Here is a 141399-nt window from a genome sequence, read left to right as displayed (position 1 = left end):
ATTCCCCGGAGGCCCTCTAATACCGGATGGGGGCTCCATCCGGTACTAGAGGTCACCCTCTAGTACCGGTTGGAGCTTCCACCCGGTAATAAAGGATTCCCCATCCGGTACTAGAGGGGCTCCCTATTTTTTTCCCACGCACCCATCTCCTCCTATTTTTTCCACGCTCCGCCCATGCCTTAGATTTTTTTTACTCCACCCTTGCCTTATCTCCTTCTCCGTCCGTGCCTTATCACCTTCTTCCTTCCACTGCTTCTCTCCTCCACTGCTTCACTTCTTCTCCACTTCTTCTCCTCCACTGCTTCTCTCCTCTATCTTCTTCTTCCTTCTCCTTCCACTGCCTCCCCTCCCCCCCCCCTCCGTGAACCCCTCACCGGCAGTGAGGAGCAGCGGCGGGGCGAGGTGAGCGGTGGCGGCGACGGCCGACGGTGGGCGGAGCGGGGCGGCGAAGGAGGAGAGGCGGTGGTGGTGGCGGAGGAGGGATGCTGGTGGCGGAGGAGGGGCACGGCGGGGGTGGAGGGGGTAGGGGAGGAGGGGCGGCAGGGGAGGAGGGGCTGGCAGGGGCCGGCAGGGGTGGAGGGGCTGGCGGGGGCCGCTGGCGGGGCGGCGGGGGTGGGGGGATTTTCTTTCTTTTTTTAATTTTTTAACACCCTCTAGTACTAGTTATTTCAACCGGTACTAGAGGGGGACCCCCCTCTAGTACCGGATGGCTAGTACCGGTTGTGCAGTTGCACAACCGGTACTAGAGGGGGGTTGGGAAGCGGTACTAGAGGTGATTTTTCTAGTAGTGGGATATGCATCGGAGACATGAAGGGGCAGCCATCGACACAAACGGATAAGAAATAGGAGCAATGGGAAAAGGAGCAGTTAAAGGACATCTAACAGCTACATCATTATATTTTACAACATCGTAAATATAAGTTGTTTTAGGGCTCCATCAGCAAAACTTTTTAATTTTATTACAACACATAAAGGAATCGGCGGCTCACGGTGTAATGTTTACATGGCAAGCAACCTTCTCTATTTTTAATATCATATTTTCTTATAGACCATGTTAAAATAAACTCGTACTGCAGCAATTAAACTCAATAAGGGGTATATATTTATAACTCAATTATTTATAGCAGTAAACTCCAAAGAGAAAAGATCTCAAGCGGGAGACTAAGATTTCTGCTACTTCATCTTCTTTTCATATGTTTTTGGGAGAAAAATTTCTTCCTTGGCCAAATATCACATGGCTACTGTCAATTTTGGTCTTTCCATTTTATCACGGGCGACCAAATTGCAAGACAAGGGCCTGAACATAGTGGTCCTTTCATGAACTTGAAACTCTCGTGTTCCACTGATCAAATAAAAGATGTTGCATCCACTTAAAAAATAAAACATGTTGCAGATTGGTCCAGTTTTGTTCTCTCATGCTCCAAAGCAAATTCACAGATAGATCACGCGAGCTCGGTTCAGAAACTTAGAAAAACAAAAGTTGAGCTCTGTCTCTCTATCTCTCCCTCTCTAGTCCAAGGCGTCCAGTCATGCATGGTCTATGCTTTGACCGATGCTAAAAAAAGATTCTCTTTGTCAGTAACTGAATCCTTTTAAATACTGTAGATAGCAAGATGCTATTTGTGAGATAAGTAACTGTCTAACTGACCCAAGAAATCGCAAAAGAAAATAACTGATTCAAAGATCAAGTCAGTCATACCTAGAAGGATTTCATACAATGGATGTATTTCTTGTGGACCAACCTAGTGTTCTGCATGCATAAAGAAAACTGCGATGGTATATCGTATACGTATGGGCACATTTGTTATGGACTGCTTATGAACAGATAAGGAGAGGCCAGGTAATGATTTGTAAACGATTAGTAAAAATGTGTTTGGTATATATATGCACCACTTCTCTTATGAAGAGGACTAGGGCTTACGACAACAAAATCACAATAATGCGCTACTACAGGCCTAAACGCAGAAAAAAACACCTAATGAGTATAAAATCCCCACACCGTCGTCCATTCTCATCATGTAAGCAGCAACTAGTATCATTTTCAACCAAAGGATTACATTCAACAATATGAGAGATACAAGGCATTGCATGGATTCAAGGATCAGACTCACGAAGTAAACTGATTCAAGAGTTCATCCCCGGATATACACGCACAGGCTTGACTCACTAAAAAGACTAGCTAGAGACTTAGATTGGTGGTTTTTCTTGATGACAAGCAAGTAGATAACTCAAACTTATTATCAAATCAACCACATGAACAATTGAAACTCGGGCATCAACTATCACCGAGGTGGGCCATATCACCAACATTATTTCCTGGACCGTAATCCCCATGACTTTCTCCTGAAGAAGAAGACCCTAAGAAGTTCCTGTAGGGACAATCATAAGTTTGTTGATGCAGACCAGAAGGACCAGCCATGTCACGCTCAACAGTAACAAGGCCTCCATAATCACCATGGTCTCCCAAGTAAAGATTCAGCCCATACAGGCTAATATCATAGTATGGCTCGTTAGAAGGAATAGGGGAAGGCCACTGGTGATTGGCAAATGGGTGACCAGCAGTAAAGTCTTGAGTGCTTGAATGGTTTTCAGGATGCTCCACCATGTAATGCTCGGCCTCAATAGGCAATGGAGTTGGTGGTTGTTGCGATGATGATGGAGGAGGAAATTCATTATAGAATGTAATCTGCGTGGATGGCGAAGGTGGTGGTGGTAGCGCAGGCATCAAAGAAGATTGTATGAATGGTAGCGAGATGTTACCGTTGATGTGCATCTCCAGGGTATTGTAGTTGTGTGGATAGGTTTCAGTAGACGATAGCGTCATTTGTGCCTGTGGTTGCACCGCCGAAGCATGCTGTGGCATCTGACTATGTTGGAACAGTGGCATTGATATTGGCTGTGCTTGTGCTGATGGTAGCATGGAAGGATTGAGAAGAGAGGACCGCGACCTTGATGATTGTGGAAGAGACCATGATGATTTTGGAAGCTGCAAGGATGGTTGTATGGGAGTCCACGGCAAACGTCTTGGTGGCATCTGGATCTGTGAAGAAGGTGATGACGAAGAGGACGGCCGCCCGAGGAATGGATCTCTTGACCCACCAACCTCCAGCTGATAGCTAGGTTGTTGTGGGCGGATGAGTCGATCATCAATCTCCTGCTCAATCTGTGAGAGGTCATGCACAAGCTCATTGAGCTCCTCAACACTAAGATCTTCTATCTTGCCATAGGCAAGCTTAGCCTTCCCTAAGGTTTCTTGGACCTCCTTGGCTCGTGCAATAGTCTCCTTGGTCCTCTTGTCCTCCATGAACTTCTCTTTCTCCACCTTGAATACCTCGTTCTGCAAAATGGTGATTTCGGACTTTTGCTCCTTGTTGACGAATGGATCCATTGGTGCCTTCCCTGAGAGGAAAGAATCAATAATAGGGCCAGCCGATGGGGTGCCGAAAGAGGACATCTTTCCGCTCTCGGACTCTAGCGCAATAGCAACTCGCGCGCCAGTGAGGGTGGATAGGTCAGCGGCGGTTTTGTAAAGCCCGGCACGCCGCTTGAAGAATGTGATGCTACGGCTATTATTATTTTGGATGTAGCTAATTCCGGATCTCCTTGGCCTAGTCATTCTAATGTGGAGAATTCAAAGCTACTACTATTGGTGTGTGAGTAAGAAATGATTTCGTTGTTTTTGAGAGGAAATGTGTTCTGATGTGAATGATCCGAGGAAGAGTCCTATATATAGATGAAAAAGGGCTGTCAGTGAGACAGTTTTCCAAAAATTCTAGTGTATATGAAAATGTTTTTGTAAGAAAAGGTATATTACCAAACGTCACTTAGGAATATCACCGACAGAAGGGGTCCTTGTTTTGCATGGATAAGGTGAGACCCATTTGTCAGTAACAATAAGGAAAGTATAAATTAAGTTTAGATAGATATCACTTCCTCATCTATTTTTATACATTATTTAAATATTATTTATTTTCAAAACGAAAACTGCGCATTTATTTCGGCTTAAAATGTCATATTACACTTTAGGCAGGCATTAATTAAAAAATCCTTTGGTAACCGCTTGAAATCATCCTGCCAATATACATATGTTCATTGTAAGTCGACTATTTAATGCTAATCAAAGATAGCTACGTATGATGCCTATGCATTCTACTACCAGTACAGGATAACCGGGTTTTGACCAAAAGGTGTTTCTTTGCTATATTTTTGTGTGTATATTTGTGTAGTTATTAATGCCATGCAATCGAACAAACTCTTGGTTTAGTGCACGATAATATAGTAAAAGTTCTACCTACAGGATAAACATGTTCCTTGTCTTGCTATGTGAGAGTATCCTAACCCTAGGGAGTATTAACGAGCAATGTGATCCAGCAAAATAGTGTTGAATACAAATTTTGCTGTTATAATTGAAATGTCATTGAAACTTCCCCTCAGGGGCAATCCTTTTCAAATATGGAAAAATATTTTCAAATTTTATTACCATCTCAATGCAAGATGATGCTCCAAAAAATAAACTAAAGGCCTGCCTTAAATGATGGAAATGGTGAACGTAAAACTCAATCGGCTGAAGGCCATTCCTGAATCTACTGAAAGCATCAATCATTATGTAGAATTTTTGGTATTAAATTTAGAAGTGATGGTGGAATATAACAAAACAGTGATATACCAGGAGTGTGGTGTAAACAATCAGTGCTGCTAGCACCAAAATTTCCTACGGGGCGGTCTGTCGCAACATGCAAAATTCAAACTGCAACATTGCCGTTTACCTTTTTCAACATCGTCCAAAATATATGATAGATGAAAATAAAAGCTCCGTGTCATCTGATCTCAGGAGATCCTAAGAAAATCAAATACCCACTGCAACAAATGTAGATGTTTCATGCAATCTCTCTCCTTTTTCTATAAGAACCAGAACTTTGCAAATCAGCTACTGAAACATATATCCTAGAACACATTATGCGACATGGAAAAAGACTAACACAACAATTAAAACAAATTCTTGCAAAGGAGGATGAGAATAATGCAATATCTCTATTTATTCAAAAACAAAGATAGCAACACCAGAAAATAGCTGTTGCAACAACCGGTAGACTGAAACTGAAGGGGGGGGAGGGGGGGGATAGATCTTGCTACATCAGAAAAACCAGATTGGAACATAAAAGAGAAGTCACAATATCTCGTCTGGGATCCTCCTTGTATGGTACCAGCTGAAAACATTGAGGAAGAGCTAATCAAAGAATCATAGCACACCAGTCATCTATCAATTTCTATCTTGCCTGCACACCCATGTTATGTGCGACAGAGGCCGAGGATAAGAGGAGTAGTCTCGTGCACCTTGCACAACCAGAACCTCTAAGAGCCACATCGCCTAGGTTGCCTTTGCGTTGCGTAGGCATCCTCAAGATCCCGGCGGACATGGAGAGTGACCCGAGAACAGCCTCTAGGCCGCCCTTGGTCAAGTATTTGGTCTCGAGCAGCTTCAGATCGGCGATCTGGTCAATTATGCGTAGCTCATGCTGCGGTATGCATCGAGGACGGCCTCTTGGGTGCCCTTGGTCGCCACACATGGCATCATCAAAGCGAGCCTCTGCTTGTCGTGCATCTGAGAGGCGCTCACCATCAGTGGGGAGAGAGGGAGAGGGAGAGAGAGAGAGGGAGAGGGAGAGGGAGAGAGAGAGGAGAGGAGGGGGGGGGGGGGGGGGGGGGGGAGGAGATCAGTAATGTAAAGTAAGAAGGATGTCGAGGAGAGCCATGCATGCGTCCATCCAGAGCCTGCGAGGTGATATTCTGACGGCATTGTTGGACGCCCACACAGGCATTACCGTCAAACAGTCATTCACCTAGCGTAATTTCTACGTAGACCATCTAACCCACAAATTGCCTTCCAAAGGAAGATGGCATTTGTTTGTTCCAGAAGCAAACACTGGAAATATCTCTCCAAGATAGACCGGATCAGGCCATCTTCTTAAACCCATGGATCCGTGTGCAAAATATTTTTTAGCTAGGTAGAGTTCGTGCTATTTTTCTGATTCTAGTCTACTGGATGCATGGTATTGTGATGATCTTTCTATTCCCCTGATCAGTCTACGAAAAATATTTTGTCTTCTGCATATTGCACAAAACAAAGTGGGAATCATAGATACAAAGATGCGACCAGCTTGAGACAACACTTCAGGTACCAAGTCATGCATATTTGTTTTTTTCCTTTCGATAAGGCAAATTTTGTTAAATTCAAGGTTTTTACATCGAACAAATTCCTTGAACTATTTTCCCGGCTTCTACATTACCAGGATGCACACAGCCAAAAGAAAGAAAGAAAAAATGCATAATCAGGGAGCTAATGGCTGTCAATCCGTAGACTAGACCGCCATCCATGTGCCTGGGTAAAAAACTCCTTGGCCACCTGAGCCAAGTGCTGCGATGCCACTGCAAGGAAGCCCTGTGAAGCTGGTTTTTGTAGCATAATCCACGAATGAAGCCAATGGATAACTGAGAAGATAACCTGCAAAGGAGAAGGATTAAGTTTTCTTTCAAAGACACAATCATTGCTGCAAAGCCATAACGACCAACAAGTGGCAGCCGCTCCTAGCAGGACTAGTGGTTTCATTTCTTTGCTTATACCTCATAACCAATTCCCAAACATATGTGATATGCTATGAGGCTGCGGAAGACCTGAAGCTGCATGTGTGATGGACCATATTGTGCGTGCAAAATGACAATCAAAAAACAAATGCTGAATCGTTTCATCATTGGCACAGAAGCAACACTTCTTGTTGCCTTGCCAATTACGCTTAGCTAAGTTGTCTTTTGTCAACACCAACCCCCTTCCTAAGTACCACAAAAAAATCCTAACCTTTAGGGGGGGCTTTTATTTTTCATAAAAGTTTGTTCAGGTTGGGGACATCTTCATGTATCATGGCTAGATAGTAAGATTTCACTGATAATTGTCCAATAGGGTGTATGTTCCAGTGAAATTCACCTTGCTCTTGGCTCAGCACTATATTAGCAATATATGGATATAGATTATTCCATGCTGCTAACTTATTGCCTATGAGATCCCTACGCCACGAGATATTGATGGGTGAGGAGCTTAAAACTTCTGCTATAGTATGTTGTTTGTGTCGAGCTATGTTATATAGATAAGGATACTGCTCACGCAAAGTCATGCATATTTTGTAGTGTCAATTGATTTTCTGTGATGGATGTTTCTGCAGCTACCGTTTGAATCCATGAGAAATATGTCCCTGAACCCATTCTTTCATCATGATGTAGGCAGCAGCTTTCACTTTCAATCAAACGATTGCATTTCTTCAATAATATATGAAAGATACAAAGCACTTCATGGATGAAAGGACCAGAGCCATGAAATAATCTTCAAGAGCTCTCGGTCCTCGATATATCCATACATGCAGATGACGCTAATAAACACACTAGACATAGACTACTGATGGTCCAGACCACCTTTTTTTCAAACGACAAGCAGCTAGTAACAAAATCTTCTTTGATCATCCACAGGACAATTGAAATTACTGCATCAAATATATATCACTGAGGTAGATGATCTTGGATTTCTTGATAAACACGTGAGAGCCCGCGTAACAGCTCATTGAGCTTCTCGACACTAAGGTCATCTATATTTCCATAGATAAGCTTAGCCACCTTTGAGCTTTCTTGAATCTCCTTGGAACGTGCCATAGACTCCCACATCCTCCTATCCTGCACATCCTTCAGGTTCTTTAGCTGGATTAGCTCATTTTGTAGAGAAATGATTTTGGCCTTTTGTGCCTCATCATTAGGGATTGGATCTTCCGGTGTATTCCCTGAAAGGAAAGAATCAATAATGGGATCTGCAGATGGAGTGCCGAAAGCGAACACTTTTCCACTTTCACACTCTAGTGCAACAGCAATTTTTGCGCCAGTGAGGATGGATGGTTCAGCTGCGGTTTTGAATAGTCCATTACGCTGCTTGTGGAATGTAACGGTACTCTCACTATCGCTCTTAAGATAGTTGATACTGGTTCTCCTTGGCCTCCTAGGCATTCTCAGATGGAGAATTTAAAGGAACTACTACTACAAATTAAGCTATGGGGGATTGAATGATATTTTATTTGGGAGGCGTTGTGTTTTGATGAGAAGGAGCTTGAGAAGCGTCCTATATATAGGAGAAATGGAGCAAGTGGGGTCATTTTCTAGTGATTCAATATATTAAAGAGTCTTTTCAAAAAAGTATAATACTATGTCACTTTTGTTTTCCAATGTCATGTCACTGACACTGAAGTCCTTGTGTTTCCTCAACAAGGTGGGGGCCCATTTGTCAGTAGCTGTTAGGTAATTGTACAATTAAGTTCTGCGTGGATGTTCCTTTATGCTTCTTGCATGCCAAGTATTAATATAGCGTGTATATAATGTTGCCTAAGGCTAATCCCAGTGGGGGTTTCATAGAGGTTTCATGCACATTAAATACGGTGACACATTAGCATATGTGATGACATGGCATGGTAGTTATGAAGTGAGAGAGGGAAGGAGTTTCATCAGGATGAAACTGTGTATACACTGTTTCCAAGACTATGAAACCTATTGAAACTTGCATTGGGGGCTATAGAGTTTCATTTCATCTAACCATATCCAATCACATGCCTCACAATTAAATGTTATGGGCATCCTATGAAATCGTGAAATGAAATTGTGCACTGGGACTCCCCGTTTCATTCATGAGAATACACCTCATGGGATGATGTGGTATCCTTGGAAACAGTGCAATGAAACCTTGCACTGGGACTAGCCTAACATGACATGTTGCAGTTTAGTACAATGCTTATGTTAAAGCTCTTTTGATCTATGGTTAACCGTATCCTGCCTTATATAAGCATTTCATGTGAGTCGTGTATTTAATGCTAATTAAACACAGACATAAATTATGTCTATGTGCTGTAGTAGTATTGAACTATATTGATTGGAAATAAATTTTCTCCTATTCTAATTAAGCTGAACCATTGCTGTATATTATATCTAAATTTTGAAAATATCAATTAGCATTGTGCCAATTTGATTGTGTTTCCACAAATTTCATGTTGACCAGGAAGAACTAATGCGCGGCCTGAAGTGGAAACACAATCAACAACATTGCATTGTTTCGTACGCAAAATTGGTGATGTGATACTGTGTTACACACTCAACATGTTTCACATGGATTGGGTTTAACTGAGCCTACAACTCATCTATGTGTGGCATGGATCCATTAAAATCACCAGAGAAGAATGGTGCGGTGACAAGAAATATCCAAGGAGGAGAAGAGGAGCCCTTGATTTGAGCACCCCATCTACCAATCCACCAACTAGCTTCACTCTATAGCTAGATCTACCATGTGGAGGAGGTCAGCATAGGCTAGGCATAGCATATAGTTGCAGTTGGAGATGTACCTACAGCAGCAGAAGTTTGGAAATGAACACCACCAAGGCTATATTGGTGGATCTCAAAGAGATCTAGGCCTTTGACACTACCGCTTAAAAGTGGGTGTGGAGGTCTTAGTACAAGAAACGGAAGTAGGGACCGGTGCGGATTTGGAGAGACCTTGATGCATGAGGAGAGAGAAAGGGGGGAGGGGGAAGGATGAGAGAGAGATGGTTGGGTGTAGCTGTATAAGCATAAAAGGCCCGCTATTCCTAACGTTTTTTTCCTTAGAGTGAATAAGTTACACTTTTAATAGCAAACTACTATTAAATTTCTTAAACCAAATTTCCACTTTTTAGACCATTTAAGGAAATTCTCAAAAAAAACTTAATTGTGTCCCATAATAAACATGTTTTCCCACACTTTTTCTGCACACGGGATCCAGGACGGGATTGGGGGCTAGGGTGTAGTTGGGGATCATCCTATGGTGACCCGACTCACGGTGCTCTTCGTCAAATCCGAAACATGTTGACGCTCATGGTGGTAGCAGCTTTTAGTGCTAGCCAATGGTAACGCCGCCTACAGTGGTGTGCTAGCCCTGGCTTGGAGGTTGATGCCTGTGTGCCTGGGGTCCATCTAAATCTTGCGGGGTTGGCTAGCGGTCGGTTCTACTGTTGGGCACCTTCGGCCACTCGGTCTCACTGTGCCCTTGTTGTTGCAACCTAGTGAAGACGGCGAGGAGAATACGGGAGAGCCAAAGATCCACTTGCATGTGGGGAAGGACCATCGGCTATCTGCGGAGTTACATGTCCAGGAGCTTGGCCCTTGCGCGAGCATTCCCTCGCGAGGGGGCTCCAATGAGGACTAGGGGAAACGAGAGCTTTCCGATATCTCAGTAAAAATTCATCGAGCCAGGAGTTTGCATTCTCTACCCTATTTACCTTCCGTATTACTCATTGCACTTTGCATTCCATGTTTACCTTTTCTAGAATTGCTATATGTAGTTTGTAGGATTGGAACCTAGGATGCAAAATACTTTTGCAACAGAGATAGCAACACATGGAAAAAAAATCTAGTGCACATCTAGATAGAAATTGGAATAGATTTTTATATGTGCTTGGAATCTTAGAACATCTAATTCACCCATCCCCTCCTAGAATGTCACGGTCCTTTCACACCCCACAAATCTCCCACTGTCGATATCCTTCAACATTTTCTTACACATGATTCAACAATGTACGAGCCATGTTACTTTGGGCTAGCACTGCACGAAGTTGGGTCGTTCGTGGTTGTGTCTAGGCAAAGGCTTTAGTTCCATATTCATACCATGTATGGTCAAGCTCCCCTACCGGACAATCTAGGCCCAAAGCGGCCCATGGCACGAGAAGGCCGGGCTGGGCCAGCACGGCAGGGCCAAGCTCCACCTTTATTCACCAGTGTCCTACTATTTACCAACCCAACTATCTACTCTCTGTCAAAATACTACTACGCTGGTATGGAGCACCGCCCACCTCACCGGAGGAAGGGACGTCGAATGAGGAAGCGACTCGGCGGGCTGCCAGACCTCCTCCACGCGGGTGAGCCATGGCACCGGCAACACTCATCAACCCACCCATCATCGGCTAGGCCGCGAAAAGCTACAAAGATCGATGGAGAAGATGCACGACAACATCCCTAGATCGACTTGGCTGGCATTGACATAGCAGTAGGTTGACGCCGGTTGTGGCGGAATGGCTTCCTTGATGGCGTAGCCGACATGAATGAGAACCATGGAGACCATCATGCCATCCAACTCGAGCAAATTCACGCAAGATCGAGACCCTCCTCAAGTCAAATGCCCTTTTTGTGTGCCAACAATAAAAGCCCAGTTCTAATCACAGTATCTGATACATCTTAAAATCATCATAAATTTTTTTAATGCATTCTAACAGGTCCGCGCAGCGCTGGGACTTGAAGAGCAGTGTGACATTATTATAGTCGACGAGCGAGCCAGTGGAGTACATCAGCGTGTCGATCAGTTCAGTGGCTGGGTTTTGTTGCGGACGTTGTAGACCCACAGGAGGAGACCCCACCAGTTGCGTTCATCTGCGGTGTAGGAGTGGTTCACTATGCCAGTGCCGATGGAGGTGCGTTGGGAAAGAAGCTGGCCCGCCTGGCCTTCAGATCCGGGGAACATGGCCCAGTTGGTGGATGCTAACCAGTTCGTCCGCCACCTCCTGTGCCCCTGCTGGTGAGGGCAAGGCCGCTGATGCAAGTCTCCTGCAAGCTATCAATACTACCGCTGCTCCAGCGCGACCTCTCATGAAGCTATCGGATGACAGAGGTGGGGAAGAGACATCGTGTTTGACTTTTCCAATCGAGGCCATCTTCTTGTTTTCTATTCTGTTCGAGTTCCAATTGAACTTTGGTTCGATGATTTTGTGTGGGTTGCGGTACAAGTAGGACTTGGAATGATTTGTTCATCTGACGCGGAATCGGGTTCGTCTGTCAGCGGGGTTGCATGTCTAGACCCACAATGCAGTGCCAGAGGAGGGCGACGTACCAAAGTTTAGTAGTTTTTTTAAAACATTATAATGACAGTTAACAAACACTTACCGTACTTTTATATTAGGTAAAGATTACCGGGCTGCAGAGAGAGATCGGCACAAAAAGAAAAGGCTTGTGGAACTGCAAGACAAAAATCCTGGCCCATTCCATAGGGCCCAAACAAACAAAAGAAGCCCACATCAGATGAGAGGGCCGATGGCGCGGGCTCCTTGCACGGGCTGCAAGTTTACTCTACTGCATTTCTCTGTGCGGCGGACTGATTCAGTCAGACACATTAGGAGTCAGCAGGCCATGCACCTTTTTTTTTTTTTACGGGTAGCCATGCTCCTTTGGAGATGGGCCATCCAGTACAGCCACCGTTCAGTAAAAATAATGTTCTGCGCATCTAAAAAAAAGTTTTGTGGCCCAGTTGCTGGCTGCGAATGCATGCTCTCCTGGATTCACGTGACAGTGAGAGCGATTGGGATGGGACTAGAACGAGGAACACGAGACAATGTTCTTGGAACCGAAGCAAGCGCGAGAAACGCTTTTCCCAGGTAACCTGGATCATGTCCTGGACATTGTCACCTCACCTCCATGCTTCCCCGGCCAGCAAAGCGAAGCAAAGTTTTCTTTCACCCCAAAGCTAGCTAGTACTACTCTGATTCTCTGAACATTTGATTGGCTCAATGCAATTTTCCATGCACTTTTTTTTTGATGTGAGTATTGCTTTAATTGGATGTGATTCACTAGGAGGTAAAAAGAACATTTTTTGTGGAACAAAATTTAAATGTTAAACGAACATTTATTTTGGGATAGAGGGAGTATTCAATTATAAGCAGGCAGGCAGACAAACGAATGCTAAACGATTAGCTCGAGCTAACACAAGATGGTGGTATATAGCATCGGTCGTGTTGTTCGATTAGTGCAGACGTGCATTGTTGTTACTGAAAACAAGATCCGAGTCGCTAATAATATAGTACGTCTACTCAGCAAGCACACTGCATTCATCCTGGATATATTCGTTGCGTGCATAAAGTTATGATGAATCATCTATCTATCTCTGTGAAAAAAAACTATTGATTCTCGTCGCCCCATCACCATCAGATTTGTGCAGATTTATTATGTTAGTCGCGCTACTTGTACATTAATCCGGAGTAATTTAGTCCTGCAGCCGGCAGATACAGATACGATGAACATGACAGGAGGACCGTTTCTTGCCACTCTGTCCAAACTGGCTAGCTTGCTGATGGAACAAAAAAATCCCATATTAGTAGTTGATCGAATGTTCTGTGTGGTTCAGGTAATTTGGTTTCAGATGCCAGCGGCAGCCGATCCGTCACCCTCTTCCCACCGACAAAGGACGCCCTCTTGCAGCCCTTAATTCACTCTTGTAAACTGGAATCTACCCCCAGTGTAAAAATATAGATTAAGATGTATGGATTACTCCCTTCGTTCTGAATCATTATCCGATTTAATTTTCTTCTAAATCAAACTACTGGCCGACTCTATTACAATCTATTCCTTCCTGTGCAATGATTTTTTTTTTGGGCAAAATCAGCACCTGAATTTTAGCACGAAGCCAATACATATATGGTTTAATGGGATTCATTTCTATCTAAAAAGCTATATACATTGACAAGGCAAAACAAATAGACACTGATAACATCTATGCCTGTTTATGTATGCATGACACATTCCAGCCGAGAGCGCGCGTCGGATGCTCCGATTTCCAAAATGTGCATATTGTCCGGCGCTGCGTTTCCCCAACTGCAACCTGCAGGCAGAGCTAGACGAACCGTGCATGTACCACCATCGTCTCTGTGCTGCTCGATCTGAATGGTGCCCCTAAACAATAGTTTGTTTGTTGGATCATGGATGTCACGTGCATATGTGGATAGATGGCTTTTTATGTTGACTCTAAGCACGTGTACCATGCAGGTAGGGTCATCATTTTTCACCGGGTTTGGGGTGGGGGAAGGGGCCCATAGCCCTGCCTCCATCGAGCCTAGCTCAACCGATTAAGGATTTAGAGTGGAAGGTGTGGTTGTGCATCTAACCATCTAGATTTAAATTCCTTCTAGCTCGAATTTAGATGTATATTTTCTTCTACTTAATGGAAAATTCACCGCCTAATTCCTCCTAGGTGGATCTTGTTTTTTTTCCTTGTTCGACGCGACTAAGACACACCGTAACCATTTTCTTGTTAATCGCCTATTTTCCTTTTTTTCCATGTATGCATTTGAACTCTCTTCCTTCCTTCCTTTTGATCGCCATCATATCTGAGCAGAACATGGTAAGATGCAATGCACGCATACGCCGGCCGGGAAAGACCGGCCTCTGTTGCCATGCATTCTCAGGTTGTGTTGTGCAACAACAGCAACCAGCTTATTAGTTAGTTGGTCTGACCAGTTGACACAAATGTATGGAGCAAACAAAACAATGCATACTCTTGTTGGATCACCACCTGCACGTCTCGGCAGTTGGGGCTTTGTATGGTGATTAGATGTGTGCAGTGGACTACAGCCCAGCTAAATGTTGGCCCCGCGCTCGTTGACTTGCCATCCATCTCACACCAAATACGTATATCTTTTTCTACAATGATCACAGGTCAATCCATTTTTTTCCCCTAGTACACTGCTGGTATTGTTGTTGTGCAGGAATGAGCGAGCACGCATGTCGTTACTGGTACGCATTTTCCGGATACAAGAGCCATGGTTCGAGCATCAGAATTAAAAGTCGGTGGCCCTGGCAAGGGCAACAGCTTTTTATTGATGGTCAAAATTGGCACAAACCTGAATTTGCGTCAACAGGTTTCAAAATAAACTTGGTCTTGTTTAGTTGCCTAAAATTTGGAGGTGCAAAATTACTGTTACAGCACTGTAGCACATTGTAGTGTTTCGTTTGTATTTGTGAATTATTATCCAAATATTGACTAATTAGGCTCAAAAAATTCGTCTCGCAAAGTACAACAAAACTGTGCAATTAGTTTTTGATTTCGTCTACTACTCCATGCATGTACCGCAAGTTTGATGTGATGGGGAATCTTCTTTTTGCATAGTATCAAAGTGGCGAGTTTCGAGGAACTAAACATTTGCCTTGTACGCAAGCACCCTTCGTGGCTACGTACTGGCGCTAGTAATAAACTAATGGTAAACTTGGAGCTGTTCGCTTGTCGCTGCCAGCATGGCTCGGTCAAAGCCTACACCGTTCGCATCTGGGTTGGTGACTGCCTCTCACTGACTGACTGACTGACTGACCCACTGAGTGACGAGGGACTAATAATTGATTAAAACTCCAAAGCTAATCTCCTGATCGCATCCATTTGTAACCTAGCTTTGCTGTCCATACACGCACGGTGATAAAGTATTGCTACCGACGAAAGCATGGAACGCAAGTTGGCATAGAAATTACAAACGGCAGCCTGCAGCCGAGGCAGAGGCACGGACGCTTCACCTGTAGACGGCAGAGCAGCTATACATAAAAAAAAAACTAGAACTGTAAATCTCTCTTTATGTTTTTTCGCAGAGATTCCGCAGTGCAGACAAGAACGACAGGTATGGGTCGTCCGAGCAGCGACACGAACGCAGCAAGGAGAAACCAAACCCACTGTCAGCAGCAGCAGATCAAGACAAACCCTGCTGGTAGTCCTAGCTAATCTTTGGGTGTGATGGGAAGGCGATGACGACGGAGCAAAAAGTAGACGGCAGCAGCAATCGCTGTGCCCTGCCCGGCCGGCCGGCCAGCGGTCATTAGCGCCATGATTAGTGCCAGCCGGGAACAGGACATGCGGGGAGCAAAAGCTCGAGATTAGCTTTGGTTCAACAGCTAGCTTAGCTTAGCTTGAGGGCCCAAAAATGCAACCAACAAAAAGCAAAAGCTACAACGACGCACAGTGCGCCTCTTTAAGCTCACTCAAAGTTGCTGTCTGATTTACATCCTCTTTTTTTGAGCTGCAGTTTTTGAGTTTTTTAAAAGAACTATTGCTATCTTCTAGAAGATGTGTCTAGCTTTCGGAGCTCAAAAAAACTACGAAAAACTTATAAAGTCGAGCTTTTCAACTTTTATATAAACTCAACTTTTCTGATCTTCCAGTTTTTCGGAAGCTATACGAGAAGATCGCTATTTATTTAAACTTCTAACTTTTCATGCTAAGAAACTGTCAGAAATCTGAAACAAACAGAGCTAGTTAGCTAGGACCCTTGTCAACAAGCAAAGATTCAAATCGACAGATCATCACGAGCAACTAGCAAAGTCCCAGTCGTCCTACTTGTGGTCGTGTCGCCTGTCCGCGCCTGCTTTGTTTGTTTTTCTTAAAAAAAACAGAAAATGGAAACGAATTCCATTAATCATGCGCTCCAGGCAAATCGGTGGACACCAACAAAGCTAGAGAAACTCTCTTAACCTCCTGTCATTATTCACCGTATTCAGCAGCCGCCAGCACAGTTTTAACCTCCTGTCATTTCAAAAGGAGATGGTCTAATATTCGTCAAACCTCGTGCACATTGGCCACGGAGTATTTAGGTTCACTCCATTTCTTGCAATGTTTGAGTTTGACGTCACCTGCAAAGCATTATTATGGGCCACACGTCGGACAAATATTTTAATTTTGTTTTGTACATTAGACTCCTCATCTTACAAGCTCCAATCAAAACAACTTCCTTCGCACGAGGATGCATCACATCAGTTATTTTGGTGATCCCTTATCTTTGTGCCTAGAACATGCATGAGGCCAGCGGCGGCAAGCGGGGCCCAAGCTGATCCGCCCGTCCTACAACAAGAAAAGAAGATGGAATGGAGCCCCCTATGCTTAGCTGGACTGCCGGTAGACTTAAAAAAAAAGGTTTTGAATTCGAAATGGACGGCCCTCGTCTCTCTCATCACCACCGCCAACAAACAGTCGCTGGCCCGCCACGGCCGCTCGCCCGTTCATCCGTGACAGCCTGTTCGCAGCTGTACTCCAACCCCAACGAACCCAGTATTTTTTTTTTCGTTTCTATTTTCCCCTTCAAAGCTTGAAAAATCACACTCGTAGTCGTAGCTTAGGTGGCTTCCAGGCGGGCCCTACGCGCCCTTGGACGGACCCACAGTTCATGGAGCATGGGCAGCACATTCCTAGTCCGCTCGTAAATTCGTGACCCCCGCCTCCCGATTATTCTCCTCCAACAAAACTAATTTCATTATTTTTTGTATAAAAAAGAAAACAGATCATTGCGTAGTATATTCGCCGGCGCATGTGACACGAGCGTGGTGTTCACGGCGGGCCGGCGGCATCCGGCAGCTCACCTCAGCTGGGAATCGCCCCCATCATTGCGCCCGTGCGACCTCTCCTGTTCTCTTCTCTTCGGGGGTGATTGGATGCCTGTATCCGGCCTCATCCAGGCTCACCGCATCTAGCTTGGCTGTGATTGGATGCAGGTCAAATCCTCCGCACGGCCACAAATCCGCTGTCTTCATTGACCTATTATTTAACTGCCCAAGCCGTAACCGCAGCATGCAGCAGCGGCGAAAATTTCCCTCGGCTCCCCGAAGACGCAGACCAAGCAACGCTATACCGGTTATTTTCGCTCGACAAAAACTGGGACCGTTAGAAAACTAACATTCACTGTCACCGCGCCTCGCCCGGGCCACTCCAGCTGCCACTGACAGCGGGACGGCGACGCGGGCCAAAGATCGCGGCGTGGGCCCCACCCCCGCGCCGTAATCATGAACGAGCTCGGGCTCACCGACACCGTGGGGCCCCGCTTCCCCCCCCCCCCCCCCCCGCTGCCCTGTCCTTTTCCTCCCTTTCTCACCACCAACAAGCAATCGGATGCCCGCCCGTACGGGCACGCACGGCTCGGCACGACCCGATCTCGCCTCCCCGGCCTTTTCACCGCGGGCTCGGCAAAAAGGGGCGCGCGGTAAAAAAATCGCCTTGCCGTCGCCGTCAAGTGAGCGCGAACGCAGGCAAGGAGGAAAAGCGGCCACAGCGGGGACCCCACGGCACCCCCACCGCAAAAGCGCACCTCGTTGCCGCGCAACTGGACTGGACTCAGGCCTTAGTTGTCAAAATCGGAATTGTCAAAATTACTGTGCGGCACTGTAGCATACTGTAACGTTTCGTTTGTATTTGTGAATTATTGTTCAAATATTGACTAATTAGGCTCAAAAGATTCGTCTCGCAAAGTACAACAAAACTGTGCAATTAGTTTTTAATTTCATCTACATTTCGTACTCCATACATATACCACAAGTTTAATATGATGGGGAATCTTCTTTTTGCATAGTGTCAAAGTTGGGAGTTGGGGTGAAGTAAACAAGGGCTCACTTCACTCGGGCCGCGTGCTCTCTCTCCTCTCCTGATCCGGTGCGGCCGCGGGGCGCTCGCGTCTCACGCCAGCGGTCAGGCCGCCTCCGCGCCCCCGCACGCCTCCCCGTACGCCACCACCTTATCCGGACTCACCGTCTCAACAGCGACTCCACGACACTGACAGGCGGACTCGGATGACCAGGTCCCTGGTCCGGGCCCACGTGTCTGCGAGGATGGCGGCCCGGCACGGGAGCTGGAGAGGCTGGAATAGGAGGAGGCCCCGCGCACAGCTCACCGGGAGGGAGGGATCCAGGCTGGCCACGCCCGGCGCATGGCGGGGCCCCGCCAGTCTTATACCCTATGATCCCTCGTCACCACTCCTTCCTTCCCATCGCCGGAATCGAAAACCACCTCCCCTTTTCCCCTTCCCTTCCTCTCCAATCCATCCGCCATTGCTTCCATTCCATCGATCCGCATTGCGTCGCTTCAATCCGTGGAGGAGGGGGAACTAGGAAGGCGTTGCGAGTGAGCTGAGGCCTGAGGATTGGCAGCCGCCCCGCCGGCGATGGACCCGTGCCCGTTCGTGCGGGTGCTGGTCGGCAACCTGGCGGTCAAGATGCCGGCGGCGGCCCCGCGCGGCGGGGGCACCGGCGGTTCCAGCTCCGGCGCCGGGGTGCACCCGACAACCGCGCCCTGCTACTGCCGGATCCGCCTCAACAAGCTCCCCTACCAGACGGCCTCGGCCCCGCTGCTGCCGCCCGCCGAGGAGGGGCCCGCGTCCTGCACGGGCGCATTCGCCGCGGCCTTCCACGTCTCCAAGGCCGACCTCGACCGTGCCGCCGCGAAGCCCGCGCTCTTCGGGGCGCGCCGCACCGCGCGGCTCAAGGTGGCGGTGTACGCGGGGAGGAGGGGGTCCACGTGCGGGGTCAGCTCGGGGAGATTGCTAGGGAAGGTGGTGGTGCCGCTCGACCTCAGGGCCGCTGCCGCCAAGCCCGTCGTGTTCCATAGCGGGTGGGTCGCCATCGGGAAGCGCCGCGCAGGCCGCAAGCCGGCGGCGGCGGGGGCGGCATTCGGCGGCGCTGCTGCCGGCCACGCGCAGCTGAACCTGACCGTGCGCGCGGAACCCGACCCGAGGTTCGTGTTCGAGTTCGACGGCGAGCCGGAGTGCAGCCCACAGGTGCTCCAGGTGCAGGGCCGGATGAGGCAGCCCATGTTCACCTGCAAATTCTCCTGCCGCAGCAACAGCGACCTCCGCTCAAGGTGACCACTCTTTCTCCTGTCTCCTCATTGCATTCAAGCAAATGCGGCCGATTCCTGATGGAAGAATCGATGGAATCCAATACATGCAGGTCGGTGCAGTCTGATCCGGGGAACGGCGGGCGCAACTGGCTGGCCAAGTTCGGGTCGGAGCGGGAGCGCGCGGGGAAGGAGCGAAAGGGGTGGTCGGTGACGGTGCACGACCTGTCGGGCTCGCCGGTGGCGCTGGCCTCGATGGTGACTCCCTTCGTCGCCTCCCCCGGGACCGACCGCGTGAGCCGCTCCAACCCGGGCGGCTGGCTCATCCTCCGCCCCGTCGACGGGACCTGGACGCCGTGGGGCCGCCTCGAGTGCTGGCGCGAGCGCGGCGGTGCCGGCGCAGGCGGCGACTCCCTCGGCTACCGCTTCGAGCTCGTCCCGGACCACACCAACTCCGGCGTGGGCGTGTGCGTGGCCGAGTCCGGCGTCCCGGCCTCCAAGGGCGGGCGGTTCGCCATCGACCTGACGGCGGCGCAGCCGTTCGGCCGGAGCGGGTCCCCCGGCTGCAGCCCCCGCGGCAGCGGCGACTTCGGGCACGGGCTCTGGCCGTTCGGGAGCTTCCGAGGGTTCGTGATGTCGGCTGCCGTGCAGGGGGAGGGACGGTGCAGCAAGCCCACGGTGGAGGTGGGCGTGGCCCACGTCGGGTGCGCCGAGGACGCCGCCGCGTTCGTGGCGCTGGCGGCCGCCGTCGACCTGAGCATGGACGCGTGCCGGCTCTTCTCGTGCAAGCTCCGTAGGGAGCTGTCGGCGTCCCGCGCCGAGCTGCTGCGGTGAGCTGGGAATGGTGGTGGCATTGCCGGAATTGGAAGGAACTGTACAGCAGCAGCAGTGGTAGTGTTGTGGAGAGGATGGTTGCGATGGGAAGGGGACTGAGGGAGATGAGGGGTGGTTCGTTTGTGATCTCGCCTGGTCGCGAAAGTTTTGGTGCGCCGATCGGGTGAGCTTTGTTCTTGTGTTTTTGGTCGCGGAGCGGAGGTGATCACTTCTCGTGATTCTTGGATCGTTTTTGTGATTTGAGAGTAGAGGTGTTGTTGTTGTTGGTCTTCTAGGTGCTTTTTAAAGTCTAGAAGCAATCAAATTGAAGCAGTAGCAGTAGAGGGAGTAACGAGCGAAGCTGTGTCGGTGTTTATGCGCTATGAATTTTGAACGCTTGTGCTGCTACCGAAGTGGTAGCAAGATGTGTTTGTGTGTGGAATGGAAACAAGACTTTGTCATCAGTTTCTTCTTCTTTACCTTTTTTGTTTGCATTCAATGCTGTTCAAGTTCATCGCCTTGTTCAGTGGTGGTTTTGGACTTTTGGTTTGGGGAAATTTGAGGCTTTGAGCTTGCAGTGCAAAGGCATGGGGAATGCAGGTCGGAGGATCCGAGGATGGAACTGAGGAAGGGGACGGCAGGTCGTCCGAGCCAAAGGGTGCAGGGGCCCAAAGCCACATGGGTTGTCCGCGGGTTGCTAGGGAGTGCGTATCGCGTGGGCCCTGGAGTGCCAGCGAGTGGGCTTCCGGAAGCGTGCACCGTGCAGCTGCAGTTCGCTCGCTTGTGTCCGGAAGTGGTTGTTGGGATTGGGCCACATGGGTATTTTTGGATGGATGGAACCTCCCTGGCTTCCGCTGTCCGCCTGCACGCCGCTGCCGTCGCGGTGCTCCGGGTAGCTGGGCATTCCTTTTTCTGGCTACCGAACCGAGGAAGGATTAGGGAGTGCTGCACACACAACTGCCAGTGCAAAGGATCCAATGCCATCTCCCATCTTCCAAAAAAACAAGAAAAAAGAAAAGGAAAGAAAGAAAAACAGCGTTCGCAAGGGGAGATCGATTCAAACATCTTCCATTGGTAGATTTTGGTGCCAGGCCAGACTGGATGGAACGTGCTGCGTTTGCCCGGCCGATGCGTGCTGCGGTTGGTTGCCATCCAAAGGACACGAGAACAATGGTAGGTACCAACTGCATCAGAATTTTACCCTCCGTGCGGTGCTGTAGAAGCAGCAACGTCGAATAATAATCTCACTCGCATCAGTGATCACTCTGCTTTCCCAGCTGTTAGCTGATGAACGAGGTGCTTGCTGCTTTGTTGGCTTTGGTTTACGGGAAAAAAAAGGGGTTGCTTCTATGATCTCATTCGTCGTCGCGTAAGTGTACACGTGAACAATTCTTATTGAATGCAGGGCGCCGCCTGTCTTGGGCCCTGGGCACAGCGTCTAGGCCCCTGGGCTCTTGCACCAATCTTATCCTGCCTACGTGGGCTCCTCAATCCATACTTACTGCTCTCCAAAATTTGTTCGTCTCTTTCGGTTAAAATACCCCATTGGACGTGGAAAACAAAATGAAAATACCACATTGGCCGTGGAAGTAGGTTCAGCAACTTTCAAATATTCATGTGCACCAACGCCCATCACACCGCGCGGAACGTGTGGTCAGCAATCTTTCAATTGCAAACTCAACGGATTATTGAGAATTTCAAGCACGCTACATGATGTGCTTAGCTTTTTCTTTTTTTATAAAGGGAATGCCAGTACAAGTTTTGGTTTCCTGCATATGGCTGCATGCAAATTGAGAGGATGATTGGCGGCACAGAGTGGTGGAAGAAGGAACGGTCCATGTCGTGCATGCCTGGATATGCATGGAAATTGGAAAGGATAGGATGTTCATCAGGGGACTCAACGACGACGACCCGGCCCTCCGGCAACGCGAGGAAGACTTGGATGGGGGCCGGCCGGCCTGTCGCGGCGGCCCTTAGAGCATCTGCAGTCCTGGTCCTAGCTCTCCTAGTCCTAGTCCTAGCTCTCGTGCCTTTCCTTCGCAACAACTGCTGCTACAACCAGTACCAAGCGCATGCGTACACCGAGACCACGAAGGAGAGAGACCGGGAACGGGAGGACAGCCTCCTCCAGCTGTAGGAAGCAGCAGGTTCCAAATCAGTTGCGAGATGTCTTGCCCTGCCAGGCTGCCACCTTGGCCGGTTGGCCACTGCTCTGCGGCGGACCCGGCCGGTCCATGAATAATTCCAAGTGCAGACGACGACGACGACGAACCAAGTCGGGAGTAATGCTGCGCGCGCGCGCATCCCGTGTGTACTGTGTACATGTCTGAACGAGCGTTTACTCGGCGATCGATCGACTGCCGGACCCCACTCATTATTTGCGCGCAGGCGCTGGCGCAGTGTGGACCAGCGTCAACGACCTGCGTAGTATATGCACACACCGCAGTATATACGGAAGCACAACGTACTCTGGGTGCACCGAATGGGCCCACAGCGTGCCCAGGTCCTGCCTGCGGTCTTGTACTGGGCCGGTTATGGCGTCTGCAACCTACAGGATGGATGGCCCACTGCCCTCGAAAATTTGTTGGTCTCTTTTTGATACCACATCGACTGTGGAAGTAGGATTAGCGACTTCTAAATATCCATGGGCAACAACGTCATCACGCCACGTGTAACGTGTGGCTAGCAATCTTTCAAATTCAAACTCATCGGATTATTGAGACGCCAAGCACGCTACATGATGTGCTAAGCTTTTTTTTTTTTGGTGGGGGGTGGGGGGGGGGGGGGGGCTTGTTTTGCCCCTATTTAGCCTCTCTTTTATTTTGTTTTGCCCTATTTTTGACGTTATATGGTCGGTTCTTTTTTCCACGTTCCCATTCATCGGTATGTTTTTCAGTCTATGACTTGAATCAAGTAGGTAGGTTTTATCGCAAGGTTTTTAACCAGCTGAGTTTTATCGCAAGATTTTTATCTTCATTTTAGTACAAGTGCAATGGTAGACATAATGCCCAGAGAGCACCTATTGCTGCACACCTATTATTGCCTCGGAGGAGATGACCTTGTGCCAGAGTCAAAAGGTCCTATGGACCTAGGACGAAGTGGGCCTCACACGGCCCAAATACGTCGTAATTTACGACTTGACGAATTTGACGGGCCTATATATAATGAGCCTCGTCAAGTCGCTATTGGACTATCCATTCTTTCTTCCATCCGTATGTGCGGGCTCCGTCAATTCCTTTCCTTTGAGTATCATTCTTGCGAACGGCACCCCCACCCAAGGAACATATTCGACGTGATTGTTTATCAAGCTAACCAACCCTCGTTCAGAGATCTCGTATAAATCCTAGTACCTAGCTTGTGTGGAACGCATGGGGGAATTAAGAAAGAAACAAAAAAGCTCTAACTACAAAAAATTAGCATCTCACACCTCTGCTCTTTGGCATGTATGAATTCAAACGGAACCATTTGGATATTTAGAATTAATCCCTGTGCTTTCTACAACGCAAATGATGTAAACAGTTTAGAAGGAAGTTCTCCGAGCAATGATGGATCCAGTCTTATTTAACACACCACTATATTAGTAATTAACAACTCGATCAGGTTTAGGTTATTAGGCGACCAAGTGATCCATGACTAGGAGTGTTAAAAAGTTAAATAAAACTTTAATCTCTGATAATGCACGATCGATTTACTTTGAGTGTCACTGACGTTCAGGGAATCACCAGTTACATTACCTTGTCGAGGCCGTACTGCTGTAAATCACATGACGCATTAGTGAGTTAATGGATGTGTAGTCTCAAGCAAGGAACATATTCGATCTGAGCCCTCGATCGATCAGGACTAATATAATCATTCTTCAAAGGTCTAAACCAGCTAATAGGCGCGAGCAAAGCATAATTAAAGCCTACTGCGTGGAACGCATGGAGGAATTCGGAAACATATAAAAAAAGAAACATATGCCTGCTAGCTTTTCACGTACTATATATGATCAATGTCGCTTTAGTTCTTCATCCGGACACGACCTTTTGTAATGATAAAGAGTTGTTAGTCGGAGCGGTCCGTTATTTTGTCCCTTTCTTATTCTGTTGTTTTCTTGTAAATAATAGTACCATTTTCCTGTCCAGTTCCAACATTACTAGACATGAAAATGCAATACCGGGAATTCCGCTTTTAGTACCGGTTACGAACCTTCCTTTAGTACCGATCGTAAAACCGGTATTGCTATATCGGTACTAAAGGAAAGGTTGGTAACACCAACAGGTACTAACTTGTTTTGGAAAAAAAAATAAAGTCTCGCGTCGTGCGGTGTGGTACTAAAAGGCCTCCGGAGGGTCACAAATTTGGACCTGGTAGTAGTACCAGATCAAAATGTGACCGGTACGATGAAAGGTTGTTCTTAGGTACATTTTGAAAGATTTGGAAATACAAATTTCTATGGCAATTGCACTACAGGATAAAAAAATATTGTGAAGGCTAAACTGTAAAGAGTGAAGAAGTTGGTCCGAGTGCGGAGCAAGGCCAGAGGGTACAATGCGTATCATATTGGGTAAAGGGTGGTTGATGGGGATCGGATGAGGGTACAATGCGTATCAATACATGTGCTCGCCAGTCGATGTCAACGCATTTGGAGGGTTGTCTGTTGATAGGTTTGGACGGCTTACGGGCGTGATTAATTAGCACGATGCCGGACAGCAGCAGGCAGGTGACATAAAATTTGTGACTACGAAATTTCAAGGGACTGGGGTGGCTGCTGTCCACAGACATGTAAGGAAAATATGCATGTCAAATGCGCGTGGCTACCAAATTTCAAGAGTATATTGAGACAGATCTGGAGCAAGAGGTATGTGTATATAGGAGTATCTAACAAGGATATACTGTACAGAGATTCTAAGAGAGACTGAGTTGTTGGCACAAGCTAATGCTTTGTTTTCCTAATCCCTAGTAAAACCCCATTTATGCTTCCGCACATAATTGAGACCGACACATTTGCGCTTTGATGATTCGCGTACTTTTTTTTTGTTTGGGAAGAATTATTGGCATATGGATGACAAGGTTGCTTTGTTTATCTGATCAGCATACCTGGAAGGCATAGAAGTAAGCTAAACCTTAAAGGAATTGGATCATTTATGATCTTATTCGATAGAAGAAGTTTTGACCTATCTAATGAGTACAAATATGACAAAATCCTATTAGATATTACTCTATCTAAATAGGGCATGGAACAGGAAAGAGGCGATACTCCCTCCTATGGAAAAATATCTGTCATTTAGATTTGTAAACACGATTAAGAAAATGGATCAAATTCCCTGCTGTCCTTTCAGTAAGTAATCAGATCTGTGGCGGATCTTAACTCCACTCCCTACTGGTTTTCAAGCCGGTGGTATTCAAATGACATGGACACTTGCAAGTATTCATGTTGGCCATGCAGACGGTATGGATGTGATTAAAACAGGAGGGAAAAAATGACAAAAATAGGAAAAAAGTTCTAGGCGAAGATGCCATCAATAAGGTACCCACAAGGTTGTGCATAACAACTCAAAAGTCACTTGTGTCTTTCCATGAAATACGTGCTCATGAGTTTTTTTACTATTCTTTGAAAAGATGGACTATACATTAAAAAGCGTGGTAGTATTGCAATAATCCGTTAACCTGTGTGATTAGCCGCGGTGAGCAGGGCCGTGTCAAAAAACTAACAGCCTAATCTCGTTAGTTGTCACTAGCACACATACCCGTGCGTTGCAACGGTCACGAAACTGCAGCAGATTCGATAGTGTTTTCAGGCTACGGTTGTGCTTCTCGGTTGTTTCACCATCTACATTTATGAATGAGTACGACCTAAAGATTTTGCTTGATAAAAATGAAGAAATCTCTTCTCATAGCTCTTAGTAGTGATATTGGGACCGTAAGATATCTTTCCATCGTAAAATGTAACACCTGGAATTTTGCTTATTTTTGGATGTATTCTGTTTTGCACATGGAGAAGGTGCTTACCGTAGCGAAGCATACCTAATTAACCTCTCAAAAAAGCACTTCGCCCCAAGTTAACATTGTCAGATACCTACAGAATCACATTACACGTCAATACATCGCTTCCAAAAGGAAATTTTTTTGAAATAAAAGGATAGTCAACCGTATGTAGCTTACTTTGCTTTTCACCAGAGCAGGTAATAAAAAAAAGCCTGCCTAATGCCAGGCAGCTGCAAGGGAGTTACGGTCTCACACTCGTTGAGTTGTGCAGTTCCGTCGATAACCAACAACTCTAGAAGATTTGACTTTTTGGACTTCTTGAGCAATTGGCCAATACCAAAAGCAAATCTGTCCGTCAGCACACCATACAACCTGAAAGAGCTGGAAACTGTGCAGAGAATGCATTTCGTTCTCTGCAGAAAATACAATTGATTTTGCCTCGCGCTGCAATAATTCAAAGTTTTTGTAAAGATACGTCAACTCTCGCACATACAGGATCTGGCCAGCTTGGACTTGGATTTATTGCATGCATTACCACGTGACACCCGGGGCTCGTTCGAGGTCTTCAACCCTTCCTCCTCCGCCGTCGACCCACCCTCCACGTTCCGCCCGACCGCCGCCGCCAAGTCCACCTGCTCGCTCATCTAGGAAGTAGCTGGCGGCACCGACTATGTCGGCAAGCTGACTCAACAGGCGGATGAGTGGGAACTCGTGCAGATCAACCAGCAGACTGGTCGGCCGCACGGCGTGTCCGCACGCTCCTCTGGCGGTGGGCAACAAACGCCCTGCGCGCCTGAATAGGCAAGGCCCTCGGGCTGCAAGCATAAAAAATTCAAGACATGAAGCAAATGGTGAGAGATTGGAGTCGATCATGGGATTTTTGTGACGATTTCCTTGGCAGAAGTTGCAGCGAGAGGGGCCTAAACATATCCTTGAAGGACGCCGGTCACGCCTGGGCGTGACGGTGTGTTAATCTCGGAGACGACGGCGGCGTAGCCGACCTTGAGGCGCATCGTGGCGTCGACCCACACGTCGTTGGCGAACCGCACTTTGGGGTCCTCCATCGTCGCCAGAGCTATCGGAGAGGACACCTCGCACATATCCAATTCCAAACCGATCTCTCTGATGGCTCCTTGCCGCCTGGGCCTCACGTCACGTACGAGCTCACATATTTGACTGCAGTGCAAACGTGTAGGATCGAGTCAGTCGAGTTCCTTCTCCTGCCCGGACGAAAGCTCACTCCAGGCCGGTACGGACCAAAATTTTGCCAGGATGACAACGGACAAAGAACGGACGCGTTGCGACTTGCGTGCGAGAGGGATGGACTGCGGGCTTGGGGGGCTGTTCGCAAAATTACCACGACTCTGGAGGATTGAAAGCAACATCCTCTCTTTAATATTAGGTATAGATATAGATTTGTTCTCATTTCTTTATTTTGTCCTTCTCTCCTCTTTCTATTTTCTCTTTTTTTTCACCATTTTTTTCATCAATACTTATCCGTTCTTCTACTGCTTCCTTACCTTATCCACACGACCACACACGCCATCCTGCTTCAAAGTTCAATCAACCACGCCAACGCGAGGCCGTTCTCCTCTGCCCCTGCTGCATCCCTTCTTCCGTCCCTGCTCCTGCAGCCTCGTCTCTGCTAACACCGGGGCGCTGCTTGCCTGCTGCCGCTGCTTGCTTGCTTGTTCCCCGCTGCTGCACCCCCATCCACGCGAACATTAGCTGTCAGGCGAGGGTGAGGCTGGGCCGCCGTGCTAGGCGCTCGCGACCACGTCGGGCTGCGAGGCCGTGCCGGCGCTTGCCGGAGCTGGGGGCTGCGCCCGGGCCAGCCGGCGGTGCTCCTCCAGCTGCACGCCGCCATGCTGACGGTAAGAAAGGGGACGGTGAGGATGGGATGCATGTGGCATTTTTGCTGTAAATAAATTACGCGAACTCGAGGGTAAATCAATATTGTTTCACGCTAGTTTGATGCTGGGCAAGCTGCGGGGAGCTGGTTTTTCCAGCTCCTCCACCGCGGTTCATTTGCGCGACCGGCTCCACGAGGGCTTCGACCTCGAAGCCGTTTTGTTTATTGGCGTTTGACAGGGCTCCTGCAGAAGCCAGTGCCGGAGCTGTTTGAAGAGCCCTGCCAAAGAGGCCTTTAGTACTTTTAGATCCAAAGAAACAGGATGGGGATCATCTCCAATAGGACAGCTCTTTTTTTTTCTCTTTATGCATAGGCCTCACAGCCTCCGTAGCGCTGCGGTTTTGCTTGGGAATGTGTTTAGAGTCCATCCTAGCTGTGACCCTTTGTGGTCGATATTATTATTTGGCCCTAGGCTTTAATTACATGAGTGCTTTATTTGGCTTGTTGCAGCTTCATGAGTACTGCTTCTCGTTGAGGAACATTGATCATATTAGTGATGCAAATGCCACGTTGATATTATTGTCCAACCGCACTAAGGACTTGTGGAAGAGCCCTAGGGGAACGGTGATCCGAATTGAGGTACTCGTAGTAGTGGTTGTCTTCCTGCAGTTATTCCTTATCGCCTGCGGGTCCCGTCGACGTCGGAGCAGAAACTTCTTCATCCAGAAAGGTGTATTCGGTGCATACACCTTGTCCTCCTCCCTGGTATCCTACACACTAGGTTCAATGCAGTCTTCGGCCATAAAGAGCGGCATGTACTCATTGTGGGCAGTATCCCTGTCCATCCTCTTTGGTTGTGCTGACTCTATCACAGCTTATAGTCTCACCGACAACAGCCAGGTCATGAGACAGTTTTTCCAGTATCTTCTCGGGTGCGCATACGTGGGCATGATTGCGAGAACTACACTGGATGGCGGGTCATTTTTCAGAGTGTTCCCGTTTTGTTATCTGATATCCGTCTCTTCCATTTATTTTATACAAAGATTAGCTGCACGTCGAATGGCAAGCAAATCATGGTTCTTGAATAAAATGGTTGCTGACTACATGTATCAGGAGCACACCATGAGCAGAGGAGCTTACGATCCAGCCACCATGACAGGTTACCATTACCTCGTGGAGTGCAGGCTGTACAGCACATATATTGGTCGTGCATATATTGGTGATGGAAAGTACGTAACACATTTTAGAAGTGACCCTTCTGATCCAGATATCATTGACCTAGACAAGGTGTGGCGAAACGATGATCTAAGCCCTGATCTTAAGGATGCATGCCTTTCCTTCTCCCTTTTCCATCTGTTACGGAGACGTTTCTTCGGGTTTGAGTGCGGTGAATCATCGCAGCCCAAGACACGTGATCTTGTCTTCAAGGGGCTGCTCGCCAAGAAGAAGAAGGAGAATGACGATGGAGGGGCCAGCGCCGCAATCGACTATGACTGGATTTTCAAGGTGATTGAGATTGAGCTGGCTTTTATGTATGACTTCTTCTTCACCAAGTATGCTGCCATTTATTATGGAAGTTTTATGATGCGATATGTGCTGCCACTTGTCTCAGGGACCTTAACGGTTGTAACAGCCTTCCAGACGGCTCGAGGCCTGCTGCGGCCGCCTCCTAATAAAGGGATGGAGGGGTCTGTCATCGTGGACACCACAGCAGCTGATATTGATCTCACCGTAGCTATACTTGTGTGCATCTCTTTCCTTCAAGTGGTGCAGGTGATGTACTACTGGACGACCATTTGGGGCAGGGTATCTTTTGCTTTCCAGCGCATCAAAAGGAAAGGCTGCTGCATGGGGCTTAAAGATTTTCTTGTCAAAATTGGTCTGTGGGTGTCATCCTGCCGCTGGCACCACCACGAGCAAAAGCTCGGGCAGTATTCGTTGCTTGAATCACTGAGCAACTTCTCCAGTCAATCCAAGCTTACCAAGTTCCTGGTCATTCTCCAGCATGTATTTCTACTTTGGCTTTCAGTGCTGGAAGGTTTTAGCCGAGTCATACCAAATCACGTACGGAGCGTCGTCCGGAAGCCTGGTGAACCTGCAGAGTTGCTTGCAGCAGTAAAGAAGGCACTTGTCCAGTCCCTTGAACGCACCCATCGCCATGGTAATAAGCTGACAAACGGGGCGTTATCACTGTCGTCCAGCGGGGCATATGAGCTATTGTGGGCTTGCAGCCTCAAGCTTCGCCAAGGCCTCGAGTTCGGCTCGGTGTCCTTGCAGCAGAAGGAGAACCAGGTGTGTGTTATTCTGGCCTGGCACATCGCAACATGCTACTGCGACAGGGAATTTTCAGCATCAGGTAGTGCCATCACCAATGAGCATTATGAGGTCGCCACAAGACTGTCCAAATACTGTGCATACTTGGTGGCTTTTGCACCAAAGCTTCTCCCGGGTCACCACTACGATACATGGCATGCTTTTATGCTGGTTGCAAAAGAAGCATTGAAGCAGCAGCAGTCACAAGAAGCTGGGGATGAGGAGACGATTTACCGCAAGGGCCTAAGGCTGGGGGAGCAGCTCAAGAATATGCAGGCTGACCATTGCTGGGAGGTGCTGGCGGGATTTTGGGCAGAGATGCTGCTCTACCTCGCGCCATCAAACAATGTGAAGGAGCACGTCGAGTGCCTGGCAAAAGGAGGGGAGTTTATAACGCACTTGTGGGCATTGCTCACCCACGCTGGCATCCTGGACAGGGGTCAAAACGACGTCGCCGACATAGAAAATAATGGAGGAAATCAACCAGCATCGCGTCCAACGTAAGTCTCTCTCTCTCTCTCAACATATGTTCCAAATAGTATTATATAGGCTTCGGTGCTCCAATCAATGGAATTGTCTTAGCTAATGATGATCTTATTTTTCAGCAACAGGGATGGTCCTTCAACAGGAAAGTCTTGTGCGGATTGTGGAACGAGCTCGCGATGAGATCATAGTGATCATAATAGTGAGTATTGTTGCTATCATTAAATTGCTCTGTGTCAGTCATTGAAAAAATAATAGATACTGAAATATAAGCGCTACTCAATGTCAAAAATGGGTCCAACCCATCTTCACCTTAGTCATAATTCATAATAATTTACTTTTGAACTTGCAGATTCTAGGAAAGCTCTGTTATTCTCATCAAAGGAAACTTTCAGCAAGCCCTGATCACTTATGCTGATATTGACCTGCCACTTGTTCACTTTTTTAATTGTTCAAGATATATAATTGTTGTCCTGGTGTGCTTTAGTGACTTCTTATTACTGCAAGTCTAATTGGAAGGATGCTGGTGTTGTTGACATCTACCATTGAGGCCTTGGCCATCTATTTCTCACAGTGCTTGCCGCTGTACTATATATCATTATTGGTTCTTTTCATGTATTCATCAACTTGTTTCAGACAAAATACCCCTGGTCGTGTGTATTACCGCACTTTGTATCATTTGTTCTCTGCTTGATGAATGATAAACAACTCTCATATGCGTGCTTCTTTTAACCCGGATGCCTCGCCCTGCAACCGTGTCTCTTTCCCGGCTAGCACCCAGCTCACTCTCACACCATGATGCTCCTACGAGGCATAGTCGTCCTCGTGGAGGGTCATTTTAAATTGCGTATTCCTATCACTGTTTGGAATGCATCTTCTCGTGCGTCATCGTCTGATTTTCTGATGCAGGCAGGGTTGCTTCTTCCTTGGCCAGTTGCGACCAGGAAAAATTATTGGACGGCCATTTGCACAGATGGATGGAGCTAATAATTAGTTAAGCACAAGCACTCCAGAGTCCAGGGCCTGGTGGTGGTGCTCATCTCCACTTGATGGATCCGCGCCCGATTCGACGGTATGCTTCTGTTCAAGGTATGCTTTATGCTTGTCACTTTGTCAGCTGTCTATCACTCCCTTTGCTTAGTCGATTTGGTCAAGATTGTCCTCGGCAATCTTTTGTCTGTTGTCACATAGTATTATGTAGTTCAGAATATATGGCATCGCTCATAGTCAAATCTATTTTTTCCCCTTGCGTATTTAGTTCAGGATCTCATAATTCTTTATTAATTAAGGCTGACTAGTCCACCAACCCGTGCTCCCGCACGGGCTAATATTATTAGAAATTATTGTATTTGAAAATTATTTAGAAATTAAACTCCTAGCTAATAATCAAAATTGTTTACCTAGTACTCTCTTATTTTTTCAATACTTCAACATAATACTTATATAGATATGTACCTATCTTTGTCTTGATTGATTTTGATTAATAATTACTCTATACACTTTTTCATCCATATTCATACTTTTTCCATTTTGTATCGCACCTCCAATCCTCCATACATTATGTTTAGCATACAAATCAATATTTTTCATCGATTGCTCACATACATGTATAAATGGTCTAAATGGTGGGATTCATCATGTGTATATACTTTAACTTAGTATTTTTATATTAACAATGACATAAATAGGTAATTTAGAATCATATATTAATTTACTTTTGGACGTATGATGCACATGTTTACTTTATTAGGTTATTTTTAATAACGACGTACGTGGGTAACATAGATAAAATTTTAGAATGACATTTTAAGTTATGCTTTATAATGATTTATAATGATAAGTATTAGTAAATTGGATGAAGATTACAGGGTTACTTTAGATTATTTTTTATAATAGCTAAGCTCGGTAATTTAGATATAGGTTTATAGCTCATTTTTTAATATTTACACAATGATAGTGGTGGGTAATTTTTTAGAAAATATAATAGATCAATGGCTATGATTATTAGAGTTTACAGGATTGGTGTTTGATGTTTTTAATTTTTATGAGAATTTATCTCTTTTTTCTAGCTTGTCTCATGGGAACTAATGGGGAGCCTCCAATGGAAAAAAAATAAGACTACATTGCTACAAAACTATTACCATAAGCTACCTCTCGTTTGTTAAATATTCGAACATAATACTTATATAGATATATACTTAATATCTTCATCCAATTGTGATAGATTTTAGTTTGTAATTACTCTATAATATTTTCATCCATATTTATAATCTTTAACTTTTCACTTTACATCGCAGGTATGCGCTTGAATTTGTTTAATGAACCCTAAGTTTGAGAAACAATTTTAACGTAGAAATCTATATTTACATCACTTTAGATCTTTATAAATGGTGACACACATCATGCGTATAGACCTTAATTATTATATCATATACCAATAGTGCAAGATATAGATGATTTAGAATCATATATTGTTGTATATTTTTAATTAAGGTTATTTGATTCAAACGTAGGGTTATCTTATGTTATTTTTAATATAGCATGTGTGGGTAAGATAGATGCAAATTTAAAATGTTACTTTAAGTTTTTTAAGTAACAGTGGTGGGCAATTCAGTTGCAAATTAGGGGGTTATTTTAAATATTGTTTATAATGGTATAAGTGGGTAATTGTGATGAAGATTAGGGGTTGCTTTAGTTTATTTTATATAATGGTATAGGTGGGTACTTTATATATAGATTTAGGGGGTTACTTTAGGCTAGTTTTGTAATGGCATAGGTGGGTAATTTTTTAGAAAATGTAATAGATCCAATGGCTATGATGATTTGAATCTATCGATTGATGGTCGGATGTTTTGCTTTTTTATGAGAATTTCTAGGATTTCTCTCTTTTTCTAGAGTGTCCACCTAGGAATCCTAGGTGGCTTTACCTGGAGGCTTCAAAAGGAGCCTCCAATTAGTAATAGTAAGATTCTACAAAAATTTCCTGGTATCTTCACGATGCCCGCCCAAGTTTTGTTTTTTTAGTATTTTATATGGTTCCTTCCCCATCCAAAAAGTCCACTCCCTATCTTCTTACACGCTTTACGCGGATCGATGTCAAGATGAACTCTAACAACATAGTATATATTCCAGAAAGTCAAATTGGTTTGGATTGAGTGATTGGCAGACAACTCCATCAAAAGCATGCAGATATATTCGAGCCCTCTCCAAGTTACGAAGCACATCGGGACAAAGGAATAGAGAACAACGCAACCTCGTGAACGATAAGCCATCGCACGCATTACTTGCAAAGCCGTTCAGCATACAACCATTAACACAAGGAGGCATTATTTCCCAGCAGGCCGCCGGATTGCATAACTACTGTAAGTGGAAATCTCTCTTCCTACTTACCATAAGGGCAGTCCTAATGGGAGAAACCAACCTAGTTTCCATAGTCTAGGATATTGTATCAAGAAATCATCCTTCACAATGCAACTTTTTTATGTAGAGTCTAAATAAAAATCCAACCAATCATTCTCCCATCTAGTACCAGATCCTCTGTGCATCATGTAAAGGAGCTCGAGTGATGGGTAGCAGCGGTGCAAGCGCAAAGGATCCTGCAGTAATTAAGAAGAAACTACTTGGGTCTCCCCAATGCTGAATCACTGGTTTCTTGGCTCATTGGTGCACGTGAGGACTTGGTTTCCTCTCTAAGAAATGGTTTCTCTCTCTCTCCATAATAAATCTACTGCCACATCAGCAAATTGCTTAGTTGGCATGATAATTAAGAGGGATAGAAACTATCATCAATGTCCCATTGGGACTGCCCTAATACAATCACCAAGCAACTGTCGTCTTGTTACATTTCAATCGTTTAGTTCCTTTATAAAGGAAATCAAGCTTTTAATTTCGCCTAGTACATGTCCCTTGGAGCATAAGTTACTTCTTTGTGGGTTTAATTTGTGCCAACATCTTGTTCTTTTGTTGAGGTTTGGCAGTCGGCTAGCTTATGGCTGGGGAGAATTCCACCACCTTCTGCTCCGATGCTTCACTCCAGCAATGCTCCTCGAGCATTAGGTGCTCACATGAATCCTGGGCAGCCTTCCGTAAGACCATGGGAGGGACCTTGTGGCGGGTGAACATGCTGGTGCTCATCGATGCTATCTTGGCTGGAGTTATAGTTGGGATAGGCGCCTATTGCCAGCGCTACCGCCACCACCCCTTCACGCGGTTCATCTATCTTGGAGCCAGTACCTTGTTATTGCCGATTACATCGTACGTCTTGTCTAGCATTAGCACCAACAGATTACATCAACAGTTATGAGTTTGGAACCTTGGCTGCGACATGCCGTGGAGGTTTTCATTATTTTACAGCCGTATCATGGGCCTTTCTCATTCAGATAATCACTATCAATACTAGCGTAGTAGTCGCTGTTGGCGATAGAGAGGGTAGGAACAAAGGTCCCCCTGTCCAACTCCTTGTTCAAGGTGTTTGGACCCTATACCTCGGCGTCACTGCCATGGGTCCGATTACGACCAATATCTGGCCCCTTTACCTTGAATTAATGCCTTTTGCTATTGTTTGTGCTAAAATCGTCTTAAAATATTATGCATTTGAGAAGGCCCGGAAATCGTTGGCATTTGGGCGTAATCCTCGTGCTGTCTCTTTGTACATGGAGCGGTTACAACTGCAAGAAACAAGGCAACCCGGTGAAGCATCGGTAGGTGAGGATGTGCCTCCTCCACTCTTGGTTATTGGAGAAGAGGGTATACCGGAGCAGCCTCCTGGGTATTTAGACTTTGACAATAGCATTGGCTTAGTGACCGTTGACATGGTTTGGCAAATGGACAAAGATCGTGCTGACCTGTGCTTGTCATTTGGATTTTTCAAATTGTTGAGATGTCGATTTGCGAGGTATGAGCGTGCCAATGTTACATCTATGGGGGCCCTCAACTATTTCTGGAGCTTGCTCAAAGATGGCGGCCATGAAAAGGTGTTTCGGGTAATTGCAGATGAGCTTTCTTTCGTTCAAGATTATTACTACTCATCACTTCCAGTCTCCTATTCGAAGCATTGGTTGCCCATCTTGAGTGTCAGTATCTCACTCTTAAGCATAACTTACTGCATGTTGGCTACAAGATTTATCATGATGGGGCTCCTATCAAATTGGAAGACCAAGTATAACCATCAGCTACGTTGTCATTTCTGGTGTAATGATAAGTTCTTGGTAAGCGATAGGCAGGATAAAAATTTTGGATTCTTCGTCTTTGATGACATTCCTTTATTTTTGCTTCTGGCATTGGTTGTGATAGCGGAGGCGAAGTACATAGTGTCCTACGTTTGCTCTAACTGGACCAAAGTAGCTCTCATCTGCCACCATATAAACCATGCCTCTTTGCAGCCTTCTCTCCACGTGCAAAATTGGTTTGGCCTTCTGCTGAATTGCAAATGGGGGCTGATGAAGCATTGGGACGAAAAGATGGGCCAGAGCTCAATAATTGTCCTTCACCCAAGAACAACCCTGCTTGTTCTCTTAGACGTCTCCTCCGTCTCCCGGACCTAGATAGGAGTGTGAAGATACCAGAAGCAGTGAAGGCCCGCATCATCAGTGCTCTGAGAGGCAGCTACAATAGGCACCAATTAAGCAATGGCACAGAGTCTCTACGCCTGAGCCGAATAGATGGAAGGTTCCTCTGGGCCTGCAGCAGCAATGGCACATCTGAAACCATACTTACATGGCACATTGCTACATGCCTCCTTGAGGTTAGGCCCCCATGCCAACATGGTCAAGAAGGTTCTCCTTCTGATTTGAATGACAAGATTATTGCTACTCACCTGTCAAAGTACTGTGCATACCTAATGGCCTGGTCTCCAGATCTGCTTCCAGATGATGATGAATGGAGCAAGAGCCTGTATGATACTGTCAAGAAGGACGCTAAGCGTGCCCTCGCGGGCCGTACTGCAGAAGGATTATCATTAACACCAGTGGCCGAGTATGAGCAGGTGGCCCAGTTATTACTAAGTGTGAATTCGAAGTATGATGTTCTCAAGAATGGAGTCAGGCTTGGAAAGCAACTACTGGCCGATGGTGAGGATACGGCTTGGAAGGTGCTTGCTGAATTCTGGTCAGGGATGGTCCTGTACATTGCTCCCTCAGACAATGTTAGAGGTCATTTGAAGGCCACCGCACGGGGTGGAGAGCTGATAACGCTCCTCTGGGCGTTGCTCACCCATGCTGGGATATCGAGTTGGCCCGACGATGCCGGCGACGCTGCGACTGCTGATGCTCGTTCTGCTCGATAGATTGGTTTCCATGTTGGTTTGCAGATGCTTTTGCTATCGTCTCCCGCCATCTTTTGGATTCTTGAATCTTAATCTGTCGTGTTAATTGCTTCACTTCTTCTCAATATCCCCGTCTGATCGAGTTTGCCACTTTTCTATGGGTGGACAGGGACTTTGTGGGTTTACCCCTTCACTATGTAGCTGAGGAGCATTGTTCAAGTATAATGTGATGTCTACCTAGCAATTGTCAGACTCATCAACTGTATTGGAACTTGTTATAGTGGGCACGTTCTGAGTCTCTGAGCATTGTGTTTGATTGTTGTTAATTGTGACATCCAGTGCTAACTGCAGCTTAATCTTAGATGACTAAGACTGCTGCCCATCGGCAGCAGTTAATCTTCAGCCGTATTCACATGTGTTGCCGAATCCCTCCGGATTGAATCAGGATACATTTGGCGCTAATCATAGCTCATTCTCCATCTCTCCAGATCAGGTGCATGCAAAGCGTAAAGGTAAAGCTACTGCGTGGAAAGCATGGGGGCCAAGAGCTAGCCACAGAGGAGAAACAACCACATGTTGCAAAGAAGAAAAGGGAATTAAGAAACACTTTTTTATGAATCACAGTACAAACGAAGACACTCAAAAACACTTAAAGCGCATTCACCCCTATGAATACACAGAAGCAATCAACCTTACCCCTATGAGCACCTCCAAGAGACTGAGCCGATAGATCTTAAGATCGATGAAGTCATCAGATGCGCTTCGCTATTGATGGGCACGTCGAGCCTACCACTGAAAGAATAACGCCAATTAATTCATCGAACAAATCTAGGAAAAATGTGAAAACCCATACCGAGTCGAGAACTCGAAATTGGGTGGACAGGCTCCACCACAAGGAAACTTACCAACTTAACTCCGCTCAGTTCACAGGGAATTTAGAACTTAGTGTTACACAGATACCCAAATAAAGTAATTTCCCTGTTGAGCGAAAAGGCCACATTTTCCAGTCAAACTATTGAAATATCGACTGTCAATAAGTTTCAAGATATTTAATTTGAAAATATAAAAATCATATGGGTTGGTTTGTCTTGAATTAATTTTTTCATAATCTCATTTATCTATATGATATTATACCTATATTATAATAGAAAATAGTGGTCAATGTAAACCACAAAAAATGGAAACTCAACAGTGACAATTATTTTTATCGGATGAGTATATATAGAGAAGAGAAATTTGCTCTATTGACACTTAAACATGTGGTTTCGCAATTTTGACACTCCAAATACTGTGTTGCTTGATTTTATGACATTCTAATCTTATCACACACACTCATTTTCTTTTTTGCTGTTTAGGCTACCTAAAACGTTGATCTTGCCCCTAAGCTATATGACAACATTACATAATACAAATAAGTTTGCGGCCACCTAACTGGCATGATGCCACAAGATATTTTTTAGCATAAATATCTCTACATTAGACACATCCATAGGTGGCATAGTTCACACACTTCTCAACCACCGATTGTATAACTCACATATAATTCATAACTAAACCTTCATTACATTTGGACCAAAATAAGTTCACACGATGGCTTGATAACTAAACCTTCATCACATTTGTACCAAAATAAGTTCACTCGATGGGCCGGGATTCAGGAAGAAAGAGAGAATGAGAGAGGCAAGGGTGCTGTAGTCTTTTGATAAAAAAGAAAAGTAAAAAAACAAAAGAAAATATATTAGAAAGGGAGAATGTCAGGAAATCAAGCAACACAATGTTTGGAGTGTCAAAATTATGAATCTATTATATTGGAGTGTCAAAATTGCGAATTCACATGTTTCAAGAGCCAATAGAGCAAATTTCTCTATAGAGAGTAGAGCAAGCACAATTGTGAGGGCACGAAAAAAAAAAGTGTAGACAACAAGGAAAAAAAAGGAATAGCCAAGTTGAATAAACGAAAAGTAGAAAGGATGAAAATGACCTTTACTTGAGATAATCAAGCATAGGAGAACCTGTCTTATTAGTTATAATGCCTATCTTCTATAGGGAGGTGAACTGAACTGACACATTGTATGAATATAATTTTGTCCTAACTAACCGCTACATTCCTTGCATATTTGAGGGATCTATAGTCATAGTAAATTTTTGTACAAGTTTACATTGTTTTACATTCTCTAGGACATTCACCATTTTTCCATATCATTGTAGTAGAGAAGTCTTTGGATTTGACCTTTTGGAATTCATCGCTACTCGTAGATTTGTAAGGATCCTTAGATTGTGATACTCCTTCGAAATCTTCACTTGTGTGGTTTTCAACCGAGACCCTCGCCTGAGCTAAGCACCATCCAAGATTTTTATTTGAGACATCTGCTCTCGTCACCCTTCTCCAAGGCTTTTTGCCTGTGGCCTTTGTCAGAGATCTTCGCTTGCTCACCTAGAGACCTAGCCCCACTGCATATGCGACAGACGAAGATGTTTTCACTAGAAGGCCCACGGGATCATGTTGAAGAACAAAACCCAGACATCTCATTTTGCTTATGACAGTGTTTCACTAGAATTGAAAGGGCAATGCTTTCCAAAAAAAATGACAACACATGATTTGTCATTAAGACTAAACACAATAAAGGGTTTTCTATTGTGACTGTTTGACTCTACACAATAAAGCATTTCACAAGCCCTAAAAAATAAAATATAATGTTGCAAGGATGCAAGAAAGAAAGACTAGAAACGGTGCTATGGTTGAAAAGACAAAGCTATTGAGAGATTTGAATTATGAAAGAAAGAGAAAAGCCTACGTGCTTCACATATTTTAATTGATAAAAACAATGTAAAGATATTTCTTAGTTGGAATTAATCAAGTCATATTTACATATGAAAAGATGATGTAAAGATTAGTCCAATTTATTTATAAATATTTAAGTGCAATTTTAAGCAAATTAAACATTTGATTTTAAAAGCAGCATGTAAAAGCATCTAAGCGTATAACTTTATGAGTCGGGTTGAACTAACCAAATATAATTAAAAATACATTTATATTCATATTAGTCAAATTAACATTTAATTATGAAAACCTGAGATATAACTTATGTAGCTTTTATTTAGAAAACAAATTGAATAAGCATTAATCAAATTGAGTTTAATTGATGAAAAGCCGAGGTATATCTCTAATTAGCTTTTAATTGGATGAGTTATTTAGATAAACATTAATCAAATTAACATTTAGTATGAAAACATGGGGTTAACTCTAATCAGATTTTAATTAGAAAAGCAAGTATATAAGTACTGAATCATATTAATATTTTGAACAAATTACAAAATAGATAATATGATCAACATTGCTTCTAGTGTGTAATTTTTTTTGAACAAACCGCACAAGATAGTGTGTGTTTCATTGGTATAGCAGAAAAAATACAAGACTACAGCCCTGGGAGACTACATGCAGGAAAAAGAAAAGGAAAAAATAAAAAAGGGTTGCTTGGTTGGATTGGGACGTCAACGCGGGTGACCACTCAACTCAAACCACCCCACCCGGCCGGTTGGATTGGGACTTCAATGCGGCCTCACCACTCCACTTGTTGCGGTAGCAGAACCGGAGTCTTTATAACATTCGTGGCACCCACCAACATTCTTCCTCATGTAGTCACCGAAACCTCCATGTGTGGTCCTGTGTCGACAGAGAACCTGAAGGAAGCAGACTGCACCCCACTGAGAAGACCACCGCCATGCGGGACCCTCTGCGGAAGTGCCGCTGCAGACACCACACTCCACCTAACAGAGTGATACCACCGAATCTGGACCTCTCGCAGGCTGCCTCGCAGTCGCCACCACGATAACACAACACGCGGGGGCCTCACCACATCTGCCATTGGACTCCATCTCGCTCTTATCGCCTCGAAGAAAACACCGCATGCAGGGGCCTCGCCACGCCCGCCTCGGTACTCCACGTCACGGATCCGTTTCTTTTATCGCTGTTAGTGTGGTGAGCAATATTACCCCACTCCCCAGATCTCCATCAAATAGCTGAGCCGCCACCGTAGGTCGGCCTCCCTCGTTGCTTCACCCACGCACATAGCCTTCGCCGCCACGTTAGCGAGCCAAGTCTGTCGCTTGCGCCGTCTTCCGACGATGTACCGCACCGGATGGTTCAGCTAAGCTGAGGAACACGCCGTGGTCCGCTGCAAACCTAGTCATCCCACGATGCTGTTGCCGCAAGCGCCATCCTCCGACGCAGTCCCACGCCGCACTAACTATTGCCAAGCAACGCTAGCCATCGCGGTCCACTGCAAGCAGCCAAATCTGACAACCATGCGACAACCCCTGGTCACCACCAGAACTGCGATTGCCACCACGTGAGCTCGGCAGCCCCTATCCAACTTGCCACATGGTGGGATTGCCACCACTAACTGTTGCCGCCCATGACCAATGGATCCGCGATGCAAAGCCGAGTTGGGTCTTTAGAGACGACGCCTCCAAGAAGGGCACGACACCAATGGCACCGCCGTCGCTTGTCCAGGATCTGGACATGGTTTTCACCCAGAGGAACCCCATGTAGCAAGGTTGTAGCTCCAACATGATGCTCTCAATGGGGAAAACGACGCCCGAGGGCGCAGTCGTCATCTCCACTAGCACGAAGGCCGGCGAGGGCTTTCGCCCGAAGCATCCCAATCCCTCGCTGCACGCTCCCAGCTCGGCACTCTCAGACCATAGCCATGACCGCTTAGACGGGGCAGCGCCGCCACCGCGCCTCCACTCACCATGCCGCCATACCTCCACCTCTGTTTTTGTCGCCATCCTCCACCGCTGCCCACGCGCAGCGCCCTTTACCGCCTGCACCCCCCTGCCGATGCCGCGCGTCCGCTTGCCGTTCGACCGCCACATGGCTTGCAGCGCGCTCCTCCTGGCCGCGCGCACTTCCCGACCGCCGCGCTCTCTCCCGGCCACTGCGCGCTCTCCCGGCCGCCGCGCTTCTCTCCCGGCCGGCGCTCCTCCGTTGCCCATGCCGGCTGCCCGACCTTCATCCACGCGCGATCGCCACTCACCGAGAGTCCGCCAGCAGCCAACATCTCCGCCACTTCACATGCGCACGGGCCGCACCGCCACCTCAGCCTCTGTTGCTGCGGGACGAAGGCCACACCGGCGAGCTCTCTCAGGAGTCTCGGGCGGCCACGCTTGCCCAGATCCACCTGAGAAAAGGGGAAGGAGCCCTGCCGCCACCCTCCTCGCGAGCCGCACGGGCTTCCGGTAGCCCACTCGGGCGGCTGCGCGACGAGAAGAGGCGTCGGGGAGGGGCGGCGGTGACGGCGGGTCCTGGGTAGCCCGAGTCGCCTACGTGGGGGCGACGCAAGCGCTCTTAGCAATGTACCATTACCTATGGGAAGACCGCACAAGGTGGGCATTCTAATGTGTAATTTAAGTTGATATGAATCTAAAGCAACGAGAACGAGGTTAAACAGAGGTAAAACGTGGAATCTATGAGATAAACAAGCTGCAGGGGGCTAAACGTGATTAACCCAATACAACAGACAGTGGTCGCAAAAGGGACAAAAGACAGGGTTAGATCTGATAAAATGCTCGGGTTGGGCTGGGTTGCAAGGATCCAAAAGATATAGGAGGTTTTATGCAACTTAACCAAGACACAAAGAAAAGGATAAATAATTACATATTTGGCCAGGGGCCTATTGCAATCATTGGGCCATCTTCTTCCTATGGCCTGCGGCGGCTCTGGCCGGCCGGCTTGCCGGCGCTCCGGCATGCTGGGGACCAAGGCGAGGAGGGGAAACGAGAGAGGAGATCTTGGGGATCCTCCTGGTGTTCCACCGGCTGCTGGGATGAGTGGAGATGGCCGGACGGCGGTGAAGACGGTGACGGTGGTGCTGGCGGCCGGCTCGGGCTTCGCGCGGGCGGCGACTCCTCCGGCGCAGGGACATGGATGGTGACCGGCGAAGGAGCTTCGTCTCGGCGACGCAAACCTCCTGGTGACGGCGGCTTCGTCCGGCGACGTCCTGACGCGGCGAATTGATATGCCAAGCCCGGCGGCGGCGCTCGGCTCGGGCTTCCCTAGTTGGCGGCGCTCCGGCGATGGATGGTGGACGACGGGTGGCGGCGAGTGCACCTCCTGGTGTCGCGAAGCTCGCGGTTGTGGCGGCGACGTCCAGCAGTCGAGGGAGGAGGCGGAAACGAGCGGCCGGCGGCCGGCGGCGATGCTCTGCCCTGACAGCTCTTGCGGGCGGCGACGCACGACGCAAGGAGAGCGAAGCGAGGAGGCGGACGGCAGCAGCGGGGGCTCGGGCGTTGCTTTTACAGGCGCGCGGAACCGCGCCTACCTTGGCGCGCACGCCGAGGAAAAATCAGCGGCGGCGGCGCAGGCATATGGCCGCGCGAGAGCTGCAGAGCAGCTGGGCCGCGTCGGGCCTTGCGGGCTCGGCCCGAAAGGAATGCGGAGCCCACCTGCAGGGAGAGGAAAGGAGGTGGAGTCGGGTAGGGTTAGAGTCTGACGGTTTGGGTCGGGTTTTCTTGGATCGGGCCCGATAAGAATTTAGGGTTTTATCATTTTCCGGAATATAATTTCCAGTGCGAAAACAAATCCAGAAATTCCTAGATAATGTTTTCAAAGCATGAAAAATATACAGAAAATCCAAAAAATTGCACGAAAATTCCTAGAGAGATTGGGACACTAGGAGTCCAAATAAAATACTTGTAACTCGTGAAAAAAAAATTTAGAGACTTCTAATAAATAGATTTAGCTCTAGGAAAATGAGAATAAATTCCCAAAAAACTGAAAATTCTCTGATCGTCGACTCAACACATTTTAAAATCTTTTCGCACTCAAGAAACACCAAGGTGCATTGGCATAAATACAACACACACATAATAGCCTTGTTTAATTTTAAATAACAACCAATTATTTTCATATACTAAATTTTCTGTCAAGAAAATAAATGTTGAAAAATTTTAAAATTATAAGAAAATTATGATTCAATTATTCTTTTTAATCACATCCTAAAATTTTTAGATTTCAGGATGTGACACTTATCCATATCGCCATGATCAATACTTACACGGTCGTAGCCGGTGATGATAGGGAAGGTCGGAATGCAGGCCTCCCTCAGGAGCTACTTGTTCAGGGAGGCTGGACATTTTACCTTGCTGTCAGCAGCAGCATTGTCGAAAAACAACAAAGAGGCCGTGTCGATGCCGGTTTTGGGGCCATTCAATATGCACCCTTTGCTCTCATATGTGCCAAAATAATCTTCAAATACTACGCATTAGAAAAGGCACAACGATCTATTGCATTCGGACGCAATCCTCGTCTTATTTTTGGGTACATGCAGCAGCTACGGGTGCATGAAGCAAGCCAGCAACCATCGGATCCATGCCCCCCTCCGCTTCTGGTCATGGGAGAAGAGGCAAGACATGTCGAGAAGCAGCCGCACGGGTATGCGATTTCCAGTACAAATGGCCTGCTGGTGACCATCGATAGAGTCTAGCGATACGAGGACAGCGTGCTCCTAACGTCAGGGGCACAAGTAAAAGAAATATGCTTGTCATTTGCACTGTTTAAATTTGCAAGGTATAAGGTATCCAAGGTTGGCACAATGGGGACCCTCAGCTTTTTGTGGAGCTTGTTCCTCAAGGATGGCGAAAACGTCAGGATATTTCAGTTGGTCGCAGACGAACTTTCTTTCCTTGATGATTACTACTACTCATCCCTCCCAATCTCCTTTTCAAAGAGGTGGCTGCCAATCTTAAGTATCTCTATCTCACTCTCAAGCATATCTTACTGCATGGTAACTGTATCAGTTATCCTAGAGTGGGCTCTTTATACGAAAGACACATATGGTTACTTTATTGGTCAGATGTACTGTTTGTACTGGTGCAGCGACACACACCTGAGGAGCGCTGAAGGTTACAATTTTTTTTGGATTTCCGCTCATTGATGTGTTGGCAGCATGTTTGCTTATTGCGTTGGTCATGATCTCTGAGGTGAGGGATTTAGCTTCCTACCCTGTGCTCTAACTGGACCAAAGTAGCCCTCTTCTGTCTCGCTTTGTAAACCGTACAACTTGGCAGCATTCTTTTTGGATGCGGAAATGGGTTGGAATTATGTTAAGATGCAGGTGCAAACTGATGAAGCACTGGGACGGAAAAATTGGCCAGTGCTCTGTCCTGGTGCTTCGCCCAAGAACAACTCCGTTTGTTCCTCTTATGAGTCTCCTTCACTTTCAAGAAAGGAAGAAGCAGGTCAAAGTACCAGAGGCTGTGAAGGTTTGCATCATCCGTGCACTGAGAAGCAGCAGAAATAATGGAGGCCTAAGCCATGGCACATCGTCTCCGCGCCAGAGCCAAGCTGGCGAAAGCCTCCTCTGGGCCTGCAACGGCAAAGGTACATCTGATACCATACTTGTATGGCACATCGCCACATGCATCTTCGAGGTGTGGTACCCGTATCAACAAGCAGGTCGCAAGCAAGGTTCTCCATCGAATCTTGATTCTGACCATAAGATCACTGACTCACCTATCACGGTATTGTGCCTACCTGATGACATGGTTGCCTGAGCTGCTCCCTGATGACGACGCATGGAGCAAGGACTTGTACGAGGCCGTCAAGAAGGACGCCGATCGGGTCCTAGCCGGTCGTGTTGCGGTGGGGTCTTCATCGACGCCGGAAGCCGAATGACAGAAGCTGGTGGAATTGCTGGGTGAAGGCTCGAAGCATGAGGTGCTCAAGAATGGTGTCAAGCTCGGAAAGCAACTAGCGGAGTTGGCGGAAGGCGTAAAGGAGACATGGAAGTTGCTGGCTGGCTCCTGGTCGGAGATGATCCTGTACGTCGCGCCATCGGATAATCTGAAAGGACACTCGGATGCCATTGCCCGGGGCGGCGAGTTGATCACGCTCCTATGGACATTGCTCTTCCATGCTGGAATCTTTAGCAGGCCGGATGAAGCCGATGGCGCTGCTGCTGCTTCTGCTGGGGTTTAATGGGGGTCTGCTACTGCTACCATAGCAGCGTGAACAGTTCTTCAAGCATTCTTTGTGGCTGGTATTCTTGATATAATATCGGACTATCCGTCCTCCTTTGTGGTTTTTGCATGTACTTGTTTTTGGATATATAACATATTGGATTCTTTTTTTAGACCTTGGAGTCCATTTGAGATGTCACTTGTTTTCAATAATGATACTTATTGGACAACTGTATCTTGCAAAGTTTGAATATGATACTACGTTTCAAGCCTATCCAGGGCTTGTTTGTTTGACCTGCAGTTTTTGAGTTTTTTTTTGAAAAGCTGCTGCTGGCTTTTTGGTTCTGAAAAGCTAATACTAACTTTTAGTAGATGTGTTTAACTTTCTGGATTTAAAAAACTATGAAAAGCTTTTCAGCTTCCCATATAAACTCAGCTTTTCTGAGCTTCTGGCTTTTCGGAAGCTGCATGGTAAGTTTGCTGTTTGTTTGAGCTGTTGCGCTATTCTGCCGTGAAGTCGGAACTGTACTGCATCACAAGCAAGCCTCCTCACGCACGGTGAGTACTTTGATGAGGTGCTTGACGTCTACAATAAGGAAAGTTTGGTCCAGCGCTGCTGGATGTTTACTTCGACTTTTTCCTGGGATAGTGGCCTTCCCCTTGCAATGTTTTGCGACAAGTATGGACATTTTCCATTGATAGTTTTGGCACACTAACCAGCGCCAAAAGCCACCACCGAACTGATAAAGAAAAAGAAAAGGGAGCACGTACCGCACGGAGAACTTTTGGCCGGCCCAACGTCACTAGCTAGGTGATGCTTATCGATCGTTATGGTAAATCAAGCGTGGATGCATAAATCAGGACCAGAGTTATATTAATGGTCATGGTCCTTCAAAGATCTAAAGCAGTCGCAAGCTTCCAAAGCATAAATCCAGGAGGCCTAAAGCAATCGAAAGTTTTCTCATCGCTTTCTACACACATGGTTTACGTAGTGACATAAATTAGCCATATGTTTATAATAATAATGACAAAAATAGGTAAATTAGCTTCATGATATTTTTATAATAAAGATGCAGGTAATTTAGACACAGATTTAGAGACATTACTTTAGATTATGTTTTATAATAGCATTGGTTGGTAATTTAGATGAAACTTAGAGAGTTATTTTATGTTATTTCTCATAACGATAGAGAGTGAGTAATTTAGATATAGATAGAGTGTGTTATTTTAGATTTTTTAATAAGGGTAAGGTGGGTAATTATCTTTTTAGAAAAACATAACACATCAAATGGTTATTATTCTTAATGATCATTGGAGTCTCCCGAATTAGTATCTAGATGTTCTGATTTTTTAAACAACTTTTAGGATTTATCTTTTTTTCTTCTAACACATCTCATGATGATTAATATAGCTACTACAAAAGAAGTTTAAGCTAATAATAATAAGATAGCATTAGAGGTATGAATCTGTCTAAGATAAAAACTTATCTTCCACGGTTCTTAGTTGTTGCCGTTGCTACGGCAGGGCATCCTGTGAGACAAAATGGAACCATTCGGTTCCTCAGGTCTTCAAAATTCTGATTATCTGAAACTAGGAACTGATCCGTTCCGGAAAAGTATCAAGACCGAGGAATTCGTTCTCGGTAGTTTCGGTAGGAAAAGTATCAGAAACCAACTGCAAAAATCGCCCTCACCAGATCAGCCATGTGTCGCCGCGCCGCTATGCTCCTTCTCGACGCACAGGAGCATGGCATCGATGGCCGTGGTAATGTGCCATCCGCGCCTACACTGGAATAAAATTAACCGGCGTGACAATCATCTTCTACACATAATTAAGAAGGATACAGAGCATGTACTTACTTGGTACGAACAGTCAAAGTAGACCGCGACATTATCAAGAAAAGAAGACTGCTAGATTCTTTGTACAGATACACAGGCAAAGTGCAGACAAGGAATAAAGAAGCCCACGCATCTCCAACCTGAGCTGGTATGCGTGTGGGCAAAGGGCAATTGCAATGCGCTGCAGATTGGTGCATGATTACTTGTGCATATGGCCTCTGATCTGCACAAGACTTTGAGCTATACATTGGTGAGGCCATTCCATGCACAGCTCAATCAACCACATTACGGTAACTCCCTTGGCTATTAATTTACTTTATCTATCTAAATCGAATTCATATGTACGCAACCGATCGAATTTGATGTTAAATGTTGATTCATTAATTTGCTGCACCAGCCAGATTCCAATTTTCATCAGTTTTTACTTAATTGCTACTACTTGTAACGAGTTTGTAATTTGGCAAACAACTAGGCCATGCATGGATCCACCAAGTCCTACCAGGATCTGCTCCAATGCTGCATTGCAGGAGCAGACGCGCTGCCCCAGCGTTGCCGTGGCAGCCTTCTACGACGCCATGGGACGGCAGATATGGTTGGGGAACACGCTGCTGCTCGTGAGCGCTGCCATAACCGGAGTCATGGTTGGGATAGGCGGCTACGGCCGGCGCTACCGCCACCACCGTTTCACCCGGTTCATCTTCCTCGGAGCCAACACACTGTTCTTGCCCATCATCTCCTATGTCGTTTCCACCCTCGGCGACAACTCCAATGATTATGTCCATTTACATAAGGACAGCACCACGACTTTGTCGGCGTTGTGCGATTCGGTATTCCACCCCTGCATGATCATAACATGGGCATTCCTTGTTCAGATCGCGGCGATCAATACGACCTCTGTGGTCGCCATTGATAGTAGAGAAGGTAGTAAACTTCGGCCTCCTCCAGAGCTACTTCTCAGGGGGATCTGGATCTTTTACCTCAGTGTCAGCATCACAAAAAATCGGTTTTTTCATGGACTCTTCCGGTTTTCACCTAATGACAATCATGGACCGCTCACACTCATCTGTTCAAAGATTATGTTCACGCCCTTTGCTCTTTTATGTGCCAAAATTTGGCTCAAATGCTATTCTTTCGAAAAGGCCCGGAAATCCTTTGCACTTGGACGCAATCCTAGTCTTGTTTTTGGGTACATGCAACAGCTACAACAACAAGAAAGAAGCCAGTATGGTGGACCAGTGGCAGGTGAGGATTCAGTTCCTCCTCCTCTCTTGGTTATGGGAGAAGATAGTAGGAAAGTGGAGAAGCAACCTTGGGGGCATGTGTTCAGCGACTCATGGGCACCGCCTATTGACAGCATTGGCTTGGTGACCCTTGACACAGTTTGGCAGTTGGACAAGATGCTTCCGACTTCAACGCCAAGACCAAAAGACTTATGCCTGTCTTTTGCATTGTTCAAGCTGCTGAGGTGTCGATTTGCGAGGTATGATCTCACTAATGTTGGCTCTAGGGGGCTCAAATTTTACTGGAACTTGCTGTTGAAGGATGGTGAACATGACAGGGTGTTCAGGATTGTTGCAGATGAGCTTTCCTTCCTTAATGATTACTACTATTCATCACTCGCAGTATCCTACGCAAAGTGTTGGCTACCTGTCTTGAGCATCCTTATCTCACTCTTGAGCATAGGTTACTGCATCGTGGCAGGTTACTTCATTGTTGTCTTTGGAGCTCAGGTGCACAAGCAAGGCCGCAGTCAAATCTATTGTGAGTTCTGGTGCAACAAACTACAGGCGGTAAGCGAATGGCGGCATAAAAGATTTGGGAGCTTGTACTTTGATGTGGTACCGGAATTTGTCCTTCTTGTTTTGGTTCTAATCGCTGAGGTGAGGGAGGTGTCTTCCTACATCTGCTCCAACTGGACCAAAGTAGCCCTCATATGCGAGTGTGTAAAATCTGCCACTTTGCAACATCCATTGGGAATGCAGAAATGGATTGTTAGCCTTCTGATGCAGTGCAGATGGAAGATAATAAATCATTGGGATGAAAAAATAGGCATGTGCTCAGTACTGGTGCTTCCCCCAACTTCAAGGACAACCCTGCTTGGTCTCATTAGACGTCTCTTCCATTTGCCAGATGAGAAGAGAAAGGTCAAGTTGCCAGCAGCAGTGAAGGTTTGCATTATGGATGTGCTACAAAGCGCTGCCAGAAGCAATGGGTTCCATCTAGGCAATGGCAAGACATCTCTGCTCCGGAGCCAAGTTGGCAAAAGCTTCCTTTGGGCCTGCAACAGCAAGGGTACATCTGATATCATACTTACATGGCACATCGCCACATCCATCCTTGAGGTGAGGCACCCTTATTCTTCGCCGGTTTCAAATCAACACAAGATTGCTGCCACTCACCTGTCACGGTACTGCGCGTACCTTATGACCTGGTCCCCGGATCTTCTTCCTGACGAGGTTGCATGGAGCAAGGGCCTGTATGAGGATGTCAAGAGGGATGCCGTGCGTGTCATCGCCGGCCGCTCGATGGCAGGGCGGCCACTGACACCCGAAGCTGAGTACCAGGATCTGGTGAAATTGCTAAGTGAAGGTTCAAACCATTTGGTGTTGAAGAATGGCGTGTGGCTCGGAAAGCAGTTTGCGGAGTTGGCTGAGGGGGAGGAAACGGCATGGGCAATCCTGGCCGGTTTTTGGGCAGAGATGATTCTATACGTGGCGCCATCGGACAATCTGAAAGGGCATAAGAAGGCCATCGCCCGTGGTGGAGAGTTGATTACTCTCCTCTGGGCATTGCTGTTTCACGCTGGGATCGTTAGTAGGCCAGGTGAAACCGGCGGAGCTGCTACAGCTGGTTTTGTATAATAATAATCTGTGGCTGCTAGTGAGCAAAGTTAGCAAGAATGCTTCACGATTGGTCTTCTTGATGTAGTATATGTCCTTGTGTTTGGATTCTCAGTAGTTGTGTTTGTGTGTGTAACTTGTTCTAGGCACTACGCAAAAAAAGATTTGTAGGAGAACTACAAATTGATTTGTACATAAATCTTTTTGTATGGCCTGTTCATGCCCAGCTCTTTATGTTTAGATGAAGAAGAGAAGCACATCGGACTAGTTCAGGCTGGATTAGAAACTGAAATGTGCATACGAAAATGATGAAGATGAATATAAGATGAAAATTAAAGTGCCTCTAGATGAAGGCAGCGGAAGAATGATAATAATAAAGACAGAAAAAGATAAAATAATAAGAGAGTTAAATAGAACAATGACCCAACTGAGTTCATTACTAGGCCCACAGAGTACATTGGTGAGCCTCTAGCTCCTTGCAGGGTGATTGATAGTGGGCTGTCATGGGCCGATGAGAAGAAGAACAGAAAACAGAGGACAGTCGCATGTTTTTTGCTCTGGTAGTATATTATGCCCAAAAAAATCAACCTGTGAGGTTGTCACTGTGTCACGTGTGGATTATGTGCCATGAATGGCGAATCCTCCAAGTCCCATCCGCGCTGCACGCCGCCGGCCATCGTCACTCCACTCGCCGGAGCCCACCACTCACCGTCTTCCAGCTCCAGCTCCAGTAATGAGCATCAAGCTTTGGTCCTGCATCGTTTTGGAAGTAACAATAATTGTTTCGAACCTTCAATGATCAGGACACGGCCCTACAGATGTGGTCGCACGCGACGCGCCTGCTTGCAGTTGGCGCCGGCGGGATCCATCCATCGGCCGGGCCGGTCCAGCCGGCGCCATAGGCATGGCCAGGGACAGGGAGCACAGTAACTCCGCAGCCATGGCCAGGGAGGACGAGTACGTCCAGCTGGGGCATGAGAGTGAGAGCACACCACACACACACCATCCAGATGCTAGCTTAGCTAGCTGATGATGCTCACATGCATGGAGACAGGCACAGACCAACAGCATCTGCCGGCCGAGCTACCGTCCATGGCGCCGGTCAAGCCTTTTCCAGTGGTCCGGCCGGCCGCCTCGTCACCGTCCATCGCCCAGCAGAAAGCTCCAATCATGTATACCACGATCCTTTTCTCTCTTTCTGGGTATCTACTTTTCAGCTAAAAAGAAAAGGAGAAACTTTCAGTAGTGCTAACGCGAGCGTTCTCTCACCGTGTCGGTGTGGAATCCATCAGCAATTCAGGCTCCAAGCACATGTGCTTCTCCGTGCACACGCCCACACCTCAACCCGTGCTGGGCCCATGGCATTGGCCGGCAATCTACTCCAGTCTCACTTAGTGTTACTGTTACCACATTTCAATTCAAATAACTAGTCCATCAACCCGTGCTCTCACACGGGCTAATATTTTTAGAAGCTATTGTATTTAAAAATTATTTAGAAATCAAACTCCTAGATAATAATCAAAATTGTTTATCTACTACTCTCTTATTTTTCAATACTTCAACATAATACTTATATAGATATGTACCTATCTTTGTCCAGTTGTGATTGATTTTTAATTAATAATTACTCAATGCACTTTTTCATCCATATTCATATTTTTTTCCATTTTGTATTACACCTCCAATCCTGCATACATTATGTTTAGCATACAAATCAATATTTTTCATCGATTCCTCACATACATGTATAAATGGTCTAAATGGTGGCACTCATCATGTGTATATACTTTAAATTAGTATTTTTATATTAACAATGACATAAATAGGTAATTTATAATCATATATTAATTTACTTTTTGACATTTCTGTATGATGCACATGAAGATAATTAGATTAAGATTTAGGTGTTTACTTTAGGTTATTTTTAACAACGACATACGTGGATAACATAGATAAATTTTAGAATGACATTTTAAGTTATGTTTTATAATGATGTGTATTAGTAAATTGAAGGTTATGGGGTTACTTTATTTTTTATGATAGATGAGCTCGGTAATTGAAATATAGGTTTTGAGCTCATTTTTGAATATTTTCACAATAATAGTGGCGGATAACTTTTTAGAAAATATAATAGATCAATGTCTATGATTATTAGAGTCTACAGGATTGGTGTTTGATGTTTTTAATTTTTATGAGAATTTGTCTCTTTTTTCTAGCTTGTCTCGTGGGAACTGATGCAGAGCCTCTAATGGAAAAAAATAAGAGCTTAAAAACATTTACCATAAACTAGCTCTCATTTGTTAAATATTCGAACACAATGCTTATGTAGATATATATTTAATATCTTCATCCAATTGTGATAGATTTTAGTTAGTAATTACTCTATAATATTTTCATCCACATTTATAATCTTTAACTTTTCACTTTGCATCGCAAGTATGCGCTTGAATTTGTTTAATGAACCTTAAGTTTGAGATATAATTTTAGCATAGAAATTTATATTCTCATCATTTTATATCCTTATAAATGGTGACACACCTCATGCGTATGGACCTTAATTATTATATTGTATTCTAATAGTGCAAGATATAGACGATTTAGAATCATATATTGCTATATATTTTAATTAAGGTTATTTGATTCAAATGTAGAGTTACCTCATGTTATTTTTAATAATGGCATGTGTGGGTAATATAGGTGCAAATTTAAGGGGTTACTTTAAGTGTGGTAGGGCAATTCAGTTGCAAATTAGGGGGTTATTTTAAATATTGTTTATAATGGCATAAGTGGGTAATTTTGATGAATATTAGGGGGTTACTTTAGTTTATTTTATATAATGGCTAGGTAATTTATATATAAATTTAGGGGGTTATGTTAGGCTATTTTCATAATGGCATAGGTAGGTAATTTTTTTTAAAACATAATAGATCCAATGGCTATGATAATTTGAATCTATCGATTGATGGTCGGATGTTTTGCTTTTTTGTGAGAATTTCTAGAATTTCTCTCTTTTTCTAGAGTGCCCACCTAGGAATCCTATGTGGCTTCACTTGGAGGCTTCAAAAGGAGCCTCCAATTAGTAATAGATTACCAAACTCCCTTCAGTCTTCAAAATAATTGTCATTTCAGACATGCAGCCACGAAGACACTATTTTGATCATAGATCAATATCATTAAAAATTCAATGTAAAGCAAATGCCTAATATTTTGGTACTGCTATTGAAGACATATCTTATTTTTAGGAAAGAAAAAAAATGTATTTGGCCTATACAGGAGTACACAACACTGTTTTTATTACAACAGGTTTTCAGTTATCAACTGCTTCAAAATAAAACAAAGCTGAAGATGCATCTTCTAGCCATATACCATTTTCAAAAGTTTAGCTTGAAATATCCAGAGAGATACTGATGGTCAAACAAAAATATGCTGAATACAAGTATTCGAAAACATCACTTATTTGAAGATCATGGATGGCTATGTGCATCTGACAACAATGCAGAGGCCGAAAGATTGCTTGTGTTGTTATCTTATAAAACTTTCAATAACAATACTACCATCAGGGATATTTGATTTTAACACTGCTTGAACAGAAATAGGCTGTACGCGGTTGCTCTGTAGCAATGGCAGCCACCTAACAATCTGGCGCATACCAGCTACCAAAGATGGACGCATGATTTCTCTGAGCTACCTCGCACAGGCAAAAGAGCAGAGAGCAGGTGTTTGTTTGCCCCTGTCCCCACGCACAGTGTAGACGACTGCAGACCAGTGACTTCAATGCGCTCAACAAGATTAATCGCCTCCACCTCCGATTCAGGACCAAATCGAGCGCATTCAATGCCAAACTGACAAAACCTGCTGCAAGCTTACCTTAATTAAGTGCTCAATTAACTATACAACAAATTTCATTTGATTGATTTGATTTGATTTGCAGCTCCAAATAATCTGAATCTTCCCCACATCATCAACCTCACTGGAACAAAATTTAAGGGAGCAATTGCTGTTGGGGAATGAACCAAAGGAAACCAGAAGAGAAGAGGAGGATGAACATGAGGGAAGAAAGAAGTGGTTTTTTACATTTTTCTGCACAGCAACGGCGAGTAGTGTGCATCATGCTTTGGGATGTGTTGTTCTTCATCATCTTCATGGATCCAGGATGGTGCCTCCACACCTGCATTTCCAGCTGAGCGGCTTGTAGTTGGTGATGCCGTCCACCCTGTAGGTGAACATGGCGGCGCTGATGGCGGCGTTGGTGGTGGCGGCGGCCTTCTTCTGAAGATGATGGTGATCCTGCGGCACGATGGGCACCTGCACCGCCTCACAGTGGCCGCAGGACATGCACACCCTCTCGCACCTCGGCGGCCTCGATCCGATCAGAGCCCTCCTCCCTTTCGTCATCTCGCCTCTCATCCCTGCGGCTTCTTGCCCCTGACATGGATGCATAACCAAAATCAGCAAACTCTTGCAAGCGACACGGGCATAGATGATCAAGTAATGTGAAATCAATGTCGTCAGCTTGTCGATGGGATTACCTTGCTGGCGCCAATCTCTAGTAGCCTCATCGGCACCCTCCCTGCAATGGCAAAAGGTAGTTGGGTAAGAATCAAGCTTCCAAGCAATATGATGTCACAAGAACAGTGGATGAAAGGAAAATCTTACTGGCATCTGAGTGTGCTACCTCCATGGACGAGGTGAGGAGGAGGAGGATGGAGAAGAAGAGAGGCCGTAGGGGCGTGTGAGCGCTGCAGCATTGCAAGGAATGGACCATCTAGCTTCTGTGTGTGCTTGAGTAAAGCTCTTGCTGCTTAGAGACAGGTGATAGTGTGAGTGTGGATTAGGGAACGAGATTAATGCAGAATTATAGGTTGGGTGGCTGAGCTAGCTGAGGAGGGAGGGAGGAGGAAGAAGAGGGGGAGAGCTAAATAGGATAGGATATTTGCAATTGGGAGAGAAGAGCTAGGAGACGAGATCAGATGGGGGGTGGTGGGCTAAGCTTTGGCGAGCCTTTCCAGGTGACCGCTGCGTTTCACAGTAATCATGTGCAGTGACTGCCGCCGCCTGACTGGTGAGTGGGTGAGTGAGAGTGAGTGAGTGAGCCTACTCAACTGCATTCGCGCGTGTCCGGATGCGCGCGTGTGCGTGCCCGTACGTGGGGGACCGCCTGCGCCTGCATGAGGGAGCACAGGGTAATTAACATTTAACCAGTGCGTGCAAGTGTGGCTCAAGTGTTTACTCGAACTAACGGAGGCAGCCATGAGCTGAACAAGTAGGTAACATAACTCCAATTATCACTGTGGAATCCGAAAGTTTCTTAGTTAGCTGCAAATTCATGTAGACTGATTCTAATGGCAACAGCTTATATATATAACTACAGCAGCTCAAATTAAAAGGAAGTGAACCTAGCTTTTCTTTTTTCTCTTTTTTTTTCAAAGCACACGTCCACTCAACCCTACACCTATTTGTTTTAAAAAAAAACCATATGCCTATAATAAGTACCTTTAAGAGATAGAGCCAGTAGGTTTTGAGATTGACAAAATCATACTAAAATAATAGACGCAGTTGTAAATCTAGAAAATACGAGCATCCGTGCTGAGTTGAGGGGTTGAGACTAGCTTAACGATTATCGATTATCGTGGGAGATGTGGTAAATTCTAACTACCTGTGTTCTAGTCTAATCCTCTTTAAATTAAATTTGGGTGCATATTTCTCTAGTTAATGAGAAAACTTTCCCGTTTTTTTGGACGTGGCGTTAAAAAGAAGCATCAACCTTTAACCCTGATTCTTTTTTTCTCTGGTAAAGGTAGTGGTACCTTTGCAAGCTAGGCATGAATTTAGTGTTTTTTCATGTAATATTAAATAATAAAGGTCACTTAACTATTACACATAGGTATTTTACCTCCTCTCTCACACTTTAATTCTGAACCATTAGATGTCCATCAACATTCCAATTGATGGTTCTCCTTTCTTAGTTCCTCTGGATTTTTGCCTCCATTATTCATCTTAATTCCTCTCGCGGAACCCACACTGCTGTTGCCCCAAGCAATGCGCCCTTGCTCCTATGACAACACTGAGCCAGTAGGGGGACTGGCGGGGCCATGCCCCCCTCCTCACGGTCAAGCTTTAACTCTATATCCTAGTGTTTTGTTCATGATTAACTTGGTTGCCCCCCCTAATCCTCCAATCCTAGCTTCGTCCCTGCCCTTCTTCCATGGTACCTAGCACCTTCGCCACTAGATTTTAACCGCTTTCCTTTCACCATGATAACCCGTCTGCAGGTTGGTGTTGCCCCAATGGCAACTAGCACCCCCTTTTTGTTTTCTCCACCAACACCTTCCAGCACTAGCTAGGTCAATTTTATTCAATGAGTCCTCCTTCCATGTTCTAGGATCCTCTGTAGTTGGAACCCCAAACCCTCGTTCTTAACATTGCCAGATTTGCAGAAATTACTGAGGGTTTTGAGTAGGTGGGCAACGGCAATGTGTTATTAGTATCTCTTTTGCACTAATAGTTGACGGTGATTAAGCCTAGCCAGAGCTTTTGCTGAGCATAAACGTGGAAATCACAGTCGAACATTTGCCGACCAGCCAACACCGACGAGATAACGGCACTTGATTGAAACCCTGTGAAGTGTACATGTGATTGAATTGTTGAAGTGCACTAGAGTGAGGAGGATTCTCCCCGGAAAGCCGACAAGCGGCGCGGCCCAGCTGCTCGGTACGTGCTCACTCAGCTCCTATTACATTACACGTCTGCAGGTCTGTACACGGTACGCACGTACTGCAGTGAGCAGCACAGCACATGCGTGCTTTCTCCCTCCCCTTGGTCAGGGCCTCAGGGGTTCATTTCATTTCAGCAGGCTGCAGGCCCATGAGGGGACTGCAGAATCAGACATGCCTCTATTCCAAAAAGAAAAAAGACATGCCTTTGTCCGAAGACATTTGCATTCCAGTCCATTTTTATGGCTGTGGATTTTTATAGCCACCCGCCCTGTTAGGACTCAACCGCTACAAGGAAATCACGAGTGACGGTCACAGGGACCTGAATGCGTACGGTCTCCTAGGTACTGTATCTGAGATGGCCGGCGGCCTGCTTTTAGGTCGATCGGTTGGCCGTAGCTCACGGAGCGTGGTTGAGCGCCGCGCCTGCATGGCTGCATCTATCTGGGGCTGGGGCTCTGGGCATGCCGTCGTGTCTCTGTCCGGTGGGCGCGGCCTGCGCACATCTGGGGCTCCAAGCATTCATTCACCCATGCATAGATGCATGCCGGTAGCAGCGCTGTGCTGTGCTGTGACCACCACGAACCAGCAGAGTTTGTTTGCCCATGCATGACAGCATGCAGGGGACCTCCCATCGATCGACCAGAAATATGCATGAAGCTAAGGCTATACCACAAACGAAAAATCACACATACATCACACACACAAAAATAAGGGGAAAGCTATGTCACACCTAAATATTTTTCATCTCCTCCACACCCGAATTTTTCTTGCACAGCTTTCTCCTTCTTCTTTAAATCTGGCGAGCTCCCCTAAACATTTTACGGTTCAAGGTTCGGGAGAGCTCCCCTGAACATTTTACGGTTCAAGGTTCGGGAGGAACTATGTCACGTGGAATTAGAGGAACCTCCGGGTTGGGTGGTTCGAGATGGTGGTGGATCCCCAGTTAGGTTGTGGAGGCGGCGGGGTATCCAGATTCAATATGTTAGTGTCGGCGGTGGTGGACGGCGGTGGGGCCGTTGAGATTCAATCTGTTATTGACGGCGATAGTGGACGGTGGCGGGTGTCGAGATTCAATCTGTTAGCGTCGACGGCGGTGGATGGCGCCTCTGGAGTCAGGGTAGGAGGAGAGGCTGTGGGGTGGAGTTCCCGCGATTGCGGTGGCACTCGCGACTCGCGAATGGATTGGGTCACGCGTGGGGAAGGAGATGAGGGGGTTAGGAAGTCAACTGTCCGTTTGTGGTTAAAAAGTTCGAGTGCTGAAAGTCCTCCAATACTCTAGTAATACGTAGATAGCCCCAAAATCAATTAGGAGACGTACGATCCACAACAAATTACCAATGCGCGGCTAATTTGGAACAGCTAGCGAGCTTCCGTGACTGTGCGGTAGCGAGGTCAACGACTCGATCTGAGAAAAAGAAAAGGTGAATGCACGCTGGTGACACCTTACTGTACCTGCCGGCTACTAGCCTAGTGCGATCAAGACCACGATTGATGAATTGAATGGACGGGCAAGGGCAGGGCGTACGTGTGGTCGTCCGTGTGCAGCCTTACTGAGCCTGCCTCTGCAGTCTGCACGTGACCCGCTAGCTACCTCCCTCGACATGCAGATGCATGCAGGTCGTCGGCTCGGCGAGCGAGGACATCGAGTGGCGACTCTGCTCGCCGGCCGGCGACTTGGCCGGAGGAGATGTTTTGCGCTGAAGCACGTCCGCCGTTGCGGCACGCAGCAGGCCAGCCAGCCACCGGCCGCTCTGAACAGGTATCAGCTGATCCATCGGCTCCGCTGTTTGCGCGGGCGAGGTGCGGGTCTCAGCAGGCAGTGACTGAGTTTACTCAGTGAAATGCTACTGTCCTAGCTGACAGGTTCTGCGGACATCCTTCACACGATTTGACCGTGTAACATATATAATTCCTTTTGCAAACATGCACGATTCCTCTGAGCTTACGACTAGTTCGTTACAGCCCAAGGCAACCAGCTCAATGCATGGCGTTGACCATTTGGATTCAACGGTCGCCGCCTTTGCCCTGGGGCGATGCACCACCGGAATTCTGTTTCCCTCTTCGGTATACAGGAAACGTTGACTGATCAAAGGTTAAGCGCTTCGTCGTTTCTTGCGCAGCTACATGGCATGAAAATTTTCAGCTAAATTCGTCTAAACAGCAAACATTCCCTTTTCCCATTTGACCATGGAATAAAATCCCGGTCTTTTTTCCGAAGATAATTCAACACTTAGCTGAGGCCATAACATGAACATGATGAGAAACAAAAAGAAAAAGAGAGGCACCATGGTTTCGATGAGACATTATTAAGCACAAATCATGTTGCTAAACCTCCACTTTTGGTTGGCGAACAACTAGGTCTCCGTCATTTCAATCACGCGACGTACAGCATGAAGTTGACTTTTAAGCTCCTCATCACTTCCTTGTGGCAATAATGCCCAATAAAGATTTAGCTTGTGTGATTCGACCACCAAAATTATAGTATCATGAAAGATGATTACCCGAATAATTAGGCTGACTCCGCGACGATCAATCATTTTTTATTTTCCTCTATGCAATAGCCGCCACGTTGAATAATTGAATTAGACAATGTCAAAATCAAAAGGTCAGCAGCTTCGTGTTCTCTGATTTCAAAAGGACTGAACTCATTCATGAGAAAGCTTCAACATATATACAACTACAAGCAAGTCCATGCAAGCAACACCATTTGCATACGACTCACGAATTTATCTTCTTGATTCTTAACCGTAAACTGACCGTAAACGCAAACGTGTGCTGCCTGCTGTCTGTATGTATATATACTACGCCCCATAACTGTTTGCAGCTTGCAGTACTGTTGCAGACGTGCAACACAAATTTTCTCACTGAACTTCCATTCATTCTACGTCCTCACAATGTCTGGCATCAACGGTATACCCATACCCTTGAAGCTCATCTTCTTCCTTTGTCTCAACTTCGCCACTACTCTCACTGCCGGTGATGACCACCACCAGTTCATCTATTCGGGCTTTGCCGGCTCAGACATCATCGTCAATGGCTTGGCCGAGGTCACGCCGAATGGCCTCCTCCACCTGACCAACGGCACAGCCCAGTTGAAAGGCCATGCTTTCCACCCAACTCCATTGAACTTCCATGAGCCTCTCAACGGCACGGTGCAGTCCTTCTCCGCCGCTTTCGTGTTCGCCATCCGCTCCATCGCCCCAGGCGTGAGCGCGCACGGCCTCACCTTCTTCATCTCCCCCACCAAGAACATGTCCAGCGCCTTCTCCAACCAGTTCCTCGGCCTCCTCAGCAAGCAGAAGAACGGCAACTCGAGCAACCATATCTTTGCCGTTGAGCTCGACACCGTCCTGAGCAGCGACATGCTGGACGTCGACGACAACCATGTCGGCATCGACATCAACGATCTCCGCTCCGTGAAGTCCCACTACGCTGGCTACTATGATGACATGAGTGGTAACTTCCATAACCTAACCCTAGCATCCTTTGAGGCGATGCAAGTTTGGGTGGACTATGATGGAGGGAGAAAACAGATCAGTGTGACCTTGGCTCCTCTTCAAATGGCCAAACCCATGAAGCCTCTGCTGTCAATTAACTATGACCTCTCAAGAGTTCTCAAGGACAAATCATATGTTGGCTTCTCAGCTTCAACTGGCATTCTTGACTCGCATCACTACGTGCTTGGCTGGAGTTTTGGTTTGAACAAACCAGCCCCCGTCATTAACATTAGCAAGCTGCCAAAGTTGCCGCGCATAGGCCCTAAGCCTCGCTCCAAGCTCTTGGAAATCATCTTGCCGGTAGCTTCTTCAACCTTCATCCTTGCTCTGGTTACTGTCATATTTCTAGTGATACGCAGAAAAATAAGGTATGCTGAACTACGTGAAGATTGGGAAGTCGAGTTTGGGCCTCACCGGTTCTCGTACAAGGATTTGTTCCATGCGACAGAAGGGTTCAAGAACAAGCATTTACTTGGCATAGGAGGCTTTGGGAGGGTGTACAAGGGAGTGCTTCGGAAGTCTAAGTCCGAGGTTGCGGTCAAGAGGGTGTCGCATGAGTCGAGGCAGGGCATGAAGGAGTTCATCGCTGAGGTTGTTAGCATGGGCCGTCTACGCCACAAGAACATTGTGCAACTACTCGGTTACTGTCGACGCAAAGGAGAGCTTCTTTTGGTCTATGACTATATGCCGAATGGTAGCCTAGATAAATACTTGCATGGCAATACCATACAAACTTTGGATTGGGCTCAGAGGTTCCGCATCATCCAAGGTGTTGCATCCGGCTTACTCTACCTCCATGAAGACTGGGAGCAAGTTGTCATCCACCGAGATATCAAGGCAAGCAACGTGCTTCTCGATGGCGAGATGAACGGGCGGTTAGGCGATTTTGGCCTTGCAAGATTGTATGATCATGGCACTGACCCACAGACCACTCATGTGGTTGGCACCATGGGGTACATAGCACCCGAGCTGACGCGCATGGGTAGAGCATCCACTCTCACCGATGTCTTTGCCTTTGGTGTGTTTCTTCTCGAGGTCACTTGCGGAAGGAGACCCATTACACAACAGGATGGGCAAGACGTCCCCTTCATGCTGGTAGATTGGGTGCTTGAGCATTGGCAGAAAGGGTCACTCCCCAATGTTGTGGACACGAGGCTTCTGAACAACTACAACGTCGATGAGGCATGCCTAGCTCTGAAGCTAGGGTTGCTATGCTCGCATCCGTTGCCCAATGCAAGGCCCAACATGCGACAAGTCGTGCAGTACCTTGATGGAAATGCAATATTTCCGGAGCAGATACTGACGGAGATAACACGCAATGGAGGGGTCGAAATGGGTGCCAATTATGTGGTGTCGCCATCACCGCCATCGTCGACAAGTTTCGGCACAATCACTGTTGATCTCTCAGGAGGAAGATGAGCTCACGGCCCATTAGTCCATTACAGGGTGCAGGAACGGCCTAACATGCATTTTTTTGTTGCCCACTTTGTTAGGAATTCAATACGGGGTACTTGTTTACTTACTATATGATAAAAATTCAGACCCAACGTATAGATGTTCAAAGTTCATATTTAAGGGGGAAATGCAGATTTGAATCTGAATGGAAACATAAAGCCATTATTGATTGTATCCAATCATCGCCTTATTGGTCAGTTGGAGCGGGGACAGCACATCTCATACCAGTGTAGGAAGAGCCTTATTATTGTTGTTTAAGATATTTGATTTCAGCAGCACACTGCGTATATATTCCAAGTATAACATTATTGTACGTTGAGGCTTTGAGCTGTGCACTTCCAAGCCATACACAGCAGAATTTATTCTCCAATTATCACCCCTGTGCTTGACTGTATGCAAGTGTTTGATCTGAATGGTTCAAGGGGTATGCAGCTCAAGACATCGAACCCTAAATCCTAGGGATAAGTCAAAACAAGACAACTCTAAATGCTTCCGGTGAAGAAATCAAACTTTGACAGGATTATTCTTCATATAAACTCAAAGCTCATCATCCAATGCGTCTTCCAACTCTAATTATGATACAGGATTATTCTCAGGAGGAAGATGAACTCACGGCCCATTATGAGATGCAGGTACGGCCCAACATGCATTTTTCGTGTTGCCCAGTTTGCCCGTTGGGATCCAAACGTACTTGCCAGTTGACTCTTGTTTCACAAAAATTCAGAACCAATGTATAAATGTTCACGTTCATATTTACTTGGAAAATTTAGATTAGAATATGGCTGGAAAGGAAGAAAACTATTGTATCCAATCATCAGTTGGGTCTTCATGTACATGTGCCTGAACTAAAAGGCAGTTAGAGCAGGGTTTTTTTGTGCAGGACTACAATGTTCAGAAGATCGATGTCCTTGTCAACACATTGTCTGTGACGACGTTATCTGGTCTCAGTCTGCATTCATGACATTTGGCTGCTGTTGCCAAAAGGTATCCTGAATGCTAGGGAATCTACGTTCTTTCAAAGAAAACTGCTCAGGAATCTGCAACAGTATTTAGCTCTCCAGGGAATAGTATAATCTGCCCCTCCCTAGTGTCTGTTCACGAGATCATGCAAGAGGCATGAGCCACAAAAGCCAAATAGCAGCCCAATTCTTTAAAACCCTTTGAACAAAGACGTTCAAGGGTTCTCAAATCAAACAAAAAATAGTAAAAAAAACTTCAGTAAATGAAGGTGCTTATTTCTTATGAGAAAATCTAGTTGTCTCAATCAGTACTTGGAAGTTCCGCAGCACACCCTAGGACAAACTCCAAGTCTCTTACATTGTCTGGACCTGTGCTCTTCCAATAGTCACCCCTGCCTGAATTGTTGGTCTGAATTGTTCAAAGGATAGCTCAAAGACGTACAACATAAGTTAATAATAAGACAACGCTTACGTCGCTTATGGACAGCTGCTGGCTGGAGAAATAAAAGTTAGACAGGGGACGGATTATGCTTCATGTATGCTCAAAGGTTATCATCCACAGAGGTCGTATTCAATTTTGGATTGCCGTGTGGTTATCAACAGAAGTGTGTGAAGAACGGCATGCGCAAGACTTTAGTTCTGTGGCCAAGGAACATTCACGACTTTATATCTAAATTGACAGCCCATATGAAACCAAAACTGCAACTATGCAAGCCGTGCAGGTCATACATCCTATTCAGCTCCTATGCACTTCCACAGATTGTGGCCCTTCTCGGTTCCCAGTCACCTTGGTGTTTGGCATTATCGGTGTCATAAATCTTAATGTCAATCTGGCCTTTCGTTCCCTTGGTTGTACGAAATACTGATGCGACAGATATTACTGCAGAAATAAATCAACACAATTAGACACTGGATGAAAACAGAACACTACTATTAATTTACAAAACTTTTTATAGAACAGAGCATAATTGGACAGGCAAGGTTTCATGCAACTAAGTGCAATATCCAAAGATCAACTGAAAATTCTTTTGAGCAAGGTTTAAGTGTGATGTATCAAAGAGGAACCAAGTGCAGCGGTAGGAACACAAGAGGAGGAGCTATATATGATTTAACTTATGTCCCTGGCAACAACACTGTCGTCACGACTTCATCTGGTCTCTGCCTGAGCATTTTATGACATTTTCCTGAGCATTTCGGTGTCCTAGATTCCAGGTAATCTCAACGATTCCACCAGGCACAACTGGAAAGATACATCCATAAACAGTCAAAACGTAGCCAAAAGGTAGCATTCAGAAATTGTTGCATAGATAGTAGACTAGCCACAACATATCATTCATGAATTATAGAATTCATATAATGCCTTCACCCTTTGAGTCACAACCTAAGTTGCCGTTGAGTTAGCCAAGTTTTTTTTTTTTTTTTTGGGGGGGGGGGGGGTAATTAAGTTTGAGGGAGCAAAAAAAAAGGTTACATTCAATTCTTGTTTTAGATAAAATGTGTAAGTTCAACTATTGCACTGAGACTTTTCACTGTCAATTTGGATGTCCTGCTATGCTAGAAACTATCAGGTCGATTATTCTAATGGAGCATGACTAAAAGAAAAAAAAAACTTATTTTAGGAATGCACGCATAGCCTCTGGTAGGGATACCTGTGAAAAGCTTAAAAGAATGGAACCTTGACTAGCAAGCCATGTGCCCATGCTGTATAGAATTCAGCCAATTATTCTAGAGAAACATGAATAAAAGAAAATCTCATCTTAGATATGTTAAATGCACTCATACTCAGGTAGTGTGATACCTGTGAGAAATCTATAAAAAATAGATGTTGACAAGCAACCCGCGTGCCCATGCCGTATAGACTTGGTAACAGAATGGTTAGCTCCAGTGCAAAAGTATAAACTGCCGGATGTAGTGCAAGTTCGTTCAGTACTGGTGAAGCCTATCTCCTTGTGTCCTTATTGAGTCAATAATACTCATGTCTTACATGAATCCCTTGTTCTCACAGATGATTCTACACCTCCTGCTCTTCCTTCACCTGATTTTCTCAGCCTTTGGAATTGGTGGAGACCAATTTGTCTATTCAGGCTTCACTAGTGCAAACCTCACCCTTGATGGCACAGCTACCATCACACCAAATGGCCTACTTGAGCTCACTAATGGCACTGTTCGTCTCAAAGGCCATGCCTTCCACCCAACTCCATTCCACTTCAGCAAGGCATCCCACGGCACAGTGCAGTCATTTGCTCTCTCCTTCATCTTTGCCATCTACTGCGTCCAACCCGACATCTGCGGTCATGGCATCGCCTTCCTTCTTGCCGCACACAAGAACTTCTCGTACACAATGCCGATGCAGTACATGGGACTCATCAACGAACACAGCAATGGAAACACGACCAACCACTTCTTTGCTGTTGAGCTCGACACCAACTGTAATGATGAATTCAAGGACATAGACAACAACCATGTTGGCATTGACATCAATGGGCTCAATTCTGTGAATTCCAGCAGTGCCGGCTACTACGACAACAGAAATGGTAACTTCCACAACTTGACACTTGCAAGCTACAAAGTGATGCAGCTGTGGGTGGAATATGATGAGGATAACACACAGATCAATGTGACCTTGGCTCCCCTAAACGTTGCCAAACCATTCAAACCACTGCTCTCAACTACCTACAACCTATCAAGAGTGCTTGCAGGTAAGGCATATGTTGGCTTTTCATCGTCGACAGGTTCGTTCATTTCACGGCAATATGTACTTGGTTGGAGTTTTGGCATGAACAGGCCTGCTCTTCCCATTGATATCACCAAGCTACCAAAGCTACCCCATGAAGGGCCCAATCCTCAATCCAAAGTTTTGGAAATCATACTTCCAATAACCACTGCAGCAGTTGTTATTATTGTAGGCACCATTGTCATTATTCTGGTTCGAAGGCGACTAAGGTATGCTGAAATACGAGAAGATTGGGAAGTTGAGTTTGGACCACACAGATTTTCATATAAGGACTTGTTTCATGCTACTGAAGGATTTAAGAACAAGAATCTACTAGGCATAGGAGGATTTGGAAGGGTATACAAGGGAGTTCTTCCAAAATCTAAGGTGATGGTTGCTGTGAAGAAAATCTCCCAAAATTCTAAGCAGGGCATGAAGGAATTTGTTGCCGAGGTTGTAAGCATTGGTCACCTCCAACACCGTAATCTTGTGCAGTTACATGGCTATTGTCGTCGAAAAGGTGAACTTATTCTAGTGTATGAATACATGTCAGGTGGAAGTCTTGACAGGTACTTGTATGATCAAGAGAACAAGCCTACTTTGAATTGGGATCAAAGAATGCGAATAATCAAAGGAATAGCATCTGGCTTGCTTTACCTCCATGAGGAATGGGAGAAGGTAGTGCTCCATCGGGACATCAAGCCAAGCAATGTGCTCCTTGATGATGAAATGAATGGACATCTAGGTGATTTTGGTCTAGCAAGGCTATATGACCATGGGGACGAACCTCAGACCACACATGTTGTTGGTACCATAGGATACCTAGCTCCAGAGCTAGCACGAACTAGCAAGGCAACTCCACCTACTGATGTATTTTCCTTTGGTATGTTTGTTCTTGAAATCACTTGTGGGAGAAAACCCATTGAGCAAACTGGGCAAGATAGGCAACTGATGTTGGTGGATTGGGTACTTGACTGTTGGCGCAAAGGATTAGTGACAGATGCAGTAGATGTCAAGCTCCAAGGTGACTACAATGTTGATGAGGCATGCTTAATACTAAAGATGGGATTGCTGTGCTCACACCCCTTTATGAATCTAAGGCCAAGCATGAGGGAAGTCATGCACTATCTCAACGGCAACTTGCCACTACCGGATAAGTTAACACCAGCAGATATGAGCTTTAATATGCTCTCTTTCATGCAGAACAGAGGTTTCAACCCAGCAACCTTGACGAACTCATTATCAACGACAAATAATAGTATGATATCTGATCTCACAGGAGGAAGATGAAATGCATGTACTCTTAAAATTACCTTATTATCTTTATCATTAGAAAATGTGAATTGGTTGCACCATAGAAACATTCTGATTGTAAATATAAGAGCGCTGTAATTAGATATTTATGTCACCCTACATATAGTTACTACTACCTAGTATAAAATAATTTGTTCGTAATGTGTTTGCATTGGATGCAAGGAAATTCCGTGCTGGGTGTGTGAATACGTCAGAGAAGTGCAATTATTACATATGTGAATGCAGATGTCACTGGTATGGATTAACATTAAAAGGTACGATACAATACAAACGTGCATAGTGTGAAGAATTAAGCAGATGAACCTTGTAGATATAACTGAAATATTAGCAACAAGATGATCAAGGTTTGGCTAAGCTTACAACATATTATATGAAATCAAACTAATATAATGTAATTGCATATTAGTTGAATGCAAACTAATATAATGTAATTATTTGTCACTCTCTTGCTATCTTCATGTGCTATGAGTGCCAGTACTTGGACAAGGCTTAGCAGGAGTAACCTCGCCTCTTATCATCTCGTGCACTGTAACTGTTTCTACCTTGCTTTGGGATTAGGTTGTATATTGTTTAAATTTTCTAACAGGTTTGGTTCTTATGGCCAAATCCCTTGGCTGTATATAGCCCAACATATATTCAAATTAAAGTAGGTAGGAATCCTTACCTGAGGACTGGTATAATAATCCTTAAGCCTCCTAAAAGAATTTGAGAGCCTGTGGAGTCAGCAGGATAAAAGGAAATTTTCATACAAATCTAACCGGACACTTAAAAGAAAAGCCAAATATGGTTCACGTATGGCAAAGAGTAGGAGTTGAAAATAGGATCAGTTCAAATTTCCTATTGATTTAAGTCAATTCAAAGAAAAAAAAAATCCAAGACTCAAGATTCTCTTGAATAGCCTTGATTTTTTTTTCTGTACAATAAAACTTAGTCTAGCTAGTCTTAGACTCTTAGTATTCTCATAAACATTGACTTGAATAAAAAAAAGTTTCATTTAGATGGTGAGGCAGGGAGAAGTCTAGAGGATGCCTGGCTGAGGCTAAAGCAGAAGTTATGGTTCAGAAAAAACAGAAAGCATTACAAAATAAGCCTCTGAGTCAAAGTCAACTGACGGTCATGGAGAGAAACACTGCACCACCATGGAAATGAATGGTCACGTAAGGGAACAGCCATCTCGAAAACGATTGAAAGAAAGGGGTTGCGGTAGCAATTGACAAATAAGTCAGGCATATCATTTTCTCTCATTATCTAGAAGCTGCTTTATGGTTGGATTAACACTAATCATATTGTGTAACACCCAAAATTCCATCATGAAAATAATGTAAGCAACATGTGGTCTAGCTCTTTCTTTTCTAAGGATTAAAATAAATTACTAATATTAAATTACGGTCTCAAATAAATGAAAGAGCACTCGAATTTAATTTTAGAGGCGACAAGTGTTTGATAAGTTTTTATTTCTCGTTTTGTTTTTGTTTGAAGTGTTGTTTGCAAATTTCAAAAATATAACCCTTTCCCCCCTCCAATCTATCCTGCGGGCTCAATCTTTCCTTCCTCTCTTCTTTTGGCCCACCTCCTCTCTTTCTTTTCCTTGTGCCAGCCCAGCAATCCCCTTTTCTCCAACCGGCCCCGCCACCGCCTTCTCCCACTGACGGCCCGCCACCCACCCATCAGTTCCTTCTCCCTCCTTTGCCCAGGCGAACAGGCGCACGCACGCACGGGCGCAGGAACCCCCCCCTCTCCCGCGACTTCCGGCCTCCCCGAGCCTTCCCACCTGCCGCGCCGCCTCCTCTCCCCCACTCCCGGCCTCAAACCGCCGTCTCCTCCTTTCCTCTTCCCGGAAATGGCCGCACAAAGCTTCAAGGCCATCAATGGCCGGCCGGTTCTCGATCTCCCCCGGGCGCCCCTTCTGCTCCTCCTCGCGCCCTATAAAGCCGCCCAAACCTCTCCACCGGAGCTCCTCTTTCCATTCCGCCACTCACCTGCCATTCCCTCGCCCCGAGCATCGCCGCCGCCGCCGGGATCTCGCTCGGTTCCTGGCTCGTGCGCCTCTGTTCTCCACCGCTGGAGCCTTCCCCGTCTGCAATCGACGCCGGTGAGACCTCCCGCTCCCTCCTCTCGTCCTCCCCCACCATCCACTCTAGCCACCCGAGCTTCCCCCGCCGCGCCGGAGCGCCGTCCAGGCGCCAACCATGGCTGTGATGTGCCTCTGGTAAAAGGAGGAAGAAGGTGGTGATTTCACGTTCTAGCCCCTGGAGTTTCTGTTTATTTATGTTCTTATTCCCTGTGTCTTGCTAATCTTGCAGAGAAGCCCCTGTAGTTCTTATATACTTTCTTTTCAACCTGAGCCATGTAATCTTGCATATCTAACCCTGTACCTTTCTGTATTCGCAAGCACTGTTCTTTGAGTCTTGTGAAAATTCCTTGCTAGCCCCTGAAGTATATAGTTAATTCTGTTTTAGCCCCTGAAACTTGTTTACTCCATATCTTCATTGTTTTAACTCCGATTTCAGCGATTCTTGCGCCCACGCGACCGTCTCTGCATGAACGTTAGTTTTCAGAGTTTGTTTTCAGTCTTTTGTCATGATTGGTGTACTGTTTTATTTATTGGTTGTTTTGCTTGTGTGATCATGTAGACGAAGTGTCGTTCGAGGAAGGTCAAGTTCAGGAGCAGCCGCCGTTCGAAGAAGAGTACTCGCAGTTTGCCGAGGAAGGCAAGAGGTATTCTCCCCCTGCATATTCGTTTTCATCCCAATAATATCATGATTAATCACTTTATTAATTTCTTGTATGCGCATAATTTGATGGGAATGCCTATTAAGGACTTACCTAGTTTTTAATCCTGATCCTTGAACACCTGTTTAATCATGTTGGGTAGAATTGCTTAGTTGCTTAATTTTGGGATGGTAATAATAACTTTGAGAATATTAATCATGACCTTTTTTTTATGCTATACATGTGTTAATTACAAGATCACTTGATTTAATCGGAACATGGAGAACCACCTAGGAAAACAGTGCAACCACAACAACTATCATGGCTCTGGTCTTGGCTAATTAATTAGAGACTCTAGTCTGGGGCAATCTTACCGAAAGGGCAAGAGGGGTGGCAGCAGATGGGGTATATCTCGGTCCTCTTGGGAAGTGGGCTTAGCTAAGACATAAACCCACTAGGGAGGGTTATGCCCTGCTACTGATCCGGAAACCTTAGCGGGTTGCCACTTACTAGGGAATCTTTGTAAAGGCCTCGTAGCGTCCCTATGCAATCACACCTCGGAAGTGTGGTATTGTGCCTGGCCTGCACAGCATGGTTGGGTTTAAAGTTCTTTTGAACTTTTATGCGACTTGTGGGTAAAGATGTGCAACCTCTGCAGAGTGTAAAACTGATATATCAGCCGTGCTCATGGTTAAGAGCGACCTGAACCCTCACATGATAATTGAACTTGAAGATGAGAATAAATCGTGGTTCCTTATCTCTAGTTTTTTGTTAATGCTTTATGCCTAAGTGGGTTGGTATAAACTTACATCTAGTAAATAGGTGCTGTTAATAAAATTTGACCAACTAAAATGCTAACCGCTTAGAGCCTTTGAGCCTCCCCTTGTGAGCCTTGCATGTTCCCCCACTTGCTAAGTACCAACCATAAGTATACTCACCCTTGCCCAAATGCTGTTCAGAAGCTTGTGACGACGTGGAGTTCTTCGACGACTTCGAGGAGTTCTAGGCAGGCGTTCACCAGTCAAGCCTATGGAGAAGCTTCGTTGTGTGGGTGTGCGTGTTAAGTTATCAGTGAACGATTAAAGACCTTCGTGTCTATCTCGCAGAGTGTAATAAATATCCTTTATCTTTATTTACGCTTTGAACACTATCTTTGTTATTCACTTATGAAGTCAACATATGTGTGAGAACGGATCCTAGCACACATATGCGATGCATTCGGTTTTGTCCAGAAACCGGGTGTGACATATTGTAGAGTTTATTTTTACCTTTTAATTTCGCAGTCAAGTTTGCAAATTGATTTATGGTCATGTATGGAATATATGTTTTCATATATAATGAAATTTATTGAACATCAGGATGGTAGCGATACAGGACTTTTTAATGGAAGAAATTTCATTAGCACTACAAGACTATAACTAAAAATAAAAAGAGAACGAAGCTACTACAGGAAAAATATATTATCAATTATCATGTATGGAAAACACCAAAGTCTTCATTAAGAAAACATAGGCTAACTGATTACAGTGCAAACTGATAACTCTTTTCTCGAGAATATTCGAAATCATGGAAGAGGAACACAGCACAAATGTTGATTTGGATCAGATAAAACTTGGATTAGTGCTGACCCCCGAAGAAATTGTAGTATCTAGTTTGATAATTGTTTCATATTCTTTCTACATAATTTCCAACCACACATTGAAGAAATATCCACCTCATATGGCTGGCTCACAAGTGAGGCCCTTGCTCTAGGCTAATAAAGGAACATAGTTATTTGTTACCAGTACCAATTCACCTCCCACGAAATGAATCATTTTCTTCTGTGCTAGTTACAAAAGAAATTCTGAAGTAATTACACAAATTCTCATCTCAATTAAATATCGTGGGCATTTAAAATAGCATAGGTTCTGCAATTCTTTTCATGATATGATAATCAACCAAACATGCAAAAAATAAGAAATACTTTTATGCTTTAAAATATCAATAAAAATAATATATAATTGTACGTAAGTTGATCAAATGTATATGCCTCATATGAAACTTTGCTTTGTACAATTTGCATGGTTGGGCAAGCCCTACAGGATGTTCATTGCATGATCTGATTACCAATTAATAGTCCAAAAATAACTATTAATAAATTAGTTCTCCTAAATTATGTCCTTCTCACAGTATAAATTAGCTGCACAACTTGCACCAGGAAACATCACTCTCTCCAACACTTTTAGACATGGATACATGTAGAAAAACTAGTGGATAGAAAGTTGATTTTGCCTCAATTTTGTTTTAACTTCTACCAAGCCTTCAAGCGCAAAAGCACCACTAGTGGCCTATCGGTTCATCCTCCTTGCACCGTTGTTGATTCTTAACGAGATTTCCTCACACCTCACATGAAGTTCTTCCTTCCATGCCTCCTGGTTTCCTTTGGCCTTCACCTAGCAACTATCAGCGCAGATGGCAATCCACTCCTATACCTCGGCTTCAGCAGCACTAACCTCTCCATGGATGGAACTGCCACAATCACACCAAGTGGACTCCTTGAGCTAACAAATGGCATCGTTAATCGCAAAGGCCATGCATTCTACCCGGATCCTTTGTCCTTCCGCAAGTCACATAATGGTAAAGTGCAGTCCTTCTCTGTCTCTTTTGTGTTTGGAATCCGCTCTAGTTACCTCAGTATGACCCAACATGGTTTGGCCTTTGTTGTTGCTCCAAGCAAGAACTTCTCAGATGCATTGGCCAACCAGTACCTGGGTCTCACAAATACTGTGAAGAATGGAAACCCAAAAAACCATTTCTTTGCTGTGGAGCTTGATACAGCTCTATCAATCGAGTTCAAGGACATTGATGCAAACCATGTAGGCATCAACATCAATGACCTAAACTCCATAGAATCCTCCTCTGCAGGCTACTATGATGACAAGAGTGATAGCTTCCAAAACTTAAGCCTTAATAGTGGAGATGCAATGCAAGTATGGGTGGACTATGGTGGAGAAGCCAAGCAAATAAATGTGACCATAGCTCCCCTTGAAAAGGAGAAACCAGTAAGGCCATTGATCTCGAAAACCCACGACCTCTCAATGGTGCTGCAAGAGCCAGCATATATTGGTTTTTCATCATCAACTGGTGCAGTTAACTCACGACACTACGTGCTTGGCTGGAGCTTCAGCATGAACAGATCAGCTCCAAAGATTGATACCACCAAGCTCCCAAAGCTACCTCCCAAGGGTCAAAAACCCCAGTCAAAACTCTTGGATATCATCTTACCAATAGGAACTGCAACATCCATTATTGTCATGGGAGCTATCATCATTTTACTTCTTAGGAGGAGGCTAAGATATGCTGAGCTCAAAGAAGATTGGGAAACTGAGTTCGGACCACACAGGTTCTCATACAAGGATTTGTACCATGCCACAGAGGGATTTCAGAACAAGAACATACTTGGTGCAGGAGGATTTGGGAAGGTATACAAAGGAATCCTCCCATCATCTAAATTGAATGTTGCTGTTAAGAGGGTGTCCCATGAATCGAGGCAGGGCATGAAGGAGTTCATTGCTGAGGTTGTAAGCATTGGACGCATTCGACACCGCAACCTTGTTCAATTACTTGGTTATTGCAGGCGAAAAGGTGAACTTCTTTTAGTATATGATTACATGTCAAATGGAAGCCTTGATAATTATTTGTACTGTGAAGAGAACAACCCCACACTGAATTGGGCACAAAGGTTTTGGGTCATCAAAGGGATTGCATCAGGTTTACTCTACCTCCATGAGAAGTGGGAAAAGGTTGTCATTCACCGTGATATTAAGGCAAGCAATGTTCTTCTTGATAGTGAGATGAATGGACGTCTAGGTGACTTTGGCCTAGCAAGATTGTATGATCATGGTACTGACCTACAGACCACACATGTTGTGGGTACCATGGGGTACTTAGCCCCAGAACTGGTATCGACAGGAAAGGCATCCCCTCTCACAGATGTGTTTGCCTTTGGCACATTCCTTCTTGAGGTGACCTGTGGGAAAAGGCCAGTAAGCAATGATACAGATTATAACCAGGAGGTGTTAGTAGACTGGGTTCTTGAACATTGGCGCAAAGGATCGTTGACTGAGACTGTTGACACCAGGCTACGAGGGTATTATAATGTTGATGAGGCATGCCTGGTGCTAAAACTTGGGCTATTATGCTCACATCCATTTACTAATGTGAGGCCTAACATGCACAAGGTCATGCAGTACCTTGATTGTGATTTGCCACTCCCTGAGTTGACACATGCAGAAATGAGCTTCAGCATGCTCACCCTAATGCAAGGAGAAGGGTTTGACCCATATACACTGTCATCAAGCATTGGCACAGGATCTGGCATCTCAGGAGGAAGATGATTTTCATGGTGTTTGATGTTACCATGAGTGATGTTAGTAGATTGGGTTCTTGAGCACTGGCACAAAAGATCACTGACTGAGGCAGTAGACACTAGGCTACAAGGTGATGACTGATGTGGCATGCCTGGTGCTAAAACTTGGGCTATTATGCTCACACCCATTCAGTAATGTAAGGCCTAACATACAGCAGGTCATAAAGCACCTTGATTATGAATTGCCACTCCTAGAATCGAAGAATGCAGACATGAATTACAGGGTGCTCTCCCTAATGCAAGATGAAGCATTTGGACCGTATACACTGCCGTCAAGCATAGGCACAATTTCTGGAATCTCCGAAGGAAGATGATCTTCCATGGTGTTTGATGTTGTGGTGATACTTAGCACTGAGTCTTGTAATGTTTGGGCTAGTGCTAGATTATTTAAGGGCATTCTTCTCGTACTAGTCGAGCATTACAGCTTATTACATGAACTTCCTGAGCTCATCATTTTCATTTGTGTACAAAGTAGCCCTCTATCTGTATAAGTGAACTAGTCTACATGGTCTAATATATTGAGGTTACGAGTATACAATCACTAATCCTGCAGATCTATTGATGTGTTTGGATATAATGAAATTTTTTTTGTAAGTTTGCAATTTTCTAAAATTAAACGGATTTAAGTAAAATCTGGACAGCCAAATCCAACTCAGCCATCGCTTCCAAGCAGGTCCAGTCAAACTCAGCATTTAGGTGACCTATTGTATTTGGTATTCAAAGTAGAGTAATGACTCCCAGAAAGAAGGGTTGTTTCAGAGGAATATTTTTTTTTAGAAACTGATTTTCTTCCAATGGCAAATCGGACAACTAGGAACAGTTCCAATTAAAATGAAACTCTCTCGACTCAGATGTATCCTTCTATTTATCTTGGTAGATTTTAAATCTCACAAGCCTAGATATCAGTTATATGTGAGGAAGGAGGTTTATCGCCTGCTTCAACTACCGCAGCATATCAAACCATATATAGAAACAGCGCTGGAACTACATAAAACAAAAGCCAAGTGACTTGCAGAAACAGCCGAGCCACAGTACAAGAATACAATAGACAAATGCAGCGATAGCTTCACTATAAAGCTATTAGTAGCATAGGAAGTTCATACATTGTCATCATGAAGCTGGAGGAAGTCCATACATTGTCATCATGAAGCTGGAGGAAGTTCACATAACCCATCTCTTCACGTAAACGCATTATCTGCCACCCTGCACTCAGAGAAGAGAACTGATGAATCCAACATCAACCACTGAAGTCAAATGAGCACGATCTATAAAGCACAATTTTCTCATTAATATTTGTTTTCCAAATTGCCCAGCCCACAGCTACAGTACACAATTAGGGTAGTTTCTAAGCGCCCATAAAAATGGATTCAACCAGTCCCCCAGAAATATGATTCATGACTTCTAACTAACGTTGAGTATTGTGAAGCTAGGTACAGATACAGAACACATTTCTCCAAACGTACTAAAAAACAGACATCTGCATTTCCATTTATATCACAGAAAGGTGCAATAATCAGTTCTATCTTCTAACTTATTTACTGTTGAAATTTAAACACACTGACAAGTTCTTTTTGTCGATTCTTGGATTTTTTTAGCTGAGAAATAAATCTGAAACCTATTAAGTGGGTCCAGTGCAGCTTGTGCTTTCGAGCTAAATTAGGAAATTTCTAAGTTTTGAATAATGAAGCGGGATTTCCTTCACATGAGAAGTTTATGCATTCTCTCAATTGTGTAATTTCGAGGTTCAGATTAACTGTTGCTGAGCATACAATTTTCTGCACCCGTACAACCAATTTTCTAGAACTATACAAGACTAAATCCATCTAGAATAAGAAGCGCTGTTAGAGCAACAGAGGGACTGGACAGTAGTTAGGAAAAGGATTAGTTACCGGAAGAAGGTAACTGCCTTCGGGAGCCTGGCAGTGGCAGGCGGCGTCGCCGCCGCAGCCGAGATGAATGGAGACGCAATGAATGCTCGGCTCAACGCCGGCCGCAGCGCTGCTTATTAGGCCCCTCGTCGACTGCTGTTTCGGAGCCGGAGGAGGTAAATCCGGACAGGGAACCGAGCCCGGTGAGGTGGCGAGCGGCGAGCGCTGCCGGTGCCGGCGACGGCGCGCCGCAGAGGAGGTGGGGCGTCGACGAGAGGTTGGGCGGAATGGGCCCAGGGGAAAAGAATTGGAGCCTTCCATTTTTTTTTCTCTCACAGTTGTGGAGAGCGCAGCCATATGGGCCTACCAGCCCATCAGCCCATGTCGCCTTCGGCTTCTTTCGTAGAATATGGTCCAACTCTGAAGCTGTGTTGGCCCATTCTTTCTTATTTGCAAAAGGAGACAATGTAAAATGTCTTTCCAATAAATAAAGGGAGAATAGTACTCCCTCCCTAAAAAAATGCAACTCTCGCTTCCTGATAAGTCAACCAATTTTAAATTAAATTAAATTTATACAAAGTAGTACTAAAATTTATGGTACAAAATAAATATCAATAGATTAATCATGTAATATACTTTCACGCTAAATCTATTTGGAGAGGTGAATGTTAGTATTTTTGTATAAATTTTATCAAATTTGAAACTGTTTGATTTCTCAAGAAGCGAGAGTTGCACTTTTTTTGGGGATGGAAAGAGTACACAACTGAATTAGATTTGGAAACGTTGATCAGAAACTATTTTCGGCTTTAGTAGGTTTAGAGAAAAATAAATAAACCTGGATGCCAAGAACAAGTTGTAGCTTAGAGCAAAACAAAAAAAGAAGAGAAAAATGCATGGCGCTTGGGCTGACCATTCTAGGCTCAAATCAAACACTCACTGTTGTTTTCTTCTTTTTCTATAAAACAGAAACCCGCGGTGCTGAGACAATCACTACATGTAGTGCTATCCATGCTTCCCTTATATAGTACCAGCTCGATAAACAGCCACAAATAAGGATTAAATGCTGGCACGTATGAGGGTTCTACAATATGTATTTGAAAACGAACGGGCACGAGAGTGTACCTATTTCATTAATAAAGCAGAGTTAAAATAGGCTGACAAGCCAGCAATTGTACATGGATTACTCACCCACTATAAACTCCAAACTCCGCTAAAAATGAGTGGCCCCAGCCGCCATCCATGTGGCCGCCCCCTCCTTGATTTTGGCCAGGAGGGTCAACGGTGAGGATTCTTTCCTATTAAAAACCCTGGCGCTCTAACTATATCTCCCACATGATTAGCAGTACCAAACTGCGGATTGGCTTCCTAGGAGTGTGCGGAGTTGAAATTATGTTAGCCCAGAATACTGACAGAATTGTTGTGCCGCCATTCAGAAGGACGAAGACCCGGTTGCGCTAGCCAGTTGGCAACCAAGCTGCAAATTTTCTGAGAGTATCTACACTCCACCATGAGATGCATGGAGGACTCCATAGTTTGCCTGCAGAGGGTTCTACAATAATGCTAGATAGGAACAGATGCTCATCTCCATTTTCGTTCCGTTAGCTCAAGGATTAGGGTCTCGGGTTGGAGGGATCTCCTCTCCCCACCGGTTTTAGGGCGTGCTTGGTTGAGGGCCACCACCTGCCACACCACAGGTGTCGTTGTTCAGTGTCGCTGCAAGCCGTGTTATGGTTGGGGCCAAAGATGCTCTTATTAGTACCTAAAACATGCAGTGTAGGACCTAGAATGAATATTTCTAATAAATTACAAAAGGAGAGTTTAGATTTAGAATAAAAGGTACAATAAGTACTAAAGTTTTAATTTAGCATGCAGAGGAAAATAGCGATCAATAAGATAAAAATTAGAAAGCTAAATTTTTTTCAGAAGTGAATAGAGTTTATAGAGTACCAATCTATATATGGTTGTGGGTTACAAATTTATCTACAAAATTATAATGCTTATGTCTCCTGAGAGGTTGATGGAGTAGTTTTTTATATAAAAAACAATACATAGAAACGTAACAGTCATCAGGGGCAAGCATCATGAGTCACTGTCACCCTCGGTCCCAAAGTGAAACTGACAGGAGGACTTGCGCGGCGTCAACGGGCAGCCATCAAACTTAAGTAAGCAGCTGAGCACACCATATCTGACGGCATCTCCAAAAGACAGTGACTCCTACTGGCTGCAGAGCCGGAGAGGATAGGATGCGTACCCTCTCCGCGTCAGTGATAGAAATGGGCTTGCAAAAAGCTAGAAATTACCGACGGTTAACGTCGATCCAGAAGAGCGACCTCTCGCCAACCAGTCATGCACGTCCGGACGGGCATCGAAGAATTGCTGCGTTTGGACTTTTTATTACCGTGTCCTGACTCGTGTTGATCCAAAATCTGGACTCGGGCTTCTGCGTTGAACAATACGGAAGATCTGAGAGATCTGCTTAACCTCAGTATAGGCTTCAAATCGGTTCGCGTTCAAATCGGTTCGCGAATGGTGCAAGACGTGATAGTCAATTTGACCTGAAATTGACAAGATAAATATTAAATTCCTGAGCCAATCAGCAGCGAAGCCTTTCGAACTTATGGGTAGGCGTTATTGGAATAAGCACCACAACATATAGGTTTTCAATGTAATCATGCCGTGTAAATAAACAAGAGCATTAATAGCATGTGCCATCAGCTATATGAGCCGACGGGCTAAGATAAAGCATTGTAAAATAACATCCATAAAAGGAGCACTTGCCAGCCATGCACGCATCAGATAAACTAACAGATCTAAATTAATGTCATGATACATGTATTGAACTTAGACAAGGTAACACGTATGAGAGGGCATCAACATCAATCTGTTAATCTAAAAGATTAGAGCATGGTAACAAGAACCTCTTGCCTATCACTTACAAGCTGATTAAGCTAATGGATCTAATCAATGTCATTTTATATTGAATTTAGACAGGGTAATACGAATGAGTAACTTAACAGACATCAAGGCCTCATACGCGCACCTACTAGCTCAATGACGTCATCACACTTTTGTGAGATATAGATGATACCCAGCCGATGTATCAGCTCTCAATAGTAGCGTTATGATGTTAAGGATCCGATGGCTAGTAATACGAGGGGCAGGAGTAAAGATCTATCGGACCTAGCATATGTAAAGCAAGTAAAGCGTGCAAGATCTAACCAGACAATACGATCAGATAACTGGTGAACGCTTAAATAAGATCAAGGAGCCAATAAATACAACCTAATCAGATCTAAACCGTTTGATAACTGTGAGCGTTTGATAAAACTAAGAGTGATACAACTTAATAAAACCAAACAACTCAAAAACTGTGAGCAACGTCGAAGACAAATAGAATATTGGATAAAACTTAAAAAGTTCTACTTGCAATCTAAGTTAACTCGATAACTAGCCACACGATAAAAGATCAGAATATTGGACGATGCTTATAAAATTTTGATACAGGTAACGTAATGACCAAGGCTTGAGATCGAAGCTGATGCAGCCCTGCGCGCAAGAAGAAACTCGTCGGTTCCTACTCTACTCCTACTACTAGGGTTTTAGCGGCGTGATGCCAAAATGTTATATTGATTGATCGATGATTATTCTTGTTGGCGGCGTGATGCCAAAATATTATATTGATTGATCGATGATTATTCTTGTTACAAGGCTCATGGGTTTATATTTATATCTTGAAGCAAGTTAAAATCCTAGTCGGTTACGACATTAACCGTTACAAGCGAATCTAAAACTACTAAAGATAAATCTTCACGTTTTCCCTTATTTGGTGGAGTCGATTTTGCTTCGGATTGGATCATCCCGATCTTCTATCGGCTTCTAGAATCCGGTCATCTATGGCTTGGCATTTGTCAACGCTAGGTTATCAACAGACTCTTTCTCTCTTCTTCGTCGGCTATTCTCTCTTTCATCAGTTATTAGAACCTTATCTTCTTCGGTTGACTCTGGTCAAAAACCGGGTGTGAACAACTGGTGGTATCATTCGCGATGCCGTTCAAAGCACGGCTAGTATGATGGTAAAACTTCTGTGTGGGGGTACGTACGTTAGAGAACGGGTACTGTGAAGACTACATACCCGTTCATGATTAATGTTCAAACAGCGATGTTTGGGTCCAACCTTTTTCTTCAAAAGCGTGTATGAATTCGACACAAATTCGCAAGGTATTACTCAGTGCTTACGGATAAGACTGACCTGGAGCAGAAAGTTTCTCATGATCATATCCGTCGATCGATCAATTCTCCAGTCTTGTCAACTCTGTTGCTCATGTACATAGCATACTCTCCCAAGCGTTTGTAAGAAGCAAACAGGGTAGTTGGAGGTCAGCATAAAGTCGATTTCATATTAAATTTCAGTTCAACAAAATTCTTTATTTTTCTTCAATGGTAGGTTAGAAACGATATTCCAAACAAATCTGTAACCCCCTAGAGTATGATGTGCCCAATTGATATATCATACTACGATGAACTTGAGACCTTAATTAGTTTTCTAGTTCATTTTCTTTCTGTAAGCTTCAACTAACCAAGCTAAAAAATCTCATACTGTCAAGGTCTGGATTAGGTTTTTGGTGGCAATGCAACGTGGAATGGATTAAACTAACTCCAAGATCCCTCCGAAGATATGTACTGGCAAAGATCCAAAAACAGCGCGGCAGAAGTGTACGAAAGAAAAGACAATTCTTGTCATGTAACTACTACATTATGTTAAAGGAATTTGGACAATGGTCGCATGTGCAACACGAGACACGGCGACTACGGCCAGATCGATGTTGCCAGTCATCGGTCATCGTCTCGTAGCTTACAAGTTGCTCTGACGGCCGGGTTCAATCGCTGTGAATCGTCAATAAACAACCCCTTACTGGAGAGTAGACTAGGAACTAGACCACAGTTGCAGGGACTGATTAATAGTACCTTGTGAACTTGGCATACAGGTTGTCAGAGTTCTTACCGCCCAGACATAATGGAGCATCTTCCCATGGCCTTCCTTGTAGCCTTCTTCCTCCTCTGCCTTAGCCTCAACAACCTTCCGGGCTTCTGTGTCGCCGGCGGCGATTCCTTTGCTTTCTCAGGCTTCGCCGGTGCCAACCTCACCCGTGATGGCACGGCAAAGATCACCAGGGAAGGACTCCTTGAGCTGACGAACAACGACGCCCACGTCCAAGGCCACGCGTTCCACCCAACTCCGGTTCAATTCAAGGACTCGCCCAATGGCACGGTGCAGTCCTTCTCCCTCATCTTCGTCTTCGCCATCCTCTCTGACCCTGCTTATTCATATATGAGTAGCGATGGTATGGCCTTCGTCATCGCCCCGGGGAAGGATTTCTCGAGCGCGTCACCGGCCCAATATTTGGGCTTGCTCAACAGCCAGAGCACTGGCCCAGCGAACGCGAGCAACCACATCTTCGCCGTGGAGCTCGACACCATCCAGAACGAGGAGTTCAAAGACATCAACGGCAACCATGTCGGCATCGACATCAACACACTCTCCTCTGTTTACTCTCACCCTGCTGCCTTCTACGACGACAAGGACGGTACGCTCAAGAACTTGAATCTCTTTAGCAGGGACGGCGAGGAGATTCAAGTGTGGGTAGACTATGATGGGGAGGCCAAACAAATCAATGTCACTCTGGCTCCCATGGGAGTGGCGAAACCATCGAAGCCCCTGATCTCAAACACATCTGACCTCTCAGCAGTGATCACTGAGAAAGCTTATGTTGGTTTCTCTGCCGCGACTGGACCGATCAAGTCGCGGCACTACGTGCTCGCCTGGAGCTTCGCCATGAACGGACCTGCTCCAGCCATTGATTTCAAGAAGATGCCAAAGCTGCCAAACCCTGACCACAAGACACCGGCAAAGGCCTTGCAGATTGCACTGCCAATAGCAGCGTTTGTAATCTTGGCGATATGCATTGCAGTCCTTGTAATCGTGCAGACGAAGCTGGCATATGCTGAGTTGAGAGAAGATTGGGAGGTCGAGTTTGGGCCGCACCGGTTCTCATACAAGGAACTGTACGATGCGACCGAAGGATTCAAGAGCAAGCACCTACTCGGCGTAGGCGGGTTTGGCAAGGTGTACAAAGGAATTCTTTCAAAGTCTAAATCAGAGGTTGCGGTGAAGAGGGTATCCCACGACTCAAGCCAGGGGATAAAGGAGTTCGTCTCCGAAGTTGTCAGCATCGGTCACCTTCGACACCGTAACCTTGTGCAGTTACTTGGTTATTGCCGAAGGAAGGGTGAGCTACTTCTGGTCTACGATTACATGCCCAATGGTAGCCTTGATAAGTATCTATACGGTGAGGATAACAGACCCACACTAGAATGGGCTCAGAGGTTTCAGATCATCAAGGACGTTGCTTCGGGGTTGTTCTACCTCCATGAAGAGTGGGAGCAGGTCGTCATTCACCGAGACATCAAGGCAAGCAATGTGCTCCTCGATGGCGGGATGATCGCTCATCTAGGCGACTTCGGCCTCGCAAGGCTATACGACCATGGCACCGACCTACAAACCACTCATGTGGTTGGGACCATGGGTTACATTGCCCCGGAGCTTTCACGCACAGGCAAGGCATCCCCTCTCACGGATGTCTTCGCCTTCGGCACGTTCCTTCTAGAGGTCACCTGCGGTCGGCGACCGGTCAGCAACAGCGTGCAACATGGCCGGGCATTGTTAGTTGACCGGGTGCTCGAGTACTGGCACAGAGGAGCTCTCGAGGAGACCGTGGATTCGAGGCTGCAAGGAAACTACAACATTGATGAGGCAAGGATGGTGCTGACGCTTGGGTTGATGTGCTCGCACCCGTTCCCAAGTGAAAGGCCTACCATGAGGCAGGTCATGCAGTACCTCGACGGCGATGCGCCGCTGCCAGAGCTGATTCCGGCGAACATGAGCTTGTTGAGTCTCATGCGGAATCAAGTGTCGTTCGACCAGTCTGTCCTGCAGTACCCGTGGTCGGCGACCAGCATTGGTACGATGACAGCCGGCATCTCGGTTGGAAGATGACGGTACCGGTTGATTGTATCTAAAATGTGTGAGTACGGCCTCTTTAGTTGATGTTTTTTTTCTTGAATTGGTTGTAGTGTCACAACTTATATGTGGTGTATTTGATCACTCTTGTAAATTACACTAGAATTAATTCGCCGGTGAAAGCATGAAAAATGCATATCATGATCTGCCGTTACTGATTTGTATGCCACTTGGTATTTTGTCAAAGCCATTTCCATGGCCGGTGAATTAATCTTAAGACTCATTGCATGATTTGTTTTCATTTCTATGTGGTAGCTAAATGTGCGAAAATCAAGCACTGCACCCAAAAAATAAACAACTTCAAGTTTTATAATGGACAAATTATCGTAATTCATAAAAGCTCATGGAAACTACGCTAGCCATCCCATCCAATTGCATTATCCAATATTGTACTGGTTTATCGAACAGACCATGAATGGACGATAGCAAAATTTGTGTGGTGGTAGCTATTTGTAACTACTGCATTATATTCAGGAAATTCAGACAACGACCGCCATGTGCAACACGAGACGACGACTCCGGCATCCACTGGTGCTAGTCTTCGTCGTCTACTCCTAACTTACAAGTTGCTCTGGCCGCCGGCCAATCGCTGTAAATTTTCAATACACAACGTAGGGTAGACGATAAACTAAACCAAAGGTCCACAGACACCACAGCGTACGAAAAATCCTAGAGAAACCTTCGTCCATGTCAGCCAGAGCCAGTCATTATCGGTCATGTAGAACAGGCAACGACGGCAATGCAGCTTGTTACCACTACCGGTTCGAGACATGAACTAGCAGTAAACATGGACAACACATCAGTGGCGGTTAGTCACAAACTAATATAATTGTAGTGCTGCTCCTATCCGTCCATGTTTACTAACAGATTAATTTGCTGGTTGGTTTCTAAAATTGATACATTCATTTGGAGTGGCGTGGAGAAAAACTATATACATAACCATATCCCTTGATATGCAACTTTGTAGCTATAAATTTTTCATTAGAGTCATTTAGATGCACTATTGATCACTACTAAAAACAGTTTGTAGGACCGGTTTAAACGGCATTTGCAGGGGGCAGGTGAGCGGCCTGCCCCTGCTTTTCGCAGCTAGAAATAGCTGTTTGTATAAGCAGATGCCGCTCCTGCTAATGCTATTTCTAGGGACCGGCCATGCCACTACCCACCCCTGAAAATCCATTTGAAGGGGCAGGTGATGGCATGATCACCCCTAGAAATGACATTAGCGGGGCGACCAATGCCATGACCCACCCCTGCAAATGTATTTCCAGGGGCAGGTGACCAATCGGCTGCTTCAAAGTTACTAGTAACAGGTTCAAAAATTGTATAGTTAATTATTCTGGTGGAGACAATGACTTTCTTTGAGTTGTATGCTCCTGCCTCTATCAAGTTGTATTTTACTTTGTTCTCCATTTGATATCAACATCTCATATTGCTGTGAAGTGAAAACCAATCATACTTGAATCAACATTTTCCCCTTGTTAAGGCCAAATCCTCCACACATGTCACTATCATAGTACTCCCTTTTGCCTATCTTGTACTTCACTATATTCTTCCTTATGTTCTAATATTACAATGGAGTAGGATCTTGCCCTATGCAAGTTAGAATATATTTAATTTTCCATGGCTATCCATAGGGCAAAAGGAAAATATCTTCAAGATAACTGTAATTGGCTAAATAGACACTATTCCTTCCTGCCTCCAATGTAAATCCTATATCTACCATTAGTATATTTTTATCTACTGTAATCAATAGGAGCAACCCTGTTGTTCCTTCATAAAAAGGGAAAAACATTCAAGTGAGTATCATCTCCCTCCTGATAGATCAGATATAGTTCCGAAGCTCATCATTGATGATGGAGGGCATGACACAATATATGGATCCAATCCCTTGTTTTGCAAAAGGGCTAGTATGTTGAAGCTCAGTGGTGTTGATGCCAATTCTGGAACCGGTGCATGTCCATCAAGGTAATCCAAGACATTTTGCATGTTTGGCCTTGAGCTTGCAGATGGGTGTGAGCAGAGCAGTCCAAGCTTTAGCACAAGGTATGCTTCATCAGTGTTATAGTTGCCTTGCAGCCTTGTATCCACTGTCTCAAGGAGAGTCCCGTTGTGCCAATGATCGAGTACCCAATCGACCAACAACAGTTGATCGCCTTGTGCGCCTTCCTTGATTGGCCTTTGCCCACATGTTACCTCAAGGAGGAATGTGCCAAAAGCAAAAACATCAGTGAGAGGTGATGCCTTGCCTGTGCGCAGTAGCTCTGGAGCTAAGTAACCCATGGTGCCAACCATATGAGTGGTTTGGGGATCGGTGCCATGGTCATATAACCTTGCAAGGCCAAAGTCACCAAGCCGCCCATTCATTTCTTTGTCGAGGAGCACATTGCTGGCCTTGATATCCCGGTGAACGACAACTTTATCCCACTTCTCATGAAGGTATAACAAACCAGATGCAACTCCTTTGATGATTTGAAACCTCTGAGCCCAATCCAACGTTGGTCCCTCCACTTCGTAATGCAGGTATTTGTCTAGGCTGCCATTAGACATGTAGTCATACACCAAAAGGAGTTCACCTTTCCTCCGACAATAGCCAAGTAACTGCACAAGGTTACGGTGTCGGATGCGGCCAATACTAGCAACCTCGGCAACAAACTCCTTCATTCCCTGCCTCGACTCATGTGACACCCTCTTCACGGCCACCTCCACTTTAGATTTCGGAAGGAGTCCTTTATACACCCTTCCAAACCCTCCTTTCCCGAGAAGATGCTTGTCCTCGAACCCATCGGTAGCATGGAACAAATCCTTATACGAGAACCGGTGAGGCCCAAAATCGACCTCCCAATCCTCCCGGAGCTCGGCATACCTCATTCTTCTTCTAACGACTACAACTACAAGAGTGCCTAGGGTGACAATGAAAGCTGCCGTGGCAATCGGCACCAAGATTTCCAAGACCTTGGATCGAGGCTTCGGGCCGAGGCGAGGTAGCTTTGGCAGCTTGGCGATGTCGATCGCCGGAGCAAATCCGTCCATGGCGAAGCTCCAGCCAAGAATGTAGTGGTGAGAGTTTATCGGGCCGGTCGCGGATGAGAAGCCAATGTATGACGGCTCCCTGAGCACATTGGAGAGGTTGCACCTTGCAGAGACGAGTGGCCTTACTGGTTTGGTCACGGCAATGGGAGCGATGGTGACGTTGATCCTCGCGGCCTCTCCGTCGTAATCCACCCACGCCTGCATCACCTCGCCGCTGATCAGGTTCATGCCATGGAAGCTCCCGTTGGTGTCGTCGTAGTACCCCGCGGCGTGCGCCTCGAGGGAGTGGAGGCCGTTGATGTCGACGCCGACGTGGTTGTTGTTGATGTCCTGGAACTCCACGTTCTCCACGGTGTCGATCTCGGCGGCGAAGAAGCGGTTCGTCGCGTTGCCGTTGTCGTCGATGTTGGCGAGGCCCATGTACTGCGCGGCCAGCGCGGAGGAGAAGTCCGTGCTGGGAGCGACGGCGAAGGCGATGCCGTGGCAGCTGAGGCCCGGGTAGGTGGTGAGGATGGCGAACGCGAAGGACGCCGAGAAGGACCGCACCGCGCCGCCGGGAGATGTGCGGAAGCTCACGGGGGCGCGGTGGAAGGCGTGGCCCTTGAGATGGACCGTGCCGTTGGTGAGCTCGAGGAGGCCGTCCGCCGTGACGGTGGCCGTGCCGTCGAGGGTGAGGTTGGCGCCGGCGAAGCCAGAGAAGACGAACTGGTCCTGGCCGGTGGTAGCAGTAGCACTGACAGCCGTAGCAGGATTCAGGGAGTGGAGAAGGATGGTTACAAGGAAGGGTATGATCTCTACTTGAGCCATGACCTGTGTTAATCTGGAGAGATGATGATGATCTCACGCTGTAGCTAGCTTCATCTCATTGGAATGCTTTGTGTGTGGACAGTGACTGAACTATGCAGTTACGTTGCGTGTTTGTGCAGTTCCAAATGCATCGTTGTCTGAAGTCTGAACGCGTACTTCTTTCTAGCAGTCAAAGAAGCGGTGAAATTTCTTTGTTGTGTACATTTGCCGTGCACTGTCTACTCAGTCATTGATCAGTGAAAACGATATATCAGCAATTGTTGTAAGCCGTCGTTGTTCGTGGTATAAGAGTTGTTTTTGACTTCCAAGTCTACGAGCCCGTATCTCTAACGTTTGTGGGAAAATGTCAGAAATTCTGGATTTCCATATGAAATATTCAGACAGCACAATCCCTAGTGCAGGTCTAGTCTAGTAGTCTTTGGATCTGGTCTCTCATCTTGGATTTTTGCTGATCAATCCTTTGATTCGAAATCATGCATGTAGAAGACTGAAATGCCGTGCTCAATTTAGGTTATCCGTGCGGGCAGGATAACACAGGCTGTCATTTTCACCTAATCACGTTCACGGAAATAACTACGATGTTCGCCTTTTTCGTTTTCATGCAGAAAAAAAACATGTCCCAGTACTTTAATATTCTAGGCGTACTGTTTTCACACATGGAAAAGCAAGTTAAACAAAGAGATGTTTCTGTAACAAAATTTAAACACAAGCTACCTTCGAATGTCTACTTACAATTTTTCTTTCAAGGGATTAATCATGGAATTCAGTGTACTTACACTGAAGAGTAGCCTGCTCTAAAGGGAAAAAAAGGACATGGAAATGGAAGGAAATTCACGTCGTGGTAACTTTTCCTGAAAGGTTCGACATGGTGGTCATGGTTGCCATCGATGAGGGGTAAGACATGATGTACGAGTCAAACCCTTCGTTTTGCATCAGCGCAAGAGATTCAAAGCTTTGAAGTGTCGGATTCAGCTCCGGTAGTGGCATATCTCCGTTGAGGTACTTGATGACTTGGCGCATGCTAGGCCTCGCACCGGAAAGGGGGTGTGAGCATAGCAATCCTATCTTGAGCGCTAGGGATGCCTCACCAACGTTGTAGCTTCCATGGAGCCTAGCATCCACGGTATCGGTCAGTGATCCTTTGTGCCAATGGTCAGCAACCCAATCCATCAGCAAGAGTTGGTCACCGTTTGAATTTTGCTTGATGGGCCTTTGTCCACAAGTGACTTCAAGAACGAATATGCCGAAGGCGAACACATCGGTCAGAGGGGTTGCTTTACTTGTGCGCCCAAGCTCAGGAGCTAGGTACCCTATGGTTCCAACCACATGAGTGGTATGTGGGTTGGCACCGTGATCATACAACCTCGCGAGGCCGAAGTCACCAAGTCGACCATGCACGTCATTGTCAAGCAACACATTGCTTGCCTTGATATCACGGTGGATGATTACTTTCTCCCACTCCTCGTGGAGATAGAGTAACCCGGCAGCGATTCCCTTGATGATCTTGAACCTCCGGTCCCAATCTAGAATTGGCTTATCACTACCACCATACAAGTGCTTATCAAGGCTCCCATTCGACATGTACTCGTAGACCAAGAGAAGTTCACCCTTTCGCCTGCAGTAACCAAGCAACTGCACAAGGTTACGGTGCTGCAAGCGGCCAATGCTGACAACCTCTGCTATGAATTCCTTCATGCCCTGCTTTGAGTCGTGCGACACTTTCTTGACGGCGATCTCCATTTTTGACCCTGGAAGCACACCCTTGTACACCCTCCCAAACCCTCCGACACCGAGTAGGTTCTTGTTCTTGAATCCTTCGGTTGCGTTGAACAAATCCTTGTACGAGAACCGATGTGGCCCAAACTCAACCTCCCAATCTTCCTGGACCTCGCTGTACCGCAACCGTCTCCGCACCAGCAGAACCACAATGGCACCCACGGCCAAGATGAGCCCTGCGGTGGCTACCGGCGGTACGATCTCGGCCAATCTGGCTCGGTGCTTGGGACCAAAGCGAGGCAGCTTTGGCAACTTGGAGATGTCAATGGCCGGAGCAGGTCCGTCCATGGCGAAGCTCCAACCAAGAACATAGTGCCGTGAGTTGAAGGAGCCTGTCGCCGAGGAGAAGCCCACGCGAGCCACATCGGTGAGCACCGTGGACAGGTCGTAGGCGGTGGAGAGCAGCGGCTTGCTCGGTTTGGCCATTCTCAGGGGAGCCATGGTCACGTCGATCCGCTTCTCCTCGCCGTCGTAGTCCACCCACACCCGCATCGCCTCGCCGCTAGCCAAGGTCAGGTTGCGGAAGGCGCCGCCGCCGCCGCGATCATCGTAGTAGCCGGCGGTGGCCGAGGACACGGACTCGAGGCTGTCGACGTCGACGCCGACGTGGTTGCCGTCGATGTCCCGGAACTCGTTGTTCTGGGCGGTGTCGAGCTCGACGCCGAAGAGGTGGTCGCCGGCATTGCCGTTGGTCGTGCCGTTGACGAGGCCGATGTACTGGCTCGGGAACGCGGCGGACAGGTCGTAGCTCCCCGGGGCGACGAAGAGGACGATGCCGTGGCCGCAGGCGTCAGTGTCCGGGCAGAGGATGCCGAACACGAAGGACGCCGAGAAGGACCGCGCCGTCTCCGGCGTGCCGTTCCGGAAGCGGAGGGGCGCAGGGTGGATGGCGTGCGCCTTCTGCCGGAGCGTGCCGTTGGTGAGCTCGAGCAGGCCCGATGGCGTGACCACGGCCGCGCCGTCGAGGGTGACGTTGGCGCCCGCGAAGCCGGAGTAGACGAACTGGTCGGCGGCGGCGCCGGACGCGTCGACCTTGACGCCGACGGCGATGATTATTACACACAGGCTGATGCTAAGCAGTCTCTTGCAATTTTGAAGCATGGACGAGGATGACGACATAGCTTCGAGCTGTGCAGAAGGAAAATGCAAAGAAAGATTGGTGCGCTTGGCGATGGTTCACTTGCGTTATTACTACATAGAACAGTTGCTGCTGTGGTCACGGACTGTATTAATGCTCTGGCGGGAGCTTTCTGGGCCGAGAATGGAACAGAATGGGCTTACGAGGCAATGCCCTGCCTGCCATTGGGCTTTTCAGTAGTGCCAATATCCAGCGGGGATTTCTATAGTTGGCGAGCGCGTGTCGGCAGGAGGCTTCCTAGGGTTTTATCTCCAACAAGCCCGAACTTTCCTTTTTAGAAAAAAATATTTTCCACAACTTTTTATTTTAGAAAATTATAACTTCTATATATAATTTTATGTACAAAATTTCCGGAAGGAAGCCCCTACATTCCGGTCTCTAGAAATGGAGCCGATTTTCAGGGGTGGCCCCGGTCCAACCATGTAACTGCATTTTCAGGATCGGACCGGCTACTACTTTATCCATCTGTGTCTTTAGTTTCGTCCGCCTCAAAAAATAAAAGCCTCACCACTAAGAATCAATTGTCTAGTAGTGCCCGGCCAGAATTTTGTAAATGACTTAAAAATTCGAGGTCAGTTTGCCCAGGCCAAGTCATATCTTCTCAGCTAGAGAATCAAATGAAAGCTTCAGTAGTTCACACAATTGTCTCTTGGCCTGCCAGTAAGGACAGGTCATCACATACCGCCAAAGTACCAACATGATGAATAAGTGAACTATTCAAATCGTTAGCAATCAAAGGAAGGAGCTTTAGGTAATCTCATATGGTCAAACTCCCTTTTTTTTATTTGATTTGAGTTTGACATTATCAGATTTGAGGCATAGAGCTCAACAGCTGCAATCCAACGAGGATGAGGCTGCAGCGTGCTGCCATGCAAGAAGCCAAGAGCACATATTTGTCACAAGTGAGGATGAGCCCAAAATGATGACCGCGCTAGCGACGAGCGATGACGAACCCACCAGCCCAGTGCTGGTGCAGCAATAATGCAGCATCTTTGACATTTAGCTCCGTCTGTCTTAAACTAGTGTTGTTTCAAATAATTGTTTTATGATTATGAGTATTTAATATCCCGGAAAACTAAAGTAAGATCCCATTATATAGTGGTGCATAATTTGTGCTGATGAGCCAGAACTGTCATCAGCCAGTATATTTTGTAGTAGCGTATAAGTTGAAAATGTCAGAGTACCAGATTTCAACACCCCACCCCCAACCCCACATCATACACCAACCTTACTAATACCATATAAATGGGCAACATGGGATAGGCAAATTGAACGAAAGAGACCAAGCAAGAAATCCTCATACACAGAAAGGAGACCAAACCCTACGGCACACCTGGACCCTCCCGGGCGAAGCATACTTTCGTTACACGGGACCTAATTGGATCCTTGTTCTCCTCAATAGAGTCAGTAAAGACCTCAGAGTAAAATTGAAGCTACTCTTCTGGAGGGTCTGGCACATAGGAATGATGCAATATTCAGAAAAGGAGATTGTCCGATCTCAGCCTCGGTGAATTTTTTGGAAAACTATCTAGACTCTTTGAACCCAGGTATGGCTAATCACCTCTCACTTTCTACTAAAGGCAAAGCTGATCTGCAGCTAAATTAACATAAGTTCTCCCTACTTCAAAAAAAAAAGAAAGGAGAGCATGGAGAGTGCCAAGAAGCAGGCAGTCGGTGCCGTGACAGTGGTCATGCTAATGGTGGTTCTGCAGCTGATGACAGCTCCATCGGCCATGGCCCTCGCACACAAGCCGCACAGCTCCCACATTTTGGTGTCCAAGCTAGGAATGCGACGGCTCCTCTTCTGCACCCAACCGTTGGGGACCTCGTGTACTTCTGTTACGCAGTGCCCTCAAGGAGTACTTGTTGCATGTATAAATGGAAAATGCATGGCTTGTGATCTCTGATGGTACGTACCAATCTTCTCCGCGGTGTTGAAGCTCTTTTTTTTTTGCTTTTTTTTCCATGCCATGTGTATTTTCCTACTGGCAGACAGACAGCAAGGAAATGGGTTCCACATACATTTGGTCATTTCTCTTAAATAAATGGAATGCACTGGAGGTGTAGCCATTGCAACTCTATCAGCAAATTAAATTGAGTGTTTACTCTGTATTCAAGTATAAACAACTTTTTTTCTCTCATCAATTGCAAGATGCTCCTGGGCAGACGAATAAATGTTTGATATTTTTTTAGAAAAAATGAATTGTCTCTGGCCTTTACGACCCAAAGCGGATAATCGAAATATATAAAGGTTTTACATAGCTTGTGCTTGCATCATGTTAGTCACCTCAGCTATCTTCTTCATCAGAGCATCAATTTTGAACGAGCTGTTCTTCATACACTATATGTGTTGATTGATTGTAATAAAATGGCATCTCAATCCCGATTATCTGTACCTCTCGAGATAAGGATCAGATCTGCCGTAGCATATAAAAGGCAGACATGGGATAGGCAGTTTGACACCAATTGCACGTAACACGAATGAGCACGGAATTTCCAGGCTCCTTCGTCTAGATGGAAAAAGGACAGCAAAGTTTAATGTAAATTGATGAGCACGACATCTTACTGAATTGAAGAGTGAGTATCCACATCTATTAAATTGTTCTTGCAGATCGGGACTGCAACGAAATTTGTCAACCAGACAATGTCTGAACTGTTCACGCAGGCGTTCGTCATGCCCAGTCAAAGACGGCAAGGGGCCTTCATTACTAAATCAATGAAAATGACTAAATAATATATTACGAAGCTTTTTTTCTTCTATTTGTTGGGCTATGAGAAGAGTAGCGTATTTTACAAACTCCACAATCCTTATGAAGTTGCACTCCGAGCTATGCTATAATTTTTCCTATATTCTTAGATTTGAGTTGCTGCAAAAGAAACTATATTGGACATTTCTGACATGTAGAAATCATCTTTGAACCGTGTTTTGGTTTCTGACATGTTGAATCCAATCCACATAGCCATCGAAACGTATGTCACCTAGCGAATTGAGCGTAGCTCAGCTGTAAAGTTCCTTGTGGTGGAACCTGCCCACCTGGATTGGAGTCCTCGACTCAGCACTAGTGCTCGCTTTTTTCTGGATTTATTCCATGATTTAACTGGCGTTTTTCAGTGGCAGGCCACATGCCCGTCAACAGCGAGGCGCCAGTGGTGACTTCGTCAATCTCGAGGATTTACCAGCTTAGCCTTTCGGAGATGCTCATAGGGGTACGGTTGCGTGTGTGTGTTCGTAGAGATGAGTGTGTGTGCGTGTATGTGAGCGTCTGTGTCTATACCGTGTGATTCGCAAAAAGAAAAGGAAAAAAGAAACGTGTGTCTCGTAAATATTACTCCCTCAATTTTTATTTGTAAGGCGCACATTCAAACTTTACAATCTTTGACCAATAATTTAACTATCAATTTTTTATTTTTATAATGTAAACTTTAGATGGTTGGATTCGTAATCAAATATACTCTACTATGATCATAAGTTTATAACCATAAGCAATATAATATAAGATAAATGATGGTCAAAGTGTAATTTGCAAGACCATGCCTTATATAAAAAAAACGGAGGGAGTATATCTTCTACTGTTGTTGAATATTAGTTATAATTAAATATTATTTATTCTACTATTGTTGAATATTAATTGCAAGGGAAAGTTGTACACCTGACATAAGGCAATAGACTAAATATGACTCCTGTTGACAAGACGCCATGCGTGCTTTAACACTGCACGGTATCAAAAAATAAACTTTAAAATTTATCCTTTGTACTACCTGTGTTCTTAAACATATAACTCAATGGACCTTTTTCATTCATTTGACTTTTTTGTCTTTTTTACAATTCCTTTTTGTCAATAGATAAATACACATGTCAAGCTTAACGTAGTTTTGGTGTTACTTCTAATGATACTCATTTTACTTTACCAAACTAATTAATCAATTGTATCATACATTTAAAAATGGAGGTCGTATTATTTTGCTAACTGCTTCATTCGGTTCAAAATACATGTTATTTAGGACATCGACATGGTCTGATGTGAGAATTTGATCGATGGACTCAAGGTAAATATGACATTTCAAAGAAAGTTCGTGAAACATTTTGAAAGTTTTTTCACAGTGATCTAGAAACAACTATATTATGTTGCCTAATCTATGTTTTTTTCTATATATCAATGGTTAAAGATAAAGCAAATTGACCGATATAAATCCTAAAATTACATATTCTGAATCGAAGGACTACAAGTTAATGGCTAAGAAAACTTGTGTTGTTGTCTTCTTCCCCTTACTCCCTCCATGCCAAAAATAAAGTCGTTCTAGTTTTTTTTTAAGTCAACTCATCTAATTTTTATCAAGTTTATACAAAAAATATCAATAATAATGATACCAAATATGTATTTTTATATTCATGAAATATTTTTCCATAGTATACCAATTTGGTGCCATAAATGTTGATGCTCTTCTCTATAAATTAAAATTGGTCAAAGTTAAGATGGTTTGACTTATAAAAAAAAATAGAATGACTTTTTCTAGGAGACAAGGCAGTATTGTTTTCTAGGTATTCTTCGACATATTTCAACTACTTTTCTCTCTCTTATATTTCTGTATGATTATGTTCAACTCACGCAGAGAGTGTGAAGCAGAAAGGCACTACCCCGATACTTTTTTTAGATTAAGGATAAAATCCGGCCTACTATATCCACATGGTGGACATATACAACCAAAGATTACAAAGAGTTCTTAGACTCTAGTCCTCAACATTGAGGAGCTTAAAACACAAGAAAGAAAACTCTAAGATAAAGAAAATAATTAGAAGACTAAGCTTCATTCTTCTTGTTCGTCTCTGCTTCGTCCTTGCATTGTCTTCATTCGTCGCTAAGCCATCACATCTTTCGTCTGCTTAGAAACTTGATGTTGGACTTGGAATACTTATCTTCTATTGCTCGCACAATAGACTCCGTCTTAGGTAATGAAAGTCAGGCTAAAGGACTTCCAAGGCGACGCCACCAAGAAGGACACGACGTCGAAGATGCCATTGCCACCCATCCAGCAAGCCGGATTAAGGTTTTCACCTAGAAGACCATTGACATTGCAGAGAGCATCACAGCAAACGCCTCAACGGAGGGAAATGACACCCAATCGACGTTGTCGTTGCTGACACCGACACCAATCGGGTAAACCTTTCGCTCGTAGCTCTTGCACGACCACATCATCACCCCAACAAGAAATCTACGGTGTTCTTGTGGCCAAACCTGCTGGACTGCCCTGCATAGTGGAGCTGAACACCACCAGAAGGCACCGAAGATGCAAAGGTTGTCGACCGTTGCCCCCCACTCATCGATAGGAAGCCGGGCGAGAGGAGCGCCGGCCTCCAGCGAGGACCCGGCCGCCAAGGCGGAGACGACGAGCCCAAGCACAAGGTCCACCATAGGTCATAGAACCGCTCGGAGAAGGGCGCCCAAATCCAGCCAACACCACCACTCCCGACACCGGTAGCCCACCGCCACCCTCCAGAACGCCAATGACCACGGGCAGATAGATCCGCTCGCGGAGACGCTGGAGGCAACCGAGGTGGAGCCGGATCTACGGTGCCATCACCGGCTGCCGCCGCTGCCATGGGACGGGGCGGCATCTCGGGTGGAAAGAAGCGCCCCGCCACCGCCTTCATCGCGCCCGTTGTCCGCCGTGTCGTCCGCCACCACACCGGCTCCATGGCCGTCGCACGTCGCCCACCGAAGGGACACGCATATCCGACTTAGGGAGCACCAGATCCGGCCACCTTGGCACCGGATCTGCCTCCTCGGGCTGCTGCCGCCGCCGCCATGGCCGCGCCACCGAGCCGCTGCTTCCGGTTGTAGATGGAAGAGATGGAGAAGATGCCTCTCCACCGCTTTCTTGGTGCCTGCACCGGCAGTGGCGAGGTTGAGGAGGACGGGGGGAGGGGGTTGGTGGCGCTGGGGTCGGACTCCACCCGTGCCGCCCGAGAGGGGCGACGTGGGGCTCCTGTTGCAGTTTCTACTTGAATAAGTTCGGACTAAGAATAGAAAAGGCAGGCACTACTCCGATACAATGCCATAACTTTGCCTCGCTGTGCACAATTGTCTTTAGCCTCACTCAATCCACGACCATGCCCAAAAAGAAGCTTCTACCTTTTGTATGTGTTACGGTCTTACCATGCTGGACCGTAACGGAGATCACTCAAACACCAGAAACATTCCAGAAATGAGAAGAACTGGAAGAGACAAGTAGTGATACGAAGAAGAGGGAGTCGAGATAGGAAAGAAGAATGACAGCTAGCAGAGTAGAATTGTGATTTCTCCTTTCCCTCATTGATTCCCTAATCACGTGATGCTTACAACTTTATACTCAGGTTTTACACGGCCTTGGGCCCACCTCACAACAACCTTTCCCACCGAATAAGCACCAGCTCAGAAATCACGCACAACACCCTCGCCACCAAGTCTGACGCTCGTCCGATGATAACACGAACGGTAGCACGTCCAGCACCCTTCAATTGTTTCTGCAACATCAGCACACCCTCTTTGCCTTCGTCTTCAGTCAGTGTATTTAGCTTGCCATGGCCCTCAAGGACATGACAGTATGCTTCCTACTCGTGGGCCTCAACCTTGTAGCCCTCACCGCCGGTGACGATCACCAGCTCATGTACTCCGGCTTCGCCGGCAGCAACCTCATCCTCGACGGCGCAGCCACCGTCACGGCGAGCGGCCTCCTCGAGCTCACCAACGGCACACTCCGGCTCAAAGGCCATGCCATCTACCCCACGCCGCTGCGCTTCCGCGACGCGTCCAACGGTGGCGCGACGACGAGGTCCTTCTCCACCTCCTTCGTGTTCGGCATTCTCTCCGCCTACCCCGACGTGAGCGCCAACGGCATCGCCTTCTTCGTCGCGGCGAGCAAGGACATCTTCTCCGGCGCCATGGCGGCGCAGTACCTCGGCCTCCTCAACGGCACCAACAACGGCAACGCGACCAACCGCGTCTTCGCCGTCGAGCTCGACACCATGCAGAACAACGAGTTCGGGGACATCAGCGACAACCACGTCGGGATCGACATCAACAGCCTCATCTCGGCGAACTCTACCAACGCCGGCTACTACGGCGACGGCGACGGCGAATTCCACAGCCTGACGCTGATCAGCCACGAGGCGATGCAAGCGTGGGTAGATTACAACAGCGAGACCAAGAAGATCAACGTGACCCTGGCTCCCCTCAAGATGGGCAAACCTGGCCGGCCTCTGCTCTCGGCAACACACGACCTCTCAACGGTGATCCCGGACATGGCATACATCGGCTTCTCGTCTTCGACAGGATTAGTCAACTCAAGACACTATGTTCTTGGATGGAGCTTTGCTATGGATGGGCCTGCACCGGACATCGACATCGCCAAGCTGCCAAAGCTACCTCGTGAGTTCCCAAAGCCAAGATCCAAGGTCATGGAAATCATCCTACCAATAGTCACTGCAGCAGTGGTCCTTTTTGTGGGCACGGTTCTTGTTCTACTTAGGCGAAGGCAGCTAAGGTACACTGAACTGAGGGAAGATTGGGAAGTCGAGTTCGGACCGCATCGGTTCTCGTACAAGGATTTATTCCGTGCCACGGAAGGGTTCAAGAACAAGAATCTATTGGGGGTAGGAGGGTTTGGAAAAGTATACAAGGGAGTTCTTCCGGTGTCTAAATGCGAGATCGCCGTGAAGAGGGTGTCACACAACTCGAAGCAGGGCATGAAGGAATTTGTTGCTGAGATTGTTAGCATTGGGCGCATGCAGCATCCTAACCTTGTTCAGTTACTCGGCTATTGCCGTCGAAAAGGTGAATTGCTTCTTGTATATGAGTACATGTCGAATGGGAGCCTGGACAAGTTTTTGTATTGCCAAGGGGAAAAGGCTACTCTAAACTGGATTCAGAGGCTTGGTATCATCAAAGGCATCGCATCAGGCTTGATCTACCTCCATGAGGAATGGGAGAAGGTTGTCGTCCACCGGGACATCAAGGCGAGCAATGTGTTACTTGACAGTAGTATGAATGGTCGATTAGGAGATTTTGGGCTTGCTATGTTGTATGACCACAGTGAAAACCCACAAACCTCTCATGTTGTTGGCACCATAGGATACCTTGCCCCTGAGCTTGGCCGCACCAGTAAGGCGACCACTTCGACCGACATATTTGCCTTTGGCGTATTCGTTCTTGAGGTCATTTGTGGGCAAAAGCCCATCATGCAGGATTCAGAAGATAACCAACTCATGCTGGTCGATTGGGTGGTCGAGCATTGGAACCGAACATCGCTAACTGATACGGTGGATGCTAAGCTCCAAGGTGACTACAATGTTGATGAGGCATGCATAGCACTAAAAGTAGGGTTGTTGTGCTCTCATCCCTTCCCTGAAGCAAGGCCCAGTATGCGGCAAGTCCTGCAATACCTAAACGGTGAATTGGCAGTGCCAGAGCTTGTTCCAGCACATCTAAGCTTTCAAATGCTGACATTGATGCAGAATGAAGGGTTCGACTCTTACATCCTGTCATATCCTTCTTCAGTGGAGAGCATGCAGAGCATTTCCAGCCTTGTGAAGGAAAGATGATGTGCATGGACTTTATGACATATGTTGCCTTTTCTGTTACACTAGCATAGCTTCTTGTTTTGTGTGCAAGCATTTTTATTGTGAATGAGGTACATGAAAAAGCTCAGCTTTTAGACTCTTTGGGTACAACTCTACTGCTGAAAACGAAAAAAAAATTGACTAAGGATTTTACAAAATATGATATCTTGAACTTCTTTATGGCAAACTAGGATTTTATTGCACCCCCTCCTGGTGTAGGACGAGTAAACATGAGATCTCACTGTCAGAACAAGTTGCAGTTGCAGTAGGGAACTAAATTCCAGAACGCCATCGGTATTCAATACGACACTTTGTATATACATGATTGGGACGGGAAAAATACAGATACAGCTAAAGGGGGTGTTTGGATCCCGGGCTAAATTTTAGCCCCTGTCACATCGAATGTTTGGACACTAATTAGAAGTATTAAACATAGGCTATTTACAAAACCAATTTCACAACCCCTAGGCTAAATCGCGAGACGAATCTATTAAGCCTAATTAGTCCATAATTTGACAATATGGTGCTACAGTAAGCATTCGCTAATGATGGATTAATTAGGCTTAATAGATTCGTCTCGCGATTTAGCCTAGGGGTTCTGCAATTAGTTTTATAATTAGCTCATATTTAATCCTTCTAATTAGCATCCGAATATCCGATGTGACACGGACTAAACTTTAGCTCCAGGATCGAAAGGTTTGTGACTGTAATATTCAGCGCACAGCTGTACAGTGTCTTTATCAGGCTACTATCAGCTATCGGTGACTTGACTGGCTCTAGTGGACTCCATTGGTCGTTTCCTGCATTTTCTCCGGCCGGCGGCCGGCCGGTCGTCCACGTTCTTTCTGATGTTCAAACAGGCACGTCACCAACTTACTGCACACGCGCCTGCCGGGCGGCCTGGTCATCACTCATCAGTCCTACAGTCCACACTGCTGACTCATCACCAATTTTTCTTTAAAACGAACATCCACAACTTTTCTTGCAACAACTATTAAGTCGATGTCATCCTTAAAATTTTCTTGCAAATGCTCTACTGAGTACTGACGATGATAGATGTCCATACAGCCCGCGGCCCGTTAGCCCAGCACGGAGCCTGTTTTTTTTCCCGAACCTAGCTCGGCCCGGCACGAAGTTCTTCGGGCCCGTGCTAGCCTGGCCCGGTTGCCGGGCGTGGGCTGCCACCCAGCACGACAGGCGGCGTGGCTCGGAACGATTTTAGGATGCCAGCCCGAAATAGCCCGTTAACCCGTCAACCTTATCCACACCATCTCATCTACCCACACAAACACCCTATTCGCTCCCCTACTAGGTTGTCGTGCTCCCCTTCCCCACTGGCCCTCCGCCTCCCAAGCTCCCCTCCATGGCTCCATCCTCCCCTTCCTCTCTGATCTCCACCTTCCCTCCCTGCGGCCTCGTTGCCCCCTACCCCCGCCGCACGCCACCATGCCCTTCTCCGTGGTGGTGGCGGCGCGGGGGAAGGGGGGCGGTCTCGCAGAGGTGGGCGGCGGTGGTGGAGGTTCGGCGGCGGGCACGCGTGCTCAGTGCTCACCTCTTGCCAGCGGCGGTGGCCTCCGCACCAGAAAGGACCGAATTCCCCATCCGCGCCACGGCCCGGCTCGCGGGTGCCATCCCGGCACCGCGCAATGCCCGTTGCGCGCCGGTCATCCTCGTCGCCGCCGCGGACAAGGACAGCCCCGCGCTCTCGGCGGCGTGGTGGGCCTCGAAGTCGAGCGGCTCATCAGCATCGGCCGCGTAGGTGCCGCCACCCCCGCCGCAAGACGGTGTAGGGAGCGGCAGTGGCGGTGAGGGGCCCGACAGTGGTGGCGAAGTGGGAAGCCGACCGCGGGAAGTCAGAGCAGCAGCGCGAGTACCCGGTGGAGGCGACGGTGGCGGCATGCAAGAGCAGGCAAGCGGCGGCGTGTAGGGGGCGTGCAAGCGGAGCCCGAAGTCGGCCGTGCTTTACGGGCTGGCCCGGCATGAAATGGGCCCATGGGCCCGTGCCTGGTCTGTTGTGCAACCCATGGGCTGGCATGGCCCTGCATGGTAGAGGCATAGTGCCGGGCTAGGCCCGGCACGAAGTTGGCTGGGCCTAGATGGGCCCGTGCTAGGCTGGGCCGGGTGCCCGTTTGGACATCTATGTTCCCTCTAAACAGAGCTCGAATAAATTTGTGTAGTCAATTGAGCATATTCTGCGTGCTTTGGATTTTTCTTTCCTTCCAGCTCCCTACGAACTAACGAACCTCTCGCGCGCACATTCTACGCTACAGAGAGAAGCTGTTCATTCGCATGAATGGTGCCGCCACACATGCTCTGCCATCCACTCCACATGCTGTTCCTTTTGCTTGGCCTTCTTGCACCCTCCGCTGCTACAGATGGCGATCAATTCCTCTACACCGGATTCGCCGTCGCGAACCTCACCCTCGACGGCGCCGCCACGGTCACGGCGGCCGGCCTCGTCGAGCTCACCAACGGCTCGACTCATCAGAAAGGCCACGCCTTCCATCCGGCTCCCCTCCGCCTCCGCGGGTCGCCGAAAGGCACGGTGCGTTCCTTCTCGGTGGCCTTCGTCTTCGCCATCGTCTCCGGCTACCTCGACTTCAGCACCCACGGCCTGGCCCTCGTCGTCGCGCCGGGCATCAAGAGCCTGTCCACCGCGCTGACGGATCAGTACATGGGCCTCACCAACTCCAAGGACGACGGCAAAGACACCAACCACATGCTCGCCGTCGAGCTCGACACCGTGCAGAACATCGAGTTCAAAGACATGAACGCCAACCACGTCGGCATCGACATCAACACCCTCACCTCATTGCAATCCAATGAGACGGGGTACTACCACGACAACAATGGCAGCTTCCAAAATCTAAGCCTCATTAGCCGTGAGGCGATGCAGGTTTGGGTGGACTACGACGGAGAGGCGACGCAGATCAATGTTACAATTGCTCCCCTTGCAATGGTGAAGCCCAAGAGGCCATTGATCTCTTACATCTACAACCTGTCAACCGTGCTAGCAGAGCCGTCGTATATCGGCTTCTCGTCGGCAACCGGACCGGGGAATTCACGGCACTATGTTCTTGGTTGGAGCTTTGGCATGAACAAGCCTGCTCCAGTGATCGACATCGCCAAGTTGCCGAAGCTTCCACAGTTGGGCTCCAAGCCTCGCTCAAAAGTCTTGGAGATAACCCTGCCTATTGCAAGTGCGGCACTAGTCCTCACCGTGGGCATTGCCGTGGTTCTACTTGTGCGAAGGCGGCTGAGGTACACTGAGCTGCGCGAAGATTGGGAGAGCGAGTTCGGGCCACATCGGTTCGCGTACAAAGATCTGTTCCATGCCACAAAGGGGTTTAAGGACAAGCATTTGCTTGGTGCAGGAGGCTTTGGCATGGTATACAGGGGAGAGCTTCAAAAGTCCAGAGTCGAGGTTGCTGTGAAGAAGGTGTCCCATGGGTCGAAGCAAGGGATGAAAGAGTTCATCGCGGAGATTGTAAGTATCGGCCGCATTAGGCACCGTAACCTTGTGCAGTTACTTGGCTACTGCCGGCGAAAAGATGAACTCATTCTGGTGTATGACTACATGTCCAATGGTAGCCTCGACAAGTACCTGTACAGTGAAGAAGATGGCCCAACAACCTTGGATTGGGCTCAAAGGTTCCGTATCATCAAAGGTGTCGCATCCGGCCTACACTTCCTCCACGAGAGGTGGGAGAAAGTCGTCATCCACCGCGACATCAAGACTAGCAATGTGCTTCTGGACAAAGAAATGAATGGACGACTAGGCGACTTCGGCCTCGCAAAGCTGTACGAACACGGCGCCAACCCACAGACCACTCGTGTGGTTGGCACCACAGGGTACCTAGCTCCGGAGCTTGTGCGGACGGGCAAGGCGACCCCTCTTACCGATGTTTTCGCCTTCGGCACATTCATGCTCGAGGTTACGTGTGGGCAAAGACCTATCAAGCAAGACGAGCAAGGCAACCAGTTCTTGCTGGTTGACTGGGTGCTCCAGCACTGGCACAATGGGTCACTCCTTGAGGTTGTGGATCCCAAGCTGCGAGGAGAGCACAACTCTGATGAGGTACGGTTTGTGCTTCAGATAGGATTGTTGTGCGCGCACCCATCTGCCACTGCAAGGCCCAGCATGCAGCAAGTCTTGCAGTATCTTGATGGGGAGACGCTGCTCCCGGAGATGACGCGCGCGGACCTGAGCTTCAACATGCTAGCTCTCCTGCAAAGGAAAGGGTTGCATGTCATGTCATGGCCGTGCTCGTCAACGATGGTGAGCGCCGGCACCATATCCGACCTATCAGGAGGAAGATGACGCTAGCGTTTGTTTGATTTTATTACTAGTATGAAATCATGTCCGTTGCTTGAATCCTTACTCTTGTTTTTGGACTCTAGTGGTTAATTAAAATATAGGCTACATCACTTGCATAGTTTTATGTTATAAAGACAGGGATGCTGGTTATTGAGATTCAAGTTTTATTGACAAAGAATTTGTTTGATACCTACATCTTTTTTTTTTGAAACTTGATACCTACATCTTTCGATTTCACGGTTTAACAAAAAATAATAATAAACTAGCCTCCTGTCTCTTTGCTACTGAAAAAAAGAGAACAATGAAAAAAAGGCCTCCTAAAAACAGTGGACCTACTGTGTTTTTTTATTGTTGAGCTCTGTCAGCCCACTAACCCGGACTAAGGAACACCGCTTGCACGGCCCAATTTCCTCCACATGAATGCAAGGGCCGGCCGGCCCAGCTCAACCTCCCTGGGCCGCTTCGTGTCACTTCGACAATGACTTCGGCCATCCGTCGTCGTGAGAGAGAGAATTGGTGGTGGGCAAACAACTCTGGGCTGTGTCCTTGAGTTTGGGCCAAGTACTAAGCCTCCAATAACTTTCTAACATGGCCTTCAGCCAGCCCACCAACCGAGCGAGCGAGCAGTCACCAGCTGACGGCCCAAACGGCTCCGGGCTCTTCAAGGATCACGTCGCGTGCCGGTTCCTCCGGCCAGGCCGGCCGGCGGCCGATGATACCCGCCGGAGAAGACCTGACCTGCCGCGCCACGGTGGCCGGTGGGCCTCCGCACGAAGGAACGAGGACGGATTTCCCTCGAGCTGGATCACCGTGGAAACTGCCTGGCCGTGCGGTGCGACGCCACCATGACCACCGAGTAGGCGAGCACCGTACGTGATCGGCGAAGAAGACCGGCCGGGCAAACGACGACCGTCGACGCCGCCGTGCCTACCTCTCGTTGCTCTGCTACATGTCCTGGCTTCCAGATCCCTTTCTGAGGATTTCTGCTGCCGCGTCCTTGGCCTAGACCCATCCAATGTGCCTGGTATACGCATCATTTCCCGGCTTTGCTCACTGAAATCTCGAGACGTGATTGCCATCATGCCATTGCTATCACACTGTCCATGAGCAGTGATCGATACAGTCCCATCGTGACACCATGCGCGCACACCCAACCTGCGTCGCCATGACCTAATAATCAAACCCACATAAATGGCACCTAATACAAAGATAATCCGCCACAGTAGCCATCAAATCCTCGACACAAAAACAGTAGTAAGAAAACCGATGGTTGTTGCTGAAAGACTTGGTATTGTGGACAGCGCCGTCAATCGAGCAAGCATATTTGTGGTGCTCCGACGCGACGGCCCGTCTAACCCCTGCTCTCCATTTCTGTCTGCCCCTCGATGGATATGCGTGGCTTGCCTCCCCGTCACAGCAGTCTGCTCTTCGACGTACGATGAACGGCGACTCACCAGCGAACGACACATCAGTGAGACCGACGCAGATCCTCGATCTTGAGGTTTCAGCTTCGGACGTGTCTTTTTACAGTAGGTTTCAACCGTCAGTTGTTAGGGAACACACTAGCCTTTCAAACAGTGCAGGAGCAATCACAGGAATCCTTTTTTTACAGTTTCCAGTCCTGATCATGGAACGGGAAAGTTTTACTTTTTTGCTAGCAGAGAGCATTTGCGTCGATGCTTGTGGATCCAGGGGGTTGGACGTTGGAACATGCTTGTCCATTGTAGGGAGGCCACTGCACTAGCTCCTGTGTTACTGTCACCAAGCAAGTACCCCTGGTACTATTGCAGGTGAAGCAGCTAGCAGTAACCCAGGCAGTCAGTACAGCACTCGCTGGTTCTTGATAAAGGGATGCATCTATCTGTATGCGTCTCCAACAGCCTGCAACCAACATGCTCTATCTGACTGACCCCGGCCGATCGAGATCGATTGTTTTAGTTAGGTCGATGGGCACTGCGACAGTGGAATGATTCTCTGGGCAATACGCTGCAATAATGCCAGTGATTGCTGGGGAGAGGATTTCAGAGAAGGGTCACTGTTGCTCTGGAATCTTGTACATGGTCGCCATGATCAGAGATATGTGCTACTATTCAATCTGGTTGCAGAGGTACTGCGTGGACATGTTTCCTCCCTGGGCAGGGGCTTGCTTTTCAAATCTATTTGTCCCATGCCTCCTTGCCGAAAAAGATAAGCCACTTTTAACCGAGGGGTTCTTTTTTTAAAAAAAAATACTGATTGTTTTGTTTTTACGCATTGGAACATATTTTTAACATTTTTAATGATCACTTCTAGGCTAGAGGTTCTCGTTATACCATCAGAGGTCAAGTTCTTTTCACAAGGAAGCTGACAGAAATAATCACGGTCATTTCACTTTTCTTCAATCCAGCTATATATATCCACCGAACAGGACCGAAATAGCATTCTGACATTTCTTTTTGAATGGTTACAGGGGAGAGCATCCTACCTGAATTGTATTCAAATGTGTGGCAGACTACATATCAACGGTCTCATTTTTTAAGAAAAAACAAGGCAAAAATCATAAATCGCTCGGGTAATTTTGAAAAACCGGACTAAAACCACGACGAGCTACTTAGCACCACGTCCTAGCACAAGGACGGACTTTGTAGCATAACCACAGATAATAACAACACCTTGTTCTAGCACAAGGACAGAATTGTGGCATAACCACACATGATAACCCACTCCCCAGCAAATGGCAAAACGTGACTAAACCACATATAACAAACACATCAAGACTCAACATCAAGCACCTCCATGGCATCACCTTGAGGTTGGTAGCTCCAATTACCTTCGAGACTTCAGTAAGCGACACCTACAGGTAGGACCGGAGCATGATTTTCATCCGGAGGTCTCTCAGTTGGGAGCACAACCACACCTCACTGACGACACCTCCAAGAAGGTGAGAGGCGCCGCCGCAGGCCGCCCGGCGTCCGGCAGCAAGCGACGGCCAGGGATGGACACAGCACAATGGAGTACCACAGATTCAGAGCCACGAAAGAAACGCCAGCAGTTGCCTGAAAATTACCATATCAAACTGGACGGATTGCCAAAACTTTCAATGATGTCAGAACGGAGATATGAATTAGTAATCTGCAGTTTATTTCAACCGTCTGACATCTGCTGAAGGAGAAGACATATCTTTCTGATTCAGATAGGCCAACCCTGAACATGTTTCACCAATCTGAACCGTACAATCATACACATAGGCGACTGCCGAATTAATTACCAGGGTACTTGCATGGACATTCGAGTTCAAAATACACCTAAATTACAAGCCGTCATGCGGAAATTAACAATATTACAGGAGAACTACAAGCCATAAACACTAGAGCGAGCCATTGGGAATCAGCAGAAACGGTAACAAAAAATTCCATAACAATGTCCTTGCATTGCAACGCATCCTGATCAAATGGTCCACTGCATAACTCACGAACCGAGGCGGTACATGCCATCAGCCATGAACGTGCCATCCATGTAGAGCGCAGCGGCGTTCTGTGGGTGGAAGCCTTCCATCATCACAAAAGGCATGTCCTCCGACGGCTTCCAGTGTCGTTTCCTCTGGTTGATGAACCAGTTGTTGATCTGCTTCTGGTCTAGGCCTGTCGACTCCGCCAGCGCAATCTTCTCCGTCTCCTACTCGTGATATCAACATAGGGTTAGTAAAAATTTGATGTAGCTTTAGTTTATGATTCCATTCTATTTCAAATTTAAATGAGCAAGACAATTCTATCATTGCTATAAACATGAGCTTCGTGGTAGCATAGTTATCTTACTGATGGGTAAGGCCACTTGTAGTGCAGCTCCCACCAGTGGAGCAACTTCTGCCTGGCCTCCTTTGGGAGCTTCCCTTTCTTCTTTTTCTTAGAAAATTCTTGCCTGAGGCTGCTCAAGTAACCACTGTACTTCTTCAGGAGCTGGTACTTGAGCTCCTTATCCTCCGCGCGTGGGTCAATCTCAGGTGGCTCGTTCTCACGGCCGCTTGGATCCATGTCATCTTCAGAAGAGCCAACCCCTTCTGATTTGCCATCTGCAGACAAAACTAGTTTTGGTAAGATCCCATGCTTTGTCACTCAGGTTTATTATGTCCAAAGTTCAAAGTATTTCAGTTTCGACCATGCTGGATGGCTGCTGGTCAAGTGGACACTTCAGAATGCCCATAACTGTGTGTAAAGAATTATATCTGTTTTGGAATGCAGGGGTAGGTCAAACAGTGGAATTTTAGAATAGCAATAGTGTGGCTACAGTCACAATTAGTAGAATATTGCCAATGCAAGTGGTAAGATAAGGGTTTTTAATATATAAAATTAAAACAAAAAATAAACAAGACCAAATGGAACGAAAATGCAAAGACTACTAATTTGTCGCTTATCAGGTGGAACGGATATTAACCTGCTCAGTTTCATTACATGAAACACTACGTACAAAGGGCAAACATCGTTACTACTTTGTAGCAGGAAAACTGAGAACAGAAAACTCACAAAGGTACACGGGAGCAAATTAAAAAAAGAAAGGACTAGTAAAAAATCTCAACAATAATAAATCTTTTGTCGGTATTCATACATTTTGCATGAATTTAATTAGCTCTTGGAAAATGTATCCTGATTTAGGTAAAAAATAATCATAGAAAAAAAATAAACAAATGACAGTTTTTCTTGGTTATAAACAGAGAGGTATCGAAGCAAGAATGTATCCACTGTTCAAGAAGAGGGATACTTAGTAACCAGAAATATGAAAAAAAAAAAGAAATGAAACTGTTATTCACCATACCACAAGAATAAATTATTTCTTGTCTTAATCCTTATCGATGACTGTTGTAATTGAATATTTTTTTAGATGATAGAATAAATGTATCGCATCCACATTGCTTGTGAATAATGACATTGAAAATAAATAAATACGACGGAAAATAGTGGATCAATTAATAAGAAAGGTTATGGCCACAGAAACTGTTGGCCATGTGAGGATGAAATTGTAACAAATATTTATAATATACATGATATGAAATAAGAAATGGCATGCATCATTTTTCCATATATTCTTGCCAAAGAGGAAATAATTTTTCTTGCAGAAAGACATCTCATGTGGTTTTTCAAAAAGCATGAACTACAAAATTGTATTAGGAGTAGGTTCTGTAGAGTTCGCTGTGGTTCTGTCACAAATTTTCTCATGGATATTCTTGTTTTTGTATATCTAAAGTCACAATATTTTCTAAATGGTTGTGCCACAAAATCATATCTAAATATCCATGAGAAAATATTGACTTAGCATCATAAAAATGAAAGTTTATAGAATAGCAGAGAAATCTGAGTTAGCATTAACATGGGCAGCGCTTATACAACAATCAATTGAATTAGCATAAACTATTAGCGCATTATTTAAGAATTGAGATAAGTGAGGAGTGCATTATAATAAGAGATAGAATGTGGCTTATCTTCTGATAAATTGACAAACAAACTATACTGAGAACCTCTGAAACTATATAAATGAGATACATATGCTTTCATCAGCATTCTCAAGCTATTTATTAGGTGTTAATTCCAATAAAACAAGGTACTGCCTGATGCCAATCACTTGCCAATTTTTATAGCATGTGTTCAGGATGACCATTAGCTTCAGAAAACATAAGCAAATATTTAGCATGTTTTTTTTTGCAGAAAATGGAATGATTCCAGCCTTGTGCATCATGAAGACAAATGCTTAAAGAATCATTTGACAGAACATCTAATATGCGGTCTTGCTGATTGTGTGGAAAGGATCTATCGTGCCAAGGACACTTTCGAATAAGTTACAAATAAAAATGACCGTCCATGTGGGTATCTGGGTATGGAATTTTTGGGACACAGCAATGGTAACTTTCCAACTTTCTTATAAAGTGAAACATCTATGGTGTCAACATACATTAGAATATTAGATATAGATTCTAAGATCTACTGTTTTATTGGCAAGAGTAAAAGAAATGGTGGAGAAGTGACTCTTTATGGAAGATTTGGGATATTGTGATAATCCGATTCCTGTATCTAAATAGTAACTACATGAATTTGGACAGAAGATATACTTGGCCCTGTTGAAAAAGTGTGCCTCAAGCTTTCGATATTTGATAATTACTGGCTTCTAACTAGATGCATGGATTGGTCACATGAAAATGATCTTGATTGATTTTACTGTTGAAAATTTGAGCAAAATCAAATCATAACCTTCTAGGACCTTTTTATCAACATATTAATGTAACAGTAAATAGTCAAAGTTGTATTTGATAAGAGAGGGTCCATAGTAACATTCGAACCATACAAAGCTAATTAGCTACTCATAAAACGCCCCAGGAGTGGTTAATTTACTACTCTATTAGATGGATCAAATGCAGCAATCCTACACTGAGCTCCCAATCCTGACATTACTACTTCAATGTTCAATGAATAGAAACAACACCTATACTGGACTCTAGGTTTCACGGTACAGAAATGGTTGTGAACCAAATCATCAATTTTTACTACCATAGCACTTAATTTCTGAGTTGGGGATTTACTCTCAGCAGGAGGTTTCTGTTGTGGGAAATATCTGAACATGTACTCCAACCATATAAGACGCCCAGATCAGCCTGGCTGTGCTCCTATACACAACATACATGGCAAATCCATGGACAACCCACAGTAGCGTAGAACAGTGACATAGATCTGCCCCAGCCGCAGCCGGTGTAACACCTTATTCTGAACCAAATCTGCAGACGCACTGTAGCTGCACGTCCAACTCCAAAACTGGCCGGCAGAACCCCCGGAAGACACGAACGGCGCCCATCACACACGCTTGTGCTGTGTTTCTGCAGCTACTGCAAAAAAACCCAACACGATTGCGTACCGAGGACAGAGCAGAGAACTGCAGCTAAATAATGTCGCTACAGTGGTATCATAGCAGGTGGTAGTCCAGACTCCAGACAGGTGAAGAATTGGTTGGCTTGTCAGGTTATAGGCAGCCATGAGCCCATGGCACCACTTCCCAATGCGTCTCGATCTCTCTGTCTAAACTACTAGAGCAGCAAGAAAAGAAGATATGGGAGAGATGCTAGCAGCTAGAGCTAGCTCCTCCTACACAAGAAGGCAAAGATTTGAGGCTGCATCCACAGGGATCTGCAGATTCGCCTGCCTTGGAACCCTAACACAAGCAAGCTTCCTGTCACTTGTCAATTGTCATGTACTACTAGTCCATTAGCTGGTGTCGGATCCATCAGCAATAAGATAATGCGAGCAGGGCGCCATCAGAGCACTAAACAAATCAACAACGGCGAGGAACGAGAGGAGGAGGCCCGGCCATGCGACACGGCTCCTCACTGTGCCCTCGATGCCAACCAAAAGCTAGCTAGATTACGTGCGCGGCTTAATGATTAACACCCCCTCGCTCGCTGATCCCCTCGCTAATTTTTTATTGTTAGCGCATGCGGAGGCTTGGCTCCTGCTTCATCTCCGATCCCCTAGCAGTGGCTACCACACGGATTAATTAATTGTTTAATTATCTGATCTGATGGGGATTAAAGTAATCCGCCGAGAAGCGAGGGAGGCAGGTCAGGCTGGCAATGATCCAGAGCAACCATTTGACTCTCTATTTTTTCTTTTCATTTGACTCCCTAACCAACTTAGCAAAAAGATTCTTCTCCATGTTGAGTTGCTCGGACTGTCCATTTCCCACTCTGCAAATTCCAACAGCCGGTTCATCTCTAAAAATCTACACTCCACTACAACAGCCTCTTCATTTCACGTGCTCTCCATTTTGAGCGTGGAACCCACGTTTGGCTTGCCAAACCTATTTGCCAAGTTTGGTGCAGTTTGGAAAGTGTATGTGAGTATTAAGCCGGATGGCTAGGTGTGTGAGTATTAAGTCGGATGAGATAGTCATCCGGATAGCAATAGACGGATAGTAACTCTACTGGAGCATAATTTCCAAATTCTTGGAGATGCTCTTATCCAGAACAGCCATTCCCAGTGCGGTAAGCCGAGGGCACATATGGTAACAAAAAAAACATGAGGCCGCCGTACGGCCATGTACGAGAAGAAGCTGCTGCGGCGGCAGCTGGTGTTTCTCATTACCGGCGAGGGAGAGGCGCGCGGCGGAGGAGCCGCCGCCGGTGGCGCTGCCGGCGATGGAGTCGAGCTGCGCCTCGACGCGCTTGAGGAACTCCATGGCCTCGTCGATCGGCCGGGTCAGCTCCTCCCGGTACTTCAACAGCATGTTGCAGTAGGCCTCCTGCGCGCATCAGCCGGAGAAATCAGTAAGATGAATAAATCGAGCAGGAAAGGGCAAGATTAAATCGCTAGCCAGCGGGAGATGATTTTGCGGTAGTGGATGTTGAGGGGATTGGAGACGAGGACGACGACGAACCATGAACTGGTCGAGCTCCGGGTCGCGCGGCTCGTGGCGGCCCGGCGGCCGCGCGTCGAGCTTCGCCGCCATGGCCGTCAGCCTTTCCATCACGTCCGGCGGCGCGCCCACCTGCGGCGAATCGAAACGCGTCATTTCCTAGCAAAGATTACGCATCAAATTAAGCAAATCTTGCTCGGCACATCAAGGAAAGGAACCGCGATTTTGACGGGCGACGGTGCGGTGATGTGTGCGTGCAAGCGAGAGCTAGCAAGCAGGCAGGCAGGCGGCTAAAAAAGGCGCCTACTTTTTGGCAGTCGAGGTAGGCGGCGAGGAGCGCCGAGTACTGCGGGTGCGCCACGATCTTGGCCTTGATGGCCTCGGCCTCCGCCGGCGAGATCTCCGCCGCGTGCCTCCCGTACGGCGACTGCGACGACGATGACGGCCCAGCGGCCTGGTGCAGGAGCGCGAGCGGCGCGCCGTAGTACGCCACGCCCGCCGGGGACGCCGCCCCCGCGGCCGCCGCCGTGGACAGTGGCAGCTGCAGGAAGGACGACGACGCCGCCGCCGCCTTGGCGGAGTTGGAGCCCCCGCTGCTGCTCCCACCGGCGCCAAGATTCCCGAAGCTCTGATCCATGGAACCCTAGCGACCCAGGAGAGAGAGGAAGAATCGATCGATAGCGCGTGCACGGAGCTCGATCAAGAAGGGAAGGGAGCGCGTCCCTGTAGCTTGCTTACTTCTCTCTCCCTCTCCACGGACCACTAATGGCGGCGGCCGTGGAGCATACTCACTGTTGGAGGAGGAGGAGAGAGAGGGGAGGGGCGGGTAGTAGATATTAATGGGGCGAGCGAGTGGGAGAGGGAGAGAAGGGAAGGGAAGGGAAAGGTGTGCTCGCAGCCAGCGCCCCTTGTGTGTGGATGGCTGGTGGCGATCCCTTTTCTCGCGTCAAATCTCACTGCTCACCGGAGAGGCGGAGAAGAAAGAGGAGGAGACGTATGCGTACATGTACTCCTGCTCTGTAGCTACACTGCTACGACATGTTTTTAGCTGGAGGTGTCGCTTGCTGAAACGGAAGCACCTCCATGGGCACTGTCACATGCTATTCCATGACTAGGTTAATCAAAAGATAATGATCTTCTTGATTGAAATGGAGGACAATCTCTTCTTTTTTCTTTCAGAACAAACACGTTCTGTTTGTTATGCATGGGTCGCAAGCATCAGCCAGTGTAAGTCGCAAGCTATACACAAGACCTAGGGTTGCGCTTGCGCTGCAAGTAGTAGGTGCACCTGTCCCGTTTGGCAAGGTGTGGAGTATTTCCTGCCCATGGATTTATATATTTACAAATATGTCAATTTCTTGACTGAACTTTATGTGTGGTATGTAATTTCTTTTCTTCTTTTACTCGAGAAGGAATGTGATGTTATTTCTTGTAAACATTTTGCAAGGACTCCCTCCTGTTTGGTGGCTTTGGAATTTAGGAGATGGGGTGCGTGCCTGCTTTGAGCTGTGATGAGTTGTTGCATCCGGGTCATGTCATCCGCCGGGGAGTGAGACCAGCCGGGAGACCGGGACAAATCGCACGTGTCGCAGTTCACTTCTCGTCCGTGTCGAGCTGGAGTGGTGTGTGCGTGTGCCCTCCGTGAACGCTGCCTTCTGTTGTGGCATTGCCTCCTCTTTTTTCACCCCTGGGAAAAGGATGAAAAGATGGATTCTCTTGGAAAAGTAAAATGCGTTCTCGTCCCCGTATCCCTTCCACCCTTCGCCCATACCCCACCTTTTTTCACCGTCCCCATGTTCTTTCTTTAACCTTTAAACCCCAGCCGTTTTCTCTTTCTTTTAACTGAAGTTTTTCTTCTTTTTTACAAAGCAAGTTTTTCTTCTTTTTTAACGTACTTTTCCTGCTTTGTGTTCGGAAATAAATTTCTTTATGAATCATATTTCATAGAGAGGCTCCTGTAAATTCATGTGAAATTTTTCGTAAAATTTAAAATAGTCAGCGCACATTTATTGTCAAGCATAATTTTTTTAACTAGGGCAAAAAAATGTAGAAAATTAAACTTTGCTTCTGTGAGAGCAGTCCTTCATTTTCCCCTGAAGTTTCCCATTCAAATTTCAGTAGGTGTATACTATTTAAAAATTTGAGAAAAAGTATATATTCGAGGAATATCTATAGCATCTAGACTATTGTCATGTTTAAAATTTTTGGCAACAATTAACCTATTGCTAAAGAGAATACACAAGGACATGTACATATGTGATGTAAAGTGTCTATAGTGGTTGCCAACTACTCCCTCCGTTTAAAATATAGGTTATTTTGATTTTTCTACATACATAGATTTTGCTATGCACATATAAGTATAGGGTTACGTCTAAATACATAATAAAGTCTATATATGTTGAAAAGTCAAAACGACCTACATTTTGGAACGGAGGGAGTACTTTTTTTAGGGTAGAGGAGTGGAAGAAGAAACAAAATCAAAATGGTAGTATCTTAAACAAAGATATAAGGGTGTCAAACCTACGATTTGATCCTTTCAGGGCACGGCTATATTCGCCATCCAAGTTATTTCTCAGTTCTCCACCGAGAACTCTTTTGTTGGTGCAATTGATGGGCTCTTGATAAATATAATAAAATAGAGGGAATATCATCAACAAACTAAAAGCATCAAGAATATTAGAACACAGTAGTCGAGTCTAATGGACGTACCATCATAGTAGCAATGTAGACAACTGATTGACCAGAGGTCAAGCAGCTAGGGTTATAGGAGCAGGTTTGGGGTCATCACACCTAGTGAGTAGATAGATATGCGCTAGATCTTAGAAAATCTAACTTCCCTTTTGTTTGCTGTGTCAAGAAAACAGTAGCTAACTGCAGGCCCCATAAACAAAGCATATTTCTTACCAATGTCAAATCACAATGCAACTTATGGGTAAAGTTTAGCTCGAGTCACATCGGATGTTTGATACTAATTAATTAGAAGTATTAAATATGACTAGTGATAGAAATAATTGCATAAATGATGGCTAATTCGCCAGATGAATCCATTAAACCTAATTAGTTCATGATTAGCGCATGTGATGCTACAGTAAACATGTGCTAATCATAAATTAATTAGGCTTAATAGATTCATCTCGCGAATTAGTCCTGATTTATGCAATTATTTTTATCACTAGCCTATATTTATAACTCCTAATTAGCATCAAACATCTGATGTGACTTAAGCTAAACTTTAACCAGATCCAAACAACCACTTAGGAAGATGGTACGGTAATTTTTCCCGTCCCCTCGGAAGACAGTTACACACACAAAAAAGCTCCTAAATTTTGCTGTGCAAACATCACAAGTATACGTAAAAAAAGCAGCATAATTGCTTGCTGCTTCTTAGAAAACACACTCGCAGTACTACATCTTTTTTAAGTACTAGTACAACACTATATATTGAAAGAAAAACTGTTACATATAAAATGATGGCCTTTGTGAAAGCTGAGGGGCCAAAGAATGTAAGCCTTGCATTTTCCTTTGAGCAATAAACAAAGAAGTTCTCACACGGTCATCGTTTGCCTTTCCTACACTCTACATTAAAATAAGGAGCTGGCCATGTTCATCAAACTTGTCATTTCGATCATCCGTTAGAATGGACGCTGTAAATTGACAGGATGGATGATGTGGCATTTGTAAAAACCATGAAAAAGGACGGATTTCACCATTATCATATTTGGTGCCGACCGTACTTTTCCCCGTCATAGAAGCTATATATGTCGGCATGCTCTTACCACCTGTTTTTAATCAGACTATAAAATATTGGAGTACTCCCCTCCACACGCATGAAAAGTTGTATTTTAAAAATTGCATGTGATGTATTAATATATCTTTTCCCATCTATCTAAATACCGTAATTGAGCATTCCAAAATAATATCATTCTATAGTTTGATAAATAAAATACAATGCAATAGATTTCAATTGTAAAAGTCATCCTGAAATATAATGGATTTTGAATTTATCCCAAGTTAAAATATTCAAAATTTGACCAAATTTATAGAGAAGAATAAAAATATTTACAAATGAGCATAATTAGATGGATTATGAAATATATAAATAGCAAACCTAGAACAATGGGATGCGGCGGCTACCAACTAACAACTAACAACAATTTTAGCAATAACCAGTAACAATTTTAGCAATAATCAGTAACATTTTTTAGTAAGATCCCATGTTTTGTCACTCAAAGGTTTATTATGTCAATTTACCTGTGCTCCCAAATCAATCTTCGACAACTAACAACAATTTTAGTAATAATCAGTAACAATTTTAGTGAGACAAATTTTAAATCCTAGAATTGCATTATTTGTGGGGAAGTAATATATGGAGAAGAAGTATTTCTTGAATTTGTCATCAAGAGCACATAGAGAATATTATACACTTTTTTGCGAGGGAGAATACTATCCACATGGCACTACTTGCTTTATGCATTTGTGATTCGGTAAAGGTTAATTGTAACAATTTAAACAGTTGATTCAAAGTCACAAATTACTCTTGTTATTAAAAAGGAAGTATTGGTTTAACCTATACATACAGTGCCAACTATTTTATATATAGTCACATCATCACCTACTTTGATCTCAATGGAGAAACATTTATCTCTATTCTCTAGTGAGTGCACTAGCTAGAATCTTTAGGCATTTAGGCTCCATAATATCTAAACAGTTGTACCCAAAACTCCTGTTTGCTTGTACCACGTTCTTCTTGTAAATCCTTTCAATAATTAATGCCATTAACAAATCTGAAACACTACGATTGAACCCAAATTAAACTCGATGCCCGTACGACGAACTCCTGTGCAAATCCACATGCTTTCTTCAATCAAAATGCAGAATAGTCCGCCGTACGATTGAGCTGTATATCCCATGATCTTATTGTTAATCCAATAAACAAGTCTTGATGCTCCGTCGGCATCATCGCATTCTCTGTTTTCATCAGGAACTTGTGGTTGCTGATTAGCTGCAGCCAATAGGCGCCTTAATCTAAGTTATGCTCTGCTATGTTTGGTACTGACCATCAGAGACTTTCGGCAACTCACTGTCGATTGTTTACTTAGCTAAGTATCATACTAACAACGACTCGATCATGCCTTAATTCCTGCTGTTTCATGATAGTAACATAGATGAATCTAGGGTGATCTACGACTCCGATCCAGGTTTCGACATGCCAGCTAGTCAATGATATACTCCTTCCATATACAAAAGCAGTGTCATTTTACTTTATTCTAAGTTAAATTATTTAAACCTAACCACATTTATAAAGAAGAGTACTATTATTATAACACATACAGCAAAGATATACTTAGAAAATATATTTCATATATAATAAATTTTATTGTACTTATTTGGTATAATAAATACCGGTAATTTTGATATAAAATTGGTCAAACTACGAGGTGACCTATGACAAATCTAGAATGATATTATTTTAGTGCATAGAGAGTTTGTACATATAATTATTGGGTGAGACTGGCGGAATCTTATTTCTTTCACACTTAGGTGCTGTTATATTAATTCTGAAAATTAATTGACTAGCTAAGCATGCATTCATGTTGCTTTCACAATCAGAAAAGAAGAACTTAAACATGTGGCTAAGTTGGTTTAGCGGTGGGCCTTAATTGAGTAGGAACAAAGATAATTTAATGGAGCACAAATCAAATTCAATGGATCTAGTACCAACTAGACAAACTAGCTCGTACTAGCTAGCAGCTAGGGTTACAATAAAACTATATTTGTGAGTGTGTACATTAATTTGGGGTTCTTTTAATCTTGCTTCATTTATGTTAAGCGTTATTGGACTTTTCTCATTAGTGGGAGTACTGTTTCCAACTGAATTAATTTTGGACTAGCTGGTCAGTAGTACACTTGAGAAAATGGCCCGGGGCGCTGATTTTTAAGCACAATAATCGGGCTGGTCCGAGCCCGACCCGAACAATAAAATGAATTATATTTACACTAAAATTGATGGGTGGCCTGACCCGAAATGAGCTTGATTTTATTAGCCTGATAGGGTTAATAGGCGGGCTTGGGCAAAGATTTTAGTCTCGAAAGGAACCGGGCTTTTTGCTGGCTCGACCCGTAGTTTGCTTAGGTCTAGTTAGTAGCGGTTGGAATAATAAATGATATCTTGCTCTCCGAAAGAAAGATAAGGGATTTCCAAGAATTCAATGAAAGGATGAGGCAGCTGAGCCCCGCACATCATGGAGGAGGAGGAGGATGCCGTGCACCCGCCTCAGGAGGAGGCTGCTGCTGAGCCCTGCAAATCGTATAGGCGGCGGCCACCGGCCAAGGGCGGCGTGGATAACATTTTTGATTTGGACAAATTCAAAAATGCTGGCGCATAAGGTGCCCTGATATAGGGCAAAACATAAGGTGATGACAGGCCAAAAGTAAAGACGTCTTTTTTAGCAAACTTGTCACTTTTTTAGCGAGTTAAAAGTGATGAGTTTTGTTTTTAACCATCACAGCAAATTGTAGTGACGGCTAATAGAAAAGATAGTCACATTACCCCCGAGGCCTTAGCCTTACCCGCGCAAAAAAGAAAGAAAGAAAGAACTGATGGTTTTCTTTGCAGATGACTCAGTGATAAGCTGCAAGGATTTGTTACTTTTGTCCACATCAGCATTTTACATTTTTCATGAAGGATTCCTTTTATTTTCAAGGGATCCCGTACTTGCACAAACTTTGATTCCTTTTATGGCGCTTTGACCGGTCAGTGTGCGTACAGCTTCATGTGCTATATGTGTTTCTGTCAGTCATATCATGCATCTAGGACTTGATAATCTACGCTAAGCTCCAATTCTACGCAGCAATCATGCCAGCTTCTTTAATTTGTGTCTAGAGATCTACTATATGTGTGTACCTCACTTGCCAGTTCCATCGATTTATTACATTGCAACTTGTAAAACCCTTTTCACATATATCTGTATGCACCGTGGATGTTATGTTACGGTCAGAGCGAATAATGACGGAGAATTGTTGATCCTATATTTTTATCATATTTTCGTTGAATTCAAATTCGGTCACAAATAGTGTTGAAATCGGTGAGAGACCAACTAAGGCATGCCATCGTCTAGATGACCAGTGTTTGAAGTGAGCAAGTTAGAAGCTTTTCATGTTGCACACACATAATTGCGCTTATGGCTTATTGGACGTGCGTGGTCACGATCACGAAGTCGAGATAAAGGATGACGAATATGTCTTGCATTTTTCTCGTGTTACATAGGTGCTGTAGAGAGTATGGATACAAAATCGCGGTCACTAGGGAAGTGGCGAAGAGCAAGCCAAGCTCAGCTGGAAGCCTGGAACGATGGTACATGCCAGGCGGTTTACCGGTTTCTCCTCAAAACCGAGCTCCTTAATGATTTTTTGGTGTGTTAATTTAATCCTTATGGGAATGGAATTAGTCCTTCCGTGAACGTAGAATTGTCAAAACATAGGAATAGGAAAAACGTGAGAGTCAAGTTAGGTTGCCAGTTGCAATTCTATAGGAATTGAATGCAGAAAATTTTGTAATAGATGTTTGGTTGCAACATATAAAAACACAGGAATTTTTTTTTGAAAAATAAACACAGGAATTTGAGGAGAGATAGATACAAAGAAAATTTTTCAAGGGGTTAGACTTTATGTTAAGTTTCCACCAAAATTACAATGAATTGAGGCATTGCATAGACTTTATACAAAGGAACACACAGGAATAGAAATCACAGTCCTATAAAATTCCTGTTTCCAATTCCCCTCAAACCTCACGGGAAAGGGATTAACTGAAAAAGTTATACGGTGGTCTTGACGGTTTGGGAAATATCTAGGCTTTATTTTCTTCTGACCCTAATAGGCAATGCGTGATGGATCGCTGGAGATGCTCGACACTACGGTGATCTACCATGCATTTTGTGGTGTATGTAGCGCACACACACAGCATTAGTACGTACACAATTTCAGATCAAATGAAAGTTCTTTTTCAAAAAAATGAAAAAAATATGTAGCAGCTAAAATGATGGCAGATGCAGTATAACATCCAGAGACCAGAGACCAGGCTACCCATGCTTAAACAAAAAACAAAGAGATCATACGCCTGGAAGACATGACCATACGCCTGAGCTGAAACCTTTGCTTGCTCATTTGGCCAATGCCATATCTCCGTGTCGGAATACATACAGTATATTTGACTACTACGACCCCTACGACTGGACCGTGCATGATGGTAGATGTCTGGAACATTATTGAGCACGTCCATCTGGCAGCAGACACGCGTACATGGGTTATCGTATGTGCGGCTGTACACGTATACGCAAGCTGGCCAGGTACAGTGCGGATCTACAGTGTGCCGGCCGGACAGAGCCTCACGTGCAGACCTACAAAGATCTAGCCACCCTGGGACTGGAGACTGGAGTCCTATGCTCCTCAGTCACACGCATAGAGAGAGAGAGGCGTACAGTACACAGTATAGTCAGTGTAGTGAGAATTTTTTTTTTCAGGGGGAGAAATCAAAATCATGGTGTAAGAATGCGTGCGTGTTTGTTGCAGGTCCTGTCCGATCAGAGGGGAAAGGCCGCACTGGCTCCGTGCAAAAGGGTGGCCCTTCCTTTTGCAGCAACACTGTTCAACCACTGTAGCACTGCAGTACTCCTCCAGTCCTCCTCTCCATCATCTATATTCATCTCTCCCTCCTTTCTCTCTCTCCGGCTCTCTCTACCGGTCCAAAGCAGAAAGCCTCAAGCCTCATACCGAGATGGGAAAGGACCAAGGAGACGGTTCATGGAGCAGATTCTTGCATTGGCCAATAATGTAACTTTAATACCATGTCACAGTGTATTTGCTTTCATTTGTACCTGCACGTAGTGTGTTTTGTACATGCAGTAGGTTATAGTTACACTGTCCAATCTTGGCATGTTGCCGGAGGCTGGGGCATGTGGATTGATTGTGGACGGGCACGAAAGAAACCCATGGATAATGGAACAACCCACCAGAGATGAGAGGCATGGCATGGCAGCAGGCTTTGTGGTTTGGCACCCGTGGCAGAAGGGGAATCGGTACGACGATGCATGGCAACCGCATGCGTTCCATTTCGAGCGAGAGAGGAGAGAGCTGAGAGCTAGCTCCATCATTATCATCATCGCCAACATACTACAGGACATGCTTGGTGTTGGTGACCACACGGTCGATGGAGACCACTCACTCACCAATCTCTCTCCCTCTCCTTCTGGGCTCTCTTGTTCCTTAACTTTGCCTCTCTCGCTCCGGCCGTTGCTGCGCAAAAGTTGTGCAGTCGCCCAAAAGCTGGACATGCAAGGGAATCGCCCAGCACATCACTGGACGGTCACGTACTCACGTATAACAGGTCAATCTATCGATCACTTGACCATCGAAACAACGAGACCACGTTCACCGTACGTGCGTGCGTGTCAGTGTTCTCACTGGCCACTACCGCTACAGCCAATCTCTTGGTTACCCAAAAATGTACAAGGAAAAACTATGCTTTAATTTGTATATGCTCTTATATTTGAACTAAAAGAATACTTGTAGAGCACGTATGTAGCGGAGCTACGTATCTTTATAATAAGTAGGATGATTGAACTTTGCAGGAATTCATTCAGAGTACAAACGGAAAATTTTCTGGAATTGGCAGAAACCCTTCTGAAACTTCAGCGTTGGCTTGTTCCCAATCAAATAATCTGATGCACCAGCTTTGTATGCTCAGACAGAGTATGTGGCCGTGTACGATGTACGCAGAAGAAGCAGGTAGCTGCGTGCAGTAGGACTAGTCATGCAGGCACAATAGTTTTTCATGCAAGCCAAGGTGGTCAAAAGAATCGAATCTTATCCAACACAGCTGGATGGGACTTAAAGCAATGTCACCTACGGTGTCCTTTTCGGAACCCTAACTACGACGCCTACATGCACGGCTGATGCTGCCCTACGGCGCCGGCTGTTCATATGGACGGAGGTCATTTTAAAACCAAATCCTCAAGCTCTACAGGCACCTTGGTTTGATTAATGAATTCAAGTCCATGCAAAATGCTGAAATGCTGTTCATACTGGGAGCAGGACGATGGATCGAGATCAAGATCAACGTTGTTCATCTGATCAGCTGCAGTGGATCGAGTTCGTTGGGAGCTGGATGTTTTTCTTTTCCTCGGGTCCTGAGCTGGTCAAACGGAGGGCATGTAGTCTGCGTCTCTGCTTGTCGAGATTCTACGCCTCCTACGAGCTGTCGTAGCTGCCTGACTGAAAGACTGAAACTACATGACATGCAGTTCCATCATCTCATGAATGCATGGATCAGATCAGATCCATTCCCCCACTGCCAGGGGCTTAGCTGGTCTGGTCACTGCATGCTCTCCGGTCTACCGACGAGCTTAGCTGTGCCTGCATGTCCGGTTGAGATCGACCGAGGCGCTGAAAAGAAAATGCTCAGCTGGGGTATAGTATAGACGTACCTGACTTCACGCGACTGCCTTCAGGACCCATACCAGCTAGATACAATGTAGTACAGCAGCTATACGGATACGTATCGGCCCTGACAAACTTAAAGTGACATGGCAGCTAATTGTACATGACACAAATGCACGCCTACATGCATAGCAAGGTCATCCTACTAGCAGCATTTTGGCCATGCCATGCACTAACCATGAGATTATTTATAATATGTTAAAAAATTTATAATATGTTGGCCATGCCATGCACTAATCATATCTCCAAGTTGACATTATTTATAATATGTGTAAAAAAATCAGATTTTTGCCGTTCTTTTGATGAATTATTAGGAGCATTTGGCATTACTTTATCCCTTATATCAGGAGATAGAAAAAGCATGAAAACACCTCAAAATTTACATGGCATTTGTTCTAGCACAGATTTGAGAGGTAGGAAGGGGAAACAGGGACTATAAGGGCTCAGCCCCCGGCCATATGAGATAATTTTTATACCTTTTGGTACTATTGAACGACCAAAATTGCAAAACTCCTCTAGAAATCACCTTGAGTTTGATTTTAGTCCCACAAGATGTTTTGTTCAAGATGCACATATTCTGCACTAGTTTGGTTTCACCTCTCCACTTATGTGATAGGCTTATTTGGACTTAATTTTTTGCGGACCGTGATCTGAGAAAGATAATTAAAAATAAGGTTATGTTAGATACGGACCCACTATTTTCTATTTTTTTAGTTGTTCCCACCTACTTATTATTTGTTTATACTATTCTCGAGGTACTATAGGTACTTCCTATTTTTCCAACGTGCAATTCATCTGGATGAAATACTCTCATTTTCTCTAAGCATTGTAAAAATCATCTTGTATTATATAGCACCGTTGAGACTGAAATGAGAAGTATTTTGAAAAAAAAGATTGAAATGAGAATGAAGGTGAAATCAAAGTATACCGAAATAGAGGGGGCCTTTTGAAATAGAACCACTAAGGGAAAGCAAGTCAAATATATGTGACATATATGGGGTTTATACACTTTTTTCTAGAGAAAAAAAGGAACTGCGAACTGTAGGTAAATACACAGAATTTGTACACGTTTCTTTCTTTATCTTTTTTTTTTTTGCATATGGAACTCGTGAAATGGAAGGAGGCGTTGTCAATATTTTCAACAGGCGAAGGCGATCGATGGGACTGTTAGTTGTAGACACGATGAATGAAACCCAGGTACAGGAATTTGTGAGAAAGAGGAAGGTGCATGCACGAGAGAATATTCCTTTGCATTTCTTGTCTCTGATTCGTGCTGCGTTCAAAAGAGGTCCTCTTCTCTCTTCTTTTTTTATCTACTTTGGTTGATTATGAACACGACACGTCATCTGTAAGCCGTAATGAGTTACGGGTGTTGTGCATCCAACATAACGTCCATCACGTTCAAGATCGTGACGTATGCCAATATAAAGCCCGGCATACCGGGCCCACCCAACTTAATCGTATCACTCGAATGACAAGAACGGATTCTAAAACCAGTTTTGTCAGTGCTTCTTTTACCATTTTAAAATCCTTTTGGTACATCAATGGTAAATATTTATATTTTATAAATTGACGACGCAAGTGTTGAGCTTTGATCATCTGCAGGCTGCAAAAGGTATATGATATATATGATTATTTCATTTTTTCCATTACACCTAAGTGTACGTGTGCTAATATATAACTATATTGGAGAAAACTTTGAAAAATTTGTTGTTAAATTCATGACTACAATTATTATTGAATGAGATTATATATTTCAGGACTTACATGTGATAATTAATAAGGATGCACGGATGAATGAATGTGTCTAATCTAGTCTGTACTAGTTTTGCACGGAACATCCGTAGGTTAGACGGCACAATAGATAGGTTCACGCACCAGTTTACATTCGGGTCATCAAGCCCCACCAACTATCACTTTGTATTAATACCATGATAATGATGCGTCACTATTTGAGAAGAAATCGTTCTATGCTTCTCACTAATCGTCAAAGTCTTCAAGCACACGATGTTACATGCTATCCAAATATCATACGTAATACCGGTAGTGTCAAATACCATACGTAATACTAGTAACGGTAGATAAGAAACACGTGTTTTAATCGCCATCTCAATATTACTGCATCATTTCGATTTTATTACCAGCTCATTAATTATATAAAGCAAACATGACGTACAACAGAGATCAGTGTCATAAAACCCAGCCATGCAAACTTGTACCGTGAGGTTTAACAGACTTGTGGTACATAGAAAGGTGTGGCCATAGGCGATACAACACTTCAGCTCCAAAATATTAGTATATTACATTTACCATAATTCTACACTGTGAGTGAAAAAGGTAAAAAAGGCAAAGGTAAAAGGTGAAAAGGTAAAACAGCAGTGAGTGAGAGAGCAGAGCCTTAATTCTGGCAATAATTCTACGGGCAGTCCGGTGTACTGCCGCCCTGCTGCAGCTGAGCCTGGTAATAAAAGAAAACGAGATAATGCATAGCAAAAAGAAATTCCCCGCGAATCGCGCGGGTTCTGCGCCGGACGGACGGACCTGCTGCGCGGTGCTGCAGTCTCCTGTCGTGTCGCTGCCGGGGGAGAGCGGGCCCGCCTGTCTGTGGCTCGGGGGCGTGCCTTGGAGAACGTGTGGTCGTCGCGTGGAACTGTAGCTCCCATCTCGTCTCTCTCTCATCTCTTCCCGGCGCAAACAAAAGATACGGTCAGGGCTCCTGTCTGTGCTGTGAGAGCTGAGCGCCACCAACTTGGGCAACCGAACGGAATGGCCCCTTTCTTCCGTGTCCTTTTTCTTTCATCTTCGCCCCTGTTACTCCATGCAATTGCAGGTCCCTAATTGGAAGATGGTGGACTTCAAAAGATTCAGTGACATGAAAGACAGGAAGAATTTTCATAAGGAGTCTTCAGTCTTCTCATAGAAAAAGGGTGGACCTTGAAAATTTCCAATTCATAATAAATTTAAAAGTCCCATCATTTTCTATTTAGAAAATAGCACATGTACTTAATTTAATTCAATTCATGTGATTTTTCTAAATAGGGCAACAATTATAGTACTAGTACAATTAGATGATTTTTACGACGTTGGCTGTGCATAACAGCTCAAATATTTCAACTTAATTTTAGTATATAATACCAACCAACATAAGAACATCTCCAGACAACATCGTACCACTGCACAAGCAACCAACGCTGAAGTCGAACATTGATGAAACACGGGCGGTACTCCATCCCATGAAAACCGAAGCCTCAAATTTTTGTATGTCGCGGCATACGCACGCGGATGAGCTCAATGTGCAAGCATATATAGTCCACTATCTTCATTTTGATGGGGCAAGCTGATGATGACTCGGATATCGATATCAAGCTTGTTGAAAATTTTCATCTGTTTCTAGCAGATCGAATGTGATGTACCCAACAAGATCTTTGCTGCTCCAGCACCCCTGCCCTACAATATGTATTTGGTCATTAGTGAAGGAGGAGAAAACGTAGAGCCGATGAAGAAAACAAAGGAAAGAGAATGTCCACCCACCCCATCTAGCATTGGCTACTTGCCAAAGACTAAGAAGAATCATCGGTGCCACCACCATACCCCATCTAACTAAAGACCGCATGCATGTCCTAGGAACGTCAATGTAGTGTGGCATCACCTGGCGTTGAATTAATGGCACCTGAACAGTGACGTTCCACAATTAGCTAGTAGGGGTATCGTATATCCAATCAAAATGACCACTAACTGATTGTCAGCAGGGTTCATGCGCATTTTGCATGAGGGAAATGATGAATGGAGTGGAACTCAGCCTTCCTTTTGTCCACATGATGGAAAGATCATCTCCATCCCACTTACTCTATACACTTGCTCTCTCCTTGACATCAAGTGATACTACAGGTGACATGAGTGCTCTCTCCTGCACTGCATGCATATAGGGTAACAGTTTACTTTGTTTTTCGAAAAAAAATGTTTCCAGTGATATTATTAGATTTTCGACAGTAGTAAAGTATTTTTTTGTAGGAACTGCAGAAGATAGCAGTACATTTGCTGGAGGTTTTCGAACTTTAATTCAATGTGTACATAGTTTTTGAAAAGCTTTGGCCGGAGATATCACTAGAAGAAAAAGGTTAACACGACAACAAGAGGCAGAGATGAGAAAGCCAATGGCGAAGCTAGCATCAAAATGGAGGTGGTGCACAACTCAAGTAACATACAAATATATGATGAAAATTAGTCAAGTTATTAACAAAGGTTTGGTTTAACCTGGTGCCTGTGCACCGTGGTGACATAACGTGGCATCGCCCAGAAAGCAATGCAACCAAGGTGAATGCTTTTGCTTGTGATGGATGCGACGCGACGCCATGATCTCTGCACGACGAGATGGTGTGGCACTAACCGGCGCTATAGGAGCATGCATGCTGACTTGATATACTGCTAGCAGCAAGCTTACCTCTATTCCATCCGTCCTAAATTACTATTCATTTAAATTATATATCTAGATATAATATATATCTAGGTACATATAAAAAACTATGTATCTAGAAAAAATTAAAACGGATAGTAATTTGAGATGGAGGGAGTAGTACTGAACTACTGATGGCCAGTCACTAGCTTAGCTGTTAGTACAAGAAATTAGGGACCGAAAGGTACTGTCTTAGCACAAAGAAATGTGCAAGAATCAAATATCACCGGCACAGTACATTATGTGCAAATTTCCACACCATTCTAGCATATGACATTGTTAGCTATAGCAATGCCTACTTTTTCTTTTTTGACAAAATCAGAACCGGGAAGAGGGGGGGGGGGACCCACCAATTTCAGCAGAATTCATCCATGAACGGCCAACTCAACCGTACGCGGGAGCGATGAGCATTAGTAAATAGAGAAGGGCTTTCTTGTAAAAAAACCTGAAACAAAGCTACAGTGAAGCTAGCGCTACGATTCTATGAAAGCTGCTGCATCCAATCGTTTCAGACGCGAGAGAGATGAGAGGGCACGGTGCGCATTCGGTTTTAACAGACGATTCGGCTTAGTTTTTCGGTGTTGAAATTTTTGGTTTTTAGAATCAATAATCGATCGGTGTACCAGAAAATCAATAACCGACGTGTTCGGTATCGGTTTTTTTCGGTTCAGTTTTTTAATACCGAACAGCATCGAATTGCATGACAGCAATTCGGGCAGACAACATCAATCGATAATTACAAAGGTAGACACCAACTAAATTATTCAAACATTAAGGTCTGATAGTACACAGCAGCACAACCACCACCAGTTCATCGCAGGTCACAACACAGGCTCACAAGTTACAATACAGGTACATGAGTTCAAAGTTTACATGTTCACATCACAAATTAAGTCTGCAAATAGCAACATAAATAATATGGCTTTAGGAAGTCCAGGTACCAAGGCTGCAGGCAATCATAAGGTTGGAAATTACTGAGACTCAGCCTCAGGTATGCTCTCCTTCTCCTTGTCCTTGGAAGAAATGCTCAGACCACAAAGTTCTACAAAACAAAACATACAAGACAACAATGTTAATAATGTAACTCAGTTAGAAAAAAAAATAATTATTGGGATAAAATCATAAAGATCACAAATTGATTTACCTTCTTCAAGCTTGGCCAATTCTTCGATGTTCTCTTCAACACTAATATATTTAGGCCCACGAATCCAATCACTTGCACAAATGAGTCTCTCAACCATTGTTGATGTGAGGGAGCTTCTGAAGTCATCAAGAATCCGTCCACCGGAACTAAATGCCGACTCTGATGCAACTGTGGAGATAGGGATAGCTAAGAGATCTCGAGCCATGTGAGATAGAACTGGAAATCTATTTTCATTGTCTTATCCTCCTCATTGTCTTCCAAAAAGTACTTCTCAATTTTAGACTTGACTGTGACATTTCCACCACCATTGTTGCTCATCTGTTGATCAATGATAGACCTCGTTAAGCTTTTGCTCTTTGATATTGGTTCTTGAGAATCATTAGGTGCCCGTACCTTGTCACTTGGAGCATACATATTTTTGTATTCTTCGAACAAGGAACGAAAAGAAGTGTTCACTGTTGCCCACAACTTCTCTCCTATTTCATCACCAAACATCACCATAGTAGCCATCTTTATGTAATTTGAAAGTTTATACCTTGGATCAATAGCCACATAGAAGAAGATAACCAAGTTACTCAATTGATCCCCCTTATCTTTCTCACCTCTCTTCTCTCTGTCAGACCGTTTCTCTCCATACTTCTCCACAAAATACTTGTAATACTTCACTAGCATTCTCTTACCCATTTCCTGACACAATCTATCTTCACTATGACACCAATTTCGCAGCAAGATCAAAACATCCGCAATCTCATGGAAAAAGGTGTGAGATGTTGGAAGCTTTGTTACTAAAATGCGAAGAGTAAGTTCATAGAAATTCTGAAGGAAGTCAGACATCTTCCTAACTTTCTCCCAATCTGATTTTTCAGGAACTCCAGGACCCTCACTTTCTAATTCTAGCTTATAGTATGGGTCCTCATCACTGTACCTTTGAAATACCTTTTCATACTTCTATGCAACATTTAACATAAGGTAATCGAGTGCAAACATCTAGGTTTAAAAAAGTTTTGGTCTGAACCTTTGCTAATTCAACACATTTCTTGAATTTTACTAGCCTAGATGTTCTACCCTTGATGAACTTAACAACAACATGGACACGAGCAACAGAAGTATCATTTTCCTTTAAGCCCTCAGTCACAATCAAGTTGATAATATGCGCAACACATCTCATATGTAAGTATTCCCCTTCAACAAAGGTACCCTTGGATTCATTCAAGACCCCCTCATATAATTTATTGCATTGTTATTTGCACTAGCATTGTTTACTACTATAGTAAAGATTTTATCAATCCCCCAGGAAGCCAAGCAACTCTCTAAGTGCTTTCCAATGTCTTCCCCTCCATGGCCCTTTGAGGAGGAAAAACCAATGATTTTCTTATGCAGGTTCCAATTTTTATCAATAAAATGTGATGTTACACACATGTAGTTTTGCTTCGTGTTAGCTGTCCATGTATCAGTTGTGAGGCTAACTCTTTCACAGTGTTCTTTGAAAAAATTCTTTGAACTTTTTTTTTGGACATCATACACTTTCACACAATTTCTAGTGGATGTTCTTCTAGAGGGCATAACAAATTTTGGGCATGCTTTGGCCATCAACTTTCTAAGACTAGAGCGTTCGGATGCGGCAAAAGGCTACTCATCTTCAATTAACATCTAAGCAAAACTAATTTTTAGTTCATCGAGATTGAATTTCTATGTAGATACAGTACCAACACTACTATTTTCAGTTGTTTATCAACTACTTTCTTGTTTGGATTCCTTTTGCAGACTCTCCAATGGGCATTCAGAGAGGATGTACCATTTGTCTTTGGATCACACTTGTATAGGCCGCCACCATTTGTCTTTGCATCACACTTGTATAGGCCTCCACAGTACTTGCACTTGGCCTTCTCCTCCCCACTCGCAACCTTGACCTTGGTAAAGTGGTTCCAGGCATCTGATCTTGGAACCATGGCTTTCCTTTTCTTGCTTTCATTCTCTGCATCCTCTTCCCCTGGCTCCTCCTCCTCCTCCTCCTCCTCCTCCTTGTCTACCTCTATCATTTCTTTCACTTGATTTGCCACGGTTTCTTCAGTATCCCCCATCTACGAATGAAAAGTATGGGGATTCACAGATCAATCACTGAATCAACAACAATGGAGATAGTCAAGACGGATAGGAGAAGTTGAATAGGAGGAGACGAAGAGCACAGAACATACGTTGGAGGATTCCTATGTTGTTGCTGCCATTGTACCGGTCGAAGAGGTCAACGTGGGTTGGCGCCGCCTGCTGGCTTGCTGTAGATTAGCACGTTAGCTGCTGGCTCGCCGCAATCCTCCCGCCGGCCCGCCACCCATCGCAGATCCTCCTACCTACGCTGCGTGCGTGTGCCTGCTAGGCCGCTGCGCCGTGGAGGTGTGCTTGTGTGGAGGGGAGCCGCCGTCGTGGTCCGTGGTTTGTCAGGCTGAGCGGTGCTGGAGCCACCGCCGCCACCACCTAGCCAGCCTGGCACGTGGGATTGGAAGATAGAATAGCGTTAGGGTTTGCTAGTGGAGTGTGTAGAGCGTGGGATATTTGCTTATGAGTTTGGGCTGAGGTGGGCCAAAATACTCAGGCTATCGGCTTGCTTGGGCAGCTGGGCTACGACCTGCGCGCTAGATCAGCTAAGATTCGGTCATTCGGTTTGTTCGGTTCTGTATGGTACTAAAACCAAAATCGACACCAAACATCAAACTTTGCTGGATTGGAAACTTCGGAAACCGATACCGAAGTGAATAAATTGAAAAACTGACATTTTAGTTCGGTTTGGTTCGGTATTTTTTTTGATCGGTTTTAAAAGTGCCCTGGGGGGAGAGGAGGGGAGAGAAGACAGCCGAGACACCATGAGGAGGACGACGATGGAGCTGTGTGTGAGCCCACCATTCCGGGTGCACGCAGCCCGCGGGCCCACACCTGTCAACTCGAACGTCCCTTCTGTCCCCTCTTAACTCGCTCAGTCCGTCCACTGGAACTCTTTGTTTGGCCACCTTTACCCCTTTTCCTACCACTGTAATCTCTCTCTCACAGACACAGCCGAGTTTCTGAAAGTACTGCTAACACCTAGTTTCTTTCTTTCTAATAAATAAAGTGCATCTGGTTTCTTTTCCGGCCCCTGTTTCTTTTATCTTCTCCCATTTGGTGATCGATACAACATGACACGTTGATGATTGACCACCACTACTGTGGACGGACGCAAAAGATGGGCATTTCAGTGACGGTCTCTCTTTCTGAATCCGATTCGAGACACTTGAATTGAGATGTCGATTTGATCTCCGGCTGCAACTTGGGCGCCCGTAAGATCAGATCCCACCTGAGAGGCTGAGACTGGAATATAGTGGAAGGATCACCTTCCATCTGTCAAGCTACAAATGGTCCGGGCCGGGTGATCGATGCTCCTCGACTGTGACAAGCAAGAAAGACAGAGCTAGAAGAAGGCACCTGTAGTGGTCTAGTCTTTCGGTCTGTCCTGCACAGTCTGTGCATGCACACTGCACTTTCATTCATTTGTGTCGAGGGGAATTCCTGGATGCATTTTGTTTATGGAGAAAATTCCTGCAACACTTCTTTTTTGATAAGTGAGTGTGCATCAACCAACAACTTGAAAGAACATGAGGCCCATTCTGGCATTAAGGCCTAATAGAGAGAGAGAGGCCCAGCCAGGTCGCATGACGATTCAGTCCACGACGTGTTACGCAGCCAGGCCTAATGATGATGATGATGGATGGACGGACGAAGTAACCGGAAATCCTATCCATCTTCTGATTTTCTACAACCACACTATTCTTGCCCATCATCTCTACCGTCGTCTCCATGGGCGCCGGGTTCCATGACTACATCATGGACCACGGTGGGAGCCGCGATCCGAGCTTCAATCGGCTGATTGCAAAGTGCCAGCCAATAGAACACTCTGTCCTGGTTGTAATATGGGCATCCCTTGTTCAGATCATCATAATCAATTGCAGCACAGTAGTTGCTGTTGATGAAAGAGAAGGTGGAAACGTAGGCCCTCCTTTTGAGCTGCTGTTTCAGGGGTCTGGACGTTTTACCTTGGTATCAGCTACGCCATTGGTTACGGCATATATGACATCGACGACCTGATTGGTGTTTCACTTGAAGCCACACCTTTTGCTCTCACGTGTGCCAAAATGGTATTGAAATATTATGCATAAGAAAAGACGTGACAATCCTTTGCACTCGGACGCAATCCTTATCTAATTTTTGGATACATGCAGCAACCACTGCTACAAGAAACAAGCCAACAAGGTGAGCCAGCAACGGTAGCTGAGGATGCACCTCCTCCTCCACTATTGGTTATGGGAGAGGAGAGAAGACGCGTGGAGAAGCAGCCTCATGGTTATGTGTTCAAGGATGACTCAGGATCGATGCTGCACAAAAGCAATGGATTGGTGAATATAGACAGAGTTTGGAATTTGGACAGCATGCCTCCAATGTCGTCAACTGTAAACCGACTAACAGACTTATGCTTGTCATTTGCACTGTTCAAGCTGTTACGGTGCCGATTAGCAAGGTACAAGCTCACTAGTGCTAGATACAATGATACTGTCAGCTTTTTCTGGAGCTTGTTGCTGAAGGATGACAGACATGACTGAGTATTTCGAGTGATTTCGGATTGTTAGAAGACGTGTAAGTGATGTATGTACCGTGCGTGTACATGAGCCCTGGCTGTGCGGCAGGTCCAGGCCAGCTCCCTGCCGTGCTCTAGATGGATTAGGATGGACAGTCTTATCCACCAAGAGCTGCCTATATATTTGTACATGTTGTATACCCTAATCAATCTATTATTCCATGCAATCCCTATTGCTTTCGTGGTATCACGAGTCTGGATTATTCCCGATTCCTTACCTTCCGCATCCTAGCACGCCGTCGGCGCTGCCCTCAGCGCGCCCGACTACGGCGCTGCTCTCAGCGCGCCTGACCGCCGCTGCCCTCCATGGTCGGCACCCTGCCGCCTGAGTCCTCCGCCGCCGCGGCTTACGCCGCCGCTGCCGAGGCCGCCACGCGCGCGGCTGATGCTAGCGCCACTGCTGCTGCTCAGCGTCGCGCCGCCCGCAAGGAAGCCCGCGCCGCCGCCCTCGCCCGCGTCGTCATGGCTGAGGCTGAGGCTGCCGCTGCCGCGCAGGAGCGCGACGTCGCCGATGCCCGCCTTCGCAAGGCCCTGGCGCGCGCCGCCCACGAGTGCAAGGGCGCCCCGCCTGACTCCGACGAGGAGGACGCTAGCGCCGACCTCTCCGACCTCCTCGACCAGGCCCCCGACACTCACCAGGACATGATGCTCCACGAGGCCGCCGCCGTCCTCAACCTGCAAGCCCAGGCCGTCGCCATGCAGAACATTCGGAGCCTCATCCCCATCATCCTCAACACCGCCGCCAACAACTACTCACGGTGGTGTGAGCAGTTTCTCCTCACCGTCGGCAAGTATTCGCTGCAGGATCACATTCTCCATGACGTTCCCGCCTTGGCCTTTCCTGATTGGGGCCGGATGGTCTGCGTCATCCGATCTTGGCTCTACGACACCATTGCCATCGACCTCGTCGACATCATCATGGATCGCGGCGAGCGCGACACCACCGGCTGCGCCACCTGGCTCGCCATTGAGATGCAATTTCTTGGCAACCGGGAGACACGGGCCCTCTACCTCGATGCCAAGTTTCGGACCTTCGTCCAGAGCGACTTGTCCATTACGGACTACTGCCGCCGCTTCAAGAGCATGGCGGATGCCCTCGGTGATCTTGGCGAGCAATTCTCCGACCGTACCCTCATCCTGAACATCATCCGTGGGCTCAACGAGAAGTTCGCTGCTGTCGGCCGCAACACCTGGTGCTCTCGTCCTCTTCACTCCTTCCTGGAGGCCCGTGACGATCTGCTTCTTGAGGAGCTCACGATGGCGCCTCCTTCCTCGACTCCGTCCACGGCGCTGCTCACCGGCGTCAACATTGGCTCCTCCTCTCGCCCCTCTGCGCCTCTCCACCAGTCTGCTGGGCGTTCTGGCTCCGGGGGCAGCAAGAGGGGGCCCTCCTCCAAGCAGAAGCGGGACAAGGGCCGGCGTGGCGGTCAGCAACGGCAGGGCAGTGGCAACGATAGCAAGGCCCTTACCGCCGGTGCTTAGGCCCCTGCTCCTGGCACCACCCAAGAGTCCGACGGTCCCTAACCCTCCTTCTGGAACCCCTAGTTCGGTACAATTTAGATGTACCCGAGCCTTCGGCAGCAGGCCGCCGTTCCTTCCCGTCCAGCCGCACCCACACCGCAGACCCTCCTTGCCTAGTAGCAGGTGTTGTATGCTCAACAGTAGTAGGTGCGGCTCCAGAGCCTTCAGGCCCCCCTTATGGGGCACTAGGCGCCCTACCTAGGGCAGCAGGTGCCATAGGTGCCCCCGGGGTTCTACAATCCCATGACGGGCCTGCCCTCCTCCTGGGATCAGCAGTCTCTCGGCTTGACGTTCATCACCATGACCCTCAACCAGCCGTAGCCGACTGACTAGTATCTTGATTCAGGTGCCACCTCACACATGACTTCAGACACTGGTACTCTTTCACATTTTTCTCATCCGCGGTATCTCTTTCCTTCATCAATTGTTGTCGGTGATGGTTCCTTGCTTCTTGTCACGGCTACTAGCGCAGCTCACTTTCCGGGTTCCCTGTCCCTTAACAATGTTCTAGTTTCACCTATACTTATTAAGAACCTTATTTCTGTTTGCCTGTTTACTTATGATAACAATTGTTCTATTGAATTTGATCCCGCTGGCTGCTTAGGGAAGGATCTGGCGACTCGGAGGCTGATTATCAGGTGCAATAGCTCCGGGCCACTCTATCCCCTGCGGTTCCCTGCTGCCCATGCTCTCACTACCGTCTCCACCTCCTCAGTGTTGCATCGCCGTCTTGGACATCCCGGCCATGAAGTCTTGTCCAAAGTCGCTTCGGTCATTCCTTTTTGTACTAAGGACATTCATACCATCTGTCATGCATGTCAGTTAGGGCGGCACACTCGCCTCCCTTTTCAGTCCTCTGCTTCTAGAGTGTCTAGTACTTTTGACCTTATTCACTGTGATTTGTGGACATCTCCTGTTCCCAGTGTGTCTGGTTATAAATACTATTTGCTCATTCTTGATGACTGTTCTCATTATTTGTGGATGTTCCCTATATGTCTCAAATTTGACACTTTTGCGACTCTGGCTAACTTCTTCTCCTTTGTGCGTACTCAGTTTGGCGCCACTGTGAAGGCCGTTCAATGTGACAACGGCCGCGAGTTCGATAACTCCATCACACGCACCTTCTTCCTCACGCATGGGGTTCGTCTTCGCATGTCCTGCCCCTATACATCGCCCTAGAATGGCCGGGCCGAGCGCATGATTTGGAGCGTCAACAATGTTGTCCACTCCCTTCTCTTTTAGGCTAGTATTCCTCCCTCCTATTGGGTTGAGTCTCTACACACTGCTACACATTTACTGAACATTCTACCCACAAAAACCCTTAGCTCCTCCACGCCCCACATGGGTCTGTTTTGTGTCTCGCCGTCTTATGACCATCTTCGGATTTTTGGTTGCACTTTCTATCCGAATCTTTCCGCTACTACGCCACACAAACTCGCTCCTCGCTCCACCCTGTGTGTTTTCCTTGGCTATTTTGCTCATCACAAGGTATACCGCTACCTTGATCTCTCGTCCAATTGGGTCATCATCTCTCTCCATGTCATGTTTGACGAGACTACCTTTCCCTTTTCTCAGCAGCAACCGCCCCTAGCTAACGAGGACTCTGATTTTTTGTTGGAACCTTCTGATGTGGTGCCGCCCCTATTGGCTCGACACTGTCTCTGTTGCCTGCAGGACACTTACCCGGCGCACCTTCGACCTCCCCGATCAGTCGGGCGAGTGCCCCGACCGCACCGGCGAGCTCTCCGATCGGTCGGCTAAGCGTCCCGACCGCACCGGCGACCGCCCCGACCGCACCGCCGTGCGCTCCGCTCGGTCGGGCGAACGCCCCGACCGCACCAGCGACCTCCACGATCAGTTTGGCGACCGTCCCGACCGCACCGGTGACCACCCTGCTCGGTCGAGCGAGCGCCCCGACCGCACCAGCGTGCGCTCCGATCGGTCGGGCGAACACCTCGACCGCACCAGCGACCTCCTCGATTGGTCGGGTGATCGCCCCGACCGCACTAGCGACCGCTCCGCTCGGTCAGACGACCGTCCCGACCGCACCGGTGAGCTCTCCGATCGGTCCGCTTAGTGCCCCAACGGCACTGGCGATCGCTCCGCTCGGTCGAGCGAACGCCCCGATGGCACCGACAACTGCTTCGATCGGTCGGGTGAGCGCCCCGATAGCACCGGCGACTGCTCCGATCGGTCGGGTGAGCGCCTCGACTGCGCTAACGAGCTCTCCAATCGGTCGAGCGAGCGCTCCAATCGGTCAGGTGAGCGCCCACGGTTCTCTCCCCGCGTAGCCTCCTGCTCTGGCCGTTCTTCCTTGCGGTGCGGTTCCCATGCGTCCCGTCGCCAATCTGCACCCCATGATGACGCGCGAGAAGCTGGGATTCCATCTACCAAAAATTTTTCATTCCTCCTAGCTGTCACCAGTGCCTCGCACTTACCGGGGCGCTCTCGCTGATCCCAATTGGCGCTGGGCCATGCAGGAGGAGTTCGACGCGCTGCTGGCCAATCACACATGGGATCTTGTACCATGTCCTGCTTGAGCCAATGTTGTTACTGGCAAGTGGGTCTTTAAGCACAAGTTTCATGCCGACAGTTCTCTGGAGCTCTACAGAGCATGATGGGTGCTTCGCGGGTTCACTCAGCGACCTGGGATTGATTTTTCTAAGACTTTCAGTCCTGTCTTCAAACCAGCCACCGTCCGTACATTGCTGGCTCTCTCTCGTCATTGGCCGATTCATCAGTTGGATGTGAAGAATGCTTTTCTTCACGGGACGCTTTCAGAGATAGTCTACTGTGCTCACCCTGTTGGCTTTGAGGATACCGCCCGTCCTGATCATGTTTGTCGGCTGAAGCGCTCTCTATATGGACTTAAGCAGGCTCCTTATGCTTGGTACAGTCACTTTGCCTCTCACCTGCTGCAACTTGGCTTTGTGGAAGCCAAGACCGACACTTCCAGTTTGTGTACCACCACGGTGACGACATGGTCTATCTTCTCCTTTATGCGGATGATATAGTCCTCACAGCATCTTTGACACCTCTTCTTCGTTGCACTATTGATGCCTTACAGCGGGAGTTTTCGATGAAGGATCTTGGTGAACTTCATCATTTTCTGGGTATGCATGTTCAGCGGTCTGGTGATGGCCTTCTTTTGTCTCAGCGCCAGTTTATGTTGAAGCTTCTGGAGCATGCTGGTATGACTGCTTGCAAGTCTTGTTCCACACCAGTTGATACAAATCCGAAGCTGTCTGCTACTGACGGTGCCCCGCTCATCAATGGGACTGATTTTCGAAGTCTCACTGGTGCTCTACAATATCTCACCTTCACTCGTCCCGACATTACTTATGCGGTTCAACAGGTTTGTCTACACATGCATGATCCTTGTGAGCCACATCTTGCCACCTTGAAGCGCATTCTGCAGTATATTCGTGGCACTCTTCACTTAGGTTTGCATCTCTAGCCCTCTACTCAGTCGGATTTGCTAGTTTACTCCGACGCTGATTGGGTTGGTTGCCTTGGCACCCGGAAGTTCACTTCCGGGTATGCAATTTTTTTGGGCGACAACTTGGTCTCTTGATCTTCAAAGCGACAGATTGCAGTCTCTCGCTCAAGTACTGAGGTGGAGTATCGGGCGATTGCCAATGCCATTGCCGAGGTCTCCTTGTTGCGCCAACTTCTAGTTGAGCTACATGTTCCTCTGCGTCACACCGTCTTGGTTTATTGCGATAACATCAGCACTGTCTACATGTCTTTGAACCTCGTTCAGCATTAGTGCACAAAACACGTGGAGATTGATCTCCACTTTATTTGTGAACGCGTTGCTACTGGTGATGTCCGCGTTCTTCATGTTCTGATGAGCTCTCAGTACACCGACATTTTCAGCAAAGGCCTGCCTTCTTCAGTGTTCACGGAGTTCAGGTCTAGTCTGAACGTTCAAGCTGCTGACGATCAGACTGCGGGGGCGTGTTAGAAGATGTGTATGTGCTATATGTGCCGTGCGTGTACATGGGCCCTAGCTATGCGCTAGGCCCAAGCCGGCTTCCTGCCGTGCCCTAGATGGATTAGGATGGGCAGTCTTATCTTTTGATCGGTTGTGTTTCTATAAACCTCACTAAGAGCTGCCTATATATTTGTACATGTTGTATACCCTAATCAATCTATTATTCCATGCAATCCCTACTGCTTTCACGGATAAGCTCTCTTTTGTCGATGATTATTATTACCCATCTCTCCCGATATCTTATTCCAAGAGTTGGTTGCGCATCGTGGGTATCTTTATTTCAGTCTTGAGCATAGCTTATTGCATGTTTGCTGCAGTGCTTCTCAATTTTCTCGTATTGGATGAAGGAATTAACTCTCAGATTTTGTGTAAGATCAGTTGCACGAAACACCATCTAGAAAGCAAAATGTGGCACAAATCTTATGGAAGCTGGTACTTCGATCTGGTGCCAATATTTTTGCTTTTGGTGCTAGTTGTGATATCTGAGGTGAGGGACATTGCTTCCTACATCTTCTCCAGCTGGACCAAAGTAGCCCTCATGTGCCGCCTTCTAAAACAGACCACATCTCAGCATTCACTTCCCAAGAATAAATGGATTGGCCTTCTGTTGCGTAGAAGATGCAAGCTGATGAGGCATTGGGATGAGAAGATGTGCCAGTGCTTGGAGCTGGGGCTTCAGCCAAGAACAACCCCATTTGTTTTTCTGTGGCGTCTCCTCCGTTTACCGGGCCAAAAAACAAAGGTGAAGGTGCCAGAAGCAGTGAAAGTTTCCATCATCCATGAGCTGAGAAGAAGCAAAAATGGATGCCTGAGCGACGGCACATCATCTCTGCGCCTGAGCCAAGCTGGTGATAACTTTCTCTGGGCCTGCAACAACAAGGGTACATCTGATACCATACTTACATGGCACATCGCCACAAGCATCCTTGAGGTTCAGGTACCCCAACCGACATGATCAAGAACAAGTTTCTCCACTGACTTGCAACTCGGACGATAAGATTGTTGCCACGCATCTGTCACGATACTGTGCGTACCTAGTGACCTGGTATCCAGAGCTGCTTCCTGACAACGATGCATGGAGCAAAAGCTTGTACGCGGACGTCAAGAGGGAAGTCGAGCCTGCCCTCACCAGCCACATTGCATCTGCAGCGATGTTAACGCCGCTGGCTGAGTATGAGCAGCTAGTTGATTTGTTATGTGCAAGCACGAAGCATGAGGTGCTCAAGAATGGCGTGAGGCTTGGAAAGGAGCTGGCAGAGTTGATTGAAGACGAGGAGATAGCATGGAAGTTGCTGGCCGGCTTCTGGTCGGAGATTATCTTGTACGTCCCGCCGTCGGACAATCTGAAAGGGCATTCGGAGGCCATCGCCCGGGGCGGTGAGCTGATAACGCTCCTGTGGGCATTGCTCACCCATGCCGGGATCGTCTGTAGGCCCGGTGAAGACCGCTGCCCTGATGCAGCTGGTGCTACTACTACTGTTTAATGGAGTCGTGTGATATTTTGTTATTCATGCATGTATTCTTAATCGTGGTGTGTGTGTGTGTGTGTGTGTGTGTGTGTGTGTGTGTGTGTGTGTGTGTGTGTGTGTGTGTTGTGTTCTTCTTTAGACGTTTGCATCTTGCTGACTGATGTTGTTGTGGTTGTATCTTGCTAAGAATTTGATTGTTAAACTTCGATTTCCTGTCCTAGAGTCAAAAGAGACTAAAGATTAAAAACTGTGGCGTGGCTTGTTGCTACTTACTTGTGTTTTAGATGATTACTGCTAGAATATATTTATATGGCAACTTAATCCTGCATATGCAGCTGCACGATCGAGTCGGCGGCAGCGTGACTGAAAGCTCAAAAGCTGTGTCCTGAGACAACGGCAAAGACAAGAACGGCTCCTGGCTGATGGTGGCAAAGCTGGCGAACGATGGTTGGCATCATGTACATGTACTATGCATTATCAGTGGCTGCCTGATCCGAGCAAAGAACATATTCCAGGTCTCACTACGATAAAAATGATATGCTAGCACACGGATATTACCGTACTGGCTGTCAGAATTGGCACCCGGCAGCACAAAGGTGCTAGGAGCTGGCCTGCAAGCACCTTTGTGTCGCCCAGATAAAGTCGCGAATAATTTCTTCCCCAAATAACCTTTCATTTGGAGCTTGTCCGAGAGGAGCTCGAAAAAAGCTCCAAAAACACCGAATACAAGGGAAGGTTTTTGTTCTTGAATTCTTCAGAGGTGGTGGCTCTATAAGATTTTGCTCTTGAATTCTTTAAGTTTGTGTCATTCTAACCTTCATTTTCAAATTCTATCTACCATGTCTAGCTTCGTTAGTGTTGTCATCGAGATCTAAATCTAGATCTAGAAGAGAGAGAGGAGGGAAGAGAGAAAATAATTAGAGCTTGATTATTTTCTAAATAAAATTCTATGGTCATATTATAACCATTACAAAGCCATTTTGTCATCTTAATATCATTTTTTCTTCCTACTTATTAATTATTACATCCATTGTTTAATTGAGTTTGATTTAATATAATATAGAATTGGATTCGATTATGCTTCTTCTTACATATTAATTATTATATTCATAGTTTAATTGAGTCTGATTTAATGTAATATAGAATTGAGTTTGATTATATTTCTTCTTACTTATTATACATCCATAGTTTTATTGAGTTTGATTTATATTAATTATTACATCCATAGTTTTATTGAGTTTGATTTAATGTAATATAGAATTGAGTTTGATTATGTTTCTTCCTACTCATAAGTTATTAGATCTATCTTACTATTACTAATTGGAGGCTCCTCTTGAAGTCTCCAGGTGAAGCCACCTAGGATCCTAAGTGGACAGTCTAAAAAGAGAGAAATCAAAGAAATTCTTACAAAAAAGCAAAACATTTGGCCATCAATCGGTAGACTAAAATTATCATAGCCACTGGATCTATTATATTTTCTAAAAAATCACCCACCTATGCTATTATGAAAATAGCTTAAAGTAACCCCCTAAATCTATCTATATGTAAATTAACCATCACTGCCATTATATAAAATAAACTAAAGTAACCCTAATCTTCATCAAAATTACGCACTTATACCATTATAAAAATTATTTAAAATAACCTCCTAAATTTGCAACTAAATTGCCCACCACTAATACTTAAAAAATAACTTAAAGTAACCTTTTAAATTTATATCTATATTATCCACATATGTCATTATTAAAAATAACATAAGGTAATAGTCATGAAAATTTTATAAAGTAATTACTAACTAAAATCTATCACAATCGGATGAAGTAATATGATCTACATAAGTATTATGTTCAAATATTTAACTAATGCGAGATAGCTCAAGCTAATAGTTTTTTTAGCAATGTGGCTTCATATTTTTCAATGGATACTCCGCATTAATTCTCACGAGGCACACTAGAAAAAAAGATAAATCGTAGAAATTCTCACAAAAGTCATAGTCATTGGTCTATTATATTTTCTAAAATATTACCCACCACTATCATTATGAAAATATTCTAAAATAAACCCTAAATCCATATCTAAATTACCGAGCTCTGCCATTATAAAAATAATCTAAAGTAACACCATAATCTTCAT

General features: G+C 45.7%; 13 protein-coding genes and 2 long non-coding RNA genes across 25 annotated transcripts; 10 read left to right on the top strand and 5 right to left on the bottom strand.

Annotated features, from left to right (window-relative positions):
• Positions 1-2275: 2275 nt before the first annotated feature.
• Positions 2276-3454, bottom strand: LOC117843108 (uncharacterized). The gene has a single exon (XM_034723674.1). It carries the CDS (start codon positions 3452-3454, stop codon positions 2276-2278), a length of 1179 nt encoding a protein of 392 aa, XP_034579565.1.
• Positions 3455-18536: 15082 nt separating this feature from the next.
• On the top strand, positions 18537-20721 carry LOC117842198 (uncharacterized). Its single transcript, XM_034722568.2, has 2 exons — positions 18537-19468; positions 19558-20721. The coding sequence occupies exons 1-2, from the start codon at positions 18774-18776 to the stop codon at positions 20276-20278; spliced, it is 1416 nt and encodes a 471-aa protein (XP_034578459.1). The 5' UTR covers positions 18537-18773; the 3' UTR covers positions 20279-20721.
• Positions 20722-27757: 7036 nt separating this feature from the next.
• On the top strand, positions 27758-37542 carry LOC117842623 (uncharacterized). Of its 7 annotated transcripts, none has more exons than XM_034723112.2 (6): positions 27758-28098; positions 28587-30889; positions 30995-31074; positions 31782-31961; positions 34005-34234; positions 34850-35217. In XM_034723112.2, the coding sequence occupies exons 1-3, from the start codon at positions 28090-28092 to the stop codon at positions 31053-31055; spliced, it is 2373 nt and encodes a 790-aa protein (XP_034579003.1). In that variant the 5' UTR covers positions 27758-28089; the 3' UTR covers positions 31056-31074; positions 31782-31961; positions 34005-34234; positions 34850-35217. The 7 variants fall into 7 exon arrangements, with proteins under 7 accessions (XP_034579003.1, XP_034579004.1, XP_034578999.1 ...); XM_034723113.2 differs by having other exon boundaries at positions 27759-28098; positions 29190-30889; XM_034723108.2 differs by lacking the exons at positions 27758-28098; positions 34850-35217 and adding an exon at positions 37304-37542 and having other exon boundaries at positions 28116-30889.
• Positions 37543-47984: 10442 nt separating this feature from the next.
• Positions 47985-50991, top strand: LOC117842939 (uncharacterized). The gene is made up of 2 exons (XM_034723468.2): positions 47985-48223; positions 48406-50991. Exon 2 carries the CDS (start codon positions 48413-48415, stop codon positions 50792-50794), a length of 2382 nt encoding a protein of 793 aa, XP_034579359.1. The 5' UTR covers positions 47985-48223; positions 48406-48412; the 3' UTR covers positions 50795-50991.
• Positions 50992-54662: 3671 nt separating this feature from the next.
• LOC117842685 (EPIDERMAL PATTERNING FACTOR-like protein 2) lies at positions 54663-55808 on the bottom strand. 2 transcript variants are annotated; one of them, XM_034723184.2, is made up of 3 exons: positions 55449-55808; positions 55303-55343; positions 54663-55198 (listed from the first exon to the last, which is right to left on the bottom strand). In XM_034723184.2, the coding sequence occupies exons 1-3, from the start codon at positions 55519-55521 to the stop codon at positions 54914-54916; spliced, it is 399 nt and encodes a 132-aa protein (XP_034579075.1). In that variant the 5' UTR covers positions 55522-55808; the 3' UTR covers positions 54663-54913. The 2 variants fall into 2 exon arrangements, with proteins under 2 accessions (XP_034579075.1, XP_034579074.1); XM_034723183.2 differs by having other exon boundaries at positions 55430-55794.
• Positions 55809-60314: 4506 nt separating this feature from the next.
• LOC140222024 (L-type lectin-domain containing receptor kinase SIT2-like) lies at positions 60315-62723 on the top strand. The gene has a single exon (XM_072292027.1). It carries the CDS (start codon positions 60384-60386, stop codon positions 62403-62405), a length of 2022 nt encoding a protein of 673 aa, XP_072148128.1. The 5' UTR covers positions 60315-60383; the 3' UTR covers positions 62406-62723.
• Positions 62724-63909: 1186 nt separating this feature from the next.
• On the bottom strand, positions 63910-76743 carry LOC117846509 (uncharacterized). Of its 2 annotated transcripts, XR_011897519.1 has the most exons (4): positions 76437-76743; positions 75651-75750; positions 68092-68140; positions 63910-64640 (listed from the first exon to the last, which is right to left on the bottom strand). It is a non-coding gene; the product is annotated as an uncharacterized lncRNA (long non-coding RNA). The 2 variants fall into 2 exon arrangements; XR_011897518.1 differs by lacking the exon at positions 68092-68140 and having other exon boundaries at positions 76437-76740.
• Positions 65243-67568, top strand: LOC117846506 (L-type lectin-domain containing receptor kinase SIT2). Its single transcript, XM_034727710.2, has one exon. It carries the CDS (start codon positions 65376-65378, stop codon positions 67401-67403), a length of 2028 nt encoding a protein of 675 aa, XP_034583601.2. The 5' UTR covers positions 65243-65375; the 3' UTR covers positions 67404-67568.
• LOC140222025 (L-type lectin-domain containing receptor kinase SIT2-like) lies at positions 72360-75092 on the top strand. The gene has a single exon (XM_072292028.1). It carries the CDS (start codon positions 72527-72529, stop codon positions 74513-74515), a length of 1989 nt encoding a protein of 662 aa, XP_072148129.1. The 5' UTR covers positions 72360-72526; the 3' UTR covers positions 74516-75092.
• Positions 76744-81309: 4566 nt separating the features above from the next.
• On the top strand, positions 81310-83726 carry LOC117843095 (L-type lectin-domain containing receptor kinase SIT2). 2 transcript variants are annotated; one of them, XM_072292026.1, is made up of 2 exons: positions 81542-81684; positions 81753-83726. In XM_072292026.1, the coding sequence occupies exons 1-2, from the start codon at positions 81677-81679 to the stop codon at positions 83467-83469; spliced, it is 1725 nt and encodes a 574-aa protein (XP_072148127.1). In that variant the 5' UTR covers positions 81542-81676; the 3' UTR covers positions 83470-83726. The 2 variants fall into 2 exon arrangements, with proteins under 2 accessions (XP_034579550.2, XP_072148127.1); XM_034723659.2 differs by having other exon boundaries at positions 81310-83726.
• Positions 83727-84925: 1199 nt separating this feature from the next.
• LOC117846505 (L-type lectin-domain containing receptor kinase SIT2) lies at positions 84926-90480 on the bottom strand. The gene is made up of 2 exons (XM_072292025.1): positions 88244-90480; positions 84926-86980 (listed from the first exon to the last, which is right to left on the bottom strand). The coding sequence occupies exons 1-2, from the start codon at positions 90226-90228 to the stop codon at positions 85300-85302; spliced, it is 3666 nt and encodes a 1221-aa protein (XP_072148126.1). The 5' UTR covers positions 90229-90480; the 3' UTR covers positions 84926-85299.
• Positions 90481-91474: 994 nt separating this feature from the next.
• LOC117845650 (uncharacterized) lies at positions 91475-93585 on the top strand. Of its 2 annotated transcripts, XR_004638111.2 has the most exons (3): positions 91500-91794; positions 91884-92156; positions 93360-93585. It is a non-coding gene; the product is annotated as an uncharacterized lncRNA (long non-coding RNA). The 2 variants fall into 2 exon arrangements; XR_004638110.2 differs by lacking the exon at positions 93360-93585 and having other exon boundaries at positions 91475-91794; positions 91884-92392.
• A 2906-nt stretch (positions 93586-96491) lies between these two features.
• Positions 96492-103350, top strand: LOC117841952 (L-type lectin-domain containing receptor kinase SIT2). Its single transcript, XM_072292024.1, has 2 exons — positions 96492-98746; positions 101448-103350. Exons 1-2 carry the CDS (start codon positions 96807-96809, stop codon positions 103162-103164), a joined length of 3657 nt encoding a protein of 1218 aa, XP_072148125.1. The 5' UTR covers positions 96492-96806; the 3' UTR covers positions 103165-103350.
• A 2910-nt stretch (positions 103351-106260) lies between these two features.
• On the bottom strand, positions 106261-112488 carry LOC117846153 (homeobox protein rough sheath 1). The gene is made up of 5 exons (XM_034727268.2): positions 111836-112488; positions 111550-111660; positions 111258-111414; positions 106956-107209; positions 106261-106815 (listed from the first exon to the last, which is right to left on the bottom strand). Exons 1-5 carry the CDS (start codon positions 112163-112165, stop codon positions 106609-106611), a joined length of 1059 nt encoding a protein of 352 aa, XP_034583159.1. The 5' UTR covers positions 112166-112488; the 3' UTR covers positions 106261-106608.
• Positions 112489-132585: 20097 nt separating this feature from the next.
• Positions 132586-133803, top strand: LOC117843083 (uncharacterized). The gene is made up of 2 exons (XM_072291752.1): positions 132586-132639; positions 132709-133803. Exons 1-2 carry the CDS (start codon positions 132586-132588, stop codon positions 133759-133761), a joined length of 1107 nt encoding a protein of 368 aa, XP_072147853.1. The 3' UTR covers positions 133762-133803.
• Positions 133804-141399: the final 7596 nt, after the last annotated feature.

Source organism: Setaria viridis, chromosome 2 (assembly GCF_005286985.2).
Source record: "Setaria viridis chromosome 2, Setaria_viridis_v4.0, whole genome shotgun sequence".
Classification (NCBI taxonomy): domain Eukaryota; kingdom Viridiplantae; phylum Streptophyta; class Magnoliopsida; order Poales; family Poaceae; genus Setaria; species Setaria viridis.
The sequence above is the reverse complement of the archived record's forward strand: the minus strand, read 5'-3'. Positions and strand labels throughout refer to the sequence as shown.

What these genes read in the sequence shown, in the direction of transcription:
- LOC117843083 (XM_072291752.1), top strand. Translation starts at nt 132,586, where the DNA reads ATGGTCGGCACCCTGCCGCCTGAGTCCTCCGCCGCCGCGGCTTACGCC. An exon ending in CCGCGGCTTACGCCGCCGCT is followed by an intron (nt 132,640 to 132,708) that starts GCCGAGGCCGCC and finishes GCCGCCCGCAAG; the next exon opens with GAAGCCCGCGCCGCCGCCCT.
- LOC117846153 (XM_034727268.2), bottom strand. Translation starts at nt 112,165, where the DNA reads ATGGATCAGAGCTTCGGGAATCTTGGCGCCGGTGGGAGCAGCAGCGGG. An exon ending in CGCGCGCCTCTCCCTCGCCG is followed by an intron (nt 107,210 to 111,257) that starts GTAATGAGAAAC and finishes TTTTGTCTGCAG; the next exon opens with ATGGCAAATCAGAAGGGGTT. An exon ending in ACAAGTGGCCTTACCCATCA is followed by an intron (nt 106,816 to 106,955) that starts GTAAGATAACTA and finishes TATCACGAGTAG; the next exon opens with GAGACGGAGAAGATTGCGCT.
- LOC117846505 (XM_072292025.1), bottom strand. Translation starts at nt 90,228, where the DNA reads ATGTCGTCATCCTCGTCCATGCTTCAAAATTGCAAGAGACTGCTTAGC. An exon ending in CAAAACGAAGGGTTTGACTC is followed by an intron (nt 86,981 to 88,243) that starts GTACATCATGTC and finishes CGTCGCTCCCAG; the next exon opens with CACGGACTTCTCCTCCGCGC.
- LOC117842685 (XM_034723183.2), bottom strand. Translation starts at nt 55,538, where the DNA reads ATGGTCCATTCCTTGCAATGCTGCAGCGCTCACACGCCCCTACGGCCT. An exon ending in GGTAGCACACTCAGATGCCA is followed by an intron (nt 55,344 to 55,429) that starts GTAAGATTTTCC and finishes TTGCCATTGCAG; the next exon opens with GGAGGGTGCCGATGAGGCTA. An exon ending in TAGAGATTGGCGCCAGCAAG is followed by an intron (nt 55,199 to 55,302) that starts GTAATCCCATCG and finishes CATCCATGTCAG; the next exon opens with GGGCAAGAAGCCGCAGGGAT.
- LOC117842623 (XM_034723110.2), top strand. Translation starts at nt 28,488, where the DNA reads ATGTGTTTAGAGTCCATCCTAGCTGTGACCCTTTGTGGTCGATATTAT. An exon ending in CAACCAGCATCGCGTCCAAC is followed by an intron (nt 30,890 to 30,994) that starts GTAAGTCTCTCT and finishes CTTATTTTTCAG; the next exon opens with CAACAGGGATGGTCCTTCAA.
- LOC117843095 (XM_034723659.2), top strand. Translation starts at nt 81,430, where the DNA reads ATGGAGCATCTTCCCATGGCCTTCCTTGTAGCCTTCTTCCTCCTCTGC.
- LOC117842198 (XM_034722568.2), top strand. Translation starts at nt 18,774, where the DNA reads ATGGACCCGTGCCCGTTCGTGCGGGTGCTGGTCGGCAACCTGGCGGTC. An exon ending in AACAGCGACCTCCGCTCAAG is followed by an intron (nt 19,469 to 19,557) that starts GTGACCACTCTT and finishes CAATACATGCAG; the next exon opens with GTCGGTGCAGTCTGATCCGG.
- LOC140222025 (XM_072292028.1), top strand. Translation starts at nt 72,527, where the DNA reads ATGAAGTTCTTCCTTCCATGCCTCCTGGTTTCCTTTGGCCTTCACCTA.
- LOC117842939 (XM_034723468.2), top strand. Translation starts at nt 48,413, where the DNA reads ATGGATCCACCAAGTCCTACCAGGATCTGCTCCAATGCTGCATTGCAG.
- LOC117843108 (XM_034723674.1), bottom strand. Translation starts at nt 3,454, where the DNA reads ATGTCCTCTTTCGGCACCCCATCGGCTGGCCCTATTATTGATTCTTTC.
- LOC117846506 (XM_034727710.2), top strand. Translation starts at nt 65,376, where the DNA reads ATGTCTTACATGAATCCCTTGTTCTCACAGATGATTCTACACCTCCTG.
- LOC140222024 (XM_072292027.1), top strand. Translation starts at nt 60,384, where the DNA reads ATGTCTGGCATCAACGGTATACCCATACCCTTGAAGCTCATCTTCTTC.
- LOC117841952 (XM_072292024.1), top strand. Translation starts at nt 96,807, where the DNA reads ATGGCCCTCAAGGACATGACAGTATGCTTCCTACTCGTGGGCCTCAAC. An exon ending in ACATTGATGCAGAATGAAGG is followed by an intron (nt 98,747 to 101,447) that starts GTTCGACTCTTA and finishes CCTCGACTTCAG; the next exon opens with CACCCACGGCCTGGCCCTCG.